Source organism: Vulpes lagopus, chromosome 2 (genome assembly GCF_018345385.1).
Source record: "Vulpes lagopus strain Blue_001 chromosome 2, ASM1834538v1, whole genome shotgun sequence".
Classification (NCBI taxonomy): domain Eukaryota; kingdom Metazoa; phylum Chordata; class Mammalia; order Carnivora; family Canidae; genus Vulpes; species Vulpes lagopus.
The window spans coordinates 40,284,020-40,411,734 of NC_054825.1; the positions used below are offsets into that span (position 1 = coordinate 40,284,020).

Genomic DNA, 127,715 nt, shown 5'->3' on the forward strand with positions numbered 1-127,715 from the left:
CTATTACAGTTTTTATTTAATGTTCTGGAAGTTACAACAAATTCAATGAAAATATGAAACAGAAAGGTTATAAATAAGTGACAGAAAAATCTCTCCATTTTTGGAAAAAGACAATATTACTTACCTTGAAAGCTCAAATAACTTAATTCAAAATCACTTATAAAAAAGAGGTAAACAAAGGGCTGATAGATGGATACTCCATTCACTAGATAAACAAAATATTCTTAGAAATATTGTTAAACACAGTGAATTGTCAAAGTGATTACCTCCAGTTTATAATTGTTGACAATTTTGCATTCTATACAATGCATATTTTTAAAGTTTTCTAGATGAGTAAGTATGGCTTTTACAATAAAAAGACAAACATTTAATCACATCTTACCTTAGGTTAGAAGTGACACTGGGGGCTGCCTTTGTCCACATTTGTTGTCTATATGCATGAAGAACCCCAGCTTCTAACCTTGCACTCCTTGGTCCTTGCAAAATGAAATTAGCTTTGATTTTAAGAGTACTTTGTAATGGATGAGGACCTAGCCAACTCAAGAGAGTTGTCACAAAGCTCTTTTTGTGCTGTGCCCTCCTTTCTTATGGAGGTTGACAAAAGCTGTGAGTGAGAAGGAGATCTTGAGAGAGAACCAAGGTGGGAGCTCAGCTGAAGAGTAATGACAGTGAAGCTGGGAAAGAAAACAAAGGCGCTGAAGGGAGACCAGAAGGTTGTGCAGGAGGATGAAGAAAAAAGGAAGTTGGGGAAGGAAGACAGAAGGGTTGAGAGAGAGGAATGCCAGATATTAAGGAATAAATTGACTGGGGAATGTGACATCACAAAGGGGGTCTAGGTAGGAGGCTGGTGGGGAAAGATGAATGTTCCATCAAAGACGGTGGAACCCATTAGGGTGGGAGTCAGCAGGGTCTGAAGTGCTTGGTGATGGATGCTATTACGGTCTGAATTGTGTAGCTCTCAAATTCACATGTTGAAGTCCTAACCCCTAGTACCTCAGGATGTGACCTTATTTGGAGATAAAGTCTTTAAAGAGGTAATTAAGGTAAAATGAAGTCACAAGGTTAGATTTTATCCAATATGACTGGTGTCTTATAAAAAGAGGGGATTAAAACACAGATGGAAGACCATGTGAAGAAGACACAGGGAGAAGACGGTCATTTACAAGCTAAGCAGAGAGCCCCAGAAAAACCGGTCCTACGGGCACTTTGATCTCAGACTTCTGGCCTCCAGAACCGTGAGAAAATCTGCAGTATCTTGCAGCCCTAGGAAATAAAGCCCTAGGCAGATGCTGAAGAGGAGGAGACAGAGGTAGGAAGGCAGCAGCCAGCAAGGTCCATGTTTCCAGTAGGGAGCCTCCTGGTCCCAGGTTCTTAGGAGAGCAAGCACACAGTAAGTGCTCAGTCAATGTTTGTTGACTTAAATACTCGGAGTGTCATAAACAAATTTGAGGACAAAACCTACTGACTTGTGACAAACACTGAGTGGCCTACTGGCCCCTAGGACTCAGTGTGCTTTGGGCCTCTGTCAGAGGGTTTTGCAGAAGGAATCTGGTGTATGCTTGCACACTGGTGTGAGGATTGGTGAAGACAGCACAGTGTGTTTTGTCTGATTTTCTGCTATGCTTCTGATGGGTCCCAGTGAGACCCAAGCTAAGGCCCCACCAGCAGATGATCTGGGCATAGGGAAAATGGGGACCTGGATGTGCTGAGCTGTAGGGAAGATGGAATAAGCAGTTCATGAAAATGCTACATCAAGAGCTCAAAGCCTGGCACCAGAAGCCAGACCCTGTGTGTACATGCATCCATTCATGTGGGTATGAGTTTTTTAGTGTGTATGCGCATGTGCATGACACATATTGCTCTGCCCTGGGCCATGCTGAACCTGGGTTGGAGCAGAGCACAAGGACCTGAAGAGAAGGTCCAGGGGTGAGGCTCAAAGCCTAGTTGGGGCCCTGCTTCCAGCCTTCCTGCAGCCACTCTCAGCGCTCACCCAGGAAAAGGGAGTGAGTGAGAATACCCCATAACTGTGTTTCTCAAACTTGAGTACCATCCTTACAAAGCACAGAACATTCTTACACGCTCATGTTGACTTCAATTATTGCTGCTGAAATTGCTTTACTTCCATGTAAACATTCAAACTGATAGTTGTTTACAAGTATAAAATAAACACAAATTTATAAATACAAACACAATTACAACAGCCATAAAACTCAAATTAACAGCATTAATTTTATGTGACCATTGAGCTTAGTATTAGTAAAACCCGCTTGCCTCCAGAGTGAATATGGGACTCAAGGGGAGGCCAATTCCTCTGTGGGAGATGGGTCCTCACTGCCACAGGCTGGACACTATGGATGCATAAAGTCATCCACTTGAGGTCACCTTGATTGCCAGCCTAAATGCAAACAAGGGCATAGGACTCAGGTGCCACCGGGGTTGATAAGGTATCCAGATTATCCATGGGCTTTAAAATTCTTTCTAGATCTTCCTGAAATTTCAAGAACTCTATTAGGAAGAGTGAAAGCCCTGGGGTTGCTCATGTTTTTCCCAGGAGAAAAACAGCCTGAACACACTTACATAGAACATCATTCCACAGACGTTCACCCATTACTTCCCCCATGCACAAGGCCTGGGCTCAAGGAAGAGGGATACGGATGAGTGAGAGCCAGCGTCTGGCCTTGGGGATTGGACAGGGTCACTTACTTAAGTATCAATGATGCTGCATATAGAGGTTTGTATACGAAACCATGGGGGCTTAAAAGAGAAGACCTACTAGACTCTGGGGGCTTGGAAAACTTCCTGGAAAAGGTGATGGATGACCAGCAAATGAGCTGAGCACAGAAACAATGAGGACCTGGATGTGCTGAGAATCTTGAAAGATTAGAAGTTTAGCTGTGCCCTCGAGGGGCAATTATTCCAGACATCCCACGCTGAGCTAGGACTGGGTCTCTGCATTTCTAGAACAAAAGCTACCCTCATGAACAGGAGAAAGAGGGTTTTCTTCCCTCCAGAGACCTCACCCCTTCTCCCCACAATCTCTTCTGAGGGGCTGGTGGTGAATTCAGCAATTTCATCATCAGAGAGCCATTCGTTGACTTAACATTTTTCCTTCTGTACTGCAAAAATAATATCCTTGCAAAGCTCATAGAGTAAGACAGTATCAGCGTGAATTAATCCATCAGTTTGCTACAGGGTCAGAGAAAGTCCCTGAGAGGGTGGAAATGGGGTGTGGGTGGGGCTGTGAAAGAGAAGTGGAGGCATATGTTAGCACTTACCTGATGAGAGCTTAGTGCCAGCAAGAGGGAAATGTACTCTGGAGACGTCTCATTCCTCATCCATCCATGTGTGGGCTGGTGTGTGTGTGTGTGTGTGTGTGTGTGTGTGTGTGTGCAGGTAGGGGAGTCAAAGTGTAGATAACACCGGATGTCTTCTCGCTTAGTGGGTAGCCTCAGCTTTCTCTGCCTCCGACTGTAGTTGCTGCACAAAGGACTAGCTCCTTGCATCATGCCCTCTTCCAGCCAGGAAGGCTGAGAGGAGCAACCTGGCCTGCCTGACATGGAGACCAGAGCTTTTGCCTAGCAGCTGCCTGGGCTCCTGGAGCTGTCAGCCTGGCCTCCCCCTTGGCCAGCCCTGACACTCTGTTTGAGCCAGTGTTTGGGAGGAATCTAAGCAGTCTGAATCTGATTTTGCTGTTTGCTGTCCATCGAGACTGAGGGTAGCTAAGAGCAGAGCTCAGCTGGCCCCACTGATTCTAGAAGGAAAGAGCACCCCTCTGCAGAAGAAGAGTAGGTATGAGGGGAAAGCCAGGCTGGCGGTGGGAGCCTCGGCTTGCAGATGCCTAATCTGAGAACAGCATGTAGGATAGGTGACAAGCAGCATGCTGACCTGGAGTTGGGGTAAGACAATCAATAGCCATGTTGTACTTGGACATGACTCTAAACCTTGTAAACCATTCTTCTTACAAAAGCCCAGAAGGCATCGGTTGTCCCAGAGTACTGCTTCATTGACTTCTGTTCATCCTGTCTCTCAGTTTCCTGGTGGGGGCACCACCAGCATTTTGTGTGGACTGTTACCCCCAGCACAGGACTGTCCCTTGCATTGTAGGGCAGCAGATCACAGCCCAGCCCCCCAGTGCCAATTGTAGTTGCACCTCCTGACAGGGTTCTGGCAAGAAAGCTGCTCCCAGCTCCAGATCCCCTCCTGGCCTGGTAAAGTCTCTTATTTAGAAACACTAGGATGTGCCACAGAGGTATATCTTCCCAGATTACTGTTTTTTTCATTTCCAGGTCAGCAGAAGAAGATTAGGGATTTTTCTTGGTACTCCTTTGCCTTTTGTTTTGGGATAGTTGCCTCTCCATGATAACCTCAGAGATCAGGCCTCTAGGGGGACAGAACAGCAGTCTGCTGGCTTCCCATCCCCATCTCTGTTTGCCAGCCTCCCTCATCAGCTCCCTCTTTGGCTGCTCTCTCAAAGAATCATCTGCCTTCCCTGTGCACCCCCTTTCCCTCTCCCCTTTCTTTCTGTTATGGGCTAAATTGTGTCTTCCTAAAATTCATACGTTGAAGTCCTAAACCCTAGTACCTTGGAAAGTGACTATATTTGAAGATAGGGTCTTTAAAGAGGTAATTAAGTTAAAATAAGGTAATTAGGATGAGTCCAGTCCAATATGACTGGTGTCCTTATAAGGAGAGGAAGTTGGACACAGACACACACAGAGGGGAGACCATGGAGAGACACTGGGAGAAGATGGCCATCTACAAGGCAGGGAGAGAGAGACCTCAGAAGAAACCAATGACATCCACACCTTGATCTCCAACTTCTAGCCTTCAGAACTGTAAAGAATGAAATGTCTGTTGTCTAATGCTACCCACTCTGTGGTATCTTGTTATGGTGGCTCAAGCAAGCTCATGCACCCTTCCTTTCTTTCTCTTTGCTAATCCACGGATGCACCCATGGAATAATGATCAATGACATACCATGTGTTGTGCACTGCGTAGGACTGGATGTCCAAGGGCTCAGTACTCAGCCCTCACCTCATCTGAGAGAATTTACCCTGGGCAGTGGTATTTATTCCCAAGGCATCCCACGTAGGCTTGAAGATGAATCAGTTGTCTTTCTCTGGCTCTACCCTCAGTTACAGACCCTTTCAACATTCAACATTTCTTGTAGATCTTCTGTCCATGGTATTGGACATACTAGGCTCCATATAGCCCCTTCCTCCAAGCCTGGTCTTCTTCTAGTGGTCCCTTGCTCTGTGATTCTTAGGAGACCCCCATGATTTCTCCCTTCCTTCAGTGTTTTGCCACTGTCGAGATGAAGTGCAAACACCTGGGTCTGACACGAGGGGACCTCTAAGGGCTTTGTGTCTGTCTGTCTCTCTAGCCACATCTCACTTCTCAGACGCAGCTGGTCTTCTAGGTCCCCCAAAGCTACCCATGAAACTTGAAAGTCCTGTGTCCTTTAGCCTCTCTGCTTTGACACACATCATCCCCTTGACTGAAATAAGCCACTCACCGTCTTCTTTCAGCACTCTCCCAGTGTCCTTTCAGGTTCAGTTCAAGGGCTGGCTACCTTTATGTGAATGTTTCCAGCACGACTAGGAAGAGGAAGTGGACACGGCCTCCATTGTGGTCAGTGATATAGACAACACATTTATTTCTTTATTCCTCCTTTCCTCCAGAGTCCCTAGCACAAAGCTAACAGTCACTCCTAAGATCATGGAATGATCCCAGTTTATCATGGTCACCAGTGAGGTTGGTTTGGAGAAGCTATTTCTATCTAGATCTACTGTCAGGCTTACAGCTTCACATTCCCTCCCTTTAGGGAATACCCAGTGCACCTCACATCTCTTTCCCAGTTGTGCAGGTCTCATGGCAGTTCCACCATCGGCTAGCTCATGGCTTTTCCTTCTGCTTAGATGGACATATCCTCTGTAACTATGATCCCTTCTTTCATACACTCCCCCCCAACCCCATGAGTCAGAGCTGAAGCCCTCTTTTATCCAGAGTTCACTCTTTGTTCACCCTCTCTCCGTGATAATTCAAGTGTGTAACTGATTGGATTCTGTGGTAAAGTGCTTGTGAGCAGTATGGAAGAGATCTCAAAAATGACTCGTATAAATCCAGACAGAAGGAACAACCCAGAAATCTGCCGAACACCTTAGAAGAGGGTGTTTACTTTTCCTTGGTGCTTTTAGTTTAGGGTTATATTTGCTGTACACAAAATCAAGCTGAGTCCTGAACCATGCCATACTCTCATGTCAGACCCAGATTTTAGCAGACAACTGCATATTGAAAGAAGAAAGAAGACCTCCACTCACCAGCCCACTATGTCATAGCAGAACACAGTTATTTTGAAGGAGTTCAGATTTCTAAGATTCTTTGGGTGGTGCCTGATGGAGTCCAGATTAGTTGAGTAGGGCTTCTATGTCACCCATTGTCTGCAGGGACCTGGATCAACTTTAGAATAGTCTGAACCCTCATCCAGAAACCCCAGACAGGGATTTTTACAAGAGGTAACTAAAAAAATAATAATTGACTTTATTATTTTTCTAATTCAGAACACAGACCTGATAGAGCCACGGGATGGGCAAATAAGTCAATAGAGGATTTTCAAATAATCTTAAGCTTGTGAACAAGTGGGTAGATGGCAGGGTGAAGGTCTTTGCTACTGCAATCCAGAGCAAGCTGAAATATAGAGTCTCCTCTGGGTCACCGGCTGTTTCTCCCTTGGGGAGTGGCTGTATTTTCCCATTCCTGTGCCATGCAGCAAAGGTCTTACCAAGATGGTCTAGTAGATTATTTGGGAAACTGAAAAGTACTGAGAGAGCACACAGTTGAAAACAAAACAGTGTCATATATCATTAGAAGCACAAGAAAAACACTTTCCAGCCCTGAATCTCCAGCAAGCACCAGGGAAAGCTGAGCAGAGGGTGGGGCACTGAGGTCTAATGCTGGGCTGAATGTCCACTCAGTCCTGTAGGGAGAGACTGATACTTAGAAAGGATACAATGGTCACAGCAGGAGTTGGTTCCTTCAAGTGTGGCCAACATGTGCTAAGGTGTCCCTTCTGCTTTCCACCAACCAGAAGAGCAAACTGCAAGCACAGAGTGTGAGGTGAGATCACGCAGACACCAAACAGGCCTGCCACCTCCTGAGCTCCTTGTCCACATGCTGGACAGTCCTGCTGACAGGCTATTTTATATACATCACTCTCATCTGGAAAATGAAGTTCAGAGAGGTTACATTGCCCAAGGACCCACACTGTTATCTAGGATCAGGTGCTGGTTGGCTTTAAGAACCAATGCTCTTCTTCTGCACAAATCCAAGGTCTCATGTCAGACACTCAGGGGCCCACAGAATCCTGGGTGGGACTGTGGTCCTCTTTGAGCCTGAGCTCACTAATCTGAGAAATGGAGCCTGGGACCTCACAGAGATGGGGTATGAGGCTTAGCTGGTTACACATGCAAAGTGATTTCCAAGCTCTGGTCTGGAAGTCTTCTAGGAATGTTTGTTTGTGTTGTAGGATCCAGACTGACACGGGTTCTTGTCCTTGCCTTCAGACCTAGAGACCTTGCAGCCAGCTCACTACAGGCTCCTCAGGTCCTCTTAGCAGCCTGGCTGCTCCCTCCAGCCTGGCTACCTTGATGGTCCGCCAAGTCATGGCAGGAGCCTACTCTATGGCATGGTCTCCCAGTGAGAAGAGCCCTATAGGGCCCAGGGACCCCAGGAAGTGCCTGGGATTTGGAGACACCACAAAAGCTTGCACCCACTGGTCTGGGCTGCAGGGATGGATGGTCCCTCTGGGACAGGCCGGGTGGTTCAGCACCAGGGGGCACCACCACCTCTCTCTCCATGCCTTCCCCAAGCCTCCTCTGCTCTTAGAGGGGAAGAGATGGGGACCCTGTTCTCTTGCTTCTGCAGGGACCCAATCCACACATGATCTCCCCTGATCACAACCATGAGCAAAATGTACGCGTCCAGGTGCCTTGCAGACAGCTTGCCGAGGCCCTCTGGACGCCGTGTTGGGAGTATCCCATTTTATAAGTGAGAAGACTGGGCCTCAGGCCCGGAATCGACTTGCCTTAAATCACAGGGCTTGCAAGTAGTGGAGGAGGATTTGAACCCAGAGAGCCTGGCTCCAGGATTGTGCTTCTCCATCTAAGTTGCGTCTTGTAATAAGGAAGCTGATGCTCGAGTGAAGAGACTTTCCAGGGGTGACCCAGCTACCAAGTGGTGGAGCTGCCATCTGAACCGGTGTAGATCAAGTCTGAGGAGGGGAACTTGGATCACAAAGTAGGAAGAAATTCACCCCCTGCCCCCCCGGCTAACGGTGCAGCAGGGGTTTCTGGTGAATCTGAAATTGGTGCTGTGAGAAATGCTTTTGTCATACTTTTCAACGTCTTGACTGCCAGTGACTGAGGTTTGGACGGGACTTCTCCCGCGCTGCGGCTGAGGCCCCTGGGTGCTCGCTGGTTTTCATAGCGTCCCACGCTCTGAGCTCGGCCCTGTGAGCCCTCTCAGTTCTCCAAGCGGTTCCAGCTCATCCCGGACATCCCTCCACACCCAGGGCAGGGCAGGGCAGGGCAGCGGAGGCAGAGGAGGGCTTTTTCTCCTTTGGCTGCTCCTTGGCTCACAAAGGTGGCCGTGGAGGGCTGGCAGGGGGCCGCTGGGCAGCAGGTTAGCCCCAGGTCCCTGCAGCCACTGGGTTTGGTGCCCACCGGCCCCAAAGCCCCAGACTCCAAGCAGCCTTCCCCTCGGCAATGGCGAAGCCCACTGCGGCTGTGCATTCCCCGTGTCCCGCGAGCCCGTCTCGGAACCTCAGTTTTCCCGCCTGTGCCGGGGCCGGGGCCGGGGCCGGGGCCGGGGCCGGGGCCGGGGGCGGGGCCGGGGCCGGGGCCGGGGCCGGGGCCGGGGCCGGGGCCGGGGCCGGGGCCGGGGCCGGGGCCGGGGCCGGGGCCGGGGCCGGGGCCGGGGCCGGGGCCGGGGCCGGGGCCGGGGCCGGGGCCGGGGCCGGGGCCGGGGCCGGGGCCGGGGCCGGGGCCGGGGCCGGGGCCGGGGCCGGGGGCGGGGCCGGGGCCGGGGCCGGGGGCGGGGGCGGGGCCGGGGCCGGGGCCGGGGCCGGGGGCGGGGGCGGGGGCGGGGCCGGGGCCGGGGCCGGGGCCGGGGCCGGGGCCGGGGCCGGGGCCGGGGCCGGGGCCGGGGCCGGGGCCGGGGCCGGGGCCGGGGCCGGGGCCGGGGCCGGGGCCGGGGGCGGGGGCGGGGCCGGGGCCGGGGCCGGGGCCGGGGCCGGGGCCGGGGCCGGGGCCGGGGCCGGGGCCGGGGCCGGGGCCGGGGGCCGGGGGCGGGGGCGGGGCGGGGCGGGGGCCGGGGGCCGGGGGCGGGGGCGGGGCGGGGCCGGGGCCGGGGTCGGGGGGTCGGGGGCGGGCCTGGGGCGGGGTCGGGGCCGGGGCGGACGCGGGCCGGGGCCGGGGGCGGGCCTGGGGCGGGGGGCGGGGCCGGGGCCGGGGCGGGGCCGGCGGGGGGGCGCGGGCTGGCGGCGGGGGCCGCGCGGGCGTCACAGCGCGGGGCGGCGGCGGGGGAGATGCGGCTCGTGGCGCTGGCGGCGGCCGTGCTGCTGGCGCGGGGCTCCGGCTCCGGCCCCGGGTAAGCGCGGCGAGGCCGGGCGCGCGGGGGGCAGGGGGCAGGGCCCGCGCCGGGGGGCGGCCGGGCCGGGGCCGGGGCCGGGGCCGGGGCCGGGGCCGGGGCCGGGGCGGGGGCGGGGCCGGGCCTCGCGGACCCTCGGCGCGCCCCCGCGCCCCGCGCCGGGCCTAGGGGCTGGGGCCGCCCGCTCCCTTTCCGTGCGCGCCGCGGTCGGGCCGACAGCCGGTGGCCGGGGCGGGCTTCCCCTCCTCGCGGTCGGAGGCCGGGGGCGCCGAGACCCCCGGAGCACCCGCCTCGGAGAGCGTCCGCCGGGGCTGCTGGCCCGCGGCCCCCAGAAGCGTCCCCCTGATCCCCGGGGGCCCGCCGGCTCAGGGCTGAGAGGTCCCTGCCCCGAGAGGACTGGTTAGCGCTGACGGCTTCAGGGGCTCCTGTTTCCTGGGTGCCTCGTGTGCTGCTACACATGATCTCCCCTGATCACAACCATGAGCAAAATGTACGCGTCCAGGTGCCTTGCAGACAGCTTGCCGAGGCCCTCTGGACGCCGTGTTGGGAGTATCCCATTTTATAAGTGAGAAGACTGGGCCTCAGGCCCTGGAATCGACTTGCCTTAAATCACAGGGCTTGCAAGTTGTGGAGGAGGGATTTGAACCCAGAGAGCCTGGCTCCGGATTGTGCTTCTCCCATCTAAGTTGCGTCTTGTAAATAAGGAAGCTGATGCTCAGAGTGAAGTGACTTTCCAGGGGTGACCCAGCTACCAAGTGGTGGAGCTGCCATCTGAACCGGTGTAGATCAGAGTCTGAGGAGGGGGAACTTGGATCACAAAGTAGGAAGAAATTCACCCCCTGCCCCCCCGGCTACCGGTGCAGCAGGGTTTCTGGTGAATCTGAAATTGGTGCTGTGAGAAATGCTTTTGTCATACTTTTCAACGTCTTGACTGCCAGTGACTGGAGGTTTGGACGGGACAGCTCTGGTGGCTTGCGTGGAGTAGCCAGCAGCCAACAGGGTGCATAGGGGCACAGGGGTCCTCTTCCCCTCCCAGGCTCCCAGACCACCTCCTAATCACAGCTGCTATCAAGGAGGGCACCCCCAGAGAGTGACTTGGGCGGCGGTGGGGGCGGGGGGGGGGTGTCAAGGAATTCTTATGTTTTCAGGAGACTCCTGGAGGCTTCAGAGCTGCAATTCGGGATCCTTTACAGTCTGCCCTGGCTGTGCCCAAGGCCATGCTGTGGATAATCCTGACAGCCCTGCTTGTGTGGCACTCACCCTGTGCCACTGTCTGCTGAGTGCTTCACCCATGACTCCTCACCACAGTCCCCCAGGGCGGGCCTAGCCTAGCTGCTTTTTAATGTAGATCTGCTGCACTTTCCTTTGGGGGCAGTGTGGGACCTTAGCAGTTACCTGGTCCAGCCCCTCACTTTACAGGAAGGGAAACCGAGGGGCAAAATATTTACTAAAAGCCCAACCATGGTCCAGCGTGGTGATTGAGAGTTGCTTTTGAAGCCAGATGGCTTGTGTTCAGAATCCAGCTCTGCCATGTTCTGTGTAAGCTTGAGCTGTGGGCTCAGCCTCTCTGTGTGGCAGCCCTCTTCTCTGTAAAATGACGATAAACATAGTATGAGGGTCAGTTGGGAAAATAAACCTAAGGTACTTAGAATAATGCTTGGCATAGAGTCCACCCCCAGCCAGTGCTAGCCTTTATCATTGGTCAGGGTCCTGTGTTTGTCCTGGCTGAGAGCTACTTCAGGTGACAGGCTTTTAACATGAATGCAGCACCCCAGAGGCTGGGTCTGGTAGCTCCTCTGTGTGGTGCTTGATAAATATGGGCTCCTAGTGCCACAGGTGTATAAATAACACAATTGCATTTTGTTCAGAGATATATGTCAGGAATTCAGACTATCTTTTTGATATGAATGATTTTGCTGCTGATTGGCACCCACAATTTGAATTCTTTATAAACGCAGAAACTTCTGGCTGGGTGGCCACCCAGGATGAAAGAGACCCTGGGGAAGTGACCAGGAGCAGAAGGCTGAATTGGAGTTAATGACATAAAATTCAGGACAGCAGCGAGGACTGATCTGAGTGGGAGCAGTTTCTTCAGGACAGAGAAGGAGCATGGGGCACAGAACCGCTAGCACATTGGTGACAGCCATACACACCTCTGCGTCCCAGGCAAGGTGGACACCTTGTTGTTAGAAGTCCCACACTCCCCTGCAACTGGAAAGTGCCCTCCCCCATTTCAGGGTGAGTGCTAGAGAGAGGCAGAGGCTCCGTACTAGATGAGTAGGTTGTACACTCTTGGGTAACAGGGATTTTCTTTGAAGCTGTATTCAGAGCTGTGTTAGTCCTTCTCATGACAGTATCCAAATGGGAGCAAGAGGGTTAGACCCCATAAGTCCTAGCCATGAGAATTTAATGTTCACCTATAGGCAGAACAGCCACATAATTTGTGGGATCTGGTACAAAATAAAAAAGGGAGCTCCCTGATTCAAAAATTTCAAGAGAGTGACAGCAGAGATTGAGCCAAGTGGCAGGCTCCTCCAAGTACGTGTAGGGCCCTGGATGACTGCGGATCATACACCCAAGAAGCCCACCCTGCCCACGGGTCAGCATATGTGTCACTTTCTGTTGGCCTCCTCCCCTGCCCAGCTCTCAGACCTTACACACAAGCATCAGTATTTGAAAGCTGTTTCCTCCTTGGAGCCTACACTCACCTTGCCAGGCATCATCTTCCAACTTTTTAGATGAGGAAACTGAGGCTCTCAGAACCTTACACTTAATAGCACCAGGTTTCTAGCCCTGCTCTATTGAACACCATGCCCCTGGCCCTCTGCCCAGCCCCACTAAGCCACTGGGAAGGCCTGGACCATAGGGGGCCATGTGCTTGTTGAAAGAATAGGATTCCTTGCTGCCTGAATCCCGTTTACTCTATTTTGGTTCCCTGCCTATGTTGTCATATTCCTCTTTTAAGAGTTAGCCTTGGGGGAGTCCTTGTTGGGGTGGAAAGCCCCCTCCTGCTGCTAGGCCTGGTGGCTTTCTGGACCACTGTGTGGTACACTTCACCAGAGGACGTTCTACGTTCTCTGTCCAGCCTGCACCAGCTTCCTCATGCCTCAGGCTCTTTGCGCAGGTGGCACCCCTCTCTCTCTCAGGGAGGACATTCTTTGCCACTCTCCTGAATTTTAACTTCAACTCAGCCTTTAGCTTATGGTCACTTCCCCAGAGTTTCCTTCTTCCCTGATCCCACAGGCTAGATCAGGATTTTGCCCGGATTTTTTTAAAAGCCTTGCACCTGTTTTCTGCTGCATGTGACACTGATGGTTGTCACTCCTGTGTCCTTATCCCCCCCATGACTGGCCACCTGGCCCACTGGCCTCTCCGCTCCATGAAGTTAGGAATGCTGTCTTCTTCGTGTAGTGCCTGGCACTTAGCTGTTCCTCAGGAAGCATTTGTTGAGTGATTGAGTGGACAAAGCATAGGCTGGGATGTAAGCTGGAGGACATAGGAACTCTGAGTGCAGGGGGGCCTGGGATGGGGGCCTGGGGAGTCTACCTCCCACCTCCATTCCCTGCAGAGCTGGGTCACAAAGCAAGAGGTTCAGTTCTTCTCTGCGCATGAATGACTCTTTGACAATTCTCCCTCCTAGGCCAGGAGAGGGGAGACTGCCCTGCCTGGAGGGTGACACCCATCCTCCCCTGTCTTTAGCTGGCTTGGCTGGTGTTTGCTTGGCTTCCCCTTTGTGCTTCAGGGTGGGTACGTACTCTGTCATTTAGACAGACCCAGAGGGAAAGGTCTGGACTCCTCCGGGCACTGCCTTCTGGTCAACCTGACTCCATACATTGGTGTTGTCCTTACTTCCCCCATCCTGACTCCCACTGCTCTTATCTCTGCTGAGCCATCGGGGGCCTGCTAACTGTGAGGAGGCAGATGCTGCATGATTTTTCTTTTCCAAATATCCAGCTCAGCTGACATCTAGTAGGCATGGGAACCTCTGCCTGCATCCTTTCGCCTCCCTCCCCATGCCTGAATGGGAACTATGTTTGCTGGGTTTAAACTCACCATCTCCAGGGTCAAGGAAAGGGTGCTGCTGGGAACATCTGACTTTCAGGGAAGTCTCATCGCAGGCCTGGGGACCCCTGAGGGCCTGTGTTCTCTGGCAAAGCTTTAAGACCCCAAGGGGCCTTTGGCCATGAGTTTCAGTCATCCTCCACCAGTATCTTTGAGTTGAAAGTGGGTGTAAATATCTAGAGAGGTGGAGTGCCCAAACAAGCCTTCCTGTGAACCTACAATCCTTCAAGGTTGTATTGACTTGCTAGGATTGTCATCACAAATTTCCATAGACTGGGGGCTTATACCACAAACATTTCTTTCTCACAGTGCTGGAGGTGTCGGGATCAAGGTGTTGTTGGGAGGATTGTTTTCTTCTGAGGGACCCCGTTTGGCTGGCAGATGGCCACCTTCCCCCTGTGTCCTCACATGGGCTTCCCTCCTTGAGGGCACATGTCTGTGCCCCATGTTCCTCTTACCAGGACTCCAGACGTGTTGGATCAAGGTGCTCTCTAATAGCTTCCTTTGAACTTAATCACCTCTGTAAAGGTCCTATCTCGAAATACAGTCAGATTCTGAGGAGTGGGGACTCGGGCTTCCAACACAGGAATTCAGGGGGACAATTCAGCCCATAACAAGGGTCTTTGCACTTTGGTGGGAGAAGCATGCGCGGACCCTCTGTAAGAGAATATAGGGCTAAATGAAGGTAGAGAGGCGCACCAGTAAAGAGAAAAGGAGGGGTCATTTTAGGCAGATGGCTCAGTCCATTGGCTTTCACGGGGGCTGCCAACTCCTGGTCTGAACTGCAGAAGTAGAAGGGTTACTAGTTTGCCTCCAGGATGGAATCTGGCCTCCCATGGGGACTGAGCGCTTGGCACATTCTCCTGGTTTTAGACACTATAAATAATCCCTCCTTCACACGACGTTAATAGGAGGAGACTGGAGTGTGGGGTCTGGGCTCTCTCATCCCACCCATATTGTTCCAATTTCCTGCCTTTCCCGGTTCTCCCCTCGACTCCACTGGGGGATCCTTGGGGGCAGGGAATGCTGGGCTTCAACTCTGGATGCCAGCTGCCGCTCTCTGCTGCTCTCTGCCTGTCAGTGCCCGGGCAGCTGTTGAAGTGGGTCAGCCTGGTGCACTGTGTGTGTGGCCCATGGGGGCTGCAGACAGGGCCTTAGCAGTGGGGGGTGGACTTGGACTAATTGAATATGGTGAACGGGCAAGGTGTAGGGCAGATGGGCAAGATGGGAGACAGTGGGGGGGTGGGGGCGGGTCTTCCTCTTCTGTCCTACATGAGCCCTTTCTGTCACAGTGAGATTATTCCCAGAGATTGTGTACTGTCCCTTGGCTGCTAATGCTCTTCCTCCCCCGAGTATCTCCCTAGAATGGGTTTGTCCTCTGTGGCTGCAGGCATAGACGATCTTATTCTTTTCCGTGAGGAGAGTCCAGCCCCAGCACCAACCTCTTTCTTGTGAATTTACACCCATCTGTTTTTTAAGGTAACGAAATATTCTCATGATGTGGTAAAAGTGAGGTGCCCCCCCCCCCAAAATGTCTGTGTCCTAATTCCTGGAACCTGTGAATGATACCTTGTGTGGCAGAAGGTCCTCTATGGATGTGATTAAGTTAGGTAAAGGATCTTGGAGTGTCCTGGAGTATTCTGGTGGGCCTGGCCTCTGAAAGATGAGAAAGTAAATTAGAGGAAAGTGACCTGTAAGTCATATCTCTGAAATTATTTAGTTTATTAACTCAAAAGTGGAAGCCATATGAGAGGATGAACTTCTTGCCTGGATTTTTACAGTGAAGAGTGTTTCCCACCCCAACAAACACAGCACCTCACCTTGTTGGCTTGCCGTCTCTTCACAGTGGAGGGTTCAAATCTTTCTTGATCTCTTTTTTCATCCTTCCTCCTTGCCTACCTGCAACACTGGCCAGAGTTCAGAGCTTTTGGTGACCCTCACATCAGGACCCAAGCCCCTTCATCATGTGACCAGAGGTGACATTTGGGGTTGAAAACTGTGGCTTGAGATGACCCCAGGGACCCCTGCCTGTGCAGGGCAGGCAGGGGACAGTGCTTGCTGCTGGGCAGTTGGCAGGGCAGGGTGAGGACGTGGGATCTGGTGTGAAGATAGCCCTGCTGTCAGGTTCCGGGTGTCCTGTGTGAAACATCCTTTCTGGGCTCTGCCTGCCAGCTGGTGACTCCACCAGTGGACTCTGGGGCAGGATGGCCACACTGCTCAGTCGCTGGAGTCACCATGTATTGGGTCTCCACGGAGGAAGGCCTCTGTGTGAGGTCTACTGGTCTGACTGGTCCAGGTGGATGTTGGGGTGGCTCCCTCCAAGGTCAGCTTGGAGATACAATGGCAGTTTGGGAGGGGCAGCTGTTGGGGTGGATCTAACTAAGAAAACAAAGTACAGGAAGTAGTAGACCAGGTCTGGGATTTTGGAGCATCTTTTGGGTTATGGGCGGGGGCGGGGGTGAGGAACCCTGTTCTTGGGTTCCTTCATTCTTTATCCCTGCACTGTAGCTCTGAGACCATGGATCGGGAGCCCACAAAAGACTTAGAGCAAGGAACTGAGAAACCTCCGTTGTTCCAGCAACTTGGTACTAACTAGTTCAGTGCCTGTCTGACCAGCATTGATACTGTGCCAGCTGAAATAGCTGAGACAGGGTGAGGGGCTTGGAAGAGCAACTCCCGGACCCACAGCATTGCTGACTCAGTCAGGCAGGTGATGAAAGTGATCGAAGTGTATCCTGAGAGGCAGGCTGGTGGATGGGATGTGGGTTGGAGATTTTTAAGAGGTACCCCAAATCCAAACCTTTATGTGAAATTGTCTGAATTTTAAGAGTCGGCAACTAATCAAAAATGTTTTTTAATGATGTCTGGGCCAGGTGGTCAGTGGCATCTCATGTCAATGAGACTGTCTCATGGCTGAGGACATCGGAGCCCACGGAAACCCCCTATCCCTGCCATGCTCCAGAAGGAGTCCTCCTGTTCACCACAAAGGCACAGAGTGAGCGTGGAGGGTATCAGGGTGGCGATATAGACGGCTCCTGGAGAAAAGACGCACTGTGTGTCCTGCTGGGAAAAGGCAGCTCATTTGCTTCCTTCCTTTTCCCTCTGCAGAGGTGTGTGGGGCCCTCAATGTCACCGTGTCCCCAGGGCCTGTGGTTGACTACCTGGAGGGGGAGAATGCCACTCTTCTTTGCCATGTCTCCCAGAAGAGACGGAAGGACAGCTTGCTGGCTGTGCGCTGGTTCTTCGCAAGCCCCAACTCCCAGGAGGCCTTGATGGTTAAGATGACCAAGCTCCGGGTGGTGCAGTATTATGGGAATTACAGCCGCAGTGCCTTCCGACAGAGGCTGTGCCTCCTCGAGGAGAGGCAGGGAGCACTCTACACACTCTCTGTTTTGACCCTCCAGCCAACAGATCAAGGGCATTACGTCTGTAAAGTCCAGGAAATCAGCAAGTACAGGAATAAGTGGACTGCCTGGTCCAATGGATCATCAGCGACGGAAATGAGAGGTAAGGGCATATCTGCAATTTGGGGAGAGCAGGGGGGACAGATGAGTGGTCCTCCCTCTAATTGGCGACATAGGGGCCTCCAGATGGCTCTGCTGGGCTTGAATGCATCTTCATGGCCTCTGTGGGCCACAGTCATGTGAACCAGGCTGCGAGCATGAGGCTAGATCTTGGACACTGGGGCTAACACAGAAGTAAGGAGAGGAAGGAGCAAGTGTCTGGCCCCATCCTGCCCAACTTGGCCCTGGGTGAAACCTTCATGTCTCAAAGACTGGACTGGCTGTGTGTGTGCTTTGCCGTGGTGGTTTCGGCTAGGGGATGCTGGGCATCCACGGGAGGAAGCATGCGTCGGGAGGTCCTGATAACAGTTTCCAGGCCTCAGAGCAGGGCAGGCTAGTAGCTCTGATCTGTTGCCCAGAGAAACTGATCCAAGCCTTAGGCAACATCTCACTTGAGAAATTCATCTGAAATCGGGCAGAGGACCAGAGGTAGCCCTCCCTTCCTGGTGAAAGATAGGAAGCATGGGCCATGTTCTGAGACATCTTAGCTACCAGGAGTCACATTCAAGAGTTGCTGTTTTTTATCACAAATATTCTACAGTTTTGATAAGACTTGCTATTGTGTGCTATTACATTTTTGATTGCTTTGAACTTGAATTCGGTCTGGTAGAAGATAAAGAGGATCACAAAGTAAAGCTAACGGTCCCACGTGTGAGAAAGAATCTAATTTTATTACATACATGTAATATAGTATTAAAGGCATTAGTGATGTTGTTTTGATAAGCTTTTTTTGAAGGGATAAAACTCAGTTGTGAAGAGGTGGGTTTTTTTTTTTTTTTTTGACGGAAGGAGAAAGGGTATTTTTAATATCCTGCATGAGTAAAGGATGTGTTAAAGTAGATAATTTATGTAGATAGTGGTCAGTACAACTTTATTTGCCTTTGGAGTTTGCTCATTATAATGTTCTTAAGCGCAGAATGATGTATTATCTGAAATGTGCACTTTTTCCCCCAGAGCAAATTCATTTAAGAAAACAAATGACTATTAGTATAAATATATCTTTTGGCCCAGAAAACAGAAAAATGCATCAAATGACCAAGGGCTGAGGAGGGAATCCACTCTGATTATCACTCGGCTCTGAAACATAAAATCGTATATGTGTCTTTTTTATTTGTATGTCACAGTGTATTCTGAAACTGCACACTACATCTCTCGGTTGTGAGGACTCTGTGCCAATTAGAACAGATGAAAGGTTCCCTGCATTCAAATGCAGTCATCTAGTGTACTATTTAATGTGAATCTACTTTCATTGGGTGAAGCTGAGTTCCTTCTAGAATGTTTATTTAGGTACTTGCTCCTTGGGGAACCTGAAGTGGTTCATAAGATTTCACTGGAACCATGGACTCTCCTCTCCCGACCTCCCCTCTCCTCCCCCCACCTCCCTTCCTGCCTCCTCTTCCCCCTCTCTTCTCTTAACCTCCTTTCTCTTCTTCCTCTCCTTTTCTTTCCATTGCTTGGTTTTCCCGTTTCTGATTCTTCCCCTCCACCCTCCCCTTCCCTTCACTTACTCTTTTCTTCTTCCTTTTACCACTATCTCTATCTGTCTGTCTGATGCTCACTCCATACATGCTCTGGAAGTGGTTGTAATCTCACAACAGATCTGGGCCTCCCTGGCTGCATCTGCTCTGCCTCAGAGCCTCCTGCTCCTCACACTGGCTCAGCCTCTGAGCAGGGCTGTGGTTTTCTGATGGGATGATTGAAAACCTTAGGAAGTGATGACCATGCCTTCTAGAACATTCTATGTAGGCTTCAAGGGAGACTACACTAGGAGGGTTAAGAAAAGGTAACTCCAAATAAATGCCCTGAAAGCAGACTGGCTTGTTTAGCTTGGAACGGGTCTGCTCCAGGCTGGGGGGGAGCATGCAGCAGCTTGGCTCACTGTCCTTCCTGGGCAAGACGGGGAACAGGCTTGAGGCTCCAGCCTCCTGGGGCGCCTTTCCCCAGGCCCTTGCCCTTGCTCATTTCCAGGGGCTTTGTTTTCCTAAATCTTCACCTCATGTTCATAATTGTTATATGGAAAACCAGAACAGAAACAGACACAATGGAAAGTTCTATGGGCAAATACTTTTGGGTTATAACACTGATTAGCAATTCTCAGAAGTGATAATTTTGGAGTGAGTGCCTTTTCTTCTCTGGGCCCCAGAGCCCTTCTTTTCTAAGGTACTTACTTTGTTCTTCTTCCTGGAGGCTTCTCAAGCCTTAACAGAGGAGAGGGGAAATTTTCTCGGGATTGTTTTTAACACTTTGCCCATCCTCTGCCCTTGACCGTGGATGGTCTTGCACACTTCTTGCATTGTTCTTAATGTGAGATGAAATTGCTGGTCTTCCACTGTGAACTCCCAAAAAGTAAGGTTGACACATGGTGTCTTCTCATCTCACTGCTGCAAAAGGAAGTTGACTCGCGCTGTATACTGATGGGGTGGTTGCTGGCACAGAGCAAGTGTCACAGCAGTTTAGCCTGGTCCCCCCATGTTGGCTGTTTTCTATTGCAAATATAATAGTTTGAGTAGAGACTGTGAAGAAATACGGAAGGGATTTAAAGAAGAAAATAAAATGGCTTGTAATATCTCCACACAGGTATAACTAAACATTTTAAAGTAGATCCTTCCAATCACTTGTATGCAAATAAAAGTTAAAAACCTAATTCCACTCATAACCATAAGTACTATTTTCTGACTGGCTTTTCTCATGTTACTAGAGTGTGCGCATCTTCCCATATTGTCAAATATGCTTCCATCACATAATTTTAATGACAGGCTGGCGTTCCATGGTGTGGGACGTATCATAATTTATCTTTTCAGTTACTGTTATTGGACAGTTAGGTTGTTTGAAATTCTTGCCAAGAAATCTCCACAAATGTCTCTGCCTTTAGAATAAAGTCCTGCAACTCAGATTGCTGGGTCCAAAGATATATTCAATTTAATGACTGAAATAATTTAGATTGATACAGTTTGAGGAGGTGACCTTTAGAATTTATGAATTTATATTCCTACCAGCATTGAAAATGCCCTTTTTCCACGGATTGATCTATGTAATATAGACTTTCTGGAGATGATGATGAGGAGGAGGAGAAAGAGGAGGAGGACTATGAATGTCTAGTATATGGTTGACTCTCATTAAGTACTTGATGAATGAATGAAAAGCTCTGATAGCATTTCTTGTGATTGATACTTGGAGGTAGGTGAGACTTGGTGGATAATGTCACCTTCTTTGGGAGAAGTCACCCCTCTTTCCCTTGGCCTATTCCAATTGTACATTTTACTTGAGGACCTTATCTATCCTTCTTTCCTGAGGACTTCTTTGCTAGTCCTCAGAGATCTATCCTAACATTCTCAGTTGCACTGCCATCCCCAAAGGTAATCATCATCAATGATGTGGTTTACAACCATCAGGTCCCTCTTCTGTGGGCCTTTGGGCACGTATATTCTAACAACACTACACTTCATGCCTTATGAGTATCATTGGGGATATTATTTATACTTTTCTGTAACTGATATTACATAGCCAGGCAACATCAAATTGCTTGCCATCATTCCGCTAGTGATGAGGTCATATGAAACTTCCAATTTTTCATTAGCACAAGTGCTTCAGTGAACATCTTTCTACACATTATCAAGTATTTCTGTTGGTTAGATTCCTGGAAAGAGAATTGCTGGGCTTAAGGCTATGTATATTTAAATTTTTAATAGACAATGCTTGTATGCTCTCCAAAAAGATTTTACAAATTTATACTCTGGCCATCATTGCATGATAGTGTCTATTTCCCTGAAGCCTCGTTACCAATGAATATTATTAATCTTTTTCATTATTTATCCCAGTGATGGGAAAAATAATATTTCATTGTTGTGTTAATTTCAATTATTGTATTCAATACAATTTAATTTCAATTATTATATAAAATTATTTGTGAGATTGAACTTCTAGTCATATTTATTGACTGATTAGAAAATCAGTTTCTGTCAGGGCATCTGGGTCAGTCATGGAGCATATGAGTCTTGGTTTTGGCTTAAGTCGTGGTCTCTGGATTGTAGGGTCCAGCCCTGTGTTGGACTCTGCACTCAGTATGGAGTCCACTTGGGATTCTCTCTCTCCCTCTCCTTGTGTCCCTCCTGCTTGTGCATGCTCTATCTCTCCTCTAAAAATAAATAAATAAATAAATCTTTAAAAAAATTTGCCTGTACCTAACCTTTGCCTGTTTTTCAATGGGATGCTGTCTTTTTAATATATATATATATATTTTTTTTTCCTAACATTAATTCTTTACCTGTTATATATGGTACACAATTTTCTTCCTGTTTATTACTTATCTTTACACTTTATTTATTTTTATTTTTTTTGCCAAATAGATATTTTACATTTTCAGGATATTTATGTTGCCAGATTTGCTGTTTTTTTTTTTTTTCCGATTTATGGTATTTCCTTTCTCAGTTGTATTTTTTGAGAGGTAATTTATTCAATAAATTGCACATGGTACCTTGATTTCATATATTATCTAGGAAAGTATTTCCCACCAAGTTTATAAAAGTATTTTCTGTATTTTTAAAAATATTTTCAAAGATTTTCAAAGTAAAAGAAAGTTTTACTCCTTTATCTCTTTGGAATCCATTTTTATACAAGGTGTGGGATAATTAACTTTTTGTTTCTGAACGGCTATCTTGTTGTCCTTACATTATCTATTGAACAGATAAAATTTTCCTGTTTTAAAATGCTACGTTGTCATAAGCAAAATTAAAAAAATTCTTTTAAATATTTTATTTATTTATTCATGAGAGACCAGAGAGAGAGAGACGGGCAGAGACACAGGCAGAGGAAGAAGCAGGCTCCATGCAGGGAGCCCGACGCAGGACTTGATCCTGGGTCTCCAGGATCACACCCTGGCTGAAGGCGGCGCTAGACCGCTGAGCCACCGGGGATGCCCCCCAATTTTTTATTTCATTTCATTTCATTTCATTTCATTTCATTTCATTTCATTTCATTTCAGAAAGAGAGAGAGAGAGAGAGAGAGGCAGGCAGGCTCCACTCTCAGCATGGAGCCTAATGCAGGGCTGGATCTCAAGACCATGAGATCATGACCTGAGCTGAAATCAAGAGTCAGATGTTTAACTGACTTAGCCACCCAGGCACCCAATGTCTTTATGATCCTAAATGTTCCTATCCATAGAACTGCTATGTTTCTTCATGCGTGCAGAGTGATTTTTTAAAAATCTTTCAGTAAAAGATACCTTAACATGAGTCTTGAACATTTTTTATTATGTATATTTCTAGGTATCGTATACTTGTAAGTAGGATCTATCCTATCTCCCTATAGGCGCGCGCGTGCACGCGCGCACACACACACACACACACACACATCTCTTTTTAAATTGGTTATTGCTGATGTATAGAAAGGTTGTTGACTTGCATTTGGCAACATAGTAAGGTATCATTTTTTTTATAAATTTATTTTTTATTGGTGTTCAATTTGCCAACATATAGAATAATACCCAGTGCTCATCCCATCAAGTGCCCCCCTCAGTGCCTGTCACCCAGTCACCCCCACCCCCCTCCCATCTCCCCTTACACCACCCTTAGTTCATTTCCCAGAGTTAGGAGTCTCTCATGTTCTGTCTCCCTTTCTGATATTTCCCACTCATTTTTTCTCCTTTCCCCTTTATTCCCTTTCACTATTTTTTATATTCCATCAAAATTCCATCAAAATCATTTTTTTGAATATAGCTTTTTTTCAGTTGCTTCTCAAGGATGCCTGCAAATTGATATCTCATTGTTTTTGCTCACCTTATCGTATTGGCCAATATTTTATGAGTAGTTAATTATCTACCTGTACTTTTTGTTGACAGCTCTGGGAAATTTCATTTTACCATTTGGTCTTTTGTCTTGACCATATTTTTCCATCTAGCCCACATGGCCCCTGCTAGTGACTGTCAGTTCTCTATTAAAAAGCCAGCTTTGAGATATCCATGACTTTTTCATGATCCCCACTAGTAAACCTATCAGAAAAGCAAGTGGGATTGACCTGACAAAGTCTGTTAGTAATTTACCTTTTCCTCTTTAAATTTCTTAAAACTCTTTAAAAAATCCACTCTAAAGAAATGAGCTATCATGCCATGAAGACATGGAGGAACCTTAAATGCATATTGTGCAGCGAATGAAGTCAATTTGAGAGGATGCGTCGTGTATGATTCTAACCATATGACAACCCGGAAAAGACAAAACTATGGAAACAGTGGTTGCCAGGGGTTGCAAGGAGGGAGAGTTGAATAGGTGGAGCACAAAGGATTTTTACAGCAATGAAAACATTCTGTATGATACTCTAATGATAGACACATGCCATTATTTGTCCAGACCCATAGAATGTACCATACCAAGAGTGAATCCTAAAGTTAATGATAGACTCTGGGTGGTTATGATGTGTTGTTGTAGGTTCATCTCTTGTAACAAATGTACCCCTCTGGTGGGAGGTGTTAACAGTGGGGGAGTCTATGCACGTGGAGGGGCTGGGGGTCTGGAAGATCTCTTTCCCCTCCCCTTAATTTTGCTCTGAACCTAATATTGCTCCAAAAAGAATTAAAGTCTTAGGAATAGTAAAAAATCCATTCTAGAAACTTGTCAGAGATAGCCTAAAGTTTTAAAATCTTTCCTATTAATTTTTTTTTTTTTTATCAAGGTGTTACTGACCTCAGGATTCTCTGACCCTCCCAGGAAGAAACAGACACAAGGCCAAAGATGGTGTGGAGAGTGTTTCCTGCAAGCTTGTGCCTGGGCATGAGGGAGACAGTCTTAGGAAGAGGGATACCAGGCTGCTCCCCGAACAATGGCCCGGGAAAGTGTTTGAAGGGGTTGAGGCAGAAAAGGAGTGATGTCATGTATGTATGCCCCACGTAAAGGTAGAGAAGTATAAGGTATTAGGTGTGCAGGTGCAGTAGACAGATGTTTAGTCTCCACCCCAGGAATGATTTTTAGCATGGAAGTGAAGGAAAAAGTCAAAAGGTCAGGGCTGGGGTCCATCATGGCTCTGACTGGCCTGGTCTGGTCTTTGCAGAAGCAAACTGGTTCTAAGTTGCAACCTGGAGCTTGTTTTAAGCTTGTGGTTTCTGGCTTCCTGATTCGATGTGGCACCTGCAAAGTGGGCTAGAGAAATGGCTTATTGGAGGGGGCTGAGGTTCCTGGAGAGAAGAAAAGTATGAACGAGCAGGTGGATATTCAAATAACTTTCATTTTGGAACACTGAGATTATAAGGAGATCAGGGCCTAAGACAACTTCATCCCAACGTATGCTTTTCTAGGCAGGCGCCTCAGAACCCCTGTCTCAAAGCCTCTAGCATTGGGCATCTTTCCTCTTCGGGACATCTGACTTTTCCTTCGCTGGAGTTCTTTCTGACCTATGAGTGTTCACCACTTATGAAAGGTCACATGTTGTTCTCCTCTGAGGAAGAAAGGGATGGAAATGTGGTTAGTGGGCCTACCAGTTGCAAAAGTCATTACTGGAAAAGTTCACTTGGTAGGTTGTTGAATAAATGAAACTTGTAGACATTGTTGTGGCACCACAACTAAATTTTCATGAAGGTCGATTAAAGTCTAGCATCTTTAAATTGTTTACATATGTGACAGTGGAGTCAAGGGTGTGATCATATGTCAGTCCATATCACTTACGCTTTGATTTGATCTGTTGAAGGGAGAAAAAGGGATGGTGTTACAAGGGGTATTCAGGGAATTGTGCATAAACCACAACCTGTCATGTCCATACTACTTCCCTAGGATGGTGTCTCTTTACAAAGGCCAGATTGTTATCCATGTGCTTTTAAAATGCTTTATAAATGTCATAATACAAAATAATAAAAGAAAACCAGAACAAAAAACCCAAGACCAATCAAATACTCATCCCAATATCTGCAGTGTTATTTGCTTTACTTTGCTCTCTATATTTTTGAGTTTCCCCAAATTTGGAGTGAGTCCTTGAGCATGTAGAAAAGATAGCAAGTTCTTAGAAAAAAAAATCTGCACTAATGTATGGATTGGTCATGGCTTTTTTCCCTGAAGACATCTCTGAAAGTGTTTGACTAAGAACTGTAAGGGTATTAATTTGAGGCAAAACATAACTAGCTGTTTTATGTTTTAACTGTGCATGTTAGTAAAACATGATGGAGAGGTGGGGATTTTGATGAAAAGGGAATTATTTTTTTTTGTATTTTTTTATTGGAGTTCCATTTGCCAACATATAGCCTAACACCCAGTGCTCATCCCTTCAAGGGCGTCAGTGCCCATCAGTCAGTCACCCTCACCCCCCACCCACCTCCCTTTCCACCACCCCTTGTTTGTTTCCCAGAGTTAGGAGTCTCTCATGGTCTGTCTCCCTTTCTGATATTTCCCACTCATTTTTTCTCCTTTCCCCTTTATTCCCTTTCACCATTTTTTATATTCCTTGTATGAGTGAAACCATATAATGATTGTCCTTCTCCAACTGACTTACTTCACTCAGCATAATACCCTCCAGTTCTATCCACATTGAAGCAAATGGTGGGTATTTGTCGTTTCTAATGGCTGAGGAATATTCCATTGTATACATAGACCACATCTTCTTTATCCATTCATCTTTCGATGGGCACCGAGGCTCCTTCCACAGTTTGGCTATTGTGGACATTGCTGCTAGAAACATCGGGGTGCAGGTGTTCCGGCATTTCATTGCATCTGTATCTTTGGGGTAAATCCCCAGTAGTACAATTGCTAGGTCATAGGGTAGCTCTATTTTTAACTCTTTGAGGAACCTCCACACAGTTTTCCAGAGTGGCTGCACCAGTTCACATTCCCACCAACAGTGCAAGAAGACTCCCCTGAAAAGGGAATTATTAAATCTGGGTTTATCTGCAGATCATGTATTTGTGGAGATTGTGGGAGGGAGGGCTCCTCACTATATGGTTGTGGGTGCTGTGTGGCACAAAAGGATATGATAAATAATGAAAATTGAGAATATGTGACTCGGTGACAATGGAGTCACAGCTTATTTTAGAGAAGCTGTCATATCAGATGAACTTTTCAGTGTTATTTTTATTACACAGAGGTGGAAGGAAAGATAAGGAATATTATGCAGATTCTTCAATTGTTTGTGCTACATGAGCATCATCCAGAGCAAGAAGCCTTGCCTGCAGAGGAAATTGATCAAATAGTCCTAAGTGACACATGGCACTGGAACCCTCTGGAGAGGTTTTCAGTGGAAACCAGGAGGGCCGATGTTAGATTTGATTTCATTTAATTGTGTAATTGATGACATTGAAAAAGGAGTGCATGTCACCCTAACGAACTTTACAGAAAATACAAAATTGGGAAATGCTTTTAATGTCAGTGAGGAGTAAAAACATAATAAAAATGAATCCAGAGAGGTAAGAAATACAGGCAGGAAGTAACAGAATGAGATTCAATTTGGAAACTGGCAGAGCAATCCAGGTGGGGACAGTGCATCTCAGGCACTGTTGGCTGGTCCGCGGGAGGCTGGGAGGCTGTCTTTGTGAAGGGACCTTGGTGACGGTGGCAGTGAGGGAGATGCGCGTCTGCCTTGTGAAACCGTAGCACACAGCCAGCGCGCTATTTCCGTTCGCATACCAATTGGCCTGGTGTCCCTGCAAAGGAAGGCAGTTGTGTTGTGGGTACTACACTGGGGAGACTACCAGGGACACAGAAGTCCGTTTTGGGAAACTCATTTCCAGAAAGATTGACTCAAACTGGAGAAGAGAGGCAAACATGATAAGGAAATGAGTGTCAGCCTCCAGAGATGTGATCAGCGCAGCCAAGGAGGCTTTGCAGCACTCAGTGAACATATTGCATTGGGAAATAACACATTGACTAGAGCGTTCAGGAGTCCTGGGTGGACTCATTTATCCCTTCATTCGATGGGCACTTTACTGTGGACTGCTCTGCATCGGGCTCTTGCTGGGCTGGAACTCAGGGACACATATGGGTTGATTTGTCTATCGGGGTGGCAGATACACAAACGGATAGGAGGTTGCAGGGTACTTGTAATGATCATGGTGTACACTGGGCACATAGAAGAGCCCCTAAGGAAGAGAGAGAAGGCAGTGCTGTTTCTGCAAGGCTGGAAATAGGGAGGAAGTGGCATCTCAGGGTGTGTACATCCTATCACAGTGGGTCAGGAACCTGAGCTGGGGCTGGAGCCTGAGCTGGGGCAGGGGTGGCCATGGATAACTAGGGATGACAGTGGTGGAGGGGCTTGTACTGAATGTTAAGGAATTTACTCTTGATTTTGTAGGCTGTTCTTCTTGACATCACCTAATGATAAGAATCACTGGGACCACTATTAACATGTAGATTCTCAAGCATCTGCCCAGGGGATTCCAGGCCTGGGGTGGAATGTGAATATGTAACATGAAGTTTGGGTGATTTGATCATGGGCAGTTTTGGGGATCTCTGCTTTAGCCCTTGGAAAACTTGAGAAGCATTAAAGTCTTCTGACAGATCCCTGTGTGGGCTGCGAAGGGCATGGATTTGGGAGACCAGACTAGAGGATGAGGAGGCATCCTTTTGCAGTTGCCCAGGCTAGGAATGATGGAAGACTGCATTTGGCAGTGGCAATGGAGGGACCTGAAGAGATCAGATGAGAAGTCTTTAGTAATCGATTGGGTACAGGCAAGAGAGAGAGCTTGAGATGGCATCCAGACGTCTAAGTCAGTAGTATGAGCTGGGTGAAGCCCACAGCTGGTCCATAGGGGACATTTGGGATTGAGAGTAAAATGGCTGGAGGCCACCCTATTGTGCCCAAGATCGCAAATCCGAGAAACCACCAAGGAGCCGACACCGATGCAAACACAGGAGGGTTTATTTACAAGCTCGAGCTTGGGTCCAGGTATACCCGACACAGTGGAGCAGGGACTTGGACCTCGAGGTGCGTTTCAGTTTAGTTTTAAGGACTGGTCTAGGGGACCTCCAGAAGGGGTGGAGCAGTTCCTCAAGTTGTTTACATTTTGATATGGGGCCTTCAAGGGCATCGAGCTCTGTTCTCATTCTAATAGGGGCTTCCAGCCCTTGGCTTGGGCTCTGTTTTTATTCTAATATGGGGCTTTCTAGACTTTAAGCTGTAAGCTCTTTTCTTCCTGTTAACTGAAGTAAGGTAAAGTTCAGCTCTTATTCACAGGGGCCTGGGATGGCTGTACTTGTGCTAAGGCTGAACTTAAAGTGGAATGGCCTTAATTTTCTCGGCCTCCACACCTATACCGATGTCTCATCTGATTAATGAGATCTGATTCCTGAGTGGGGCAGCTGAAACCATGGGTGTGGGGTGAGATGCCAAAAAAGCTAGGGCCAGGGATGGAGGCAATATTTGGGGTACCGGAAGGAGCTAGTTTGGGTTGGTGTTGGTTCAGGCTCCTCCAGCCCAGCCCATTGGCCATCTGGAAAAAGCAGAATGTTCTTAGCATTTCACCCTGGAGGGTGAAAGTACAGCAGCTCTTTGCCTGGAGCTCAGAAAGTCCATCTGTGGGAGATCCAGAGAAGTACAGTGCTCTGGGTGGGAACCAGCTGCATTCACCATGATCCCCAGAGGCCCAGTGTGCCTTGCACCTTCTGCTCTAGTGGCAGTCATCTCTAGGTAACGTCTTCTCGCTCATGCATCGTGAGCAGATGAGATGCAGATATGGGCCTCACTGAAGGTGAGACATCATGAGGTGAAGACCAGGGTAAGGTCCTGCCCGACCCCAGGATGGCAGGGAGGTGGAGGCCTGAGTGCCCTATACCAAGTGCTGTGGAGATACAGAAACGTAGGACATGGCAGAACAAGGAAGTCAGGATGGAAATAAGGGAGTGTTAGCAGAGGGTTGTGGCACTACCCAATGGGGAGATGAAGCTGCTCGGTGAGATCTCTCTCTCTCTCTCTGTCTAAGAGGGTGACTTATTTATATTTGGGGTCTTCAGAGTTTTCTGGAGTAGATAGACTAGTACGGAGATTTTCAAGTGTTTTTGATTCTCAGTGCTCTTAGGCCAAAAGAAATAGTTAACAGTTTTGCTTTTGAAGTAGTTGGCTCCAACAACTTAATATAAGTATTTCTGTCCTAAAAACTGAGAGCATAATATATCCCCAGAGACCAAGGCAAGCTATTCTTTCTAGGGTAAATTCCAAGGTCACTTTTGAAATGAGGTGAAAATTTGATATTTTAGGAGATGGAAATCTCTTTCAGTGAAAAGGAATGGCTAGTTGTGATTGTTTTGCAAATAATGGTACTTATTGAAGAAGTTCACTGTGTTCTATCCCTATAGGCACAGGAGTGCCTGAGCCTGTGTTTGTTCTGCACGTTCGGTGTGGATTGGTTACTTGCTGCATATCAGGCATGCAGTTCATAAATTAAGCCCATTTCCTTCTCATTCCTGGGACATTGGGGTTCCTGGAGCTCCTCCACGTACCCTTCACCCCCTCTACCGTGTGTCCTCCTGTCCCTGCGTCTAGGCGCTTGCTGGTGATGTCTAGTCCCCAGCTTTGACCTCCCTTTGCTGCCTCTATTTCCCAAACATTGGGAGTCTCCCTGCCTTTGTGACTCTTCCATCCTGCTTGATGTCCCCACAGCCCCCAAAATTGTTCTCTTTGTGCACTGATCTGGTATGGTCCCTCCCAGGACATGCAGACCCTGTAGAGTTCTAAACATGAGGATGGCCCTGGGCAGGGATGAGAGTCTAGACTAGCCCCTAAGCCTGAATTTTCTTCAGGTGTTCACGGGGTAATTTATTTCTTTTTTTAAAAAATATTTTACTTATTTATTCATGAGAGACAGAGAGACAGACAGGGAGAGAGAGAGAGAGAGAGAGAGGCAGAGGCACAGACAGAGGGAGAAGCAGGCTCCACGCCAGGAGCCTGACATGGGACTCGATCCCGGGACTCCAGGGTCATGCCCTGGGCTGAAGGTGGCGCTAAACCTCTGAGCCACCCGGGCTGCCCCACGGAGTAATTTCTAAGACAAAGCCTGAAGCTGTGTCTGTGGGGCTCCTCTCTTAAGGGTGAGTCCCAGTGCAAACCTGGGTGCCACATATTCTTGAAGATCGCTGAGCTTTGAGACAGGCCAGTTTGTGGGGACCGGCCTGGGGGTGCTATGTATAGGCCCTTCACACCAGGAAGCCTGAGTCCCCGAGGTTTGCAAGAATGATGTACCCATTCCTTTTAGGCTTCCCCTGTTAAAGGGTGGCAGCTTTAATTCCCCAGATCTCATAAAAAGTTATCCTGATGGCTTCTCAGCCCAGTCTTGCCACCGCAGGCTCAGAGGCAGACAGATACCCTGTGCCAAAATGAATCTGAATACTTTCAGATGGAGACATCTTCATTATCAGTGAAAACGCTAATAATAGAAGCAATTTGCAAAGGCTGTCTCCTGCAATTTAATCAGTGTCTCAGTCTGACCCCAAATAACATATTTTAATAAGCCAAATGGCTACTTGACTTAAGGTTATATAAATAAGCTTTAAATGTGGGGAATGAACAAAGCAAACAAAAAACTCTGTTACCCTAACAATATTTGGGAGCAAAGATGAAATTATAATTTCTTATTTGGCTACTTAACCCCAAAATGTTAGAGGGAATTTAATAATTGGATCTGAAAGTACTACCACAGGGAATGCATATTTCAAGTTTCAGGGGAAGAAATTAAATAATTTCTTTTTCTCTGGAGACATGGAGCAGATAATGAGGAGTGAGATTTACTAAACATTTAGAGCTACTGCTTAATTAAGCAAGCGCACATCATGATGTTGAAAGTGTCAACAGGTCCAGATCCTCAAAGGGAACAAATTGACAACAGGAGTGTAATTTAAACTACACTTGAAACAGTTCTTCAGTGTGCCTTCCCTCACTCCAACTGCCATGGTCTTGGAAGAATTGAAGAGATTGAAATCAAACTGAACAAACATGTATTAAGCCCCATTAAGGAGCCTGTTACCACTGTGCCTACCTTAAAGAAGGGAGGGGTGGGGAGGTCTGATCCTTACCCTTTCAGGGCTCCAGGCTTGCAGCCTGGAGGAGGAGACATGTAGATATGAATGCAGATCTGAGGGATATTATGGAGATAGCTAATAAGAAGGGAGTCTGAATGGGCCATATACCACAGTGACCCTGGCATGGGAGTAAAGGAGAGACAAGGATACATTCTCGGGGGAAATGAGGTCACCTCGAGGATGCGGGGATTCCACTGGGCCACAGGGTGAGGGGGGCTCTGACAGCTGTGGATTGTGCCAGGTCAAGAGATGAAGCAGGCTGAGCAAAGGTAAGACAAGGGAGAAGAAGAATTGCAGGTGACTGGATAAAGCTGGATCAGCGTGTTTGTGGCTGGTGAGAGCCAGAGGTGGGCATTGGTAAGAACCAAGGTTGGCACAGTGGACCTGGTCAGGGACCTTGACTTCAGGGACCTGCCAGGGTCTTCTGAAATGCACTCTTACACTTGACATGGTGCATGGTACCTAGAAGGGCTCAGTGATGATCTTTTTTTTTCTTTTTTTTTTTGGAAGAATGAACAAGTGATCAAGCTCTTTGGTAAAATGCTACTTTAATTAATGGCAACAAGGAGTGGATGGTATAGTGAGCAAATACATAGCCCTGGCCTGGAGTTGTATCTGCAGAGAGCCAGTTCCTGAGCCCTGCCCTTCAGGGTTTCCTAATGGCTCTTTGGGGACATACGCATGGCCTTTGTATTCTGTAGGGATTCCATCCCCCAAGGTGACTTTCATAATGGGAAGTCTATTTAATACAGGGTTTTTTGTTTGTTTGTTTGTTCTTTTGCTTTCCTTTGTTTTTTAGAATTTGTCTTACAGTGAATGCAAAAGAAAAGGGTGGCTTAAAATAGACAAAACTGGAGCTTTTCTGTTTCTCATCAGCTGCTCCCTGTAGGTCACTCAGAGGTCTTGCTCACATGGATGGCTTTGTCTGAGCCCCAAGAGAGATTGCCTTTGGACTGAATCTTGATGACACAAGGGGGAAGTGAAGCAATAGGAAAACTTCCGAGGGTCAGAGACAGAGAAAATCTCTGTGTGTCCCGGGGGTGCGGGGGGGGGGGGGGGGGGGGGCGGGGGGGGGTGGGGGGGGGCAGTTGCCTTCCCTGAAAACACTATAAATAAATAGTGGCGACATAGCTACCTTTTTAATGTTTTCTTCCCACCTTGGGAAACCATCTCATCATTGAATAAGAAGGGACAGTGAACTGAGTATATTCATTTTTGAATTTGGAGCAAAGTGTTGACTCCTCTTTATTTTCTTTAAGGATCTTTCCTTGTGCGCATACTTCATATCACCAACCTCTTCTGGTCTCCTTAGATTTTTCCCTCCTACTGATTTGTGCAAGATGCTGCCTAAGGAAATTGAGGTAAGGTGGTATCTGCTCTCTGGATTCCTACAGCCTCTGGGTACAAACGGGCAAGATTTCCTCCATTCCAGGGACCAGGGCTTTCAACGGCTGCCTTCTCATTTCAACTCCAGTGGATGTAAGAATTGACTTCTGTTTCAGGTCTTGGGGCCTCTTGTCTCCATTCTGTAATGAACTAAGAACTCAGAAGCCATTGGATTAATCACAACAGACCCAGAGGACATAACTCCTAGGCCAGAACATTGCAGAGAGGTCAGGCTTGAGAGCCTAATGTGTTGGTGTATTCCTGTTGCTCAGGAGGCAGGGCTTCCTGATGAAGGGAGGTGGCTAGGTAGGGTGAGTCTATCCCTGGACTCTCTTCCCATCCTTCCAGAATGTAACACTGTCATTGTCCCAGACCAAATTCCTTTTAGGAGGTCTTGACCCACCAATACCAACACTCATGCCCATTCCATTCATTTGTTTGTTCAAAGTAACTGTGGCTCACAACAGGCCAGGAAGATTCTGGGAAGTGGAGAAGACAAGTGTGGTCCCAGTGGTCACCTTCCCATCTGCTGGTGGTGGTGGATAATGGACTCAAGAGGAAGGAGTGAAGTACAGGGATGCTTTCCAAGGTAGCACATTGGGCAGGGAGGGAGGGAGGTCATGAAATAGCAGATAATCATTGGAGGAGGGTGTGTCTGACTCAAATTCTCTCCAGTTCCCAAGTTTGAATCAGTTGCTTGGGGAGACACGCCAATCGTTATAGATGCTCTGCTCTTTCGAAAGCAGTTTCCTTAAAATTGTGTTCTTTTGTCCTGAGATGTGCTATTTAAAGGGGACTGTTTGGAGTTTTTTGTAAACAACACTCATGTGACAGGCTTACTTCTTAAGTTTTGCTGTTACTTTTCTTTTCCCCAGATTAAGCAGAAAGAGGCATTGTTTGAGTTTAGAGTTCTAGACTCTGTTCTGAACTGGATGAAAGATTGAGGCCCAGGGTCTGGCTTCTTGTGACTTGAAGGTTCTCTCCCACATCTCCTTGGCCTCTGTGCTCACCTCGCAGAGTGTATGAGGCAGGGCTTCTCTAAGTGGAGTCCTTGGGACCTCGAGCCTCAGGCTTCCCTGAATGATGCACATTCCCAGGCCCTCCCCAGATTTCTCATCAGAAGCTCAGGGGAGATGCCTGGGAATGTTCATTTTAGCAAGAGTCCAAATTAATTCCATCACACATGAAAGTTTCAGAAATCTTGGTCTTTGGGCACTAAATAAAGGCAACAATCTCTGTAATTAAAATCTGTGTAATTTGGGACAATACTTTAGCCCAGCCTGATGAGTGGTGGGAGTAGAAAGGTGAAGATATGTCTCCTGAGTTCAGGCTGGTCTTTCCCATTTCCCTACAGCTTCCTCAGTCCTCTGGCTATGCCAGGGCCCCCTCTACGCTCCTCTCCATCAATACCTACATTCCAGAAGGTCTTCCATATCAGAAATGTGTGGTGCACCTTCCTTTGGATGTCACCCATGGTTGCAATTACAGCTCCTTTAATTATAGGATCTTTTGTTAAAGGAACTGGGGACATAGGGGAGCAGAAGAGAAAGAGCTTTGGAACAAAGAGAGCCTTTCCAATGCCCCTAAAAATCATCAGCCACCTGTTCTACGGATACTGGGGTCAGCACTTGAGTGCAACTCCAGAGAAGAATGTCAGTATGATCTGTGAAAGGGAGACCAGGAGGGGAATGGGAGAACCCTCAGCTGGAGGGCATTATCACAGGGTCTCCATGTTAAACTCAGGGGACACCGTCTGCCCCACACTGTGAAACATGCACTCCCCAGGGAGTTGGCAGGACATTCTGTCCAAGTTAGGAATCAAGTGTCTCAGCTTTCACTTCTCTGAGTGATGGTTTCCCCACGAGTCTCATCACAGGGGACTTGACTAAGATTCTTTCTTTCCAACCTGCTTTTTCCAGACACCAGGTGGATATGATCAGTTTGTCTGGGTGCCTCTGGGCGGCATTCTTCCAGACTGTTTGATCCTGCAGCCACTTTCAACCAGTTCTTCCCAGAGGGGCCAAGATAGGGTGGATCTCATGACTTGCCCCTCCTTAGATTCAGCTGATTCTGCTGTGTTGGGTAGAGGCTCCCAGATGGCCAGCAGCTCCATCATCTGCGCCACTGCCTCACCAGAAGGTCACACAGGCTCTGCCTGTTGGGCACCGGGGTCCCAAGAAATTACAAAGCAGTCAGTAGGTCAGTTGATGACTTAGCCTTGAGGGCTCCTTACTCGTTTTCCCTACTGTGATCCCAAACCGATTGATAAATGGGCATAGGAGTCAGACAGAGATAAAAATACCTGCTTTATTCCAGGTAAAGCTGCATTGAGAAAAGCTGTTTAGTGCTAAGGTCTAATTGGACTTCCTTTTGCTTTCCTGATTAATTACCTCCCCTCCCTGGCACCCTTCCCTGGGGCCCAGCATGGCAGTTCTGGGGCCCCATACCTCTGTGGGTGGAGGTGGCCCTTGCAGGTAGGTTAGAAGAGGAGAGTGCATGTGAGTGGCTACAGGCAGGGCTCCCCGGGCAGCAGGGTTGGCATCACTCCCAGCAGCTGGGGTAATGAGACCTTCCTGAGGGGGCATGTGCTGCCCATCCCCTCATTAGCTGTTTGCTGAGAGCCCAGTCTCAGAGCACATACTACACAGGCTGCCTTGAACAGGGGCTTGACCACATTCCTCTCACTCAGACAGGGGTAGTGTGTCAGGAGCTCCCCTGGGTCAGGACTCCTCCCCAAACCCCTTGCCTCGGGGAGTCGGAGGGTAGGTGGAGGGAGGATAAGGCAGGGTTACTGAACTAACATGCTCCCTTCTGGGGAGGGATGGAAGTGCTATTCCTCCTCCGAACCTTGGAAACCCAGCACAGAGGACGAGCATGGTTCCCCCATCATGACCGTATAAGACAACCCATTGGTTAAAAGGCTGCCTGAATGCATGTGAATTCTTAATCTTTGAGGGATTATGGTGGGAACTCCCCCAATAATACATAGCTGTTAGAAGGTAAGGATTTGCAGCTCTCCTGAGCTGATGCTTAGAAAGAACCAGCACTTTGGATATGAAAGGCTGCTTGCTGCTTTCTTCCCAGTTGAGAGTCCAGCTGGATCCCCAGGTGAGGCAGATGCAGTTGAAAGTGATAGATGTATTGAATCTTGTTTAAAAGGCCACAGCCTTCTTACGGCTAAATTGATCGGAAACCATTATAAATGCTTTATGATCAAGAAACTTGCACTTTATTTCTGAAAGTCTTTGATCAACATGAATGATCTGTGGTTGGAAAATTTGCTACTCTTTCCTTGGTGAAGCAGAATGTTTCCTTGAAGCATTCTATCCTCTTCCATATCTACCCTGCAGTGGCCTTCTCCACACAGCATTTCTAAGTTGGCTGCTATAGATTTATGTCTGCCGTGTGCAGCCATGCTGTGAAGGAGGTGCGCTGCGCTGATAAAGTTGGTGAACCCCTTCCTTGTCCACGACAAAGCCCTTCTATCCACCTGGCCCTGTCCCACACTGTGTTTCCTTACGGTGTGTGGACTCAGACCCCGGGCTTGACAATGTATCAAATTCACTTTGAGATAGCAGAAGGTTAACAGCTGCAACAAGATAGTCATGACAAAACCTTGGAAAAATTTCTGAAGCTCTGCAAGAATCCATGGAGCAGATAAAGTTGTAACAGGTATTGCTACGTCCATGAATTCCTTGCTTAGAGCCCTATTAGCTTAAAATCCCAGTTTGTTGGCTTTTTCAGTTGGTTAGGGAGACCTTGTTATCTTGTATCTCAAATAAGGCAAAGTCATTGTTATTGACCACATCAAGGGCCTGCAATTTCTGAATAGAAAAAATGAAGAAAAAATTATCCAAAGACACCTGCCTTTGTTAGAACAGTAGCAGCCCGTCTGAGCTGTAGGCATTTAGCGACAAGGACAAGGAACTCTTGTGGACCATTTGGATGGTTGAAGATTCACACAGAGAAACAAAGGGCTGACAGCAAAGGAGGGCCATGCTGGAATTAGGTGCAGGAATTAGAGCAGTGACTAAAATAGACAGTTTTCTTATGGAGCTAACAACATGGATACAAATGGCTCACTCAGTGTCAGGCACTGTTCTAAGCATGTCACATATCTTAACCCATGACTCTCACACCTCCCTTAAGAGAAGACACTTATCATCCCTATTAGTGAAACTAACGCACCAGGAAATCAAGCAATTTGCCCAAGGTTACACAACAAGTAAATGGCAACTTATTTTTTCAACCCAGTGTGTGTCAGTGCATCTCAAACTTTACAGTTTGCGTGATTGATCCAGGATATCTGGTTTATTTATTTTATTTTATTATTATTTTTAAAGATTTTATTTATTCATCAGAGACAGAGAGAGAGAGGCAGAGACACAGGCAGAGAGAGAGAAGTAGGCTTCCTGCAGGGAATCCGATGTGGGACTTGATCCCAGAAGCCCAGGATCACGCCCTGAGCTGAAGGCAGACGCTCAACCACTGAGCCACCCAGGCGTCCCAGGGTATCTGGTTTAAATGCAGAGTCTGATCCAGTAGATCTGGCTTGGGGACCCTGTGGTTCTGCATTTATTTTTTTTTTAATTTTTATTTATGATAGTCTCTAGAGATAGAGAGGCAGAGACACAGGCAGAGGGAGAAGTAGGCTCCATGCACCGGGAGCCCGACGTGGGATTTCATCCTGGGTCTCCAGGATCGCGCCCTGGGCCAAAGGCAGGCGCCAAACCGCTGCGCCACCCAGAGATCCCTGCATTTCTGACAAGCCTCCAGGTGACAGTGCACTGCTGGTCTCTGGACCACATTTGGAATGGTAATGCTTTGGATTATGATGAGCATCCTCTACACCCAAGGTGGGGCTCAAACTCACAACCCTCAGATCAAAAGTTGCCAGCTCTACCACCTGAGCCTGCCAGGCACCCTGAAAAATAAAATTTTACCTACCATCTCCATGGTTTTCCATATACAATGTCTGACACTCAGTTTAAAAAAATGTAGTAAGACATAGCATGGAACAGGATTAAAAGCAAAGACAGATAACAGAAACAAATCTATGGGCGATGCAGATATGAAAGTTATCAGGCATGAGCATTAAAATAATATGATTAATATGTTTGCAAAATTAGGTGACAAGCTAGAGAAATTCATCTGGGAGTTGGGATATATAAACATGAATAAATTAATTAAAAATAAAAAAGAATTAATAGATGGGTTATCAGATGGAAAGACTGGTGATCTGCAAGATGGGTCAATAGGAAATACCCACTACAAGGCCTAGAGAAGTAAAAAGACAGAAAATTTAGACCAAAATTCATGATAATATAATACAAAAATTTTGCGGGGGTTGGGGTGGGGGGACAGTAAATAGAGTTAAAGTTTCAGACAATCTCTCCCATATGCCTTGTCCCGCATACTGATTCAATCCCCATTCCAACCTCCTTTGTCTTTCTGTCAAGGTCAGAGATTCTCTTCTTGAGAACTCCCCAATGTGGTAGTCACAGACCACATTTTTAAATAAAATTAAAAATTCAGTTCTTCAGGCCCACGTGGACTAGCCACATTTCACATTCTCAAGTAGCCAGAGGTGGCCAGTGGCTACTACCTGTATAGAACAGACGTAGAACGCTGCCTTCATCCTGGAGAGTTCCATCCGACAGTAATCTCGTTCCTGACATTTTGCTTTTTTTGGTCAGCTGAACTTTTATATTTTTACTCATGGTTAAATTACCCTCATGCACAGAACCTTTCTCTGGTTCCAACCTCTTTAGTGTAATGTCCAAGGTTTTACACTGTAGAGCTCAGTTCTGTTTCCCTGACTCTTGAAAACAGGCACAGTAAATTCACTAATCAACTACAGATTAAAAGTGGACAAAATAGTCTATCAGATGCTTACTGCTTGTGTGACCATCTGGCATGGATGGATGCTCAGAGTGCAGGCCCTAATCCATTAGATGACTTCAGGCTCCTCTATCTAGGGGTGCCCAGGCTGGTGTACTCTACTTAGAAAGATGTCCACTAAAATGGTAAAATAAATATTTTGATGCTTGGGATTCCCACTGGGGAGCTCTTTATTTTGCAAGTATGTGGGGCAAGTGGGACTTCTACTGTACCACATCCCAGCTTTGCCATTTATTGCCTTTTAGACAAAGACAACCTGCTTTCCCCTCATTGGTGCCTCAAATGTTGCATGTCAGGCATCGTACCTCTCCCTAATATGTGAGTTGTGATAATGAAATGTGGTTTCCAATTGGGAAAATTGCTTTATGAATGTAAGTGCTGTATATACCATATGACATGATTTTGGATTACATGTGGGCCGAGTCCATAAACTACTATACTTCATGCTATATGCTGTTTCTTTTTTGTCTTACAGTGATTTCCCTGAAAGCTTCTGAAGATTCATCCTTTGAGAAAAAGAAAGAGACCTGGGCACTTTTTGAAGGTAGAAACTTTTTGCAAGTTTCTTTCTTCTAGGATGACTTTTGCTTTTAGATAATAGGAAAGGCATAGAAAGGGAAGGAAGTGTGAAGAACTCAGAGGGGTCACCACTTGGGGCACACCACATTGAATACAACCTGAGGAAATAGTGAAAGCTAAGGACTTTCTGTTATTTGTTACAAGTAAGGAGACAGGGAGCTAGCTCTCAAAGCACCGTCTCCCCAGGGGGTTGGTGCAGAAGCTTTTGTTCAGTGTGCTAGGGAGCTTGCAGAGGTACAACTGCGCATGCCTAGCATGTCAGTGTGCTAGTGCATACACCACATGATCAAAAGAAAGCAGAAAACTCTGCCTATAGGAAGTGATGTTATTAGTATAATGAGCTAAAGGTAACTTCAGGGCAGCTCAGGGGGGCTTCTGCACAGATCCTCAGCTCCAGGCTGGCTCAGCCTAGTTCCCATGGGACTGTTAGGAGAGATACACCTAGCAAGGGGCTCTCAGGTGGAACACTTAGCTGGACATCTTCTTGGCTGGAACCGTTGGTTCTGTGAAACAGAACACATTCCTTCCATGCCTTTGTCCTTTCCCATCCTCCCTTCTGCTGATAGCTTCCATCCACCTTATTTGAGTAACTCCCTATTGCATTTTAGCTAACCAGAGGACCCTGACTTCTTAGTTGTGTTATGACATCAACTTGTTTTCTTATCCTAAACTTACTCAAGAGTGGGGTGGGAGGGGTGCCTGGGTGGCTCAGTTGGTTGAGTGTCTGACTCTTGATTTTGCCTCAGGTCATGATCTCGGGGTCATGAGATTGAGCCCTGCATGGGGCTCTGTGCTTAGCAGGGAGTCTGCTTGTCCTCTCCCTTCCCCTCTTGCCCCTCACTGCTTGTGTGTTCTCTCTTTCCCTCTCTCTCTCTCTCAAATAAGTAAATAAAACCTTTTAAAAATACAAAAAAAACTATAAAAAGAAAAAGTAAGTAGAATCCCTGGTACTATCAGCCCATGGGTTTTGAAAGAGTAGAGGCAAAAGCTCCATTCTGTATAATTTGGGGTGTTTTTGTTTTGTTCTAGAATTCCTACTCCTAAGTGATTTTAGGGAGGGGTCTTCAAGTCATATAAAGAGGAAATGTGTGCCTACTGTGACAGACTTTATCTCAGGTTTCTTATGGAGTTTAGGATTCCAGAAGTAGTTTGTGAAACTTAAGCAAGTGATTCTCAACCCATGTTAGAATCCCCTGGGAATCTTTAAAAATACTGATTGCTGGGCCACATCTTTGAACATTCTGATTGAGCTGAAATTTGTTAAAAGCCCTCCAAGTGGGCACCTGGGTGGCTCAGTGATTGAGCGTCTACCTTTGGCTCAGGTTGTGACCTTGGGGTCCTGGGATCGAGGCCCACATCGGGCTCCCTGCATGGAGCCTGCTTCTCTCTCTTCCTGTGTCTCTGCCTCTCTCTGTGTGTCTCTCATGAATAAATAAATAAAATCTTAAAAAGAAAAGGTACAAAAAACCCTCCAGGTGATCCCGCAGCAGCCCTGTGACTGGCCCAGATCAGTAGTTGCAGCGGTAGCCGCAGCATTACCTGGGGGCCTGATACAAATGCACACTGTTGGGCCCTCCCCTCACTAACAGGATCAGAAACTTGAGGGGCGGTGCCCCCACAGTCTGGGTTTTCACAAGACCTCTGGAGGTGGGGGGATTCTGATGCACCTAGATTTGAGCCTCGGAGTAGTGATTCTCAGCAGCAGGTCGTTTTGCCCCTCCAGGATAGTTGCCAATGTCTGGATACCTTTTTGGTTGCCACTAGCATTTTGACTGACTAGCATTTTGATGCTACTGGCATTTCCTGGGTAGAGGCCAGGGGTGCTGCTATATGTCCTAACAATACACAGATCAGCTCTCCACAACCAGGAATTAATTGTCAGTCCCAAAATGTCAGGAGTGCTGAGGTTGAGAAATCTTGCCTTACAGAGAGAGAGGAAAGTTCAAAGGAATTATTATCACAAAGTAGGTGAGGATTATGATCATAAACAATGAAAGAATGTTACTTTGTGACTTCTTAGGCAGAGCCTTTGGTCAGTGAAAAACTGATGAATGTCAAAAAGTGATCAGGAAATCATGAAGGATTGCATTTAGTGAAGGCATGGCATCTATGGATAGTGAATCACCTTGCCAAAGGGATCTAGGGACATGTGTGTGCTCTGGGGGCTTCCTCCCACCTTCAGTTAACTAACAGGTATGTGGAAGGAGATCTTGCCCCATGGGGGTGGGTGGCACTTGGATCCAAACCCACCTCTTCCAACAGCCAGTGAAATGCAGGGGATGGAGGCAATTTCTCTCTCAGAAAAATGTTATCATAATTGTGAACATTATTTGCAAACTGGAAAGTGTCACCCAGACCGGCCATTAAGATTCATTGTTTTGCCATCAAATATTTTCTTTCTCAAATTGCACTTTACTTCAGTAGCAATTCTTTATATTCCCTGCCTTTTCTTATTCAGGCTTTGTGGCAGTCTTTATTTAATGACCCTCTCCTACCAAAATAATCCCCAGCCCCCTCCCTCAGCCTTTCATTCAGCGAATGCCTATTCCTTAGCAACGAGATGAAGGTGACTTGACTCCTCCTGGAGTGAAGCAGTGGAAACAAACAATTGATTTACCCCATGTTTCTGGGAGCTGCCCCCATGACCCAGCAGGCCCTACAATGGGATGAGGGAGAAGTCTGGAGATACCCAGGGCATTCCTAAGGCAGCTGTGACAGCAGGAGCCTTGTTAATCATCAGATGCAGAAGGATCTCTGGATTCCAGGTTTCCCCCTGAGAATCTGATTATTGCATTTAGGAAGGAGCAAAAAACTTGTATTGGGGCCCCAGGTGTTTCCCCAGTGTAAGTGGTCTGAGGACCATATTTAGAAAATATGTATGGTACAAAAAAACAAGACTTCATGTATCTAGAAAGGTCGCAGCATGTGGTCCCAACATGCCTTGCAGCATAATCAGCGTGTCTAAAACAATTGTATAATGAATAGTACTTTATAATTCACATGTATCTATAGAACATCAGGAACACTCTCGATCTCGCTCTTTTCATAGAATTCATAGCCCAACATGGGCTTACTTCTCAATACAGAGAATTGAGTCCTTTCAGAAAAGATTTGGAATTCTCACTATGTATAATGCCTCGGAGCAGCTGTTTCCAGAGTGTTCTTTTCCCTGTGATTCCGGCAGCAGGCCGATGTGTTTTGCTTTTTTAACCCAGCCAGAGTGTCAGGGAGGCTAGGGGTACAGATGAAACTCCCTGGCGCCTGATCCCAGGCCTTTTTGCCCTTTTGTTCCTGGTTGGGCGAGCTGCAGCAGGGCTTGTGGATGGATGTTCATCCTCCTGGGGCTTAGCTCAGCTGGCCACATGCCCGCAGCACAAACCCAGTATTGTCAGGCCTCTTGGTGAAATGCTGGAGTGAGTTAAAATCCCTCAGGGCTATTGCTCAGGTATTTCTCCCTGAGCAAGATGATATTACAAGCTGGATTTAAAAAAAAAAAAAAAAAAAAAAAAGAAGCACAGTTTGCTGCCCAGACCAGAGATCTTGGCATCTGCATTTTCCCTGGAAGAGTAGAGGACTAACATGGAATTTCTTGAGTCAGTGTCTGGGAGAGTTGGTTCCTTCACTGTGCTGAGGCCTGCTAGGGTCACCAGGCTTCAAAGCAGTGCTGAATATCCCAGCTGGCCTCAGGGTTGCCCGGCAACAGGTGCCACCTGCCTTTCACAGGAGGGGGCAGGTGGAGGAGGGGGGCGGCTCTCTGCCTGGCCTGCCCTGGGGTGGCTTGGTGTTCTGGGAGGGGGTAGCTGGCACAAGCACACTGTGCGCCTCGTGCTGGCCTCCTTGCCACCGAGTGTCAATCCAGCCTGCCGGCCCACCATCTGCTTCAGGGAGGCCTGGGCTGGGGACGGGTTGGGAGGGGGCGGGGGACATTTTCTGCATGGCAGCTTGCAGTTGAGCCTAAAAATGACATTGGTGTTTTTGGCAGTCTGATGGCAGAAGACAACACTGCAAATGAATCTGAGGAACGGAACCAGATTTTTAGAATTATTTTGAGTGTCCAAGTATATGTGGTGCTTTAAAAGCTAAACCCCAGATTTGGGTAAATGCAGATGTTTTGTTAAATTTAGATCTGAAGGCATGGGTTCAGCCTCCAGACAAGCATCGTTTGGCCAGGTCTGAGTTTTGAAACCTTTGAGCCAACATTTATAATTAGAGAGGTGTTTACAAGGAAGTTAAGGGAGAGTCGGAAACAGGGCAGCATGGGCCGGCCTTCAGGGCCGAGGCCGGCTGTCTGGAGCATCTTGGCGCCTGCCCCTGGTGGCCAGGGCACAGCTCTGCTCTAGCTTGCCTGGCAGCAAGGTGGTGAAGGATCTAGGTGTTTGTGACCCTGGCTTAAATGGCTCAGGGTTTTACACTTTGTTTGCAGAGAAAATTGGGACTAGTGGTTTCAGTGCTTTGAGTAGATAAAACAGGGAAATTGTCTTTAGGCAGCAAAAGGAATGCCTGGAACAGAGGGAAAAAATGGGAACTGTGGAGTACTAGTTGCTGCCCCTTCCAGGGAAACTCAGATGTTCTGTTTGAGCTTCTCTCCTCCTGCAAGGTGACACTTTTTAAGGTTCCTGTAGCTTTAAGAACACAACAGAGAGCAGGCCCAGTTGCTCCTAGGCCTGTGGGGACCCACACTCAGGTGGCTGGTGCCCGAGCCTGCCGGCCAGTGTCCACAACTCAGAGGCCCTGTGTGCTTGGCAGTGTAGCTGAGCCTTCCGGACTGGCCAGATGTTTTATGAGTCTACAGCTAGGGCTGCCTGTGGAGAGCCCCCTCTTTGCCACATGGTGGAGGCTGTGATCTGAAACCAGAGTGTGGACCTCTTGGAGCCCCTGCCTCCTGCTGGGGCAGAGCAGTCCACAGATGTCTATAGTATGCTTCTGGGGACGATTGTGGGAGGTTCTCACCATGACCTTGTTCTGTCTTGATTGCTATAGTTTTGAAATCAAGGAAAGGGCTCCGATGGAGAGGGAGCTCGTGGAGGACGCTGCTCTCTGCTCCAGTGGTGCAGAAACTTCCAGTAAGACAGTTTGCCTCTCCAACTAAGAGTGAGACTGAAGCCAAATTGCCCTTGCCTTTTAGTCCAGGGGCCTGCATCTTTGGAATCCCTTTGAGGCAGGTGTTGTGCCCACCTGCCCCATGCCTGTGTGCCTGGCAATGGGACTGGGTTATTTGCCATCCTTTCATGCAAGAAATGGCTACGCTGTCCTGGTAGGTCCAGGACTGGCCATATGTTCTCTGTGTTTGGGCCCATCCCATGTCCTGTCATGAATCCTGGTCTGGGACCTCGGCTGTAGCTCTCAGAGTTTTGTTGCTTAGATGGAGACCCCCTAACTCTGACCACTCGGAGTTCTCACCAAATGAATCTGCACAGCCCATGCATCTGAGACACAGGTATCTAGACAGAAAAGTAGTTTTGATTTTAGTTGCAGGAGCAGGTTTCCACAATTTCTGTCTCAAACTCTCACATACACTGAACTCCTCGGCCCCTGTAATCTGGCTTGACCCCCACTGTCCCACTGATTTGGTTTTTCCCCAGGACTTCCAGTAGCTTCCTAGCAGGAAAACCCAGTGGATGTTTTCCAGTGGCACTTGGTTCTATTAAAGAATCTTCTTACAATATCTACTCTCTTGGCTTCTGGAACTCTCACTTTAGGCTTCCTCTGCTTCTGTGACTGGCTCCCAGCTACCTCCACAGGAAACTTTCCCTACCCACCTTCCTGCTCCCTTAAATATTCGGGCTGGTGTCCCCTTCACCTGCAGCCCTGGTCTTACTGTGCTTTTCACTTCTTTTATTTTTGGTCCGGGCTCCTAAGTCCCATGGACAGAAACCTTCTCAGACTAGCTTAGGCAAAAATGCTGACTGAGCCTAAGACCACGGGAGGAACTCGTGGGTTCTGCGTTAGAGACTACACTGTGTCTCCTGGGGTGTGGGCCAAGGAAGGGGGAGTCAGAAGGAAGCTGGGATGTATGCGGGACTCGATCCCAGGACCCCGGGATCACCACCTGAGCCAAAGGTAGATAGATACTCAACCACTGAGCACCCAGGTGCCCCTAGTTTACACACTTAATGAACTTCTTCTCCATGTCCCAAGGGCTTGACAAAGATGCATTACTGTCAACTCAGTGATTCCACTTCTAGGAACTTAATCTTAAAAACCAAATATGAGAGGGGCATTAAGGTTTGAGTTTGTGAATGCTTATCATACTCATTTATTAAGGGTGCAGTTAGAAACACTTTGAGTGGTCAATAAGAAGGTCCTAGATCCCAAAGTTTTTTCTCCTATGTTTTTTCCCCCAGTTTACCTTTTCTGTTTAGGCTTGAGGTTCATTTTGAGTTGATTTTTGGTAATGTATAAGGTTTATCTTATTTGGTGCCTCTCCTCTGACATGGCTCATCCTGACAATGCCTCACTGTGTCCTTGCCTTCAGATCTCTACATATACGCCGTGCTCGTGTGCTGTGTTGGGATTCTCAGTGTCCTCCTCTTCACCCTGACCATCATCTGGCAGTCTGTGTTTAGCAAGAGGAAATCCAGAGGTAAGAGAACCGATAAGGTCATGTCTGGAATGGAAGCCCAACCAAACCACAGACAGGCAGGAGATGCTGGACAAAGTATAACCTTGTTTGAAAAATGCATCATGAGTCAGGGATTATTTCCCTGTGACTGGTGAGTACAGAGAGTGAGGAGATGTGTCTCCCTTGGACTCAGCTAAAATCAGCTGCAATGACACTTAAATTCTTTTTCTCAAATCCCTTTCTTCCTCGGTTTCTGAGGGGGCAGCCCCTACCTCTCTCATTCACCCCGAAGGGGCTATGGAGTCAGATGAACCTGGATTTGATTCTGGCTCTGCTGCAGAAGACTGATTTTAGACATGTTTCTTAACCACCCCGAACTTCAGTTTCCTCATCCATGAAATGAAATGGGGTGGGCTGTGTCTTCCTCAGGTTGCGTGCTGTTGTGAGGGTCCTGACCTAATTGCTGGACAGGGGTGTACTGGTGCGGTGCCTGGCAGGCAGGTGTGGTTAGGATGGCCCCTCCCAGCCTAAGCAGTCACTTCCCTCTGCTTTCCCATCGGTGTCCCTGTTGCCCTCGATCTGTCCTCAGCCCCTTCTTGCTCTTCTTTTTCTCTCATAATGATTACAGTTCTGGGGACTCTGACTCTTACCTCCCTATGCAGGCTGCCAGCATTCCCTCTCCAGCCTCCACCTCTCACCAAGCCTCAGTGTCTCCTTTCACAGCCAGAGCCTGTGCATTTCCTCTGAAATATCCTCCCTTCACCCCTTTCCGAATTCCCAAAGCTGGTACGGATGGTATAGCTCCCCAAGATGACGTGGGTGACAGCTGGGTGCTGCTTCAGATGGCTCCTCTTCACTTACCAGCTGATGACTTACCTGCTGTGCCTCACTCTTCCCATCTGAGTAATGGGAAAGCAGTAGTGTGCCAGTCTCATGGGATTATTGAGAGGGTAAAGTTCAACAATGACACAAACGATGAAACCTTTAACACATTGTGAGTCTTGTAAGTGTCCTGTGTGTGTAATGACATGTGATTATAGTGATGCCTTAGCCTAAGGTTACAACACTGAGAAGTGTTAGATTTGGTGGTCATGGTGCAAGGGAACACTAGACAGGGGAACGGAGCAGGGCTTCCTGAGGGCCTCTCCACCAAGATGCAGGCAAGGCTAAGGGGGACCCAGGAAGGAGGGAGGGGGTGCACTCAGGGACCAACCTGCATCTGTTGCCATTGCAGAGGTAGGAGACAAGGGCAGGAGAGGCTCCTGAAACTTTCGGGAGCTGCCACTATGGGAGAAGTGTCACCAACGGGATCCTTAGAAGAGGACCCAGGCAGCGTGAAATCTGGAGGCAGGGGGAAGGAGCCAGGAGCATTCATTTCTCAGTCCTTCCTTCTCCCCCTTTCTCTGGATGCCCTGCTGCTGCCTTGCTTTGCTCTCACCAACCAGGAGCCAGAGGGCAGGGCATGGAGGTCAGCCTCCAGACTAGTCAAGGTAGAAAAGGGTTGACAGAGCTTCAGAAAGGGGCATAGAGATGCCCACCACACCCAGTGCTGGAGACAGAGCAAGGCCTGTGGCCAGATCTTTCTCCTCTCTGGCCTGTACCCTTCCCACTGTGCTATGTGTGGGCTCCGTGCTGTGCCAGAGAGCTTTCCTCCTTAGCATCCGCTTACCTTGTTAAGAGTGCCCAAGCTTTTCTCCTGTCCCAAACCCTTGCCTATACCTGTGAGCTTGGGGCATGTGTTTCATGTGGCCAGATGTATTTGCCTCCCTTCAAGAGAATAGTGCAGAAGGCACAAGCCAGCCATCTGACCCATCCTCCTTGGAATTTTGCTTATGACAGCTGCTCAACAAATGGGGGAAAATGTGTTTGTTTCTCAGCTGCTTTGTTCCCAACTGTTGGAGTTTGGAAGCCACACAGGCAGTCTCCACGCCTGTTTTGCTCCTCTGCCTGAGTTCAGGGGCATGATAGAGAAGTGTGCCTTGAGCTGCAGGCTCTGTTAGTTCTTAGGCAGGATCAGGGAAATAAAGCAGGGTAATTATTTGAGGAGACATCCATCTCCTCCAGAGCCAAGGAGGAGACACACACTGCAGGCCTCACACAGAGCCACTGAGACCCCCCCGGATAGCCTCACGTGCACCTACACACAGTGCCACGAAGCCCTACTGAGCTTTCAGGAGCTTTGCCTGGGCACCTCCTGCGGGCCACACTGCTCACTGGCTCCTCCACGTTCTAGCATAATCCTCACCACCAGTCTGGAGTGACAGTCCCTGTTGCTCCCCTCTGCAACAGAACACAGCCGAGGAGCTTGATAAAGTCCTGAAACAGGGGTGTGGCCGAGCCCCAGCCCAGCCAGATTCGGAGGGAATTTCTATTCAGGGAAACTGTCTCCATCTGGGGGCCAACCTTGCCAAAGAATTTTCCATCAGCCTTCGGTGGTGGTTGCTGCCAAGTTCCTTTCCAAACAGGAATCAGAGCCCCTGCAGTCCCTAGGGAGCTTGGCTGTACACCAGCAGGCTGGCCTTCTGTAGCCCTGGCAGGGCAGTCCTGCCCCATGTGGCCCTAGGAACCAGGCGCCTCCCAGCCACACCCGAGGGCCAAGGATCACAGGGCGAAGGTCAGGGGACTGTGCGTGGCTAGCCCTGGAGCCTTAGAGCAGCACTGCCCAAACTAAGCAGTGGGCTGTTGACCAGGAGCCCTGCTCAAATGAAGATTCTGATCCAGTACTTCTAACGAGATCACCGGTGGGGCCACCAGGGCTGGCCTGAGGTCACCCTTTGATAGCAAAGTTTTAAAACCAGTTGTTCTTAACTCTTCTACTCTGTACCCCTCTTTTATAACAAATATTTTGAAAGGATCCCATTGCTGTCTTGAAGTGAAACTCAGGGATGAGATATGCTTCCTGTACCCACTAAAATGAAATCAGGCCCAGACCCCCATGTTACATGGACATTTCCTGGGTTTTCTGTGTAACTGTGGGTATGGGGGGCCTTCTGTACCCTGGCCACATGGAGGAAAGCCCAGCTTTCTTGCCTAGGTAAGAATCACAGAGCCTTCAAGTCTACAGGCTGCTCACATACACATGGAAAGTGGAGGTGAGCCCAGCACCTGCTCTCCTGCTCTTTCGGCAAGATCTGTCTTCAGAGGCCATCAGAGCTGCTGTCCCCACTCCCAGTAGGATCCCCTGAAGGGCACACCCGAGGTAAACAAAGCCCATCCCAGAAGCTGAGGGGCAAGAGGGCTAGTGTCCTTCTCTCTCAGTATTCCAGGCCTTGTGGCCTTGTGCTGCTTCATTTTCCTGGGGTGTTCCTCCTTTCTGTGAGCTGCAGTTAATTGCACCTGTGTGTTACGTGCTCTCCACTTTCCTCCTAAGCTGTGAATCTTCATGCTGGCTGTTAGTGCCAGGCTGCCTGGAACTTTGTCCCAGGGCCTCTGTGGCTCTGAGTCACCCCAGAAAATAGCAGTCCTGGTGGCCTTGGACCAAGCCTTGAGTTGTTCCAGTGCCTCCTCTAGTTGTTCCAGTGGCCTTTACTTGTTGAGGAGAGTCCAGACTCACAGATTTGAGGTGGCGCCAGCACTCCCTAGCCTTCCCTGTGCTGCTCTTAAAAGGGCAGTTTTAAAGGCACTCTAGAACCAGATGGAAGGAGAGGGGCTTAACCCCTTTGTCTTTACTCTCTGTGTTTGTGATGTCTTGGTCTCGCGTCCACGTAGTATGCTAGAACTCATGCGCTGGAGCCAGGGCTTCCTCGAGCTTGCTAGACACCCATGTTCCCCTGAAGCAAGCTTGTTCTCCCTGGCTTCCCCATGGCGATGGGACCAAAGAGCTGTGATCTTCACTCCTAGAGGTACAAGGAAGGGGGTGTGTGATGCATCCCTGTCACAGCCACACTCAGTGCGGGAGGAGGCTCAAAGCATGGAGTGGGGTGGTTGTGGATGAGGAGCAGAGGGGTGACCCCAGGGCCTTGGGGAAGTTGAAAGCCTCACCTTCCTGATTTCACAGATGCTTGGACAATCTCTAGCATGAGCTCTCCACTTCAGACACTTCCAAGGCGCAGATTTGGTCTTCCGAGCATGTGGAAAGGCTTGGCTGGCTCTCATGGGCCCCTGCTGCCTTGGGAAGGGAGCCCATACTCCCCGTGTGGGTGCTTATAAGCCTCTCCAGGAGCATAGCACAGACAGCATGGATACAGAACCTAGAGTCAAGCTCCTTTACCTACAGAGTGGGTCTTCTCAGGCCTCGAGTAAATGTCCTGAGTCCCCAAGTATCCTCACTGTAAAAAAGGAATAAGAGTTTCTCTTACTTGTAAGCCTGCGGGGAATGCTTTTCCCATTGTGGTGTGGGCACCAGTCCTTGGTGTGGGCAGTTCCAGGGAGCACCTTCTCCCGGGTGCAGCTCACTTTCCTAACCACATCCTTGCATCATAGTCATGGTGACTGGGATCAACCATGTGAGGGCAAGCAGAGCCCCTCTGCACACTGTCCTCAGTAGAAATAATACAAGCCCCATATGTAATTGGACTATTTTTTTAGTAGTCACATTAACGAGGTAAAAAGGTAAAACAAACAAAACATATTTTGTTTAATTCAACATATCTAAAATAGCATTTCAACATGTATCAATGCAAAGATTCAGAATGAGATATTTTACATTCCTTTTTTTATACTAATCCATCATGATTTCATACTTCCAGCACCTCTCATTTTTGAGTGCCAAATAGCCACCTAGGGCCCACGTCTACCATCTAGGACGAGTCTCTAGATGCACAACCTTATGTGCTGGTGCTTTCCATCAGTGCTTTTCATGTGGCCATGAAATGGCTCTCCATAGCAAGAGAACTGGTGATAGAAAACCTCATTCTCTTTTTCAGCTTCCTACTTGGTGACCGAGAGAAATGACTTTACCTGTCCTTGTAACTGTGCCAGCCTGGAAACGCTGTCAAGCAAGGCTGCTTCCTGGAGAGGGCTGGGGTTTTGGATATGACATGATGGGAGCATAGTTCTGTGTAAAGGGAGGGGCTGGCAGGAAGTGAGGCACCCCTGCTCTTGTCTTCCCCCTCAGCGAAATGCAGGTGGTCTTTTCTAGGCTGCCTGGCTCTCTGCCGGTGCTGGGGTAAAGGGAGGCTGGGAGAGCACTGGGAGAGCTCCTTCTGGCTCCTTCTGCAAATGTACAGGACCTTTTGCAGGGGCTGTTACAGTGTTCACACCGTGTGGGGGATGCTTGGGGAACAGAGCAAAGAGCAAAAATATCCATGGGTCCTATCTCAGGGTCTCTGTGAGGCCTGGGGGTCTAGAGAGGGTGCAGGCAAATTGGAGAAAAGAGGGGGATGGTCAGCCATACCTTGAGGCCCCTTGGCTACTGATACAGGGCTTGACACGAGTGAGGAGCATGGCTACCTCCGCTTCAGATCACCTGCCTGGAGGTGGTAGTGAAACAGAGACAGGCTCAGATGGGGATGATACAGACTCCAGCCTGGACAGGTCATGTGGGAGGTTTGGCCGTGAGGTGAGGGCTAGGAGCAGTGTGGCTCCAGCTGGGGAGGCAGAGAAAGGGTAGCCCCAGGGCCTGGTGCTCACAGACATCATTCTGCCACGAGGTGAGAAAAACAGTACTTTCTTTTTAAAGTCTAAAGATCGCAAGATCACCATTGAAAAAGAATTGTGTCCTGAGTTTTCTTTTCTGTGCAGTATGATTGCTTTGTGCGGAGCCAAGAGCCTCTGGGTCAGGTGTGCTGTGTGTGAGGCCAGAGCCCACGATGGAGACAGGCTCCAGGATCACCCTTTATTGGCTTCTTTCTTTTCCTGGTCTCACTTGCCCACTCTAGTGGGTTTGCTGGGATCACTTCCCTCATAGACTCTTTGTACCCAAACGCTTATCTTACAGGCTCTGTTTCCAGGGCAGCTCTAGCTATGTAGTCAGCACTGATTATGTTCTGTGTATTTAAGGGTGACTCTGGGCCACGTCTATTTCTCAGATGCCCATGAGTCTTATGTTTGGTGTTCAGGATTACTTTTGGTTCCCTGGGCAGTCGTCTTCATTAAAGAGACTTCAACCCTGCATTTACTGGTCTGGGACCTTGTAAGCATTGGTCAGCAAGTGCTGCCAGAGGTGCGTATTTTGGCCTGGCGCTTTCTGAGTCAGCCTCCTCCCCTACAGCCAACTATTACGAGTCCCCCTGGGCTGCCCTCTTGCTCCCTGACTTCCTGAACTCCAGGCTGCTCACCTCAGCGCCCCCGGACTGGATTTCCCAAAATACCCATTCCCATGGGTTCCCTAGGGCTCCAGCCCCAGCTCTGCCCTGCTCCAGCTGTGGCACAGTGGGCCAGCCATTTCTCCTGAGACTCACTTTCTTCATCTATAGGAGCTCTAATGCCAGTCGCCCAGTTTCTCTGAGAGTGGTGAGATACTAATAGTTACAAGAGGGCTCTGGAGTCAGGCTGCCCAGTTTGCCTCTTCCTGGGTGTGTTAGTTTGCTTGGGCTGCCATAATAAAGTTAGAGGTGGCCCTCTTCTCCCTGTGTCTTCATGTGGCCTTTCCTCTGCACTTGTCTGTTTCCTAATTTCTTCTTATAAGGACATTAGTCATGTTGGATTAGGGCCCACCCCACTGATCTTATTTTAACTTAATCTTCTGCTTAAAATCCTTATCTCCAAATACAGTCACCTTCTGAAGTATTAAATTTTAGGGCTTCAACATGGGAGGGACACAGCTCAGTCCATAGCACCAGCTCTATGACCTTGGGCAAGGTCAGTAACCTCTCTATGCCTCAGGGCTCTCTCCACTGTAGAATTAGGTGCAATGACAAGGTTTTTGTGAAGATCAAATTCAAGTGCAAAGTTGTGGACTTCAAATATTTTTTATTGCGTAGCATCTAAAAGTGTTTCAAAAACTATGCACCCTTGAACATTTTTTTGTCGATATTTAAACTTTTTCATCATAAATGTAAATTGTTGGAAAGGAGGTAATTTCCAGGGCATCACAAATATTGACATCTTAAAATGAAAGAGTTAAATCTCTTTTACATCTAAATGTCATGAATTTAATAACTACCTCCCTTTGTTTAAAAAGACTCCATGAACATGCTTTAGCTATTAGAAATTATATATTGTTCCTTTTTCTCCTTGAACTTTTATCTTCAATCCACTTACCCCACAATTATCCCACTTTAATAGTTTTTTGTTTATACTTCTCTGTAAAAATGTGTATAAAAATTTAAATTAAGAATTTTAAAATTTCCTTATTCCAGAAATTTTATTAATTTTTTTCTGTATAGAATTATCAATATTGCATAATTAATAAATTTGGAAGATGAGTATAAAATTATCAAAACCTCATAGATATTATCAATTTAGATAATTAATAATCTTAACATTTTGAAACATTTTTATTAACTTTTAATAAACATGTTTTTATTAAACATATTTTTGTTTTAATAAACACATTTTTTATTTTTTATTTTTTATTTTTTTTAATAAACACATTTTTTAAAGATTTATTTATTCATGAGAGACGCAGAGAGAGAGGCAGAGACACAGGCAGAGGGAGAAGCAGGCTCCTCGTAGGAAGCCTGATGTGGGACTCAATCCCAGATCCTGGGATCACACCCTGAGCCGAAGGCAGACACTCAACTGCTAAGCCACCCAGGTGTCCCTAATAAACACATATTTAAATAAATAAATTTTTATTTTACTTCATATACCCTTGCATGAATTTGCTTAGTAATAGAATTCAGCATTATTTCTATTTCTATTTTTTAAAGTTTAGATTGATGCTGAATTCTATTACTAAGCAAATTCACGCAAGGGCATATGATTTATCATTGAAAATGGTTTGTTTTTTTTTTTTTTTTTTGTTTTTGAAAATGGTTTTTAATACTCTACCAGCTGGCAACTGGATTAGGTCATTATTTATCCTTGTTGAAAGCAAAATATTAGAAACCTCTCTGCTGGTGAAAGGTAGTTGTCCAGTCATTAGTCATTCGCTTTCTCATTTCAAATAATTTCTTGTTTGGTGCCTACTGTTTTTTACCTCCATAGTACAAGTCAGGATGTGCAACAGGGGTGCCTCAATTTTGTAAAGAGAAACTATGATGTGATGGGGAGGGAGGGAAAGGAATACAGAGCTCAGGCATGTTCTGGAGAATGAATTCTGATGAAAGAACAGCATGCTAGGTGAGGATCTAGAAATTGATTTCCTTAAAACGGCCCTTCCTAGGAGAGCCCAGTGGTTTGCAAACCCCAAACAAATGATCACTGATTTATTTAATAAGTGTAGAGTAAGGCCAGAAACATAAATACTAGCTATGGTTTTTATTATTGCTGCATCTGTAAATTATCCACCACAGAATAGTACACAGGATGCACAAAGAGCTTATGTGGTAATAAGGGGTCGTAACAGGTAAATTGAAAATGCCCTCTCTAAAGCTGAGCTTCTGTCATGCTGGTCTGGAACCTGCCCCGGTCACCTGCAGGCAGATCAGTCTTAATATAGTAGCTTAAAACAACAATGATTTTGTTTGCAACTAGAATCTTTTTTTTTTTTTTTTTCCCTCAATGAGACCTACTGTGGAGGATGTCTTGTTCTAAGACTGTTTTTCCAAGGTCTCCCCTGGAAGAGCATTGATCAGAGAACAAAAAAAAAAACCACTTTATGGAGAGGAGCATCTAAGTGGAAACAGGTTGTCCCAAAAGGCTTTCTCATGACTGAGGCAGAGCTTTGAAGTTGAGTGACTCTGTTACTCCAGGACCTTTCAAGTTAGAACTCACCTCAACCTGGCTTGGAAAAAAAAAAAGTGACTGTTTTGGGTTATCAAACTAGGAGGTCTGGGGTGTATGATTTCATGCCGGACTCAATCAAGGTGTGGAACAGTATCAAGTCACTGTGGTGTCCATGCCATGGCTCTGCTCTACTAATCCAAAGAGAAGTATGAAAACCCCAAGTGGTGGCTTGTACCAACATCTGGGTGACATCTGGGCACCTACATTTCCTGGTGATTCCTGGAACATATATATTTAAAGTAACATTTATTTACCATTTTCTATTTCTCCCCCCCCCCTTTTTTTTCACAGTAAGACATTATTTGGTGAAATGTCCTCAGAACAGGTAAGAATATTTTCTTTTTTTTTAAATGAAACTCTTTGATATTTTACTTTATACTGAAATTACCAACAAATTGGCTAAATTTGTTGTATCTTCACCTAAAGGTCTGCATGTTAGTCTGCAGATTGGCCTAAAAATGTGTGTTCTTCATGCATTTGCATGTTTCTAGATTCCCTGCTCTGGTTATCACCCTCAGAGAATCCAGAGAAAATATGGTTCAGGCTGGTTCAAAATGCATGCTGGAGGAGGCCTGACTCCTGCTCCTGGAAGGCTATTTCCCCTGTTTAGGAAGAGGCTAGCAGCTGGACTGAACCACTCTGATGCCTCTTGACCACAAAGCCTCCTAATTCCCTTCCACCAGTGTCTGCCTACCCTTTGCCCCAATCTTAAGAATGTGGCCATTAGAAATATATGTGCTAAGAGGTTAGCCTTCTAACTGGTGGTACACCTCACAGATAACATGACAGTTATAGTAGATATAGCAAACTCAGTGTTTAGAAATTTGAGACTTTGGTCCAGACACAATAGCATAGGTCAGTTTCTCCCTGCTCTTCCCTGCTAAGCACACCATAAACCCTGAAAATAATATGAGAGACAATCAAAGAAAGATGGTAAGAAGAACATGATGAAATCCAAAGACAGAAAAACATCTTAAAAGCAACCAGAGAGAAATGATGCATTATTTATGGGGAACACAAATTAGAATGACAGTATATTTTTGTTTGAATCAACGGAAGGCAGAAAGAAGTGGCACATTTTCTTTTTAAGAAATTCTATCTATCTATCTATCTATCTATCTATCTATATCTATCTATCTATCTATCTATCTATCTATCTATATTTATGTATTTGAGAGAGAGACTGAGAGAGCACTCGAGAGTGTGAGCAGGGGGAAGGGCAGAGAGAGGGAGAGAGAGAGAGAGAGACTCTCAAGCAGACTCCCAGCTAAGCAAGGAGCCTGACTCAAGGCTTAATCTCATGACCTTGAAATCGTAACCTGAGCTGAAATTGAGAGTTGGACATTTAAGTGACTGAGCCTCCCATACCCCAAGAGGTGGCACATTTCAAATATTGAAAGAAAAAAACTGTTAAGTACAAACTCTATATCCAGCAAAATTGTTCTTTAGGATTAAAGGGAAAATAAAGACATTCCCAGAGGAAGGGAAACTTAAAGAATTTCTCACTATCAGGCCTACTTTAAAGAAAGGCTAAAATAAATTCTTGAAATAGAAGAAAAAGACTCGGTACATTAGGAAGGAAGAAGGGACAGTACAGCAGAAATATTGTTATCTAAGTAAGCTGTTCTTTTCCTCATGAGTCTTAAAAATAATATTTTATAATTGAAATAAAAATTATAAAACCATGTGATACTCAAGAAAAGCATTATGAAACTTAAAAGTGGGAGAGGAAAAGTTACCTAAATAGAAGTGAGATTTTTACACTTTACTCAAAGAGATAGAAATTTGGTAAATCACACATGTATATTACAATGCTCAAAGTAACCATTAAAGTGACTGAAAAAATTGAACTCAGAAACAGTATGGAAAAATAATGATAGAATCCTAAAATATGTTCAAGTAACATAAAGGAACAGAGAAATGAAAACCATGGGAAATAAACAGAAAACAGAAAATAAAATGAAAGACTTAATTGCTAACATATTGTTTATCTTAAATCTAAATAGTTTAAATATTAATCACTCAAATGGTAGAAATTGATAGAATGAACTTTTATAAAAACACAACCCACCAATATGCTCTTTACAAGAAACTCACTTCAAACACAGTGACTTAGGTAGGTTGAAATAAAAGGAAGGTGGGCAGCCCGGGTGGCTCAGCAGTTTAGCACTGCCTTTAGCCCAGGAACTGATCCTGGGGACCCAGGATCAAGTCCCATGTCAGGCTCCCTCATGGAGCCTGCTTCTCCCTCTGCCTGTGTCTCTGCCTCTCTCTCTGCCTCTCTCTCTCTCTCTCAATAAATAAATAAATAAATAAATAAATAAATAAATAAATATCTTAAAAAAGAAAAAGAAATAAAAGGATGGAAAAAGTTATGCAGCATAAACTATACCAAAACAAATCCGGAGTGGATATACCAATAATATGATGAAACAGACGTCAGAGCAGAGAAACTTATTACAAACAAAGAGATACATTAGATAATGATTAGAGGATCAATCCACCAGGATGACAAAGATCCTAAATATATATACACCAAATAGCAGAACCACAAAGTACATAAAGCAAAACCTGAAACAGCTGAAAGAAGAAATGGATAAATCTACCATTATCATTGGCAGTTCCTGCACCCCTCTTGGCAACTGATAGACCTTCTAGACAGAAATTATCAAGGCTATTAAACATCTAAGCACCACACTCAACTGACAGTACCAAATTGATACGTATCAGACACAGACCAGCACCAGAAGAACACTTGTATTTCCAGTCCCTTGCAGAACATTCACCATAAGATACGGTTTATTTTAAACTAAATCTTGGTCTTTAAAACAAACCTCAACAAATTTAAAGCAATGGAAATCATATAAACATGTGGAAACTAAACAATACACTTTAAAAATAATCCATGGATCAGAGAGGAAGTCTCAAAGGCAATAAAAAAATAGAGAATTGAGCAAAAATGAGAATAAACAAAACATGTGGGATGCATCTAAAGCAGTGCTGATGGGGAGAGATATGGCATTAAATGCTTACATTAGAAATTAGGAAAGCCCTCAAGTCAACAATCTGAAGTCTCACCTCAGTAAATTAGGAAAAGAACAAAATAAACCCAAAGCACACAGGGGGAACAAAATGATAAAGACCAAAGCAGAAACTGATGAAATTTAAAATAGCAAAACAATAGAGAAAAATCAATGAATCAATATCTGGTTCTTAGGAGATTGCTGGGATAAAATGGGTAGAGTCTACCCAGGATCTCTACTTAAAATCTTATGACTGTGTGTGAATCTACAATTATCTTCATAAAAACTTAAGTGAAATGTGAATTTGGATGTCTCTGGGGGATTCTGTTTACAGCCCCAACAGTTCCTATACCTGACTATTTTGTGTTACTGCTGCAGAGTTTGGGATCCAGAGAAACCCTGTTGTTAAAATCAAAATGCAGGTTTATATTATGAGGGTTTACTGTCTACTAAGAGTAGACTAACAGTGAGGAAAAGAGCCATAAATCCCTGCTTTGTGGAAGTTACCAGGCAGTGAGTGCAAATGCATGTGTCCCTGGGAGAGATGTCTCCCAGGTTGGTGAATTTTCTTCAGAGCAGGGAGTGCTATGAGAACTACCAGATGCACTGTTGTGATAGAAGGGGCCTCATGTGACTTGGAGTAGTGTGGAGTGCTCATGTTCAGCAGCAATGTCAGTGGAGGTGACCGTTTTTTTTTTTTTTTAAGATTTTTTTTTTTTGTATATTTCTTTAATAGGATTTCGATTTGCCAACATATAACATAACACCCAGTGTTTTCCCAGCAAGTGCCCCCCTCAGTGCCCATGACCCAGTCACCCCATCCTCCCACCAACCTCCCTTTCCACTACCCCTTGTTTGTTTCCCAGAGTTAGTAGTCTAATGTTCTGTCACCCTCTCTGATACTTCCCACTTATTTTCTCTCCTTTCCCCTTTAATCCTTTCACTATTTCTTATATTCCCCATATGAGTGAAACCATATAATGTTTGTCCTTCTCTGATTGACTTACTTCACTCAGCATAATACCCTCCAGTTCTATCCACATCGAAGCAAATGGTGGGTATTCATTGTTTCTAATACCTGAGTGGTAAGTACTCCATTGTATACATAGACCACATCTTCTTTATCCATTCATCTTTCGATGGACACCGAGGCTCCTTCCACAGTTTGGCTATTGTGGACATTGCTGCTATAAACATTGGGGTGCAGGTGTCTTAGCTTTTCACTGCATCTGTATCTTTGGGGTAAATCCCCAGTAGTGCAGTTGCTGGGTCGTAGGGCAGGTCTATTTTTAACTCTGAGGAACCTCCACACAGTTTCCAGAGTGGCTGCACCAGTTCACATTCCCACCAACAGTGAAGGAGGGTTCCCCTTTCTCCACATCCTCTCCAACATTTGTGGTTTCCTGCCTTGTTAATTGTCCCCATTCTCACTGGTGTGAGGTGGTATCTCATTGTGGTTTGGATTTGTATTTCCCTGATGGCAAGTGATGCAGAGCATTTTCTCATGTGCCTGTTGGCCATGTCCATGTCTTCCTCTGTGAGATTTCTGTTCATGTCTTTTGCCCATTTCATGATTGGATTGTTTGTTTCTTTGGTGTTGAGTTTAATAAGTTCTTTATAGATCTTGGATACTAGCCCTTTATCTGATATGTCATTTGCAAATATCTTCTCCCATTCTGTAGGTTGTCTTTCAGTTTTGTTGACTGTTTCTTTTGCTGTGCAGAAGCTTTTTATCTTAAGTCCCAATAATTCATTTTTGCTTTTGTCTCTCTTGCCTTCATGGATGTATCTTGCAAGAAGTTGCTGTGGCCAAGTCCAAAAAGTGTGTTACCTGTGTTCTCCTTCTGGGTTTTGATGGACTCTTGTGTCACATTTAGGTCTTTGATCCATTTTGAGTTTATCTTTGTGTATGGTGTAAGAGAATGGTCTAGTTTCATTCTTCTGCACGTGGCTGTCCAATTTTCCCAGCACCATTTATTGAAGAGACTGTCCTTTTCGCAGTGGATAATCTTTCCTGCTTTGTTGAATATTAGTTGACCATAGAGTTGAGGGTGCATTTCTGGGTTCTCTATTCTGCTCCATTGATCTATGTGTCTGTTTTTGTGCCAGTACCACACTGTCTTGATGACCACAGCTTTGTAGTACGACTTGAAATCCGACATTGTGATGCCCCCGGCTCTGGTTTTCTTTTTCAATATTCCCCTGGCTATTCGGTGTCTTTCTGATTCCACCCAAATCCTGAGATGATTTGTTCCAACTCTCTGAAGAAAGTCCATAGTATTTTGATAGGGATTGCTTTGAATGTGTAAATTGCCCTGGGTAACATTGACATTTTCACAATATTAATTCTGCCAATCCATGAGCATGGAATATTTTTCCATCTCTTTGTGTCTTACTCAATTTCTTTCAGAAGTGTTCTGTAATTTTTAGGGTATCGATCCTTTACCTCTTTGGTTAGGTTTATTCCTAGGTATCTTATGCTTTTCGGTGCAATTGTCAATGGGATTGACTCCTTAATTTCTCTTTCTTCAGTTTCATTGTTAGTGTATAGAAATGCCATTGATTTCTGGGCATTGATTTTGTATCCTGCCACTCTGCCAAATTGCTGTACGGGTTCTAGCAATCTTGGGGTGGAGTCTTTTGGGTTTTCAATGCACAGTATCATGTCATCTGCAGAGACAGAGAGTTTGACTTCTTCTTTGCCAATTTGAATGCCTTTTATTTCTTTTTGTTGTCTGATTGCTGAGGCTAGGACTTCTAGTACTATGTTGAATAGCAGTTGTGAGAGTGGACATCCCTGTCTTGTTCCTGATCTTAGGGGAAAGGCTCTCAGTGTCTCCCATTGAGAATGATATTTGCTGTGGGCTTTTCATAGATGACTTCTAAGATGCTGAGGAATGTTCCCTCTATCCCTACACTCTGAAGAGTTTTGATCAGGAATGGATGCTGTATTTTGTCAAATGCTTTTTCTGCCTCTATTGAGAGGATCATATGGTTCTTGTTTTTTCTCTTGTGGATAGGATCTATCATGTGGATTGCTTTAGGAGTATTGAACCAGCCTTGCATCCTGGGGATAAATCCCACTTGGTTATGGTGAATAATTTTAATGTACTGTTGGATCCTATTTGCTAGTATCTCGTTGAGAATTTTTGCATCTCCGTTCATCATGGATATTGGTCTATAATTCTCCTTTTTATTCATGACAGACAGAGAGAGTGTGAGAGAGAGAGACAAAGACAGACAGACAGAGAGACAGAGAGACAGAGAGAGAGAGAGGCAGAGACACAAGCAGAGGGAGAAGCAGGCTCCATGCAGGGAGCCTAATGTGAGACTCAATCCTGGCACTCTGGTAGCACGCCTTGGTCCAAACACAGGTGCTAAACTGCTGAGCCACCCAGGGATCCCTTGGTTTTGGAATTAAGGTGATGCTGGCTTCATAGAATGAGTTTGGAAGTATTTCATCCCTTTTTATCTTTTGGAACAGTTTTAGTAGAATAGGTATGGTTTCTTCTTTAAACATTTGACAGAATTCCCCTGGGAAACCATCTGGCCCTGGACTTTTGTGTCCTGGGAGGATTTTGATGACTGCTTCAATTTCCTCCCTGGTAATTGGCCTGTTCAGCTTTTCTGTTTCTTCCTGTTCCAGTTTTGTTAGTTTGTGGTTTTCCAGAAATGCATCCATTTTTTTCTGTATGGTCTAATTAATTGTCATATAGCTGCTCATAATGTTTTTAAAATAGTTTGTATTTCCTTGGTGTTGGTTGTGATCTCTCCTTTTTCATTCATGATTTTATTAATTAATTTGAGTCTTTTTTGTTTTGTTTTTAATAAGGCTGGCTAATGGTTTATCTATCTTATGAATTCTTTCCAAAAACCAACTCCTGCTTTTGTTTATCTGTTCTACAGTTATTCTGGTCTCTATTTCATTGAGTTCTGCTCAAATCTTTATTAACTCTCTTCTTCTGCTTGGTGTAGGTTTTATTTGCTGTTCTTTTCCAGTTCCTTTAGGTGCAAAGTTAGCTTGCATATTTGATTTTTTTTTTCAAATTTTTTGAGGGATGCTTTTATTCAGATGTATTTCCCTCTTAGGACTGCTTTTGCTGTATCCCAAAGATTTTGAATGGTTGTATCTTTTCATTAGTTTCCATGAATCTTTTTAATTCTTTTCTAATTTCCTGGTTGACCCTTTCATCTTTTAGCAGGATGGTCTTTAACCTCCACGTGTTTGAGTTTCTTCCAAATTTCTTCTGTGATTGAGTTCAAGTTTCAAAGCATTATGGTCTGAAAATATGCAGGGGACAATCCCAGTCTTTTGGTATCTGTTGAGACCTGATTTGTGACACAGTATGTGGTCTATTCTGGAGAAAGTTCCATGTGCACTTGAGAAGAATGTGTATTCAGTTGCATTTGGATGTAACGTTCTGTAAGTATCTGTGAAATCCATCTGGTCAAGTTTGTCATTTAAAGCTCTAGTTTCTTTGGAGATATTGTCCTTAGAAGATCTGTCATTTGCAGAAACTGCTGTGTTGAAGCCTCCCAGTGTTAGTGTATTATTATCTAAGTATGTGTTTACTTTAGTTATTAATTGTTTGATATACTTGGCAGCTCCCACATTAGGGGCATAAATATTCATGATTGTTAGGCCCTCTTGTTGGATAGATCCTTTAAGTATGATATAGTGTCCCTTTTCATCTCTTACTACAGTCTTTGGGATAAACTTTCATTTATCTGATATAAGGATGGCTACCCCTGCTTTCTTTTGAGGACCATTTGAATGGTAAATGGTTCTCCAACCTTTCATTTTCAGGCTGTAGGTGTCCTTAGGTCTCAAATGAGTCTCTTGTAGACAGCAAATAGATGGGTCTTGCTTTTTTATCCAGTCTGAAATCCTGTGTCTTTTGATGGGATCATTTAGCCCCTTCACGTTCAGAGTTACTATTGAAAGATATGAATTTAGTGTCATCATAATACCTATTCAGTCCCTGTTTTTGTGGATTATTTCTTTGGGTTTCCTCTTTCTTTTACAGAGTCCCCCTTAACATTTCTTGCAGAGCTGGTTTGGTGTTCATATACTCTTTCAGTTTCTGCCTGTCTTCACAGCTCTTTATCTCTCCTTTTCTGAATGAGAGCCTTGCTGGATAGAGTATTCTTGGCTGCATGTTCTTCTCATTTAGGGCCCTGAATATATCCTGCCAGCCCTTTCTGGTCTGCCAGGTCTCTGTGGAGAAGTCTGCTGTTAATCTAATAGTTCTCCCCATATAAGTTAGGGATCTCTTGTTTCTTGCTGCTTTAAGGATTTTCTCTTTATCTTTGGAATTTGCAAATTTCACTATTAAATGTCAAGGTGTTGACTGGTTTCTATTGATTTTGAGGGGGACCTCTCTATCTTCTGGATCTGAATGTCTATTTCCCTCCCCAAATTAGGGACGTTCCCAGCTATGATTTGTTCAGATAACAACATATCTTTCTGTTCCTCTTTTCCTCTCAGCATTTTCTGGAACCCCAATTATATGTAGATTCTTCTTTCTGAGGCTATCATTTATTTCCCTTAACCTTTCCTCATAGTCTTTTAATTGTTTTTCTCTTTCTTCCTCAGCTTCCTTCCTTGCCATCAACTTGTTTTCTATGTCACTCACTGTTTCTTCTACCTCATTAACCCTTGTCGTTAGTACCTCAGTTTGGATTCATCTTATTTAATTGATTTTTAATTTCAGCCTGATTAGATCTCAATTCTGCAGTCATGAAATCTCTTGATTCCTTTATGCTCTTTCCAGAGCCACTCGTAGCTTTATAATTGTGCTTCTGAATTGGCTTTCTAACATCGTATTGTAATCCAAATTCTGTAACTCTGTGGCAGAGAGTAGTGTTTCTGATTCTTTTGTGGTGAGTTCTCCTCTCTAATCATTTTGCTCAGTGAATAGTGGCTAAAACGAGTTGTACTGGAGAAAGGAAGAAAAAAAAAGAGGGGTATAATCTGGTTCTATATACATAAATCCTTTGACTTCCCCTGGAGTTTTCCAGTGCTGCTTGGCCAATAAGTTGCTCTTCCCGTGTCCTTCCAGCTGGTCTTCTTGGGGAGGAGCCTGCTGTCTGATTCTCAGGTGTGTGCACCTGGGGGAGCTGTCCCAGCCACCTGCCAGCTGCAGGGCTCATTGGGAGCTGTTTACCTCGTGAGGGCCCTGTTCCCTGGGGGCCGCTCCATCCCAGGCACAGGGTGACACAAGGAAGAAGAACCACACTAGCGGCAGCCAGCTCTCCAGCCCTAGAGTCCGCTCTCAGAGTAACTACCACAATTTCCCAGTCCACACTGGCCTGGATGCTCTGGGGGCAGGGGTGCTGATCTTCACAGCATGGGGCCCCCTGGCGGCTAAGAGTCCTCGCTGTCCTGTGCTCTCCCCGCCTCTACCTGTCTCAGGAAGAACACCAGATCCTGAACACAGGATCCCCTGGCGCCCTGGGATCTGGGGCCTGTGCTGCTGGAATTGTGCTCCCAGGGCGGCAGCTCCCAAAGGCAGCAGGGAGCAGCCCCCTCTGCCTGGAGCCACCGCCTGAGCTTCTCCTCGAGGCCCTGCCAGGAGCGTGCTCCAGCCCTTTACCGAGATCGGCCCACAGTCTGTGTGCTCTTCCCCGGGGTGCACTTCCTCTACTAGTGACTCCGGGAGACTGGAGGTTCCACTGCCCCTCCTGCAGTTCTGCCTGATTTCCCTAAGTGCCTTTCCATTGGGGAAGAATCCAGTGCAGATTTTTTTTTTTCCAGTGCAGATTTTTAAGGTTCCTGATTCTCCGGGGCTGGGCTTTCCTGTCCCAGAGGCTTTCGAGGCCTGGCTCCTCCCGAGGTCCCTCCCCCACTTGATTCTTTTTTTTTTAATTCTACCTTCCTACGTTGTTAGAAGCGAAAACTCTTTTCTCTGTAGCATTCCATCTGTTCTCTCTTTAAATCTCAGGTTGAATTTGTAGGTTTTCAGGATGATTTGAAAGTTATCTAGGTAAGTTGGTGGGGACAGGTGACTTGGGGACCCTAACTCCTCTGCCATTTTGGCGCCCCCCCCCTCCCCCGCCCAGAGATGACCTTCTTAGAGAGATTGAGCAGGGAATCCAATAGCTCTACCGTCCTGAGCTTTTGGTCACAGTTGGGGCAAGTGTATCTCTAGCTGAAGCAACATGCATGAGTAGCAGAGAATGGAGAGAACCCATAGGAAGAGAACAGTACCATGCAAATAGTAACAATAAGAGAGGTAGCTAAATTAATCTCACATAAGCTATAATTTAAGACAAGAAATATTACTAGAGACCAAGAAGGAAATTACAAATTATGAAGGATCAACACACCAGGAAGATAAACAATTATAAATGTATATGGGCCTAACAACAGAGCCTTGGCATACAAGAAGAAAAACAGAAAATTGAAAGATGAAATCAATAATTCTAGAATAATAGCTAGAGATTGCAATGGTCCACTCAGTAATTGATAGAATACCCAGACAGAAAATCCAACTCGGCACAGAAGATCAAGCAATTTAACTTGATATGTAGAGTAAGAATACTCTACCCAATAACCACATACCACACTCGCCAAGCACACGGGGAATATCCTCCAAAACAGACCATATGCTAGGCTACAAAATAAATCTGTGTCAATTTACACATTTTGTATATGTAAGAATCATACAAGGTTTATTCTCTGAGCAACAGAATTTAAATAGAAATTCATGACAGATAGAAATCTGGGAGTTTCCCAAATGTTTTGAAACTTAAAACAACTTCTAAATAATACCAAGAAGAAATCAAGAGAAATTATAAAATATTTAAATTAAATACAAGTGAAAACAAAACAAATCAAAACTTAAAAGATGCTGCTAAAGCAGTGCTTAAAGAAAAAATTATGGCTTTAAATGCCTATGTTAGACAAGAAGAAAGATCTCAAATCAGTAACCTAAGCTTTCACGATAAGTTACCTAGAAAAAGAAGAGCAAGGGAAATCCATAGTAAACAGAAGAAAGGATATAATAAAGATTAGAACAGAAATCGATGGCACAGAACACACACAAACATGCATACATACACAGAGAAAAATCAATAAAACCAAAGTTGGTTTTTTGAAAACATCAATCAAATTGACAAATCTTAAGTTAGACGATACATGAAAATAAGAAAGAGAAAAAGCTAATTACCCAATAAGGAAGCAAAAAAGGAATCACTGGGGCACCTTGGTGGCTCAGTTGGTTAAACATTTGACTCTTGATCTCAGCTCAGGTCTTGATCTCAGGGTCATGAATTCAAGTCCTGCATTGGTGTCCATGCTGGGTATGAGCTTACATAAAAAAAAAAAAAAAAAGAGGAATCACTACAGACTCAACAAAAAGTTAAAAGGATTATAGGAAAATATTATGAAAACATTGATTCTAACAAATTAAATAGATAAAATGGAAAATTCCTAGAGACCAAGAAGGAAATTACAAATTATGAAAGATCAACACACCAGGAAGATACAACAATTATAAATGTATATGGGCCTAACAACAGAGCCTCGGCAACAAAAAGCAACAACAAGACACCAAAATTGATTTTTTAAAAAAGCTATAATGTGAATAAACCTGTAATAAGTCAAGAAATTGAATTGTTAGCTAACATCTTTCCAACCAGGAAAAGCCCAGACCCATATAGCTTTACTGGTGAAATTTATCAAGAATTAAAGGGGAAAACAATACCAATCCTTCACAAATTATTTCAAAAAAAAATTTGAGAAAGCACATTCTTTTCAACAAATAGTGCTGGGATATATAAAGAACTCTTACAACTCAATAAGATGACAACACAATTTAAAGAGGGCAAAAAAAGATTTGAATGGATCTGTCCCAAAAGAAGATACACAAATGGCTATCAAGTTCATAAAAATATGTTCATTAAGAGGTACAAATAAGACCATAGTGTGGTGCCACTACATACCCACTATATATCCACACAAAGACATGGATACAGTTGTTCCCACCTGCTTTGTTCATCATAACCAGAAGCTGGAAACAATCTAAATATAGCCAACAACTGATGGATGGAAAAGTAACATTTAGTGATCTACTCCATGAAATACAATTTGGCAATAAAAAGGAACAAACCATTGATACATGCTGCATGTAGATGAACCTCAGAAACATTATGCTAAGTGGACTAAACCAGATGCAAAAAACTACATATGGTATGAGGTCATTTATTTGGAATGTACAGGAAAGGTAAATTCATAGGAACAGAAAATAGTTGCTTAGGGCTGGAAGGGTGGAAGCAGGAATTAACTATAAGTGGACAAGAGGGAACTTTTGGGTGTAATAGAAATGTTCTCACACTGTGTTGTAGTGATGGTTGCACCACTTTATAAATGTACCAAAAATTATTGAATTGTACACTTAAGATCAATGAGTTTTATGGTGACTAAATTATCTCTCAATAAAGATATATTTTTTTAAAGCATGTGCCCTACAGGGCCCTAAGGACTGGCATTTCAGTTATGGGGGGACATTATGGCTGGGGAACTCAGAGGCTGTGAGGGGCCAGCCTGCAAGTGCTTCTCACGATTTGCTTGCTGTAGTCTACTGTCTGGGTTTTCATTGTTAGCAACAGTGCCCAGTGTTTGGGATCCTGCCTTCCCCTCCTAAGTCTTTGTTTGCCCTTGGGTTGCCCCTATTCTGAGCCAGTGCTAAGGCTGCAAAGTATAGTGAGGGTGTTACCCCAGCCTGGTGGGCATTAGAGTTTGGTCTTCCCCAGTCGTGGGATACCTAACCAGACATCAGGGGTAACCTTAGAGTCCAACTCAAATGCTGCCCCTCTACCAGCTGGTGCTATTAGTGAGTCTGTTTGAGTGACAGAGTCAAGCTGTCTCCATGGGCCTGTCTCTTGTTGGGATAGCCCACAGATCAACCTCTGGAAGGCTTGTCTTTACTCCACTACACCTCAGGCCATGCGGAGGTGCCCTACTGATTTGTATTCATCTTCCTGATTAGAACCTCAGGCTAATTTGACCTTAATACAGACGAGATCCCCTGCCACGGTGCCTGGCTAGTAAACTGGTTAGTCCTTGCCTTTCAGCTAGTTCTGGCCTGAACTGTGCTCCACTTCTGGAACCCAGGCTTTTCCTCCTGTCCCTGTGGTGCCGGGGGCTCCCACGTCCTGGCTCCATCTGTGCTATGGCAGTGGGAGGCTGGGCTGTTAGAATCTCAAGCTATTAACAGCACAAATGTGCTTCTCTGTTTTCTGACCACTTCCTCCTAAGGGAGGAAGGGCATAGGGCTAGGGCAAGATGCCAGGAACAGAAACCCCCAGGCAGGAGAGGGACCCTCAGGGAGAGGCCATGCTGGTGCTGAGGCTGTGGTCACCACAAGAAGTCCTGCCAAATGGCTAGGGCAGAACCTGGAGACCCCAGGGGATTCCATGACTTATTGCGAGAAGTTCATACAGAAGGAAAACGAGTCTCATCTTGAACGTGTGTCATTCCAGAAGTTGGAAGTTGCCATCTCTCGGGAGGGGTGGTGCTGACTTTGGGGTTGGGAGGCTGTTCCTTTCCCATGGCTAAGGGCTTTTCCGGAGGAGAAGGCTGGGTCATAGGGAGCATTTCAAGGTTCTGCAAGCCCTTTTGAAAGTGCCTTCCCTAGGGAAAGGCAGCTCCCTGAAAGCTGCTCAATGGGTAAGCATGAAACTGCTCCAAAAGGTCCTGGAAAGTCAGATTTAAAATGAAATGCCACCAACTGCATAGAGATGTGGTGTGTCCCTACATCATGACACTTCTTCCATGGATTCAGATGCCTTCTTTCCTGTGGGTCAAGTTCAAGAAAGTTGCCTAGAAGATGGACATGGGCACTGAAAAAGCAATTCCTAGTCAGTAGATTTCCTGACCTGTTGCTTGGCCTCTTCTTATGAGTTTGAGATAATAAAATATTTGTAAATGGGAGACATTGAAGTGGACAACATATTCCCCATGCCAACAGCAGTTATGACAGAAGGAATCTGAGCTTTCTTCATGTTTTCTGGTGTGTATGCTTTCTCATGGATAAACAGGAGCACAGACTATATGTTGGATAAATTACAGGCACAGGATTACTGTGGTTTGTGAGCTTAGTTTAAAGCATTTTTAAATTTTTTTCTGAACCATCAGATTTTTTTAAAAACATACCCCTGCAGTCAAAGAATTAATTAATAATTTATGAGATTTAGTTAATAATTGATTTATTCAGGATCTTAGCATGAAGGCAGAAATGATTTCAAAGAGAATGTAAACATATCAACTCTAAAGTCAGATATGTAACTACTTGCTTCACTTTCATAATATTGCAGAGTGGTAGTATTACAGAATTTGTTTCTTCTGTGGAAGGTAATCTGTGATGTTTAAAGATTCTGGGGCCAGGCTGCTGTTTCAAATCTGGAGTCTGGCACTGATTGCTATGTACCTTTGACTAGGTTTTCTACCTCTCTGATGAAATTGGGGCAAAGATAGCCCTAGCACATAGTGCTATTGGGAGGATTGACTAAATTAGTCGGTATAAAGTGCTTCTAACTGTCCTGGTAAATGGTGAGCTCTGTGCAAGTGGTTCTGTTATTATTCGATCATACTTATGAAATATTTATGAGTGATTCCTCTATAAAGGACTTCTTGTCAGGCCCTAGGGCAAGGATGAAATAACACACAGCCCATGCTTTTGAGGTCCATGTCAAATGGGAGAACTAGAGAAGCAAAACTGTGGTAGACCCATGTGGTACCCACAAAGCTGACACCAGCACCCAGAAGAGGTGCTCCTAACCCCATCTTCGGGGTTGGTGAATAGTAGGGAAACTTCCTGGAGATGAAATTTGGGCAAAGTATAGAAGAAGAGGTAAGAGTGTTCCAGAAGGGGGTTGGGGGAGGGCAGTGCACAGAAGTGGGGAGAAAGGGGTTCAGCGGGTAAGAGGCTGGGGGTCTAGAGGCACTTGGTCCACAAGAGTGAGGTGCTCTGGAAATTCAGAGCAGAGCACCAGAGAGAAGAGGCAGGAGGAGGTGGCAGGGCCAGATGCCAGATGAGCACAGGGGCTAAGCATTGCCACACAGCATCTTCTTCATTCCTCACCACAACCCCATGAGTGGGTGTGGTGATGGTCCCATTCTACAGATGAAAACTGATACACAAAGAATGTGGATGGTGGTTGGGTCTTTGCTGGGTAGAGGTGGAACAGCGAGGGATGGCAGCCCAGGCCACCCGGCTCCAGGGCTAATGCACTGTCCCAGGCATGCTAGGAGACTCAGACTTGCTGGTCACTGCTTCAGTTTTGGCATTCATGCAGGTGAATAAGGAGGAGACTCTACAGAAAGTTGGGGCAATGGAAGGAAAAGAGAGAAGAGTATAGCCATTCATCTGCCCTCCGTCCTCCTGACTTTGAAAGGTCCATGTGCTCTGCTCATAGGCATCAATTTGCAAAGGCTCCAACCATTGTTGTTTTTGGTTGGTTGGTTTTAGCCCACATACATGCTGAGTGCCTTCCCCTCTGGCCACAGTCACCCAAGCAAACCAGGTGGTGAGTGCAGGGATAGCAGACATGGCACTGTGTTTCCTTGGCCCCTGTCCTGCATCCCTGATATCCCTGCTGTACCTCTTCTCCTCTCCGGCTCTCCCACCTCAGCTCTGAGGCTCAGTGTCCTGCTGGGGCCCCCAGGCAGACGCAGGCACGAGGAGGGCTGGCCTGTGAGATGGAGCCTGGTTGGTACTCCTTGTATGATGTGAAAAGCATTCCACCTGGTTGGTGTTAGCTGGAGCCATGCCACGTAGCAGGTTGGTGGCCTTTGGCCACTTGGCTTCTCTGGAAATTTTTCCCCTCCACAGAATGGGTGCAAATTTGCCTTTGTCCCTATCGCTCAGGGTCGTTGTAAGGATTCAGTGAGATTGTCAGTGGCTGTGGGCTAATTCCTCGTAATTACTCACCATGTGCCCCTGCACCTTCACTTCTGAACACTTGATGGGATTTATTTCTAATCCTCATAAAACCCTGCAAAGCTCAAATTAGTCTCCCCAGACTAAGAGCAGGAATAAAACTGCCAACTATTAGATAAATAGTTAGCCCTCTGTACTATTTACGAACCTCTTGATTCCAGGTGACAGGAAAGCTAGCACAGATGTAATTCCCCAGGAAGGGACTTGGCTGGCTCATCTAACTAGGGGTGCTGTGGAGGATGGGTCCCTGGGAAGTTCTGTCTAGGAGACACAGTGTCATTACATTGGTAGCTTCCATTCTCAGCCTTCAAGGGTTGGCATATCCTCAGGCCAGGCTGGCTTTCCTCAGGAAGAGAAAGGTGGTGGCAGGTTCCCTTCTAGCCTAGTGAAGGAGTTGTCTCACTTTCTGACAGCAAACACTATTGCACCTTAGTGTTAAGGGGCCAGCATGAACCAAGCATGGTGATCCCAGGATGGCTGGGGTCAGTCTCACCCAAACACAAACCCTCAACCCAGGGATACAGGCGATAGATGTGGGGCACGTAACCCCAGTGACTTCTCTCTGCCATTATTACAGTCCAAGACGAGAACACTGCATGGAACTGCTAAATATTAATGAAGCACCTCCCCATCTTACCAGTCTGTATTCTGAGATTTTAAATTCACAAACAAAACCAATGGCCTTGCAAAGCCTCTGCTCAGACTTCACAAAGCTGGCAGGCACTGCAAAGGAAGAGCTTTAACAAAGAAGCCCCAGTAGAACCATGTATAAACCATGTATAATAAAAGGTCATGGAGGCTGTGGACAGAGAGATGCCTTGGCAACTCCCTCACAGAGGAGCAGCTTTATTCTGACACAGCTTGGAATGTGCATGCAAAGACATCATACGATGGAAGCAGCAGAAAATAATGCAACCGTGACCGTCTGCCGGTCTTTTCTAGGTGCACCGGTTCTGGCTCATGTTGCAGAAAACTGTCATGTCTGGCCCTCTGTTCAAGGACTCTGAGAGGAGATTCCACAGTAATGATGATAATAATACTGGTAAAATAATAGTGAGACCCATTAAATGCTTATTGCATAGCAGACACGGTTCTATATTCTTGGCATGAATTACTCATATATGAGAAAAGTCATTTCAAGAGTCACGTGAGTGAGTGGCATCCTTGGCTTCTCTTTGAGAGTGGAGTTCTACAACTTTTAAGCAGCCCTTGGCATGTGGTATCCATCAACCTTGAGTAGTCCAGTGGCAGGGGAAGTCCACAGAACACGTTCCGAAGCCTAGAGCGAGACATCAGGAAGTTTGCCCTTTTGCATGAGTCATTGTCCTTTCTCAGTGGCAGCCAGCCTATGGGTAGAGGCTGTAATCACACTTCTCCCTACAGCTTATTGAGATATAATTGACCTTAACTGGTAATGACAGTGAGTTGCTGCCATGGTTGTTGAGACCAGTGTTCCTCCTTCATGATTCCAGACTTGACATTGCAGAGTACAGGGTTATGGGGTGATCAGTGCATTGTGTGAAATCTTGGGAAGGAGAGCACAAAGCTGTTTGGCAAGGAGCTCATGATCCTCAGAGACCCGTATCAGGCATCATCAGTGTCAAAACTGAGATATGTGGGAAAGAGGAAAGGAAGCACATGGACATTTCTGCAAATAAGACAGGCAGCTAACACAATGATTTTCAAAGACAGTACAGAGTAAGAAGGGCCTGGGAAGAGATGGCTCCAAGAAGCAGGGCTGGGGGGATGTCAGGTAGGATCAGAACCAGCCCGTCTTCCTCAGCCCCCTTCATGAAGGGCTTTCTGGGCTGGGTTTGTTTGACAAACAACACTTGGCATCTCTGGCCATCCCAGTTCAAACCACAACAAAATCCTTTGCAGCATGTGACAGACAGCTGTTTGCCCAGGGATGAAGACAACTGTTCATTCAATGGGAAACAAGATTAAACAGACCTCAAGGAAGCATTTTGATTCACAGTTCCTGTACTGAGGCACAAAGATTGTTCTGGACCATAGGAAACACTTGGCATCTGGGGAACAAGGGCTGGATGTACTGAAGCCCCTCGGCATGAGTGGTTAGCTGCACCTCTGGTATTATCCCAGAGAGAGGCGAGAATTAAGACGGTCACTGAGGTGAGGACTCATACGCCACAAGGACTGTGGTTCAATAGGAGGGTGCTTTGATCTCACATTTAGTTATGAAAGCAATATGTGGCTGCATGTATGAGTCTTAGTTATAATTATGTTCTTTGAGGGGATCAGCCCCATTTATGCTGTTTTATTGTTTTTTTTTCTACTCCCCAAACTCTTACCTATATATTAGAGGAACCAAATTTCCACATGGCCAGCCTACCCCCTCCCACCTCCATTTTGACAGCTGACCTCTCTTATTTCAGATCATTCCAGGCACAAGAACATGCCCCCCTCCTCCACTGCCCAGTTTTGGACCCAGGTGGCCCTTGGTCTTGGACACCAGCCACAGCTGGTGCCACAGCTCCCACCTCCCAAGCTCCCAGCAGTCAGGTTGGCCCCTCTTATTCCCATCCAGGCTGGGCTTCAGCAGCTGTAACAGTCCCAGATTCAGTACAAACTTAAATGCAGTGGAATGTCAATATGACCTTTCAGTACCTTCTTTTTGGGGTGCCACTTTAAGCCCAGAGCAGCCATTGTGCATCTGGCTTAATTTATCCTCTTCTTGTCCTAGTTTTCTTATTCTCTGTTGTCTGGGCTGGACCCAGAGTCCTTTCTTCAGGGCCAAGGAGGCAGGCTGCCCTGGATCAGATCCCATGTCTCCTGCCTGGACCTCTCTGAGGCTTCATTTCCCTGTCTGGGAGGGTCAGAGATTATAGATATCACACACTTTTTATAGTGTTTTGCCTAGGATAGAGACAAACATAGCTCATACCAAAGTTTGGCAAAATATAGTTTGCTCACAGTATGTTCAATACCTAGCAAAATCCAGATTGCCTGCCTCATCTGGTGTGCATTGGTCTGGGGTGCGGCCTCTTCCTTCTCTTTCCCTGCCTGCTGTATGTTGTGCTGGTTCTTCTAGAGCACCCCTCTATCTGTAGCAATAGGAGGGCATGCTGTACCATCTTGGGCAGAAAGATTTTCTGATCAAAGTTTAAGTTGTCACTTGTAGCCCTCTCCTCAGGGCCAAGACATGGTGCCAGGAGATACCCAAGTGGCAACATTGTTCTCCCTGGGTAACACTATGAAACATCCCCCACTACCCCCACACACCAGAGATTTTGGTCAGTGTTCCTGAGCTACTTCATGCCCCATCTAAGTTGGGCTCCGCCAGCCCATCTGACCCTCATAATAACCCCGTGTGATAGATGGCAAGTGTATGTCTCCCATTTTACAGATTGGGGGATGACGCCCAGGAGGTGAGTTATTTACCCAGGATCACCTCTCTGGTCTGAGTGGAACCTGCTTTAGGGCAGGCCTTCTTCCTTTGTCCATTGTCCATTCATAGATCTGACCACCATGTGCCACAGAATGGAGGTACGCAGCTTTTGTAAGAGGGAGGCACCCATGATGGTGGCCAGGCCAGAACCTTCTACCTGTTGCAACACAGGCCTCGCACGTGTGCCAACCATGTGGCCCTAGTTGGAGCTGGAAACAGCCCTGTTTTCCACATATAGCACTGCTTTCCAATCACACAGCTCTCTCATTTAGACAGAGTTTCTGGCCTGTTTTCTATCTTTTTTGGATTGGCTGCTTCCAGCAATGCTCACTCCCTTGTGTCAGAGACAAAACACAGTTCCATTCGAATCTAAGATATAGAATAACTTTCTTGTAAGTGAATCATAAAGTGGACTTTCTGTGTCAAAAATTTCTACCAGTCTTGCTGGCTCAATGGGAGACTTAATATTCTGTGAGCAAATTTATCTGCCATGTCATAGGGGTGACTCATTGTATATGAATTCTCATTGTTGAAGTATGAATTAGAGCTAAATTTAGTTTTAGTGCAGTTTTGCTGTTTTGAAGGAAAACAGTGATGACAAAGCAGATCTTTTTTAGCTTACTGAAAGCCCTGGGCCTGATAGCATGCATTTATATAAATGATGTCCCAAAACATTCATTTATGCTAAAGAGTTAAAGAACAAAATCCAAAAAAAGAGAAGAGGAAGGGGAAGTCTTTGATTCTGCAGGGGTGTGGGATACAACTGGGGAGGGTGATTTAAGCTTGGCGCAACAGACAAAAAGAAAACACAGAAAGATTTTAGCAAAAGAAACAAATCACTGTGCATTTAACAGGAAGCCAAAATTCAAGGGGAATTGGGGGAAATGTTTGCAATAGACATGACAGACTGATGTGAAAGGTGCATGAAAATATATAAGAAAAGCTCAGGACCCTAATACATGGTAGCAGATGTCCATATGTCACTCGTAAAAAAGGAAACACGATTAGACAAATGCTGGAACCGCTCATTCTCACTGGCAGTCAGAGAAATGCAAGTAAAAGGGAGATCACATTTTTATTCATAAAGCGAGTAACTTTTTAAAGCTGATAGACCTGGTGTTAAAGAGGCTGGAAACTGAAATTTCCTTGTTCATTGACTGGATGGCTATGAGGTAGTGCTAACTTACTGGAGATCATTTTGACAGTGGGAATTCAATACCCTTTAAAATGGTCATACTCCATGAACTAGTAATTCTACCCCTAAGACTCTAACCTAAAACAAAATAAGAGTGGAAAACCATGATGCACAAATATATTTATGGCAATATTACTCATATATAAAGTATTACTTAGATGTCAGGAAATGGCTGAGAAAATCTTGGCATATCTTCTCACCGGAAAAGTATGAGGATGTAACAATATGTAAAATAGAGATTAGACAAAAAGAAAGGTGGGAAATTACAATACATTATAACAAAAAAAAAAAAACCATGCAGTATATAAAAATCAAGGAAGAGTTGAAACTTATGTCCACATGAAAACCTGACATGGATGTTTATTGACAGTGTTATTCATAATGGTCCACACTTGGAAGCAACCAACATATGCTGTAGTAGGAGAATGCATAGATAAGCTGTGGTACATCCAGACAGTGTGGAAATACTCAAAAATAAAAAGAAATGAGCTATCAAGCTATGAAAAGACATGCAGGAAACTTAAATGCATATTACTAAGTGAAAGAGGCCTTTCTGAAAAGGCTACATGGTGTATGATTGCACTATATGACATTCTGAAGGAGGCAAAACTATGGAGACAGTAAATAGATCAGGGGTTGCTGGGCAGCTGGAATGGATAGGTGGAGTACGGTGGGTTGTCGTGGCAGTTCAGTTATTCTGTATCACACTACAACAGCGAATACATTATATATTGGTCCAAAGGCATGGAACTCACCCAAGGTGATTACGGACTTTGGGTGCCAATGATATGTTGACGTAAGTTCATCAATTATAACAAATATCCCACCATGGCAGGAGGTTGATGATGGCAGAGGCTGTTCATGTGGTGGTGGTGGTGCGGGGGGGGGGGGGTGGGTGCAGCGGACATATGAAAAAAATCTCTGTACCTTTTGCTCCATTTTGCTGTGAACCTAAAACTTGTCTTTAAAAAAAAATGAAGTCCATTAAAAAAAATTAAACAAGAAAGAGGAAAAAGACTGGAAATATTTAAGAAGGTTGTGTTTTGGTTAGGATAGACTTATTTTCCTTTTTTTCCTCCATGCCTGTCATTACCATTTGAAAACATGACCATGCATCAATTTATAATGGAAAGAAAGAATTAAACACTTCAAGAGTTTAAAGCTATGAGATGAAACTGTACAGGTGGTTGTGTATTTGGGCAATTCTGAGAGGTTTTGATCCTTTGTTTCTTCTTAATGGTCAGCATTTTGTAAATGCACATTCCTTTGGGCTATTTGTGAATTTACACAGTTGACCCTGTCTTCTAAACCTATGGCCAGTTGGAGTTTCAGTTCCCACTAAAAATAAATCATCTTTGGGGAATCTCAGTGTGATCCGTATTCTTGGAATTTTTCCCACAACATGTGAGTCAGTCTTTGTTTTTAAAATGCTAGGACTGTTAGAATGGCCTACCTTCTCGTATTAAATGTATACAGATACTTATTTGTGTTTAACTCTTTTGCAATGATTATGTTTTTTAATGATTGTATAATCACGTGGCTTAATAATTAAAATTTAAAAGTTAAATAAGTGACTAAAAGATATATATATAGTGATAATTCTTCCTACTGGATCTCCCATCTGCTTAGTTTCTCAGCACCCTCATTCATTCATTCATTATTTGAGACAGAGAGAGAGAATGGGCAAGTGGAAGGAGGGGCAGAGGGAGAGGGAGAAGCAGAAAATCCCAAGCAGACTCTGCGCTGAGCACAGAGTCCCATGCCAGGCTGGATCTCATGAGCCCGAGATCATGCCCTGAACTAAAACCAAGAGTTGGACACTTAACTGACTGAGCCACCCAGGGGCCCCAGGGACCACTATTTTAGAATTCTTGTGACTACTTCCAGTTTCTTTAAGCATGTGTATGCAAATGCTAATATGTATTTTTATTTTTTCCTGTTTTTTTTTTTATACTAAAAGGGGCACATTTAACACATTGTCTCACACCTAGCTTTTCCACTTAGTGGTGTATCTTTCCTCATCAGCACATAAACCTTCCCATTCCTCTTTGCGGCTGCAGAGAACCCCACATGTGTATTTGTGGACTCACCATCATTTCCTTAATCAGTCCCCTGCTGATGGACAGTTGGGTTCTTTCTGATCGGTTGCTATCAACAATAGCACCATAAGGACAAATCTGATATGTACATTTCATACACGTGCAAAGATATCTGTGGAATGAATTCCCGGAAGTGAAATTGCTGGGTCAGAGTATGAGCCTCTATAATTCTGATTGCCAAGTTATTCTGAGTGCCAAGTTATTCTGATTGCCAAGTTATTCTCCTTTGGGAAGGGTTTACACTCATACCAGCCGTATTTCTGAGTGCCTGATTCCCTGCATCCTTGGCAAAAGAGTGCTTTGCTTCCAAAGTGATTATTATCATTCTGATAGGTGGAGAAAGGAAGTGCAGTGTGTTTTAATTTGGCTTCCTTTTGTGAAGGAGCTTTAGCGTGTTTTCATAGATAAGAGCCTTTCCCCTTGTGTGATGACTGTTTACTGTCTTCTTTCATTTTGATTATTAGGCAGTTGGTCATAGTCATAGGGATTTCTGGAAATTATGGAAATGTATTAGGGAGATAGTCTCTTGTAACTGCATCCCTCCTGGCTGGAACATGTGCCTGAGGACAAGAGATTCAAAAGGGACCTCCCTATGGGTTGCTCGAGCTAATATGATGCACTTGAGATAAGAGTGATACCATTTAAGGAAGTGCGTGGGCTCCATCCCACATGTAGCATCAAGGTTTCACATCAAGCTGGTCTGTGTTTGTAACTTTTGTCACTTAGCTTCTTTATGTCTTGGTTTTCTTACCTGCAATATAAGGCTTTTCAGCACCATCATTCTGGGTAACAGGAAGAACCTGATACTACAGCCCTCCTCACGATGAAGCCACTTACCCTCTACTATAAGTAAAGGTATAGTGGGAGAAGAAAGTATGAACAAGCATGGGGACCCTGGAGACTTCTGGGTGTAGCTCCCAGGGTCCTTTCTCCCTTGCATAAGAGGTACTCTGTTTGTGGACTGTGAACCACAAAAATACATGCAAAGCATCTTGGTTTTAGGGTAGTCCAAGCAGAAGTTTCTATTAGTATTGTAAATCCTACTGGTGATGTGGCCAAGCCAGACTGTGTAACTGATGCAACCAGGTCAGTATGAGAGTTCCAGACATCCCTGGAGATAAACACAGAGTGATCCCAGTCCAGCTCTAAGATGACTTTACCTTACATAGATAGTCAGTAAGCACACAGAAATTATTGCTTCTTTTCCCTTTCCCTGGAACAAACCTGTTTTTGCCTTCACCAGGACTCTTTTCTTCTCTAGCTCAGGGGAGACTGTTACCAGTGTGACCAGCTTGGCCCCACTGGAACCCAAGAAGGGCAAGAGGCAGAAGGAGAAGGCTGATGTCCCTCCTGCAGTCCCTGCCAAAGGTAGGAAGCTAGCCTACTGTTACCCACGTGGGAACCAGCATGGCTGATCTAGAATGGGTCTGAGGTTTGAAATGGGATTGGGACAGGAGGAGTAGACGACAGATGGAGGACATGGCATCCCATGATTATATGGCCTGGGGAACCCCACTTAGATTTTGATCATAATTGAGCACCATCACTGGGGCAGGGCGAGGGGTGATGCATTGGCCCAGCCTGGCTTTGTGGACAGATGGGGGTTCAACATGCACAGATTGATTCCACAGTGTATTTCATTTTGAACTATTACCATGGTCACACATGGTGGGGTGGGACAAACGGGTATCAACATAATCTTGGTTCATTCAAGGGAACAAAGCCTCTCTGATATTTCCAAAGATGTAAACCAGGTATAGAATTTATTTTGGATTTGTACTGGGGACACAATGAGGGTTAGTCTTTGATTCCAGTTATAATGTAGAGTAACATAGGTGAGAAAGAAGAGTGTTTGTCTAGAAGAGAACTGCTCATGTCTTAGAATAAGATCATTTACAGATAGTTTCTAAAATAACTGTGGCCAGTTTTGGAGATGTTCATACCTCAAAGAATTTCAAATGTAGTTGGAAGTCCTAGGACTGTCCCCTAAGAGTCTTTGGGTTCCTTTGCTGAAAGCCATTGGTGCTCAGGCTGAATACACGTTGGGTAGAAAGAGGAGTTGGAAGGCCTAGGCATTCTGGGAAGCATGACAAGTGTAGATCTAGGGAAAGAAGGGGGCAGAGAATCCTGCCACAACGTCTCATTCAATCTACCTTACAAAAGGTGAAAGTGAGCCTCAGAGAGCTAAGTGGTAGAACCTGGCATGGAGGTGAGGTCTTCCCGACTTTCAAGGTCAAGTTTTTAAGGTCCAAAATATTGAAATACTTGTTACATGATACTTGAGAGAAAAGCCTCAGTTTTCTCCTCTGATGACCTCTCAGGGCTGCTGTGAGGGGCAAGGTCACTGCTTCAACTGTTAGTGTGTAGTTAGGATGAAGCCCCGGGGAAGTTCCCAGCCTCAGGCTTTACCAAACGTACCTGGTTCTCACCTGGTTCTTACCTGGTTCTCTGACCTCTTTGTAGTTGGCAGTGTTTGTTTTACACAGAGTTGTTTCATTGACCTCGCTGATGGGAGAGGATGACATGTACAAAGACTAGGGGAGCAAAAGACAAAAGATTTATACTATTTGAAGAGAAACCTGGAGGGTATTATGCTGAGTGAAGTAAGTCAATCAGAGAAGGACAAACATTACATGGTCTCATTCATTTGGGGAATATAAAAAATAGTGAAAGGGAATAAAGAGGAAAGGAGAGAAAATGATTGGGAAATATCAGTGAGGGTGACGGAACATGAGAGACTCCTAACTCTGGGAAACGAACAAGGGATGGTGGAAAGGGAGGTGGGCAGGGGGTTGGGGTGACTGGGTGACGGGCACTGAGGGGGAACCTGACGGGATGAGCACTGGGTGTTATGCTATATGTTGGCAAATCGAACTCCAATAAAAAATATACAAAAAACAAACAAACAAAAGGACCAGGGGAGGATTGCTCTCCATCAGGGGGCACCCGATGATAACTAGATCAGAAACCGGACTTCTTCCATGGGGGCAGGAAGGGATCTGTGGGTCTCCACAGAGTGTCTATGATACTCATGATATGTGGGCATTAAGAGCCCTGGGAAGAATTGCAAGCTAAACCCTTGACATCCTTCCACAGCTCCTGTGGCTGCCACATTCCATAAACCGAAGCTGCTGAAACCACAAAGAAAAGTCACCCTGGTGAGTAATCATATTTTGTGGTGTTGGTGTTCCTTCAAGCCTTAAACACACTTGAGGTCCAAGTAGTACCTTCATTGACTCAAAACATGCTGAAAATTCTTTGTGCTTAGTCCCCAAGGAGAGACATTCTCTCTTGTTGGGTCAGCTTTTAAGCCATCTTTTCTTCACATCTGGTTCCTAGAGTGACTTTTAAAAATTCAAGTAGAACAATGTTCCATTAAAAATACTATTTTTCAGGGATCCCTGGGAGGCTCAGCAGTTTAGCGCCTGCCTTTCGTCCAGGGAGTGATCTTGGAGTCCTGGGATCAAGTCCCACATCGGCTCCCTGCACAGAGCCTGCTTCTCCCTCTGCCTGTGTCTCTGCCTCTCTCTCTCTGTGTCTCTCATGAATAAATAAATAAAAACTTTAAAAAAATTACTATTTTTCAAAAACAAGGAAGAAACAGCCACACTCTGGAAGGTATAAATAGAATATGGACCTGCTTATATAAATTTACCTGATAACTACTCTGAAGAGACTGCTGAAGAACCTTACAGAAAATATATCATAGCTATTTATTTTGAAATAACTTTAGATTTACAAAAGAGTTGTAAAGATACGGAGAGTTCCTGTCTGCCCTTTGCCCAGCTTCTCCTAGGGTTAGCACCTCACATAGCCATGGTGTCTTTGTCAAAAGTAGGATTACCATAAGCACATTGCCATTAACCACACTCCAGACTTTGACTAGATTTCAGCAGTTTTTCCACCCATGTTCTTTTCGTGTTCCATGATTCAGTCCAAGCTATCATATTGCATTTAATTGTCAATGTGTCCTTAGTCTCCTCCATTCTGTGACATTCCCTAGTCTTTCTTTTTCTTTCATGGCTTTGACACTTCTGAAGAGTAGTAGTCAGTTATTTTTTACTACGTTCTTTGACTTGGCTTTCTCTGAGGTTTTCTGATAAGTAGAGATAAGGTTCTGGATTTTGGAGAAGAACACAGAGGTGATATTTCCTTCTCATTGCATTTTTCCAGGGATGCATGATGGCAATATGTCTTATTGATGGTGACATTAATTGCAATAGCTTGGTTAGGGTCGTGTTTGCCAGGCTTCCTCCATACAGAGTTAACTATTTTTCCCTTTCTGTACCTGTTTGTTAGGTGTTTTGTTTTGTTTTGGTTTTGTTTTTGTTTTTTGCCTGTTTTTCTTTGATCCATTGGGAATTTGGGAATGTATCCAGTTTTACCTCAGATTCTTTTTTATTTTACTTTGTTTCATATTTCAATAGTTATTACTTGCTGATTTCATTAAACTTCATCCCTACATTCTAAACAGTTATTTATTTGAACTAAACATTTACTAGTTTTATTATTATTCTTTCTTGAATCCAAAGTCTTCCCCCCAAATATCTTTATTTGCCTTTACATTTGAGTAATTTGTCTGGGGATAGAATTCTAGTTTTATAAACTTTTTTTCACTCTGTTCTGGGAAATATGCTGAGCACTTTATGTGCATTTCTATTTACTTCCCATGTTGCTCAATATAAATGCCATATTCGTTACTGTGGCCCATAACACCCTATATCATACAAGCCACATATGTCATTTAAATTTTTTAGCAGTCACATTAAAGAAGTAAAAGAAATAGGTGAAACCAATTTTAATAATACGGTTTATTTAACCCAGGATAGCAGAAAGATTATCACTTGAACATATAATCTATGCAAAAATTATTAATGAAATATTTTACATGCTTTCTGTTCTCCAAAACCTTCAAAATTCAGTGTGTATTTTATGCCTATTGCACATCTCATTTCAGAGCCACATTTTAAGTGCTTAAAAACCACATTTGACTAGTAGCTGTCATGAAAGCTCAGCCATATGTGATCTAGCCCTGTTACCTCTTTGACATCATTTTTCCTGCTGTCTCCCTTCTTTGTTCCCCTCTGGCCACACTGGCCTCATTGCTAGTCCTTAAACATACCAAGCATGTTCTAGAAGGGCCTTTGCACCAGTTGTTCACTCTGGAACATTCTTTCCAGGTTATGCTTGTGGCTTGTCACTCACCCCCTACGGTCTCTATTTACATGTCATCTTGATGGAGAAACCTTCCTGAAATCCTATATAAACACTTTTCACCCTCTGATGGCACTCCTCATGACAGACACCCTGATGTACTTTATATTTATCTGTTGATTGCCTCTCCCTTCTACCAAAATGCATGGCCCATCAAGGCAGGGAGGCTGTCTGCTCTGGTCGCTGCAATGTCCTCCATACACAAAGCATTATCCAGCATTATGGAGATTTGTTAATGAAGCTGAACACCAGCCCTGTTGGAGTAGGTTCTCTCATTCTACTTTTACAGTTGAGCATATTGAGCTGCAAAGTCAGGGAGGTGCAAGATGGAACCCAAGGTCATGCATACTTGAATCTGATCCTTCTGAATCTAAAACATAAGGTTTTAACCAGCTCATTTGGATTCTTGCCTCAGAGTGGAGCCTTGGTCTGCTGGCTCTCTGGTCTGGCCATGGTTCAGACATACTGTCCTGGCTCAGCCTCACCCCTGCCCATGCCGTTTTGTACCCATGTCTCCTGCTATTCTTCTGGGAGGCTGATTCACCTCTTTTCCAAAGAGAGCCTTCTTCTGCCTGCAGTGAATTGTGGGTTCCAGTGGGCTTTCCATTCAGTGTGATCCTATCTGGTTCATATCATCAGAAATTCCTCACCAGTCTGGTCTATTGACTACCCCTGTCTTGTCCTCAAATGCAGCTGTACAGTCTTTGCTGATTTTAATAGATCTCTAGTCTGTTGGTGGGCTTTTGGAAACTCAGCAGGACACAAAGGCTAAACCAACTTTCCTCACTTCCTCAACTGTACATATCACTGTGCATCTTTGTGAGTATATGTGTACCTTTTTCAGATCTTTTCTCCTTGTTCTGATATTTATGAACTACCTTGAGAAAGGATTTTTCTTATAATTTTTCCCACCTTACTTTCTCCCTGAGTTGGTCAGGAGTTGTTGCTTCTAATCCAAAATCTTACCCCAGTTAATAAAGGAACAGCTATGTACTGACACTCCATGGATATATCCCAGAGAGCACCAAAAAACGTGCTTTTTGCATGTTGTTATAGTTAATTCTCACAATGAGCTCCCCCATCCAATCTCCAGTTTTGAATGTGAGGACATATACTCTGTTTAAGAAAAGTGAGTTCCTCCAACTCACAGGTGCAGCAGTCCACTTCCCATGAAGATCATGCTGCTGACCCAGTGGACTGCCCCTTTGCAGTGTCATCAGTCGTAAATGGATGACTTTCTCTAATCCATGGCTGCGGGGGGGCGGGGGGCACCTCTCATTTATCCATTAAACAAAAATCAGTTGTATGCTTTTTGGGTACAGAAGGCTTCATTAAGCACTTTGGGACCACCTGTAAAGGGATCAGAGTCAGCAGCATTTTCAAAAATAACACTGGTCTTAATCACAAGTTTTAGTTGCAGAGTTTGGTTTGTGTGTTCATTCAAGCTAGTGTGCTCCTCTCGATGGCAATTCAACATAGGACATTCTTCATCTTCACAGGAAGTAGGTTGGGGCAGTTAGAGGCATTTCAGAAGGGGTCTTTGTTTTATGGAAGTATCTCCATGATACTTCTTAAGTACTTCTTAAGTACCAAAGTATCTGTTGATCATCTATGAGATGAAAAGACTTAAAATTTTCTATACCCAAACGAGACCATTTGGAAACCAGTTTATACCCATAACAATAGACAATCAAGGAAAGAGCTGACTTTGAATGGGACTCTTTGGCCAGTGACTTAAAGTAAAAAATACTGGGCCTAGTATGTGCAGGTTTGTGCTAATATTAAGATTTATTTTCCAAGAAGAGCAGCATTGACCTCAGTCTTGTTTGGGTCGATATTTAGCTCTCAGATCAATAGGTCTTGATGGTAGCTGGAACTAAAGTCAATAAATACTTGTTGACTCACTTAGGCCTTAGTGGGTATTTTAGAAAAAGCTTGGAGACATCTTTACTTTGGTGCCTGGTACCAACTGAGTGGTTTATCTCTGTTGCTATTCCATTTTGCGCCCATTTGCATAAAATGGTGCTTCCTGGAGTGGCCATGGGCCCCAGAGACCCCCAGCCTTCTTTCCAGAGTGACGTTAGCACATTCTCACCCCAAGAAGCCAAATTGCCTGCCACCTCCAGTGACTCATTGCCAAGAGGGAAAATATTTATTTATTGAGTACCTACATGTGCCAGCTCCTCTGCTTGCAGGCTCCATCTCACTCATCTCAAGTGCACGTGTGAGCTCCTGGTGGGCCTTCTGGACTCTGGCAGGCAAAAATGACACATGCATTTCCTTGTATTTTCACCCTTAAAGCATGAAAGTGGGAATATTTTTGTGGGTTTCCAAGACAACATGGCATTTTGTGGGAAGTATGTACGCCAGAGATTAATAGTGTTTGGAAAGTTTAAAAGATAGGATTGAAGAAGGAAAAAAGAGATGAGAAAGGCATTTTATTTCTTATTTTTTTAAATTAATTAATTAATTTATTTGAGAGAGAGAGAGAGAGAGGGAACACAAGCAGGGAGGAAAGGCAGAGGGAGAGGGAGAAGCAGACTCCCTGCTGAGCAGGGAGCCTGATGTGGGATTCGATTCCAGGATCCTGAGATAATGGCCTGTTCCAGAGGCAGACGCTTAACCAACTGAGCCACCCAGGCACCCTGAGAAAGGCATTTTAGACCTTTTACAATCAAGATACCAAAATGGAGCCCCCCTCTTTTTTAACAAAAACAAACAACAGCCTGCTTTCAAAGTTACCTCATTAGAGAGTGAGGCCGAGCATGATCACACAGGGTCTCTCTGATGGACGATGTGATCTGTTTTTCCAATAGCCTTAAACACTGACAGTGGGTTATTGTTCCTACATCAGTGGTTCTTCCTCCTTTTGGGGGCAAGGGAGTACTTTCACAACACTCAAAATATGTGGTTTCCCTTTCAGTTGGGGGTGAGGGATTGGCACTGGCTCAGGACCCCCCTGAAGCATTCTGGTCACCCCCACTCACTCCCCCTGCAGCAGAGTCCCCAGTACACACTCAGGGAATGCAGATACTTCCAGGAAAAGCTGTCATGGCTTCCTAGTTTCTGAAGAAATAGAGAAAGGCAGAAATGCTTTTGATTGCTTTTTACTGCCCCAGATCAGTTATTGATTTGGAGGCCAAGGGGAGGAAGAGGAAGCAGCATTTCTGTGATGTGGAGGCAAGAGCTCAGTGCTTAACGAAGAACAAGAGGAAATAATGAATTTGAGAGGAGGGGCATCAGAAAAAGAAGAGAATGCGGACCTTTGGGTTCAGTGGGTTTTCACACGCTCTTACCTCTGCGTCAGCACCCTCCTCACTGAGGACTGCTCTGTGCCTCACCCCAGAAGCTCTGTAATGAAGGCACCTAGATGTAATATTCAGTAGCTGGAAGGCTCAGGCCACCTCTCTCCTCTAAGGAGAAGAAGATCATCTCTTGTGAGCAGAAGACCGAAAAATGTGGAACGTCATGGGCTTAATTATCTCAAGTTTCCCTGCAGGTCTCTTGTTTCCTGTCTGTCCTGCTCAGATCCATCCTCACACTGCTACCTAGAGAGTGTTCTCAGACACAGCTCAGACCATGTCCTTCCCTATTTAATATACTCCCTGGGCTCCCCTTTGCTTTCAGGGTGAAGCCCGGCTTCCTGCGAGCTGTGTGAGTGCGGGCTGGCCCCGGGTCCCACAGGCTCTGTCCTGCTGCAGCTGCCCAACCCATCCTCCCGCAGGGCTGCTGCTCCCCTCCCGGCCCACCCGCTACCCACAGAGCCACAAGGGGGGTCCCCCGGGCATCAGCTGTGCCCCGCACGCCAGGGAGCTCCCCATCACCACCCCCTCACAGCACTTTTCAGCCCTGTTATTTCTGAGCCCTCCCGGCATCAGTGTCCTCCTTCCTGGGGGTGAACTTGGGGCTGTGCCGCCACCCCAGCTCACGGCTTTGCTGCACACCTCCTCCCCAGGTGGTTGCACCACCACCGCTCCGGGATGTTTGCTGTCTCCACCATGGTCAGATTGCCGGACACAGTCAGCACTGGCACAGGCGCACCAGCCACACCTGCAGCCCCTCCATTCCCTTGCTTGGGTCGTCAAGGCAGTTCCAAACGGATTCTTCTGACTCTTTATGGAGCATTTCTCTGCAGGCTCCACACACACCCCATTCCACCAGAGTGTACACACAGCACGGATTCCCGGCCCCCACACCACGCGGGAGAGCCCTGCCTCAGGGACCAGCTATGCCATTCAGAATCTAGGTGCTTTCTGCCTCACCCTCACGTGCAGTGGCGACTATGACTCCTCGGTGTGCCCCAGCTTGTCCATGTCCCCTTGCTCATTGTCACAGATGGCTCATATGCCTAACACCTCCCCATCCATCTGACTTTGCTTGGGGCATTCACAGCACCTTACCTATATTTGAGCACTTCCCACACCACACTGAAATCCTGTGTAGCTGCCCGATTTCACTTTCTTCTCTGCTAGAACCAGGCTGTTCCTTTTCACAGAGTGACTTCACATTCCTTAGACTATGAAGGCTCTACGTTATAGACACCTTAGATGGTAGACACAGTAGGGGCCATTTCTTAAATTGTGCTCAAGTGCACATGACATAAAATTCACCATCTTAACCATTTTGAAGTGTACAGTTCAGTAGTGCTAAGTACCTTCACATTGCTCTGTAAACCATCTCCAGAACTTTTCATCTTGCAAAACTTGGTACTCAATAAATAGCACTCCTGCTCCCCTCGCCTCTGAAACCCACCCCTCTACTTCCTGTCTTTATAAATCTCACTACTCTAGCAACCTCGTGCAAGTGGAATCACGTAGTAGTTATCTTTCTGTGACTGGCTTATTTCACTTAGCATAACATTGTCAAGGATCATCCATGTTGCTATAGGGGTCAGAATTTCTCTTTTTTTCAAGGCTGAGTAGTATTTCCTTGAATGAATATACCACATTCTGCTTATCCATTCATCTGTCCATAGACGTTTGAGTGGCTTCCACATGTTAGCTATTGTGAATGATAACTGTTGTGAATGTGGATGTGCAAATATGTTTTTGAGTTCTCGATTTCAGTTTTTGGGTATATACCTAGAAGTGGGTTTGCTGAGCCATATGGTAGTTCTACTTTTAATTTTTTGAGGAACTACCATACTGTTTTCCATCACAACTGTGCCATTTGACATTCCCACCTTTAGTGCACAAGGATTCAATTTCTCTATATCCTTGCCAACACTATTTTCTGTCTTTTTGATAGTAGCCATCTTAATGGATGTGAGATGCTATCTCATGGTAGTTTTATTTTTATTTTTATTTTTTTTAAATTTTTATTTATTTATGATAGTCACAGAGAGAGAGAGAGAGGCAGAGACACAGGCGGAGGGAGAAGCAGGCTCCATGCACCGGGAGCCCGACGTGGGATTCGATCCCGGGTCTCCAGGATCGCGCCCTGGGCCAAAGGCAGGCGCCAAACCGCTGCGCCACCCAGGGATCCCTCATGGTAGTTTTAATTTGCACTTCCCTAACAATTAAGGATGTTGAACATCTTTTTATGTTCTTGTTGGCATTTGTATAGCTTCTTTGGAGAAATGTCTATTCAAGTTTTTTCCTATTTTTTAAAATCAGGTTGTTTGTTTTGTTGTTGTTAAGTTGTAGAAGCTCTTTATATATTCTGTATATTAACCTCTTATTAGATACATAATTTGCAGATATTTTCACCAATTCTGTAGATTGCCTTTGCCCTTTGTTGATTGTCCTTGATGCACAATAGTTTTAAATTTTTATTAGTTTTAAAATCATCAAGGACTTGCCCTCTTCATCACTGTGTCCCAAGTAGAGGAGCTGGAACTTGCAGAATGCTTGTGGGATGAATGAACAATTGAGGACAGAGATCTGGGACTAGAGCTCTAAGTCCTCACTGCTCAAAGTGTAGTCCATGGACTAACAGCCTGGGCATCCCCTGGGAGCTTGTTGGAAAAATAGAAGCTCAGGCCCCACCCTAGATCTACTGAGTGAGAATTTGCAATTCAACAAGATCCCAGATGAGTCTGATGAACATGAACGCTTGAGAGTGTGGCTCTGAATAACTCATCAGACTCAGTAGCCCACTCTGGCTGGGTCATTGATGACAAGACAGAGCCCCTCATATCTGGAGAAGATGTTTTTACATTTTAATAAAGAGTTCAGCCCACTTGGGAGAATGGTGGTTTTCTTATTTATCAACAAAGAGAACATTAAACATGAGAATCTGCTTCTAAAGCATACAGTGACTTTCCTTCATTCCTGAGGACCTTTCTTGGGCAGCTTCTCCCTGTGATTTCCTAGGCCCTCTGTCAGTAGAGAGTTCTGACATGTGGGGAGTGGCTCTGCCGGCCTGGGATTCCCTTGAGCTGAAAGTCTGCAGTACACCTGCCTCCTCCCCTGAACTCTAAAAGATCTGGGTGCTCCGAATGGATATAAAGGATGTGGCTTATTGTATCATAGTTGAGAGGGAGCTTGTCTTAGGAATGGGCCTTCCATTGAGTGGTCAGCCCAGGATTCACATGCCTCGAGGGCCTTGTCCAGTTTTTCCCTGGTCTCAAGAAAGAAGCCCCTTTTCCCAGCCCTGTTTCACTATTGAGAATATCCTGCCAAGACCAGAAAGAGTTTCTCTCTGATCTGTAGCAGAACAGGGCTTGGAGGCACATTAGGCACCAGTGATAGAATTCTGAGAGGATTTTAATAATAACCCAAATCCCAGCAAAATTATTTCCAGAGGACATGCATTTCAGGTTTCTTGAAGGATGTTTATAATTAGCCGGAGAATTTCTCTTGTTGTCGCTAATGTGCTAGAACTGGTTTCAGTTAAATTTTACATCAAAAGGATATATTAACCTGCATAAAATATGTTCATAATCTCGATTTAAAATTAAAAAGAAGAAAAAAACCCCACAATCACTTGTACAATATATTGCCCCAAGTAAAAGCCTTGGGAAAAAAACAAAAACTTTGCTGGTACCACACTAGTACCATTTTTACAGAGATAAAAATTCTATGCCCCCCTCGGTACACATGCGCATCCCATTATTGTCACGGGGAGTTATGTATGTTGACTGGAGGGAAAAATAGATGCTGAGCATTGGAAAGGATGAGAAAAGGGGAAACAGAAGTCATTTGGTTTCATGGATTCCCTCCAGTCTGGGGAGTGCGGGCGGTGGGATGCGAGCATTGGGGAGGTACAAGCAGACCCCACACCCACCCCCTGCCCCGAGTGGAGGTGGGATTGTATTAGTTTTGTGTTAGGGACTGATAACTCTGTCACAGGGCCGGCACCTCCGGGGGTGCCATGAGGTCAGTGCTGAGGCGCTTGGCTGCCGAGTGCCGTCCACAAACAGCTACCAGGTTGGATGCTTCTCTGTTGTGTCAGGCCCATGGAGAGTTGGCTTGAGGTTCTGTATTCCCCATGGGCCAAGTGAAGCTCTTACTCTCCAGGTGTCTTTTAAGACTGGTCATGCCTGAAGCTCTAATGAGGAACCCCCTTTGAGGAATTCAATATGGGGAGACAGTGGGGATCCTACTCCAGAAGTTCTGTGGGAGGAGTCTGCCTCACCCCATTCTAGGAGGATAATGTGACTTTGTACTTTGAAGAGGAAGGTGACTTTGGAATTGGCCACCACAGGACCATGTTCCCATTTCCTGTGTCATTGATTCATTCATATCACTTTGCAGTCTTCCACTAGTTATTCATTTCTCACACATTTATGGAGGGCCAGCAGGCAGTGCAAGGTGCTGTGGGGACAGGAGCACGAGCCTTAGAATCTCCTGATGGAGGTGAACAGGTGGCAGAGAGGTAGGCTGGGCCAGAGGTTGGCCGAGGCTGGAGCAGGCCTGGTGGTCCTGCAGGTCTAGCCCCATGAGTGACCCCACCAAGTTGCACAGGCCCACCCTGCCCCTGGGGGCCCTGGAGAGGCCTCTCTGGGAAGGGCCACCCCCCTTTGTCTGCAGGGAATGTCCCTCTAGAGTGGTAGCTTGTTTTCCAGCTCAACTCAGCTGATTTGCTGCTTTTATTGGGCACTTCATTGTTGGGATCATTGCACTGCTGGGAAATTTTTTTTTTTAACTTTTTCACTCTATTTTATTTTTGTAATCTCATGGAATATCATTTGTGCTCACATTCGATTTTTTTATAAAAAAAGATTTCATTTAAAACCTCAGTTTTGAGTGCAGAACATTTCAGAATTGTTATTAAAAGACTTTTTCAATCTCAAGTAGAGAATACTAGAAATGAAGTGCAATTTTGGAAAAAAAAAAAAAGGAGAAAAAAAAAGGAAAAAGTCATCACTGTATTTGTGATATCAAGCTAAGTATTCACAATATCCAGAAGAAAATCTTGATGTGAAGTTCTGAGTTCATGACAAACTAATGGAACATTTAAGGGATTTTATGCTCCTAGCCAGACTTAATTCTAATTTATTATTATGACTCCCAAAAGCTGAATTTATAAATCCCAACAAGCACATGTGATGTCCAAAAGGCAAGAAGACAGCCTCATGAATCTATGACTAGAGCACACATAGAAAGATGAAGATTGCAAACTCTGAATTCAATCATGTGTGCCATTGCTCACATTACATATGAATTCAGGTGTGCCAGCATTCTGCTGTTACTTTGTGTTTGGTCTTAATGCTTGGTGTGTGCCCTGTATATTGTGTCCATGACATAATGCTAGTGATGGTGGTGATGATGGTGATGTGATGAAGATATTGATGGTGATGAAGCTGGTGATGATGGTGATGACACACACACTTCACTTCCATGGCACTCCGCATGCAGACAGTATCCTGGTGCTGGTCAGTAGGAATGCTGGGACAACCTGACCTAAGCATTGCTATTGTCTCTTGTCTCCCAAATGAGGCAGGGAGCCACAGGGAGGTAACTACCAGCACAAGCTTCCCCACCAGGTGGTGGCAGTGCAGGGTCTGGTTGGGCACTTGGCTTCGGGTCCCTCCATGTTCCTCCCCACCGGGCTTTCCCCGGGCTCCGCTGTGTCTCACAGAAAGCACTCAGCAAAGTCCTAGTCTACCAAGTCTTGACCTCACTGGATGAGTATTTGTATAATGAAAGTTGCGATGGTGATTCTAAGTGGCGTACAGGAGTGGGGCTGGCAGTTCAGAATATCCATTTGTTAAGATAGAAAGTGAAATTCCTTGCATTGACTCTCATTTCTCTGCAGTTGCCAAATCCCTATTTGGCTTATATTCTTTAAACAGTTTTCTGTGTATGTACAAATTTATATCCATCTCTGTCTGTTCCCAAAGTGTATGCACAGTCAACCCACAATCAGTATAGGTCATGGCTACAAATTATGACAAATAATTTCTGTGTGCCAACTTCTCCCAAAACGATAGTGGTCTTAAACAGAATGTTTACACATTAAATTGTTTTCTCATTCACAATTCATCAGGCTCATATTTCTATGTCACTACATCGAGATCCATTCCATTCTTGTAATAACTGCAAAGTGTCACAGTATCATCATTTCTTTCATCTGTCTATCTATCTATCATCTATCTATCTATCTATCTATCTATCTATCATCTATCTATCTATCTATCTATCTATCTATCTATCTATCTATCATCATCATAGGTCTATATTTTAACCTATGAAGTTGAAAGCCTTAGGCAGACTTACATGATTCCAAGCAGTAGAACCTGCGTATCTTTCTTCTTGGTAGAATGTCCTAAAGGAAATTCTAGATAGGCCAAAAGAGAAAAAAGTCCCATGGTTCTGCTCATGATTTCCAAGAGCATCCCCTCCCTGTATTCCTGAGGCCCAGGATATTCAAAGGAAGGTTTTTAATGCAGTGCCAGACTGGTTTTCTTTCATTTTTGTCCTAAACTCATTCAGTCATTCATGTAAAAATTTACACTGAGTATCTTCTGTGTGCCGGGTAGCACCTGAGTTGGGCACCTTCCTAGAAGCTAAGTTAGAGCCAGTGGTGTGATCCAGCCCACTTCTGTCCACTAGAGAGAACTAATCTCTTTGGCATCATAAAATTTACACATGTAAGTCAGCCAGTGCTATAAACCAGAATTTTTTTCTTGGAGAACTAATTGCTCACAATTTCCCAGCACACTACTCTGGATGTAGCAGTGAATGTTTGACAAAGTTGCTGCTTTCACGGAGCTCAGTGATGCGGTTAGAGGCTAGCTCTAGCACCAGCTCCACCACATACTAGTTGTTGACCTCAAGCTTGCCATTTCTCTGCCACTGTTTCTATATGTGTAAAATGAGGATGATAGTAAGAGGACTTTCTGTGTAGAGTTGTCAGTACACTAAGTAAGCATTAGGTGCTATGATTACATTCTTGTGGTTAAAGGCAAAAGTAATCAAATGAATAGTACTTTATAATTCCAAGGTGTGACACATGCTCTGCAGAATAGTATTGCAGAGCAGAGGAGCCAGGGAGAGACTGTGTTTGATGGGGAGGGAGCCTCCTTGGAGCAAAGGCCCAATAAAGTGAGAGAGCAAGCCACACTGCTATTTGGGGGAAGAACATTCCAGGCAGAGAGCAGAGCCTGAACAAAAGCCTTGAGGTGAGCCCTGAACAAGGGATACTGTATAGATGTGTCTGACACATACCAGGAGACCAGGGGCTGAAGCATTGGTCAGGAAGGGGGATGTGTGGTGTGAACAGAGGTCAGAGGAGTCCTGGGGAAAAATCATGAAGGATCAGTATCCTGATAGGGACTCTAGATTTTATTCTAAGTGTGATAAGAAAACATTGGAGAATTTTATGCTGAGCAGTGAGTGGGTTGACATCATTTTAGAAGGATTAACTTTACCACTGTGAAAAAAAAATATAGATATACATCTGTCTCACTGGACTTATTTGGCACTGGCCTGAGGTCCAGTGGTATCCATCAGAATCTACCACGTGATGTCTTCTAAATGAACTGAGTGTCTTCTCTCTGCCTCTCAGTATTTCAAAGGGACCAATTGTCAAAACAACCCTTGTCTGTACTCTATAATAAAAAATTATAGTAATAATGATAATAATAATAGTTGAGCACTTGTGTAGCATTTACTATTTACCCACCAGGTAATTTTCTAAGTACATTACACATATTAATGCATTTAGTCCTCAAAATATCCCTGTGGTATAGGTACAATTATGCGTATCACTTTACAGATGAGGAAATGATGCACAGAGAAGCTAAGAAACTTGCCCAAGGTCACACACGTGGTAAATGGCGGTCTTTCTGTCTCTGAGAATCTGTGCTTATTTAAGCACCACCATCACTAGCATTGTGTCACGGACACAATATAGTGGTATTTAAACCACTAGACAGACCGTTGAACCCCAGACACCCTATAAGTCAGAGTGTTAAAGATTGCAGCTGATTGGAGGACTGAGTGTTCAAAGTTGAAGATTCTCAGAGTGGGCTCCTACATAGAAGGAGATAGCCAAATACTCTCTTTTTCTAAATATAAATATTCTTTTGAATAATATTGCCAGTAAAAGTACTTTTGGAAGGAAGCTGGGAAAACATATGTCTATGGTCCATGGGGAAGAGAAAATGCGTGTCTGTATTAGATCATGGAGCTAATCAACACTATCACTGTGCCACTATAAAAAGTTTCATGTGTCAGAACCCTCCCCAAGGGCTTTATCTATAATCACATTTTAGCTTCCAAACATACATTGGTGAAACCTAGAGACCTCCATCTGTCTGATGACTTGTAAAGCCTCGGGCCTTTTCTGTGCATGGCTTTAGCAGGTTCTATAGCTGGTTACCTCTGTGTATCCTCAGAGCAATTAGCCAGGGGCATGTGACTTACCATCATGTCATATTCATTCTGGGAATGTGCTTTGCTAAACATCTTTTGAATTCTCCAGAGTCAAGAGCATGATGTGAATTTGCTCTGCTCAAGGATACCAAGTGACTTCATCCAACCCACTGTGCCAAAAACCTGGATACAACTTTGAAATCTTAATCTCCATCCAAAACTTCTCTCCTGAGTTCCAGATCCCTTCTAATTCTTCCAAAGTCATAGGGAACACTGTTTCATTGGCCATCGGTTACTGAATAATCATGTGAAAGCCAGGCATGGGGTAGGAATTTGGGCAGACATAATCCCACAGTTTATAGATGTCTGAAGCAACAGAGGAAGTGAGCATTTTGTGCCTTAGAAAGTACCTGTGCGCCCCTCTGTGATGACCAAGGGTCCTGATTTCTAAACCCTGGCTCAGAGTGTTAAGAGGCACCTTTGTCAGCAGTCACAGCTGCATGCTGGATTTGGGATGTGCAACTGAATTCTAGCCCTCACCTCTGAGTGAGGATTCTGGTATCAGTTTTGCTACTGAAGCCAGAGGTCCTAGAGGACCAGTGATTTTACCTCCAAGGAGATGGTGAGTAGATCTGGCATGTGGCTCCAGCACTTACCTTAAAAATTCCCCTGGCCTTTTCCAGTTCTGCATTTTCACACTTAGCTTCCTATTTCTACCTGTTCAGTGGGCATCTCTGATCAAGAGTCTGTTACCAGGGGGCCTGGTGTCTCAGGTGGGTAAGCCTTTGACTCTCAATTTTGGCTCAGGTCATGATCTCAGGGTGGTGGGGTCGAGCCCCTCATTGGGCTGTGCACTCATGTGGAGTCCGCTTGTCTCTCTCCCTCTGTTCTTCCTACTACTCTCACTCTCTCTCTCTCAAATAAATAAATGAATAAATAAATAAATAAAATCTTAAAAAAAAAGTCTTTTGCCTGGCCAAAGCAGAGTATGCCAGTCGGCTGACCTGTGGAACTCAAAATTAAGTCAAGTTCATATTCCAAGGCATGTTGATTCTAACAGGTCCAGTAAGAGCCATGACGTAGTTTTCTTTCCCGAGTTTGGACCTATGGATACCCATTGAGGGCCCTCTGTCAACTAGAGCTTCACTGATTGCACAGCCTCCACCTCTTTCGTGGCTATAGTCATATGTGTGGGGGCATTGTGAGGGGAAAATTTGTTTTACTAGGTACTCCTCTGTGGAATAAAAAATGAGCACTTATCTTGAAGGGGGAAGAGGAAGTCTGCCCTCGATAATATGTAATTCTCTCTTGGGTAAATAGATTCCTGATAGTGCAACTTGGTAGAATTGCAATCACATTTTTAACTCTAAGGTGACGTTGGCATAAACATCCCCATGTCCTAGTTATTGATCTTTTGCTCAGATAATGCTATTACCCAATTGAACTTATGACATTGGAGAACTTGCAGTGGCTGCAATTCCATTTTTCTCTTATTCTTGCAACTTAATTCAGCGCGCACCTCCAGCTGTGATAGCTGTAAAAAAAAAGGTGGTTTTTGTGGCAGTCTGCGTAGAATATTAAATCAACCTCTCTTTCCTTCTGTCTTTCCTTTCTCCCTCTCTCCTGGTAGGAGTGTTAAATTTTGGCTTGGATCCTGGAAGCACACCTACCAAATGAAATACTCAGAAACTACCAGTTAGGAGCCTGAAGTGTGATATGTGCCCAAAGAGGTACACAATTTCTGAATTCCTGGGGCTTGACTTCTCTAGTCTTAGCCATATCAAGTAAACCCTTCCCCATACACTCACTTTCCATACCCTTCCCCATACACTCATTTTCCATAGTGAATACTCTAGAACTGGGGGACCTTAAATGAGGTTGTCATCTGCTGTTGAGTGTCTCACCACTGGCAGAACAGAAGGATGGGCCACAGAAGACTTGGCATTTCACTGCATACTGACCTTGTTACACCTAGAATCCAGAAGTGATAATGCTTTCTGAATCCTTCTGAGGGGAAGTTATGCTCTGTGGGAACTTAATCCGACTCTGGCAGTGGAGTTCAAGTCTAGGATCTAGGAGGTCCTTGCGGACAGTGGAAGCATACAGCTGATGTTTCGACTAAGGTCCAAATTACTCCTATACTCCTGCTCTGCAGTCAGCCATGGGATAATGGCCTAAGGGCCAATCTCCTTGCCTCCTCTGAATGAACATTTCCACCAACTGAGAGAAGAGTCTTTCAAAATTCCATTCCAGTCTTTCTTTGATGCCATCAATGTATGTCTATATGTGAACTTCCATCCCTTCTTGCTTATCGAATCCCCTTCCAGGCTAAGGAATGGATTCTCCCTGGCTGGGAGGAAATGTATCAATAGTAAGATTACAGGTACATAAAACAAAGAGGTTTAGAACAGAAGAGATCCCAAGCAGTGGTAAACACAAATGCCAGGCCCTTACTGGAGAAATAGGGGAACTGACAAAGAATCTCTGTAGGCTGAGAGGGAAACCAAATAGTCCTGTGAAAGAAGAAATAGGGAAGTTGTTGCTCATGTGTTTGGAAAGTTCTAGGGCTTTTGCTAAAGGACCCTGTCAAACCTTCCCAGCCATTGGTCCACTTTCCCTCCTTTCCGTTTCTTCTTGCTCCTGCTCGCCAATGAATACAGCAACATCAGACATAAGTGTCTGAGGCCTAGAAATCCTACTTCTAGGAGTTTCCTTCATGTCTGAGTGCAGTCTGAAGCACTTGCAAGAGTGTGAACAGCCAGTTCGAGACCATTGAAGTTTGCACCCTTGGGTGCCCATAAGTACACTTGTGAATGAGTAGGAATGGGGTCTTGAAGAACGCCGTTTGAAGGGCCAGCAGCTGGCAGGGAACTGACAGAAGTGCTTCTCAATTCATCCTTAGAGACTCCCTTACTGTGCTCCAGTTTTCGAACTGCCGAAGACACTAGGAGTGATTCCTTAGCTTATGCCCAGGACACCTTCAAATTGTCAAGATCACAGTCATCACCAGAAATATGGGTGTGGCCCTGCTGCAGGGTCCTCACCCTGGCTGTACCCTATCAAATCATCCACTTTAACCTTTACATTCTGCTCTTGGTTTCTGGTTTTACTACCAGTTCTATAGTTTTACCAATAATTAATTACTCCAAACAATTTCTCTAAACTACTTCCCACCCGAACCTTCCACTAAAGCATCAGTGCTGTAAAAAGGCGGCGTGGTGAGAACTGGTGAGGAGTCTGCATTTACCCCCTTTCGTTGGCCATTAGGAATTTATTTCCAGTTAAACAAGCTGGGAAATGTAATTAAGCACATGGTTGATGGTGACAGCCAAGTGTGCATGCCAGAAAAACAATAGGTTCTTTAAAGGTGCCAAGGACCAATATTATGCATCTTCTGTTGGAAACTGTATACACTTCACAATTCAGAGCCTCCTGTGTGCTGCCTCATATCTTCAATCAAATTATTATATCCCAGAAATATGCATAAGGGAAATGATTCTACACATTTTATGGTGGGTTGTTGCTTGTAGCAGTAATTGAAGTACCTTTCCACTTATGAAAGTACTAATTTTATTTATTTTTATTGCTTTTCTAGATGCAATTATTTATTTAGTGTGCTTTGGCTTTATTGAATTATGTTTACTATAGGAACATCATAAAAATGTATGAAAACAACACATCAGCCCAGCCAGCCTGGTGACCTGTATTGAGAAAGCTAGTGTTATTTTTCATATCCAAACATAATGGAATAAGTTAAGAATAAACAGATAATCTACACTAGAAAACAATGCAATTGCAAGGTAATGTAATAAAACACCTGGACAATATGATTTCATAAATCCTGGTTTAAAATTTACATGAGTTGGGTTTTGTGTGCCTATTTGAGGACACATGGCATTTCTAAATGGAATCATTATAATGTGAAATGTAATTAAACTGAAAGGCAAGATGTAAACAGGATTTTTGTTGGCTTGGAATATATGGACAAATAAGAAGCCGTGTAAAGACTTTTGATGTTGAAAGAGAAACAGGAGGCTCTCATCCCTCTAAATGTCCTTTGAAATTTAAAACAGACTAATTCATGAAGGTCGCTTGGCCATAGCCTCTGATCAGTAGGTACTGGCTATAGGAGTTTAGGTCCTCTCTTTGTCTCTTGCTCCCTGTCTCTATTCTGATGCTCCATTTCAGAAGTAAAAAGGCTTTTTGCTTTAAGCATTCTTTTTAAGAAACTTAAATCGAATACTAATGATTAACTTGTCCTGAATCTTGACAAGATAACCAAAGTGGAAGCACAAAAAAGAAAAAAAATTAAAACAACACAATCAAAGCCAAGAAACAAAAATGAAAAGTATGCTGCCTAAATGAAAGTCATGTGTCTTTAATGACTCTAAAACAGTGGCTGACTTTTATTTTTCTGATTATGACTTAAAATTAATTAATGTGATGTTTAAACACATGTGCCTACTAGAAAATGTAAAAGGTATCAACAAATGTACACACTAAATTGTGGGTCTCCCTTCTGCCATCCAGTTTACATCATCAGAGGGAACCATGGATACCAGGTGCTTGATTTTCCAAGCAGGCTCCAAGGGCTTTCAAAGCATATAGAATATATACACACGTATTTACACAAATGATAGTAAAACATACAGTAGATGTATGGGTCCATCATTCTTTTTAAAGACTCCGCAGTATACCCCATGGTATGAATACACGGTCTCCCACTAATGTTCATTGAAGTGTTTCCAGATTTTTGCTTGTAACAATAAACACCTCCACTAACAATATACAAAAAGACCTGTTTCTTGTGCTTCTTTTGGCAACCATTCTTTTTTAATGTTTGTTAATGTGAAAGACAAAAAATGACATCTGATTTTAAATTGTCATTCTCTTACTACTGGAGGTTGAATCTCATTTGTATGTGTAAGAGCCTTTGTAACTTACTTTCCTGTGAACTATCTGGTCCTATTCGTTGTGCTTTAATTTTCTAATGGGTTATTGGCCATTATCTTTGTTGAATTGTAAGGCCCTTTGATATGAGTTGTAAATCTTTTCATTTTTATCCATTGTCCTTTGACTTTATTTAGAGAATATTTTTGCCATCTATGGTATGCAGATGTACATATCTTTATATTCATTTACATATTCATTTTGTATCAGTCTTGGATTATTCTGTAAAGTACCTTCTGTACACTGAGTTTTTTTTTTTTTACACTGTGAGGTTTTCTGGTTTTAGTTTTGTTTTTGTTTTTTTACACTGAGAGTTTTTTATTTTTTTTTATTTTTTATTTTATTTTTTAAAAGATTTTATTTATTTATTCATGAGAGACACACAGAGAGAGAGGCAGAGACACAGGCAGAGGGAGAAGTAGGCCCCATGCAGGGATCCCGATGTGAGACTCGATGTGGAACTTGATCCCAGGTCTCCAAAGTCACGCCTGGAGCTGAAGGCGGTGCTAAACCACTGAGCCACTGAGAGTTTTTTAAACAAGTGTCCCCACACATTATTCTAGTACTATGAATTTATTTTCCACATTAAAAATTTTAATTTGTCTGGAATTTGGTGTAAAGAATTATGTAGGGATATGATTTTCTTTTCCAAGTGGCTACCCAAGTGTCCTAACAGTATTTATTGAAAAATAGTATTTTATTTTACTATTCTGGGTTAATTTCTGGACTTTCTCATCAGTGTCACTGACAGATAGGGGTATCCCTTTGACAGTACCATTCAAATTCTGTCTTTTAATTTTGTTAATTGTTTCTTTTGCTTTTTAGCTTTTCAGTTTTATGTAGTACCATTTGTTAATTTTTTTCTTTGTTATTTGTGCTTTTGATGTTATTACCAAAAAATATTATTTATAAGACCAATATCAGTGAGCTTCTCCCACATGTTTTCTTCTAGGACTTCTGTGGTTTCAGATATTTTGTTTAAGTCTTTGATACATTTCAAATTATTTTTTTGTGAGTGACGTGAGATAGCGGTCCAATTTCATTATTCTGCATGTGTTTCTCCAAATTTCCCACCACCATTTGTTGAAGAGACCATCCTTTCACTATTGAGTGTTCTTGGCTCCCTTGTCAAATATTAATTGACCGTATATGCTACGGTTTTTCAGTTGTCTAATGTGTCTGTATTTGTGCCAGCACCCTCGTGTTTTTAGTACTGTGGCTTTGTACTATAGTTTGAAATCCAGAAGCATAATACCACTGGCTTTGTTATTTTTTTCTCAGGATTGCTTTAGCTATTTAGAGTCTTTTGTGGTTCCACACGAATTTTGGGATTGTCTCTTTTATTTCTGTGAGGAATGCCTTTGGTATTTTGATGGGGATTATGTTGAATCTGTAGATGGCTTTGGGTAGTATGGACATCTCAGCAATATTAATTATTCCAATCCATGAACATGGGATATCTTTCTCTTTGTTTGTGTCTTCTTCAGTTTCTTTAAGCAAAGTTTTGTGGTTTTCATTGTATAAATCTTTCACTTCATTGGTTAAATTTATTCCTAAGTATCTTTTTGATGCTGTATTGAATGGATTCATTTTCTTTTTGTTTTTCAGGTGCTTCATCTTTAGTGTAAAGGAGTGCAGTTAATTTCTATATGTTGGGGGATGCCTGGGTGTCTCAGCAGTTGGGTGCCTGCCTTCGGCCCAGGGTGTGATCCTGGAGTCCCGGGATTGAGTCCCACATTGGGTTCCCTGCATGGAGCCTACTTCTCCCTCTGCCTATGCCTCTGTGTGTGTCTCTCATGAATAAATAAATACAATCTTAAAAAAAAGATTTTATTTTATTTTATTTATTTATTCATGAGAGACAGAGATTGAGAGAGGCAGAGACACAGGCAGAGGGAGAAGCAGGCTCCATGCAGGGAACCCGATGTGGGACTCGATCCCGGGACTCCAGGATCACACCCTGGGCGGAAGGCAGGAACTCAACCGCTGAGACACCCAGGCATCCCCAAATTAATAAAATATTTTTAAAAAAATTTCTATATGTTGGTTTTGTGTCCTACCATGTTACTGGAATACATTTTTACTAATTCTTTGGGATTTTCTATATATAGGAACCATATCATCAGCAAATAGTAACAGTTTTGCTTTTCCTTTCTGATTTGAATGCCTTTCATTTCTTTGTCTTGCTTAATTGCTCTATCTAGGACTTCCAATATTATATTGAATAGGAGCGGTGAGAGTGGGCATCCTTGCCTTGTTCCTGATCTTGGAGGGAAACACTTTCAATTTCTCTCCATTAAGTATAATGTTAGCTGTGATTTGTCATAAGTGGTCCTTATTATGTTGAAGTATGTTACTTCTATATCTAGTCTTAAAGGTTTTTATCATGAAAGGATATTGTATTTTGCCAGATGCCTTTTCTGTATCTACTGAGATGATCATGTAACTTTTTATCTTTCATTTTATTAATATGGTGAATTACATTTATTGATTTGTGTATGTTGGGCCATCCTTGCATCTCGAGGATAAATCCCACTTGGTCTTGGTGTGTAATCCTTTTAATATGTTCATGAATTTGATTTGCTAACATCATTTTGAGAATTTTTGTATCTATATTCATCAGGGATATTGGTCTATAATTTTCTTTTCTTGTGGTACCCCTGCCTGGTTTTTGTATCAAAGTGATGATGGCCTCATAGGATGAGTTGGGAGTGTTTCCTCCTCTTTGATACTTTAAAGGGGTTTGAAGAGGGTTGATATTAATTGTTCTTTACATGTTTGGTAGAATTTTCCCATGAAGCTGTCTGGTCTTGAAGTTTTTTTGTATTGGGAGTTTTCTTATTACTGTTTCAATCTCTTTACAGTTAGAACAATGTCTCTTTCGCTTTTCTATTTCCTCCTGATTAAGTCTTCTTAGGTTATGTGTTTCTAAACACTTCTTCTCAATTATTTAATTTGTTGGCATATAATTGTTCATAGTAGTTTCATGATTCTGTGTATTTCTGTAGTATCTGTTCTAAGATCTTCTCTTTCATTTCTAAATTTTATTTGAATTTTCTCTATTTTTCTAACTTGAGATTTGTTAATTTTGTTTATCTTTTCAAAGAACCAGCTCTTAGTTTCCCTGATCCTTTCTATTATTTTTCTGTTTTCTAGTTCATTTATTTCCACTCTGATCCTTACTCTTTTCCTCCTTTCTGTTAACTTTGGGCTCAGTTTGTTTTCTTTTTTTAGTTCCTTATGGTGTAAAATTAGGTTGTTTGAAATCTTCCTAATTTCTTAATATATGCGCTTATTGTCATAAACATTCCTCTCAGAACTGCTTTTGATATATCTCACAAAATTTGATGTTATATTTTCAATTGTTTTGAGATAATTTTTCATTTCCCTTTTGACTCTTCTTTGATCCCATGGTTGTTTAGAAATGTGTTGTTTAGTTTCCAAATATTTTTAGATCTTCTCACTTTCCTCTTATTGATATCTAGTTTTATACCATGTGGTCCAAGAAGATACTTGTTATGATTTCAATCTCTTACTTTTCCTAAGATTAGTTTTGTGGACTAACATAATCTATCCTGGAGAATGTTCCATACACTTGAGAAAATGTACATTCTGCTGCTATTGGGTGGTATATTCTTTTTTAAAAAGATTTTTATTTATTTATTCATGAGAGACACAGAGAGAGAGAGAGGCAGAGATACAGGCAGAGGGAGAAGCAGGCTCCATGCAAGGAGCCCGGTGCGGGACTCGGTCCTGGGACTCCAGGATCACACCTGGACTGAAGGCGACACTAAACCACTGAGCCACCAGGGCTGCCCAGGGTGGATATTCTATATGTGTTGGTTAAATCCATTTGTACTAAAATAGTTGCAATTTCAACATTTCCTTGTTGATTTTATGTCCAAATAATCTATCCATTGCTGAAAGTGGGGCATTGAAATCCCCCACAATTATTGTATTGTTGTCTATTTCTGCCTTATGATCTTTTATTAATTACTTAATTTCTTTTAATGGCAATATATAATATACACATATGCTTAAGTAATATTAATTACTTAATACAATTAATATATACTTAATTCATTCCTTAGTTGTTGGAGCATATATATCTATTATTGTTACATCTGCTTGATGTATCAACCCCTTTATTATTATAACCTTTGACTCTGGTTACTCTTTTTGACTTGAAGTCTATTTTGTCTGATATAAGTATAGCTATGCCTAATTTTTCATTTCTGCTTGCTTGGAATACCATCTTACATTTTTTCACTTCAAACCTATGTGTGTCTTTAGAGCTGAAATGAGTCTCTTGTAGGCAGCATACAGTTGGGTCTTATTTTTTATCTATCCAGGCACTTGTGCCTTTGATTGGTGAGTTCAATCCATTTACATTTAGGGTGATCATTGATACTTAAATATTTGCTACTGCTATTTTATATTTTGCCTCCTGGTTACTTTGTCTCTCCATTGTTTCTTTTTCCTCCTGTTTCTATCTACTTTTGTTAAGTTGGTGGTTTTTCATGTCACTGGCATAGTCTCCTCCCATCCCCATCCCCTTTTTTTAGTTTTGTGTCTATGCTTTAGATATTTGCTTTGTGGTTGCCATGAGGTATACACAAACCATTTCATAGATAAAATAGTCCTTTTCCTGCTGATAGCAGTTTATCTTCATTTCCCTCTAAAGGTTCCATTCTTTTACTCTTCCCCTTTTATATTTTGATGTCACAAATGATCTCTTTTATACTGTGAATTTGTTACCAAGTTGTAATAACTATAGTTATCTTTAATTCTCTTTTCCTTTAATCTTTGTGCTGTAGTTAAGAGGTTAATATATTATTTTAAAGAAGAGCTATTGTATTCTAATTCTATGTATTGCCTAAATCACAGTTTTGTGTACTTTCATCTTGTCATGTCTGCTTGGGGAGCTTCATTTCTTGTAGTGAAGTTCTAGTGGTGGTGAACTCTCTCAGCTTTTGTTTGGGAAAACCTTTATTTCTCCTTAATTTCTGAAAGATAGCTTTACCAGATATTTTTGGCTGATGGTTTTTATCCTTCAGTACTTTGAATATGTCATTCCTCTCCTGGCCTGTGGAGTTTCTGCTGAGAAATCTGCTGATAGCCTAATAGGGGTGCTTTTGTAGGTTACTGTCTTTTTTCCCCTCTTGGCTGTCTTTATAATTCTTTCTTTATTGTTGAATTTGACCATTTTAATATAAAGTGTCTTGGAGAGGATCTTTTCTCATTAAGATAATAAGGTGTTCTATTGGCTTTGTGGTCTTGTATATCCAGTTCCTTCCCCAGGAGTAGGAAGTTCTCAGCTCTTATTTCTTTAAATATGCTCTCTTCCCTTCCCCTCTCTCTTCTTTATGGGATACCCATTATTCTTATGTTGTCTTTTCTATTGGAGTCAAATGATTCCCATAGTTTGTTCACTATTTACAAATTTTGATTCTCTCTTCTTTTCTACCAGAGTCATTTCTATATTTTTGCCCTTGAGCTCACCAATTCTCTCTTCTGCATCATCTGCTGTATTTCCAGTACATTCTAATGCATTATTTGTCTCATTTATTGAGTTCTTCATCTCCAGGATTTGTTTGGTTCTGTTCTGGAATTTGAGTATCTTGGTAAAGTATTCCTTCTATTTATTAGTTTTATTACTGATATCACTGCACTGTCTTCCTGAGTTTTCGCATGGCTTGTTGAACTCTTTACCTCAAGTATTTTAAATTATCAGGTAGACTAAAATATTCCATATCTTTGGGTTTGGTTGCCAGAAAATTGTCATTTTATCTTTGTGAGACCAGGTTACTGTGACTTTTTTTCATGTTACTGTGATTGTTCATGATGTTTGATGAGAAGTGGTCCTACCACTGCATTTGAAGTAGTGAACACCTTTTCTATGTAGGCAAATTTTGTTTACTTTGATTCTAACAGCTCAACTGATAGGTAGTTCGGAACCTTCCTTTTGTTTTCCAGAAGATGGCGCTATAGCACAAGTTTTTGGCTTCTTTTAAGGGAGCTGACAGGCTGCTATGCATTTAAAAAAGCAAAAGGTGAGTGCAGAGCAGGGGTGAGTGAGGAAGGTGTGTGCTCACTCAGTGCTTAGGGCTTTGGGTGTGCCCACTGCTTCATAGGGGGATCCTGAGGTAGGGATGGTCTTTTACCTTCTGGGGCAGACAGCAGGAGACACTTTAGTCAATCCCTTTCCCTCTCCCCCATCACTGTGGTCTTCCTTCCAGCTATAAGGCACATAGCCAGCCCACTTGCACTTACTGCCTTCACCCTTCACCTTCTCCGCCAGAAAGGTGGTGCAGGCTGGTTGCTGGACCAGCCACACCTTCTCTGCCATCACTGTCCATGCCACCACTGGCTCTACCACCACCACCCTCCCTCTGCAGCCTCCTCTGCAGTCCATTCCACCCACCTTCAGGTGCACAGATGGACAGATCTCTCAGGTGTCCTGGTCTGCTATACAGAGGTACTTTTCTTTTTGGTTATGGATGTCCAATTAGTTGTACATCCAAGGGGAGAGATAAAAGGAATGACTTCTGCTGCCATGATGCTGATGTCACTCCATAGTAATCCACCAGTTATTCTTTATTTTAATAATGTTTATTAATCATGGCAGGAAAATATATGCCTATGCCTCTTTCATTTAAGAGTTATTTTTAACAAAAATGTTTCTTTTTAATTTTATTAAATGCTTTTCTAGCATCTATAGAGATGACCATATTGTTGTTTGCATCTATTGCTCTAATGGATTGTATTGGTATATTTTTCTAATATTGAACCATCTTTGCATTCCTGGAACAGTATTATCTGCCTTTTAAATATGTTTCCTCATGCTGAGTAAATCTGATTTAAATTTACATTAATAAATGAGATTGCTTTAAAACATGTGAAGTTTTTCTTTTAATGTTCTGAATCAGTTTTATTACCTGGAATTACCTTTTCCTTAAAGGAATTTCTCATAGAAATTTTCCTATAAAGCTGCCTGGCCTCGTGTTTTTGAGAAAGAGCTCTGTGACCTTGTTTCCTCCCCCTTTCCCTTCTCTTTCCTTCCTTCCCTTCTTTTCTTTCTTTCCTTTTCCTTTCCTTCTCTTTCTTTTTTGATGATAATTAGTATTTTCACATTTTCTGGAGTTAATTTTTATAATTTATATATTTTGGAACATTATCTATTTTATCCTGTATTTCAAAATTTGGGGCAATTAATTGAGGAAAGTAGTATTTTTTTAATTAAAAAAATTTTAAAAATTATTTACATCATATCCCCTTTCCTCATTTCCTATTTCATTCATTGTGCTTTTCCCCCTTTATTTCATGATTAATTTATTTTTCAGCTTATTTTTTTTGTTTTATTGGTGCTTTCCAAGTATAAGCTTTGGGGTATTTTTATAATTCTAGTGTTGTTCTGCTTTGTGATTGATAGAATCTGCTTTAATTTGATTGATATTTCTTTTTACTTTTTTCCCATTTATTTTGTTCTTTTCTAACTTCTTTAATTGGATGTTTGATTTATTTAATTTCTAATATTAATATAAATATTTAAGATAATGATTTTTCTGTGAATACTACATTCTTTGGGTTCTGGCAAGTAATATTTTCCTTTTCATCATTATCAAGATATTCCAGAACTTTAGTTTTATAAGGTTAAGTCATTCAAGAAAATGTCTAGATGGTACCATTCTAATTTTGTTATTAATTTCTAGAGTATTGTGTTTTTGTCTCTTTTATGTATTTATTTTTTGTTTCCTTTTGATCAGAAACTGTTAGTGGGATGCCTGGGTGGCTTAGTTGGTTAAGCATCTGACTCTTGATTTCTGCTCAGGTCATGATCTCAGGGTCATGAGATGAAGCCCCATGTTGGGCTCTGCACTCAGTGGAGAGTCTGCTTAAGATTCTCTTCCTCTATCCTCCTCTTGTGCACACTCTCTGTCTCTGTTTGTTAACATTATTTTCAGAATTAAAGTTTACTTTGTAGCTTAATGTTTAGTCATTTTTTGTTAGTGTTCTATGTCAATTTAAGAATAAATCATGATGTCTCTTTTCAGGGCATAATGTTCTTTTTTTTTTAAGTTTTTTTTTTTTTTTTTTTTTTTAATTCATGAGAGACACAGAGAAAGAGGCAGACACAGGTGGAGGGAGAAGCAGGCACCCTGAAGGAGAGACTTGATCCCAGGACCCTGGGATCACGACCGGAGAGCCAAAGGCAGATGTTCAACCATTGAGCCACCTGGGTGCCGCCATAATATTTTTTTAAGACAGTGAGATGTATGTAATTTTGACTTTTAGGTTTTATATATCCTTGGGGAAATTTTGTTCATTGTTTGTCTTTGGATCCCCAGAATGCAGTAAAAATGCACACTTGATGAATGTATGATGTAGAATTCCCTGTGGTCAACTAGAGTTGTGTTGTTTTGTCTTCTAGCCAAAGATTGCTGAGGAGAACCTGACCTATGCTGAGCTGGAGCTGGTCAAACCCCCCCGGGCTGCCAAAGGCCTCCCCACCAGCACCGTCTATGCCCAGATCCTCTTTGAGGAGAACAAGATGTAACATGGCATCCTCTTCCGTGGTCGTCTTCTGTGGTCCTCTTCCATGGTCCTATTTATACCTGCCATCCCAGTTATTTATGATACTATGGAAACAGCATCCTTATTTTTGTGCCTTCTGTGTGGCAGAGAGCCCCTTTCCAACAGTGTTCCAGGTATCTTCAAAGAAAGGTATGAGGCACTAGGTACTAGGCTCCTCTCTGTAAAAGAGTAGGGGCCGCAGCCCTTGGACAAATCTCCCAGGACAAGATTTTTCTGGGTCTGAGCCCTGAGAAGTGTGGACTCTGATTCTGAGAGCACCCAACGAGATTTTTCTGCTGAGCCAAACCCCTTCATTTTTCATCTCTTTTCTGGTTTTAATCTTTTTAAAATCTTATTTTAATCTTCTACTCTTACTGCATTTGTGATATCAAGCTCAGAGTATATAGCTAGAGGAAATGCCATTATAGGCCAAAGTGTGAGATGATAGATAGATACTAACTGGTTTTCAGATAACATTTCTAAGGGCATCTAAAGAAGAGCAAACTGCTTATTCCAAATGGTCACTCAAGATAGCATCTCTTGTTTTAAATAGATGCACTGACCCTGCTGATTTAAGGGCAGAGGCAGATTGTGAGAAACTTTGATGTCTGAGCTAACACTCCACTGTCTCTAAATACCCCAGTGCCCATTTCCCCATCTGTGTTCACCCAAGGCTGAAGGACAAGCAGCAGGTAGCACACCATTCTAAAGGACTTCCACCTCTCCATCAGGGTGGACTTGTATTGGCATAGAAATTTATATTCTCCAAAAAATTCTTAGGAGTTAGCCATCTATTGACACACTGGAGGAAGTAAGACTTTTGGAAGTGTGCCAAGGTTACCAGCCTAATTGGATGCCCAGTCGTGTGAGCAAAGGTTTTTGCCTGGTTCCCCTGGGATAGGAGAGTAGGAAGTAGAAGCTGAGCTGGGAAAATGTGTTTTAAAGACCCTACTGTTGTAAAGTGCCTCTCCTGACTCAGCTTCACATTTCTAATGTGTTTGGATTGGGGTCAGGCAGGGGGATACAGGCAAATAAATCTGTGTGGAAGTTGCTCTGTGTGGACTGATAAAACATCCAGGATCTCACTGAAGATGGAGACATTCTAGAAAAGAAACATCTTGTCAACTGTCTCGTTCAAGACACCTTTTGTGTGGATGTGCTCTGGGTGGTTCTTTACTGCACGCCACAGAAATTATTTGGCTTTGTAATGGATCATGTATATATGGTAAATCATATGTTTTATACATAGCCTTGAGTGTGACTTGTGCCCCTCTGTATAGCTATGTGAACTTGGTCAAGTTTCTTATTCTCTAATTATCTCAGATTCATGTTTATCTTAAGGTGACTTAACCTCTCATAGAATTCTTGTAATGGGACAACAAATACTGTGAGATTCTGGATCCTATAAATTGCTTTACACTACACTGTGTTAACATTCATGCATCAACTGGTATACATCTTCAAAATGGAAATTTCTTTACAATTTAAGGCTCTCATTATGATAGCTTCAAAAAGTAAATATTTGTCCAAGAACTTAGCTATACAGTAACATTCCCAAAGATAACTTATGAATACCTCTTGTGGTTTATTGGACAGGGTCCAAATTGGGAGCAGGCAGATTTTCTAGAAGCAGAAATAGCTTGACTTTACAAAGAGAAGGTCATTTTCTCTGGCCTATACTTGTATCTCATTCCCTTCCTGTCTGCCAGATTTCAAAGATGGTGAATAAACCACATGGCTTTTGAGGAAGAAATACCACTTGGAAGAATTCACTGGAACTTCCCAGAGCATCCATCAGGAGAGGAAAATATGTGGTTGGCTCATAATTCATATCATAATTATCATAAGCAGCATATCCCATTTTATCATGGCAATATTCTAGCAAAATGTGGTCCTATGGTGTTTTGAAAAAGGAGGGTGATTTCTTCATTTGCACAAGGAGCCATATGGGCTAGTGGGGTCCCTGGGGTGCCAGGTGGGGGTGAAGGGTGGGACATGTGAAGAGAAGATTGTAGGGGCAGCCAAGAGGGTAGGGGAGCCCCCAGGCTTCTGCAGAATCGAACTGAGCTTCAATAACCCTCAAACTCAGGGAGCTTAGGGCCATCCTATATGGAAATAAACACGTGCCACTAAGAAGAGCCCAGGCTTTGTAGAGCTGGTAGCTACAGGTTAGCCTAATAGGTCTTTGTTTCAGATTCAACTCAGACTTTTCCCTCCAACATTCTGGTCATAACTGCACAGATCCACACTGTGCTGTGTGACCTAGGGACCAGCTGAACACTGAGTATAAGGAGCCCACCAGACCATCACGTCCTACTGAAAATGCTTCCCAAGGGAATCTTGGAAGGTACTTTCGACATCCAAGCAGAGATCATCCCACCATTGTCTCTAGAAGCAAACTACCCAAGTTCTGCTCATAACTGGAAGGAATGGATAATCTGTCCCTGGTGCTTCCTTGGGGTGGTAAATCTTTTTTTATTTTTTTATTTTTTATTTTATTTTATTTTTTTAATAATAAATTTATTTTTTATTCTTGTTCAATTTGCCAACATACAGAATAACACCCAGTGCTCATCCCATCAAGTGCCCCCCTCAGTGCCCACCACCCAGTCACCCCCACCCCCTGCCCTCCTCCCCTTTCCACCACCCCTAGTTCGTTTCCCAGAGTTAGAAGTCTTCATGTTCTGTCTCCCTTTCTGATATTTCCTACCCATTTCTTCTCCCTTCCCTTCTGTTCCTTTTCACTATTATTTATATTTGGGGTGGTAAATCTTGACATTATTGTCATAGTAAACCTAAGAGGCGGATCTACTCATTTGTTCCCTATCAAAAAAAAAAAAAAAAAATCACTAACCATGACTTGCCTTAACATTTCTAAAGGTAAGTAAGGGGAAAAACCTATCATTCAAATGGAAATTAGGAAAAGCTCTTCAACTTGCTTTTACTCTCAGGCCTGTATTGAAACGACTATACTTAAGCAGTTTACAAAAGGGACAATGACTTGCATATTTAAAAGAAGCCAAAACAGGTAAGAGCCCATTGCTCATAGATTTGTTGGTGAATTTTGACCTAGGCCAGCATGTCATGGAACATGGCAGGAAGCAGGGCAAGTGAAAAAAGCCCTGAACTAAAGCAGGTGTGGTGCCGGGAAAAGGGTTGGGATTTCTTTGGGATCACATCTTCGTTAAAGCATTATGATTTTGTTAGCTCACAGGGCAAGTCAGAAAAAGCCAGCCCCCTAACCCCACCCCTCCTAATGCTTGCTGGAGTGAAAATGACATAGGGCACTTGATATTTTTTAGTGCATAGTCCTCTGGGTCACCCCACACATCAATAAGCCCAAAACACTCACTTGGGATAAGAACACTAAACCAGTTGATGCTTTTAGGGACTATTCATGCCCTTGCTCATCACTCAGCCTCTGATATGTATGACTATGACCTAGGCTGGGCCAAGAATTGGGCTCATGCTCCAAGGCCACCAAAAAAAAAAAAAAAAAAAAAAAAATGGTCCAAAGCATGCAAGACACCTAGTCTGGGCTGATCAGAATCCGTGGGAGAAACAAACCATCTTTCCCTTGGGCAGCGAAGCTCGGATGCCACGTATCAGATCTGCCTCCAGCCATGTCTCTGGCAAGTAGAGAAGCCTTGAGGGAGGAAGGAGACTTTGAGAGAGAAGTAGGGAGGAAAATGTTCTGGATGTACAGAATCCTAGCACCCAGGCCCTAGAATCCCCTGGACTTTTCTTTCCTTCAGATCAATTCACTACCCCATTTTCCTACCTTCTAAACCCTAATTTGGGTCAAGCTCATCAGGTTGCAATGGAGAGAACTCTGACTAATATGGAATGCATCAAAGTTGCTTCCCAGCTCAGGAAGCAAAAGAGTGACAACTGAGTGTCACTACCCAAGGAATCTGCTTATATTCTATCTCATGATGTACTTGCAGCCACGAGCTCCTGCTGTGCTCTCTCTGTACCTTCTCACAGAGTGGGACTTCTCAGTGCCCTAACAGCACTCTTCTTGAAGGAGAGGGATTGTCAGGCTTCGGGACTGCTATTCTTCTGATGGAGGGTCTACTGGCCTGGAGTAGGGACACCAGTAGGCCTAGAGTAGTACTAAGCAGCACTGGGGACAGGGTAGGGAAGGGCCCAGAGTGGAAATTCAAATGAGCCATGTCATAGGGATACAGGAGGGAGACTTGTGTGGCTGTGAAGTTTAGGGTGGCTTCTTTATAGAACATGATATCTCTCAGTATCTATGTATTTCTTGGGGAGAGGGTGGGACCCAGCCCTGTGTCATTCTTAGTCCATTACAAGGTGAGGTGGCCACATGGTGGGGAGGTTGACTCTCCATCACATCCCACTCTCCACATAACACGACAAAAGCTATGCACTGGGAAGAACACAAAGACATTCATGGTCTAGAGGAAGGACCTGCCTTCAGCATGGACAGATTGAATGTGAGCTACAGTGGAGTGTCCAAATGGGTAAGATAGACTAGTGCTCCCTAAACTTAAACAGATCACCCACTGGATCTTGTTAAGCTATGGATAGTGGTTCAGGAAGTCGATGTGGGGCCTGGGAGTCTGTGTTTCTGACGAGCTCCCAAGGAGTGCCCATGCTTCTGAATCTGGACCACACTTGGAGTGGCATTGATGTAAACTGTTGGGAAATGCGGATCTGGAAGCCCTGGAGGGTTGGGGTCTGTCCTCAGAGTATAGGTCATAGTTGAAGCCTGATAGCAAAATCCCCAGGGAGAGGCAACCCAGTGAGGAGGGAAGGTGCCCCAGCCACAGTGATGGGGAGCACACTGCTGGCAGCTCCAGGAGCAGGTGAACAAGTGATTAGAGGAGTGGGAGGGGGCTGGAGAAAGCCAGGTCTGTGAGTTTCTCAAAGAAGGAAGTGGTCAGCAGTGTGCACCCTACAGAAGTCAAACAGATAGAGGTTGAGCCTTTGCCCATTCTGAATTAATTGTACATTTTGCATTTTTAAAAATGATTTTTTTTTTTTTTTTTTTTTTTTGCTGGGGAAAACAATTCCCCAAGTGCACAAGGCTAACAGACTTTGGTGCTGAGACATGGGTGCTCTGTTCAGGGTATTTCCCCCCAGAGCAGTGTCTTTCCATAGGGTGGCGATAGGGGGAAGATTCTTTTTTTCTTTTTTAATTTTTTTTTTAGAGTTCAACTGGCCAACATATAGCATAACACCAAGTGCTCATCCCGCCAAGTGCCCCCCTCATTGCCAATCGCCCCCCCCAACCCCCCCCCACTTCCCCTTCCACTACCCCTTGTTCATTTCCCAGAGTTAGGTGTCCCTCATGTTTTGTCACCCTCAACTGGTATTTTCATTCATTTTCTCTCCTTTCCCTTTCACTAATTTTTATATTCCCCAAATGAATGAGACCATATAATGTTTGTCCTCCTCCGATTGACTTAATTCACTCAGCATAATACCCTCCAGTTCCATCCACGTTGAAGCAAATGGTGGGTATTTGTCGTTTCTAATAGCTGAGTAATATCCATTGTATACATAAACCACATCTTCTTATCCATTCATCTTTCATGGACACCGAGGCTCCTTCCACAGTTTGGCTATTGTGGCCATTGCTGCTAGAAACATCGGGGTGCAGGTGTCTCACGTTTCACTGCATCTGTATCATTGGGGTAAATCCCCAGTAGTGCACTTGCTGGGTCGTAGGGCAGGTCTATTTTTAACTCTAAGGAACCTCCACACAGTTTTCCAGAGTGGCTGCACCAGTTCACATTCCCACCAACAGTGCAGGAGGGTTCCCCTTTCTCCACATCCTCTCCAACATTTGTGGTTTCCTGCCTTGTTAATTTTCCCCATTCTCACTGGTGTGAGGTGGTATCTCATTGTGCTTTTGATTTGTATTTCCCTGATGGCAAGTGATGCGGAGCATTTTCTCATGTGCTTGTTGGCCATGTCTGTGTCTTTCTGTGAGATTTCTGTTCATGTCTTTCGCCCATTTCATGATTGGATTGTTTGTTTCTTTGCTGTTGAGTTTAATAAGTTCTTTACAGATCTTGGATACTACACCTTTATCTGATAGGTCATTTGCAAATCTCTTCTCCCATTCTGTAGGTTGTCTTTTAGTTTTGTTGACTGTATCCTTTGCTGTGCAAAAGCTTCTTATCTTGATGAAGTCCCAATAGTTCATTTTTGCTTTTGTTTCTCTTGCCTTCATGGATGTATCTTGCAAGAAGTTGCTGTGGCCAAGTTCAAAAAGGGTGTTGCCTGTGTTCTCCTCTAGGATTTTGATGGAATCTTGTCTCACATTTAGATCTTTTATGAATTTTGAGTTTATCTTGTGTAAGGTGTAAGAGAATGGTCTAGTTTCATTCTTCTGCATGTGGATGTCCAATTTTCCCAGCGCCATTTGTTGAAGAGACTGTCTTTCTTCCAGTGGATGGTCTTTCCTCCTTTATCGAATATTAGTTGACCATAAAGTTGAGGGTCCACTTCTGGATTCTCTATTCTGCTCCATTGATCTATGTGTCTGTTTTTGTGCCAGTACCACACTGTCTTGATGACCATAGCTTTGTAGTACAACCTGAAATCTGGCATTGTGAGGCTCCCAGCTATGGTTTTCTTTTTTAATATTCCCCTGGCTATTCGAGGTCTTTTCTGATTCCACACAAATCTTAAGATGATTTGTTCCAACTCTCTGAAGAAAGTCCATGGCATTTTGATAGGGATTGCATTAAATGTGTAAATTGCCCTGGGTAGAATTGGCATTTTCACAATATTAATTGTTCCAATCCATGAGCATGGAATATTTTTCCATCTCTTTGTGTCTTCCTCAATTTCTTTCAGAAGTGTTCTTTAGTTTTTAGGGTATAGATCCTTTACTTGTTTGGTTAGGTTTATTCCTAGGTATCTTATGCTTTTGGGTGCAATTGTAAATGGGATTGACTCCTTAATTTCTCTTTCTTCAGTTTCATTGTTAGTGTATAGAAATGCCACTGAATGCCTTTTGGGCATTTTGTATCCTGCCACACTGCCAAATTGCTGTATGAGTTCTAGCAATCTTGGGGTGGAGTCTTTTGGGTTTTCTATGTATAGTATCATGTCATCTGTGAAGAGGGAGAGTTTGACTTCTTCTTTGCCAATGTGAATGCCTTTTATTTCTTTTTGTTGCCTGATTGCTGAGGCTAGGATTTCTAGTACTATGTTGAATAGCAGTGGTGAGAGTGGACATCCCTGTCTTGTTCCTGATCTTAGGGGAAAGGCTCCCAGTGTTTCCCATTGAGAATGATATTTGCTGTGGATGGCTTTTAAGCCATTTTAGATGGCTTTTAAGATGCTGAGGAATGAAAAAAAAAAAAAAAGATGGTGAGGAATGTTCCCTCTATCCCTACACTCTCAAGAGTTTTGATTAGGAATGGATGCTGTATTTTGTCAAATGCTTTCTCTGCATATATCTTAAGGATCATATGGTTTTTGTTTTTTTCTCTTGCTCATATGATTAATCACATGGATTGCTTTACGAATGTTGAACCAGCCTTGCATCCCGGGGATAAATCCCACTTGGTCCTGGTGAATAATCTTCTTAATGTACTGTTGGATCCTATTGGCTAGTATCTTGTTGAGAATTTTTGCATCCATGTTCATCAGGGACATTGGTCTATAATTCTCCTTTTTGGTGGGGTCTTTGTCTGGTTTTGGAATCAAGGTGATGCTGGCCTCATAGAATGAGTTTGGAAGTACTCCATCTCTTTCTATCTTTCCGAACAGCTTTAGTAGAATAGGTATGGTTTCTTCTTTAAACATTTGATAGAATTCCCCCTGGGAAGCCATCTGGCCCTGGACTTTTGTGTCTTGGGAGGTTTTTGATGACTGCTTCAATTTCCTCCCTATTTCTTCCTGTTCCAGTTTTGGTAGTTTGTGGTTTTCCAGAAATGCGTCCATTTCTTGTAGAGTGCCTAATTTATTGGTCTATAGCTGCTTATAGTAAGTTTTTAAAATTGTTTGTGTTTCCTTGGTGTTGGTAGTGATCTCTCCTTTATCATTCATGATTTTATTAATTTGAGTCTTCTCTCTCTTCTTTTTAATAAGGCTGGCTAATGGTTTATCTATCTTATGAATTCTTTCTAAGAACCAACTCCTGGTTTTGTTAATCTGTTCCACAGTTCTTCTGGTCTCTATTTCATTGAGTTCTGCTCGAATCTTTATTGATTCTCTTCTTCTGCTGGGTGTAGGATCTATTTGCTGTTTTTTTCTCCAGCTCCTTGAGGTGCAAGTTTAGCTTTTGTATTTGAATTCTTTCCAGTTTTTGGATGGATGCTTGTATTGCGATGTATTTCCCCCTCAGAACTGCCTTTGCTGTATCCCAAATATTTTGAATGGTTGTATCTTCATTCTCATTAGTTTCCATGAATCTTTTTAATTCTTCCCTAATTTCCTGGTTGACCCTTTTATCTTTTGGCAGGATGGTCCTTAACCTCCACGTGTTTGAAATCCTTCCAAAATTCTTCTTGTGATTTAGTTCTAGTTTCAAAGCATTATGGTTTGAAAATATGCAGGGGACAATCCCAATCGTTTGGTATCGGTTCAGACCTGATTTGTGACCCAGTATGTGGTGTATTCTGGAGAAAGTTCCATTTGCACTTGAGAAGAATGTGTATTCAGTTGCATTTGGATGTAAAGTTCTATAAATGTCTGTGAAATCCATCTGGTCAGTGTATCATTTAAAGCTCTTGTTTCTTTGGAGATGTGCTTAGAAGACCTGTTGATTGTAGAAAGCACTATATTCAAGTTACCAAGTATAAGTGTATTATTATCTAAGTATGTCTTAACTTTGGTTATTAATTGATTGATATACTTGGCGGCTCCCACATTAGGGTCAGAAATATTCATGATTGTTAGGCCCTCTTGTTGGATAGATACTTTAAGTATGAGATAGTGTCCCTCTTCATCTCTTACTACAGTCTTTGGGATACACTTTAATTTATCTGATACAAGGATGGCTACCCCTGCTTTCTTTTGAGGACCATTTGAGTGGTAAATGGTTCTCCAACCTTTTATTTTCAGGCTGTAGGTGTCCTGATGTCTTAAATGAGTCTCTTGTAGACAGCAAATAGATGGGTCCTGCTTTTTTATCCAGTCTGAAACCCTGCGCCTTTTGGGGTCATTAATCCCATTCACATTCGTCTTGCTGGATAAAGTATTCTTGGCATGTTCTTCTCATTTAGGACACTGAATATATCCTGCCAGCCCTTTCTGGCCTGCCAGGTCTCTGTGGAGAAGTCTGCTGTTATCCTAATGCTTCTCCCATAAAGGTTAGGGATTTCTTGTCTCTTGCCGCTTTAAGGATCTTCTATCTTTGGAATTTGCAAGCTTGACTATTAAATGTCGAGGTGTTGAGTAGTTTTTTTTTTTATTTTAGGGGGGGATCTCTCTATCTCCTGGATCTGAATGCCTGTTTCCCTTCCCAAGTTAGGAAAGTTCTCAGCTATGATTTGTTCAAATACACTTTCTGGTCCTCTATCCCTTTTGGCGCCCTCTGGAACCCCAATTAAATGTAGATTTTTCTTCTGAGGCTGTCATTTATTTCCCTTAAGCTATTCTCATGATCTTTTGTTTTTCTCTTTTTTTCCTCAGTTTCTCTTCTTGCCATCAACTTGTCTTCTATGTCACTCACTCGTTCTTCTACCTTGTTAACCCTCATTGTTAGGACCTCCAGTTTGGATTGCATCTCATTTAATTCATCTTTAATTTAAGTCTAATTAGATCTAAATTCTGCAGTCATGAAGTCTCTTGAATCCTTTATGCTTTTTTCTAGGCCACCAGTAGCTTTATAATTGTGCTTCTGAATTGGCTTTCTGACATTCAAATGTAATCCAAATTTTGTAACTCTGTGGGAGAGAGGACTGTTTCTGATTCTTTCTTTTGTGGTGAGTTTTTCGTTCTAGTCATTTTGCTCAGTGCAGAGTAACCGAAAACCAGTTGTATTGGAAAAAGGAGAAAAAGAGAAAAAAAGGGGGGGGGAAGGGGAGGGACAAACAGAAAACAAAAAACAAGGGGCGGGGCAGTATCCTCTGATTGTATATATTGTAAATCTCTCGACTTCCCCTGGAGCTTTCCAGTGGTGCTTGGTCAATAACTTGCTTTTCCCCTGTCATTCTACCTGGTCTTCTGTGGGAGGGGCCTGCTGTGCTGATTCTCAGGTGTGTGCACCTGGGGGAGCTGCCCCGCCCCCTGCCAGGTGCACGGTTCAGTGGGAGCTGTTTATGCTGTGAGGCCCCTGCTCAGTCCCAGGCACAGGGTGACACCAGGGGAACAACCACAGTGGCGGCAGCCAGCTCTCCAGCCCTGGAGTCAGCTCCCGCAGTAACTACCACAGCTCCCAGTCCGCAGGGGCCTGGATGCTCCGGGGGCGGGGGCGCTGATCTGCGCAGCCCAGGGTCGCCCGCGGCAGGAGCTGTTTGCTGTCCTGGGTCCTCCCGGCCTCTGCCTGTCCCCGGAGGGAACACGGGATCTTTGGCTGTGTCCCCGGCGCCCTGGGCTCCGGGCCTGCGCTGCTGGAATGGGCCTTCCGGGCCGCTCAGCCCCCTCCGGGAGCCACCAGCGGAGCCGCCGCGGGAGCTGCTCCCAGGCCCGCCGGGCAGGTGCTCCAGCCCTTCAGGGAGCTCGGCCCGCGGTGTGCGGCGGCTCTCCCCGAGCTCCCTGCGAGGCCTTTCCGCCCGGGAAGATTGGAGCAGCTCCTGCTTCTCCGGGACGGGGCTCTCCTGTCCTGGGGACACTCGCCCCGGCCTCAGCCCGGCTCCTCGCGGGCCCCTCCCCCTTGGACACTTATTTTATTTATTTATTTATTTATTTATTTATTTATTTATTTATTTCCGTCTTCCTACCTTGATAAAAGCACAAACTCTTCTCTCTGTAGCGTTCCAGCTGTTCTCTCTTTAAATCTCAAGTCAAATTCGTAAGTTTTCAGGATGATTTCAAAGTTATCTAGGAAGTTGGTGGGGACAGGGGACTTGGGGACCCTAGTCCTCTGCCATCTTGCCCCGCGTAGGTGGAAGATTCTTAATTAATGCATAGAGTGGGGTGTGAGGGGGGCCACTGTAGTGTTCTGCTCCTTCTGTTGTCATTGATAAAAGATGACTTGGTGTCTACTTTCTCATAAACACAGCTCGACTAGCTTCACAGCAATTAATGTCTGACTGTTAAACGTTAATGTGCAGGGCCCTATAGTTTTAAATAGAATTAGAGATGTTTACAGCTTTGGTTAAATGCACCTTGTTCTTCCACATTAAACTTTATTACAAGTGTCCTCCATCAGCAAACAGGAGAAAAACTCATTAGCAGCTGGTATGTGGGGGCGATGGCTGCGGCAGGCAGGACCGGCATTCCATTTTCCTTTTATTAAAGTTTTCTAGCTGGCTGATGGGTATGATTTATCTCTATGTATGAGTCCAATTAGGACCTCAGACTTCTGGGTCTGTGGGGGGATCTTAGAGAATCCATGAACACCCAAGAATTTTTATACAGGAGTTTGTGTTGCGTGTGTGAGGGCCTAATGCCCTCTTCAGTTTTTTAAAGGAGTCTATGCTCCACCTAAGATGGGACGTTTAGAGACTCTTTGTCAGGGTCCTATCAGCAAGGTCCCCTAATAGCATCATGATGAGGTCTGTCATTTTACACCTAGGGAAGGTAAAGAGTGGGAAGGGACCCACTGGTTGGCAGCAGAGCCAGGTTGGAACCAAGCTTTCTTGTCTCCAAGCCTGGTGACTGCTCCCCCCCCACCCAATATCCCAACACTAATCCCTCAACTCCACCACACAGCTCTGGCCCCAGGCAGCCTACTGTCCCCACTGCGACCCCCAAAATTCTCAGAGTCCCTCAGTGCCTGGATGCCCTGTGATTTCATCCAACCCATCTCATGGTCAATCAGCATTTATTGATTTGTGTATCTGTTTATTTATTTATTTGAGAGAGATAAGAGAGAGCATGAGTGAGGGGATGGGCAAAGAAAGAGGGAGAAGGAAGCTCACCACTGAGCAGGGAGACAGATCCAGGGCTCTATCCCAGGACACCGGCCGGGATCATGACCTGAGCCAAAGACAGACTGAACCACTCAGGTGGCCCTCGATCGGCATTCTTTAAAATGTCTTATTCCTGCTCATTCTTCCACTTCATCTGGACTCTGATTCCTGGTTCTCAGGGGTCTCCTTCATGTGGTCAGCTTCCCCCTCAGTCTCTGAAGCAGCAAGCATTTCTCAACCTGGGCAGACTAGCTCCCAGCCCATCTTCTCTTGCTTCTCCCTCCCCATCCAGGAGCCACCACTCGCTGCCAGCTCCTCTGCTGAGCTCAGCCTTTCTCAGCTTTCAGGATCACTGCTGAGCACGTGTTCAGTTGCAGAGAATATCTGCTTAGCCTTGGCACCATTTGGCACAGGTGTCCTTGTGCTTTTTGAAACCGATTCCCTGCTGTCTATGGGAGCTCTCACCTAGTTGTCCTTCTTGAGGCTTGCATGACCTGCATGCTGGTCTCTCTTCCACTCAGCTCTCTGGTGACGGCTCCTTACAAGATTCTGTCCTTAGCCTTTTGTCTTTGCATCCACACTGATGTCTCTGACCACTATCTGGTGGCGGCCTGCAGACTCCACATCCAGAGCTCCAACTGGACCCTTCCCCTGAGTTCCACGGCTACCTACTAGCCCTTTCCCCCTGAGCACTGCCCTTGTCTCTCAGGATCCAGTGCCCACCGCTGACAGCACCATGAACATCCCATGCCTCTCAATACCTAGCTGTGCTGTTTTAGAACACCACCATTCATCTCGTGACTAAGGAGACCTGGTGCCATCACTGGAGATGCAGGTCATGAGCAGCAGCAGCAAAACTTTTATAGAAAAATACCAGGGGCCACACACTGTACTGAGTACATTTTCTGCACTATCTCATTAAACCCATGCAGTTCCATCCCAATCTGCAGACGAAGATGCGGAGGGTCGGAGAGCTCAGCTAGCTTGCTCAAGATGATAGAGCTGTAATCCTATTATCTCCTATGTGCCACCCTCACATTGCCAGCACTTGCCTCTCCTCTCCATCCACATGGCCCCTACCTTCCGTCAGCTCTGGGTACCTCCCTAATGGGCCTCCGCCTTCACACCCAACTTTCTTCCCATTCTCCAAAATGCTGCCAGAGGGATGCTTCTAAAGTGTCCAAGTCAGCCCCTGCCTAAAACCCCAGTCCCAGTGGCACTCAAGTTGAAGCTCAGCCTTCTAGAGTGGCCCAGGACCTTCCCTACCTGCCCCCCCCCCACACCTTGCTGGTTTCACTACTGCTGCCCACCCTCCCAACACCTTCACCAGTTGCTCAGACTAAGTGGAGTGTCAGGGCTGCAAGAGGAGGCAGGTCTGGCCAGGGGAAAGCCTGTCGTGGCAGTTCCAGTTCCTCTCCTCAGAGCATAGGGAGCTGAGGCCACAACTTTGAACACTGACCAAAGCCCCAGGAGTAGCCACATAGCTCCCTCTTCTACAGCATCCAGGGCAAGAGCCTCAGGACCAAGAAGCTCAGGTAGGGGTCATGCTTCCTGGGTGTCACAGATACAGCTGCTGGCTTTGGGAGCACACTGGTGGCAAGCTCTGGAGCAGCCTGCATCTAAGGCAGTGGAATAGGGAGACCGCTAGCTTTTGGGAGGTGTGTTAGGGTTTTGTCTACACTAGCAGGATAAGCTTAGCTAGGATTGACTGTGGAGACAACCACAGGTGAGCTCCCCTGGGCCTTCTGTGATGTCAATGGAGGGGCAACCAAAGAAAGACTGGGCATGCTTCTGGGCCAGGAGAGTGCTACTCAAGTCACATGTCACCATGGAGGGACAGATCTTATCTCTGGCTCCAGCTGGCAACATGGGACTCCCAGCCACCAGAAGACAGGATTTTTGGAAAGAGAGTCCATGTGAGCAGAGCTCTGTGGAGAGGCAAGAATCTGTCAGGAGATAGAGGGCAGGGGGGTCCCCGGGCTGTAAAGATCCCCCTGCATGCAGAGATCCTGGTGTGAAGGCTCATGTCCAGAGAGCAGGGGGCATGGGGCTCCTTGTCTGCCTCACCTGGGGATTGCAGTGTCAAGGAGCCAGGGCTGTCTGGGAAGTGCCTGGGCCACAGGCCTTTCACCTGGAATTGTAAGCAATGTACAAGCTGGGAGGGATGCTGGGCACAGGGGGTCACCTTCTGTGATCATGCAGAAACTGAGGCCAGCTGGGTTAGGAGAAAAGCTGCAGTAAAAAGATAATTTGGTATGCCTGCTGGATGGCAGAGACAGCAAAAAGATGACACTGCAGGGAAAAGTTCTTTACTTATGGTCTCTAAAGTTCTGGAATGCTGTCCACTCCCATCCCCAGTGAAGGGAGCTTGGTGGCCTGGACACTTTTAGCTTTAGTTTGTTCTCTTATTTTGATAGATGTGGAATTTATGCACACAACTGGCCACATGCTTGTTGCAGACTCGTGAATAGAGAGGAGACCTTTGCTAATTCACAGACTCCCTCTGCTCATGGGCAGCTTAACCTGTGAGTGGTAGGAAGGGAGTCCCATCCAGGGGCTGGGGCTTCTGACTTAGCAGCCCAGGACCTGGTGGGGACTCTGCAGCTGCCATTCTCCCCCTGCCACTCCTGGCTGCTTCTCCTACCCCTCTCCATCTTTGGCCCACTCTGGACAGCAGCCCCTCTGCTCAGGACTGGCAGCGCCTCCTGGTGGCCCCAGCTTAGAACTGGTGGCCCTACTTTGCTCCCATCCCACCCTCCTTCCCAGCAACCTCTCTGCCTGTCACAGGTGGGTCCTTTTACTGCTCTTTTTTTTGGCGGGGGGCGGGGGGGGGGGGGGGGGGGAGGGGGGGGGGGGGGGGGAGGAGACAAGCTAAATATTTTAATTTGTTTACAAAACAACATTTTCATAAAATTTCTGTAGGTTATAGATATCTCTAGAGATGGAGTTTCCTTCAGTCTGAAAAAGCAAACATGAAGGAATCAACAATGTTTTGAACAAGAGTTGTTCTAAACAGTCATCATTGTCTGTCACTCATTCAGTTCCATGTTGTTCCTTTTTGTTCTGTTTAAATGAAGCTTTTTCATTGGTTCTGGCAACTCATACTCTAGATTGATGATCTCAGGGTGACAAGAAACCAGTATTTGAAAAAGTCCTCTTCTTGAATCTTCTGGAAGCTGGACCATATTTTTGCAAGAGCATCAGAATAACACCTGTAAATGACAGGGCAGTCAACAGTGGATGTGGTTAAAGACCCAATGAGAGTTCATTGGAATGTAGTCGAGAAGAAAATTTGATTATTTTTTGTAACATACCACATTTTAACAATTCGAATGTCGAGTGATGGCACTGTATCAGGACATCTTGCAACTTCAGGAATTTCATTTCGTTTTTGGAACACTGACAGAATTCACACACCAAATATAATCTAAGAGGGCTTATTATTATTTGTTTGACAAAGCTTCTCATGTGACTTCACATAGCCAGTAAACTACATATATTAGTCAAGAGACTCTAATTAGGGTTTGACTTTCTGGGAATATGTTGAAAGTCAATGAACGAATGAGCGAACAAGCAAACAGCCAGCCAGCCAGCCAAACAAAGCAACCAAGCAAGCAATCAACTAACATTTCCGAAGGCTTCAAGGCACGTGCCTACAAAGGATCCAGGATCGTTAAAAAACTGAAAACGTCAGTATCTGCTTTGCCAAGGTGGCCCTAGGAGATCCTACAGGAGGTTATAGTATTGTCACCAAATGTAGATCCTTTACTATTGAGAAGTTTCCACTCTCTTACATAGGTAAAGACCGGATAAAAATGAATATAAAAGCCTTGCTGTTCCTCTACATTGCCGCACCTGCTCTTCCTACTCCAGCCTTCACCAAATCCTACTCTTGTTCTTTTTTATCATCTTCTTTTCCTGCTTTCCTTGTGCCTTCCCTCCTTTTGCAAGGAAAGCAGTTATTTCGTCATGTGCAGAAAGCTGGCTGGGACCCAGGCATGTGGGTCCAGCCATTCTCTCTGGCTCGGGAGCACATGTGTACCCCAAGGAGGAGCCGTCCCGAGACCCAGGACAGGAGTGCTGGTGCAAAGTTCTAGCCCACAGGCTGGCTCTCCCATCAGCTTGTCCTCACCTAGACTGACGATGAAAACATCTACTGGGTGTTCATCTACCCCATGAACACATGGTGCACTAAGCCTGGGTGCAGAGTCACCTCCTTTCCTTGCTCCCAGGACTTTCCATGAGGCGCAATTGGTCTCCAGCTCCTGGCTCTGCTTCCTTGGCACATCTTCCTCCGCAGATTGCTCACCATTGGGGAACAGGACATGAGATGATGGCTTTCTTCTCCTCAGGGGACAGTGAGTTCCACTAAAGGCAAGCCCCTCTCTTCTTTGTTACCACACTGTCTCAGCAGCCAGTCATAGAGCCTAGTACCCAACCATTTCTTAACATGTAGAAGGGAGACACAGGGTGGAAAAGGAGACACTGAGGTGTTTTGAAAACTAAAATAGATGACCCACATGGAGGAAATTATTTTCCCATAGATTTTATTTCTCCCTAAGGCATCCAAATCTTGTGCCCCAAACCACATTACCCAGAGCTTCCACAACTCAGCAAAAAGGCACAGCTATATTTATCCTGTTGGCAGCCCCCTCTGCCAGTTTCCATCAAAGATCAGCCTGAAATAACATGTTTGTCAGGTTGGGGGGTGGTGACGAGGTGGCAGTGGCTGGTAGCTCTCTGGCTGCAGTCTGGTCCTGGCAGGGTAGGAGGCTTGATGGGAACTCTGGGGTGTCTACTATTTTCTGTGGGACAAGAAGGAGGTGGTGCACTTTCCCAAGGAGTCCCAGAACCATGATGGCCAGGAGGTTGGCTTGGGGCTGGCTCCATGGCCTCAGAAACATCTAGAGCCATGGCAGTCAGAAGACCAGAGCTGAGGGCTTAGGTCTGGGGGATTAGTCCTCGGCTCCATTCAGGACACCTGGCTTCAATGTCTAGATGGTGTCAGACTAATGTATAGAGGTGTAGGCAATATTTTATTTCCCTAGATGAAATGCCAACTCTGGAACAAGGTACTGAGAGTAGCTTAGGTCTGTAAGTTACTTACACTTTACAAAGGCTGTTCCAGGTATATTGTTTTTCTCCTCCAAATTCAACACATATTTTCTAGTACTCTCTCTGAGGAAGGGTCAGGGCTGGTCTAATTTCCAGACCCTGTAGCTCTTCCTCTCTCTTTGGCAAAAGCAGGGGTATGAGCCACTGCCTCCCTGTGCCCCAGCCAGCCCCTCCTCTCCTGTTCCCTGTTACACCCTGGTGACACCCCAGCCCCATCTCCCCCGCTGCTCATGCTGCTCAGCCAGGCTCACTTCTCTGAGGAACTCCGTGTGACTTTATGGCTCACAAACTGATATCCTGCAGCAGAGAGAAGTAGCACTTTTAACCACAGACGAGCCCAAGTAAGTAAAATGGATTACCCTGCCTCCCATCACTTGAGCATGCTGCCACGGGCCGTGGGCGTATGTTTCAGTGTATCGGTGGCTCCACCAGGACGCATGTTTCTTTACTCTTCATATTTGTTTTACTGTAGTAAAATATACATAACATGACATGGACCATCTCTGAGGCTTGCTGTGTGCAGCTCAGTGGCATCGGTGCACTCACATGGCTGTCGATCATCTCTGCCACCCTCTCCAGAACGCTTTCATCTTCGCCAGCTGAAACTGTGTTCCCAATAAACGACAGTTGCCCAGTAGCCCCCTCTCCTGAGTCACCGGCCACCACCATTCTATTCGACTCTATTCGACCATTCCTGGTACCTCACGTAAGTGGAATCATTCAATATTTGTTTTTTTGTGACTGGTTTATTCTGCTCATCATAATGTCTTCAAGGTTCATCTGTAGAGTGGCACGTGCCAGACTCCCCTGCCTCTCTAATGCTGAATGATACTCCATAGCATCTATCTATTGTGCTTTGCTTATCCATTCATCCATCAGTGGGCACTTGAGTTGTTTCTACTCTTTGGCTTCTGTGAATAGTGCTGTGTGAACGTGAGTGTACGAATATCTGTTGGAGCCCCTGCTTTCAGGGGGCGTGTGCTTTTTCTGAAGCTTGTCATCCCTGCCCAGCGCAGGGCCTCACACAGATGGAGTGTGCAACAGATATGGACTGACTTGTTGCCACTTATCCCTTCCCTAGAGGAGTGGATCCCACATTGTTGAGATGAATGCCTTTGGAAGTCAAGATTCCCTTTGAGGGACATTTAGAGATTGTGATATATTAATTCAGTGATAACCAAGGATATAATTTAGTACTAAATTAGGTATCTAATTTGTAGTTAAGAGCATTCTATTTATTGAATTGAACAATCAGGGGTGGTGATGGTGAGCAGCTCTGGTGAGAATTGGAGAAAAGCTGCAGTGTTTGGTTTCTACAGTGGAACATTCCAGGAGTCATGCTTGCAGAGGGTAGTTTGAGGTCTGCAGCTGATTTGGATGCTCTCAGGAGCTCCACGTGACTGATGAGGCTTTGCGAGGGTGCCCCATCCCCGTCAGGCCTCCCGCGTGCTGGTGCCCAGCTCTCCTGCAAGCCGGTACCCTGGGTCAGCAGAGCTTCCCTCCCAGGAACTGCTGGCCTAGGTTGGTCAGGCCAAGTGGTCCAGCTGAGGCCGCTGTTGTCTCTGTTCTTTGCAAGGAGCTCTCATGGCACGAGGAGCACGGGCTGGGGGAGGGTCCCCATGTGGTAGAGAGAGGCCCAAGCCGTCTGAGCAACAGTGGGGCACTGAATGGTACTCTTCCCACCCTTGGCCACTTTCTTGCCATTTCCAGCTTCTCAACCTCCCTGAAGGTCAGTTTTCTTATCTTTGGAATGGACTTGTTTCCTCTTGGGATGATGACAGGGCTCAGAGAAGCCAGGGCAGTAAAGGGCCGGCACACTCCCGGAGCTCAGCACACAATGGCCAGGGCTGGTGCAGGCAACCCCCGCTCCGTCACCACAGATGGCCTCGGCTCCTGTGTTCAGTATCCCGACAGTGACGGTGTCCTCGGAGACCCCAGGAGGAGGGGACAAAAGTGCGTAGGGAGTGGCTGTGCCAGCACCGGTGCAGAGGGTGAGGCCCGTGGTGACAGACCGGCTCTCCTCCACTCCGTGTGTCCTAGCGGCTGCCGTGGGCTGTGGCGGGGGCTGTGGCTGGGGGCCCCAGCAGGCCTCTGCTCAAGCGACACTAATTGTGCCAGGGAGAACGGCTCACTAGAGTGGAAAATAGTCCTCATATATCTAGCTGAAGACGATAATGACCTTTTAAATAACAGAAGCAATTTTATTTCAATACCTCAATTACTCTGAACTCTGAAATGTCAAAGTGCTCAGCACTTTCAAAATAGCTTAATATAGACATTTATAGCACTTAGACACAGCTAGTTTCTTATCTAACCTAATTACGTGTTGTACAGGAAATGGCAAGGCTCACCATCTGTGTTAGTTTTCACAACGATCCTGATGCACAGCCCGGGCTCTGCCTCGAGTCTGGTGCCTGGATTGCTGCCCGGCCTGGAATACGCGGCTCTGGGAGCAGCCGTGAGCAGGTCCCTGTCCTGTCCCGGTCAGCCACGTGGGGAGGGGAGGTCGATGTGGGCCTCTCCGTTTGGTTAGGGCCCACAGCATTGTGCCCAGAGTGCAGAGGCAGCTCCCATGGTCGTGACATGTGGGTCACGGGGGTGGGAAGGAGCGGCTGGTGACAGCTGGTGGCAGTAGGGGTGAGCACTGCCTCTTCGGGGGAAGCTGGGGAACACTTTCCCAGGATGTGGGTGGTGGGATCCCAGGGTCACCTGGGCAGACTTGGCCAGACTGGAACCTCCTGTTGCTATTATTTTAGAAGCTGTGCTCTCTCTTCCACCTGTGCAGTGCAGGGACCCCTGGGCATCCTGTGTGATGGGCTCCCTATGACTGTCCCCTCATTTCTACTCTGCCCCTATCCCTGCTTCTCTCCACCTCTCTGCCCCAAATTAAAGTCCCCTCTCTGTTGGTTCTCGGAGCAGCATGCTCCTGCTTCAGGGACTTGTACCTGCTTATCTCTGCACTAGAACGTACTCCCCTG

General features: G+C 44.8%; 1 protein-coding gene across 1 annotated transcript; it reads left to right on the plus strand.

Annotated features, from left to right (window-relative positions):
• The first annotated feature begins 9,583 nt into the window (after positions 1-9,583).
• VSTM4 (V-set and transmembrane domain containing 4) lies at positions 9,584-110,061 on the plus strand. The gene is made up of 8 exons (XM_041746081.1): positions 9,584-9,638; positions 16,816-17,214; positions 39,010-39,078; positions 45,589-45,696; positions 54,739-54,772; positions 78,379-78,485; positions 80,214-80,275; positions 107,475-110,061. The coding sequence occupies exons 1-8, from the start codon at positions 9,584-9,586 to the stop codon at positions 107,598-107,600; spliced, it is 960 nt and encodes a 319-aa protein (XP_041602015.1). The 3' UTR covers positions 107,601-110,061.
• The last annotated feature ends 17,654 nt before the right edge of the window (positions 110,062-127,715 follow it).

Coding starts and splice junctions, on each gene's coding strand:
- VSTM4 (XM_041746081.1), top strand. CDS start 9,584: ATGCGGCTCGTGGCGCTGGCGGCGGCCGTGCTGCTGGCGCGGGGCTCC. Junction 17,215..39,009: donor ATCAGCGACGGAAATGAGAG/GTAAGGGCATAT, acceptor TTTGTCTTACAG/TGATTTCCCTGAAAGCTTCT. Junction 45,697..54,738: donor TAGCAAGAGGAAATCCAGAG/GTAAGAGAACCG, acceptor TTTTTTTCACAG/TAAGACATTATTTGGTGAAA.